Below are 144,179 nucleotides of genomic sequence, written 5' to 3'. Positions count from 1 at the left end.
GGCATTTTGGGTGTGGTTTAAAATGGCGTCTCCCAATGGCTTAAAATGGCGTCTCCTGCGCGGTTCTCGTGGCAATGGCGGTGCCCTGTAGGTTTAGCGCGCTTCTCCTGCACTGCTGCCAACGCCGCTCTCAGTGGTCCTCATGGCAATGGCGGCGCCTCGCGGGTTTCTGCGCATCTCTCTCTCCCTCTCTCCGACGCTGCTCGGCCCCTGAACACCGGCTGCGCCCTGTGCACTCCGCCCTCTCCCTCTCTCCCCCATCGACGCTGCTCGGCCCTTTGCTGTGCCGCTCGGTCGGGCTCTAGCCCGCCGCTGTCCGGGAAGGGTCTGCGCACTACCTGTTGCCAGCCCGTTTCGCTGGACCACGTCGACTGGAAAGCCAAGCCTGGCTCTCGACAGCCTCCCCCGCAATTCTTGAGTCTCTGCTGCATGACTGGGCAGTTGCCCGCGGTCGACGCCTGAGTCTTTGGCCTTGACCTCCAATCCACTGATCTCCAGGAACGAATCCCCGGGAGGTGATGCAGAGTTGCAGTTAGGTTCGAACCTGCCTCGTCGCCAATATTGCATCTGTGTATAATAAGACACAGGCTGCAGAGAGCGGTACAACAGGTGTTTACTTAACGTGGCTCACACTGCAACTGCCTGTACAGATTAATACTCAGTGCTATATACAGGTGTGGTCACTGCCGGTACTACAGTATACATGAGCTGTAAAAAGTTGTTCCCCCCTTAAAGGTATATACATTACAGGTCTGTTCTTTCCCTCGTTGTAGAAGAGAGGGAAAAACACAAGGGAGAGGGAGAGGACCGGAGGTGGTCCTCCACAGATTGTATAGTTGAGATGGGGAGTCCCCAGCTACCTGGTGAAACAATTAAATAAAAGCCACCCTCATATCATACGGTACTCCGTCGTGTTCACTTGATTTCAGCAGTGAGTGAAATAGGATCAACTTCGTAATGCCATTTTGAAACATTCTTACCTTGCCAGGACTAATTCATATCTTTTCTCTCCACAAAGGCCTTTAAGCGTGCAGCTGCAGCCGGTGGAGCTCCTGGACGAAGATTCTCCCGAGGAGCTGGTTTCTTCTGAGGGTGCACAGTCACAGGACTGTAATTTTTATTAGTGCATTTAGTTTATCATTGGGTTTTTGATTTAGGTTATCAGTGGTTTACAAATTACGTTATCAGTGGTTTATGCATTTTAAGGAATAGGTCCTGGAATTTGGGCCTTTCTTCATACTAGTCAGCTCCACAATGACCTTTTAACAAACACTTCACAAACGTATTGCTCAAACTCTGTGGTCTCTTGTGAAGAGAGAGGCAGCCCTTATTCTGAAACTGTGCCACCGGGTTCTAGATATTCAGCAAGAGGAAACATCCTCCCTGCACCTACCCTGTCAAGCCCTGTAAGTATATCCTTCCTTAGGTAAGGGGACCAAAACTGTACACAATACTCCAGGTGTGGTCTCACCAGGGCCCTGTTTAATTGCAGTAAGACGTCTTTACTCTTATACTCAAATCCTCTTGGAATAAAGGCCAACATTCCATTTGATTTCTTAATTGCTTGCTGTACCTGCATGTTAGATTTCAGTGATTTGTGTACAAGGACACCCAGGTCCATCTGAACACCAACATTTCCCCATCTCTCACCATTTAAAAAATACCCTGCTTTTCTATTTTTCCTACCAAAGTGGATAACTTCATATTTTTCTCCATTATATTCCAATTGCCATGTTCTTGCCCACTCACTTAGCTTGTCTATATCCCCTTGAAGCCTCCTTGCATCCTCCTCATACCCAGTTTTGTATCATCAGCAAACTTGGATGTATTTCATTTGGTTCCCTCATCCAAATCATTGATATAGATTGTGAATAGCTGAGGCCCAAGCACTAATCATTGCGGTACCCCACTAGTTACAGCCTGCCAACCCGAAAATGACACCTATTTTCCTACTCTTTGTTTTCTGTCCATTATCCAATCCTCAATCCATGCTAGTATATTACCCCCAATCCCATGAGCTCTAATTTTATTTAATAACCTCTTGTGTGGCACCTTATTGAATGCCTTCTGAAAATACAAATACACCACGTCCACTGGTTCCCCCTTATCTATTCTGCTAGTTACAACCTCAAAAAACTCTAACAGATTTGTCAAACACGATTTCCCTTTCATAAATCCGCGTTGACTCTGCCAAATCCTATTATAATTTTCTAAGTGCCCTGTTCCCACGTCCTTAATAATAGATTCTAGCATTTTCTCTATTATTGATGTCAGGCTAACTGGTCTGTAGTTCCCCATTTTCTCTCTCCCTCCTTTCTTAAATAGTGGGGTTACATTTGCCACCTTCCAATCCATGGGAATCATTCCAGAATCCATGGAATTTTGGAAAATGGCAACCAACGCATTCACTATCTCTATAGCCACCTCTTTCAAAACCCAAGGATGTAGGCCGTCAGGTCCAAGGGATTTATTGGCTTTCAGTCCCATTAATTTCTCCAGTATTATTTTTTTACTAATACTAATCACTTTCATTTCCTCATTCTCGCTAGAGCCTTGGTTCTCCACTATTTCCAGGAAGTTTTTTGCATCTTCTTCCATGAAGACAGACACTAGGGGCACAATCTTACCTTTCGGTGGAAGTTGGGAGTGGGTCAGCTGATTTGCGGGTTCCGTTCCTGCCCCCCAAACGACGCGCATGCACAGTCATAATTTTACGTCAATTGGTCTTATTAAGCCCGCCCTCTGGGCTTGCCGGCCAAGTAACAGAAAGCCGATGTCAGATGATGTCAGTTGATGATGTGTCATCTGCCGGTTTTCTTAAAGGGGACATGCACATTTTCTTTTGACAGATGAGTTTTCAGTGTTTGACAGCATTGAGGTGCTGCAAACACTGCCAATCACTGTACAAAAGTGAGCCCTTGCCCCCAGGCTCTCCAGAGACTCTCTCCTTAGGATGAAACAGATGGCAGCTACAGGTGAGTTTACAGAAGCAATCTGTCACTAGTGAGAGAGGCTCTCCCAATGAGGTGGTACTACACAAACACTTCAAACCTTGTTACCTACAGAAAAGCCGAAATACATGAAAAATTCTTTCCCCCACATTTTCTTACCTCTGAAGCTCACTAGTGTACCATTGGATCCTTCACACCACTTCTACAGCTGTCATCAATGCACAAACCTTACCGTAGACCCACAGCATGCCACACTTACCCTGGCATGTTGTCCGGACTTTGGGAGGCCACAGTCAACCAGCCAAAATTGAAAAAAGCCTATTAACTCCTGTTAACTACCTGTTAACAGGCAGTTAAGTGCTTATAATCCTCTTCCCACCACTAGGTGTCAGGTCCCTGCGCAAATCGGGGTCCTGAAACTTGGGAAGATTGTATGAAGATTCAGGACCCGCTGTCAATCTTTGCAATTTTGCCAGCTGTCCCGCTTCCAAACCCGCCCCTGAGCACGGGCAAAATTCCCCCCAAAATATTTGCTTAATTTATCTGTCATTTCCTTATTACCCATTATAATTTCTCCTGTCTCAGCCTGTAAGGGACCCACATTTACTTTCGCTAATCTTTCACTTTTTACATACCTATAGAAACTTTTACAATCTGCTTTTATGTCTCTCGCCAGTTTACTCTCATATTCTATTTTCCCTTTCTATATCAATTTATTGGTCTACCTTTGCTGAATTCTAAATTCCTCCCAATCCTCAGGCTTACTACTTTTTTTTAGCAACATTATAAGCCTCTTCCTTTGATCTAATACTATCTTCAACTTCTCTTGTTAGCCACGGTTGGACCACTTTCCTGTGTGGTTTATCTGCCTTAATGCAATGTATATTTGTTGTAAATTATGTACTAATTCTTTAAATGCTAGCCATTGCTTGTCTACCGTCATGCCCTTTAATGTAATTTTTCTGAATCTACCTTAGTCATCTTGCTTCTCATACCTACGTAGTTTGTTTTGTTTAGATCTAAGTCACTAGTTTTCGGATTTAACTAAATCACTTTTGAAATTAATCGAAAGTTCTATTATATTATTGTTATTCTTCCCTAAAGGCCACTTTACTGCAAGGTTATTAATTAACTCTTTCTCATTGCACAATACTAGATCTAAAATAACCTGTTCCCTAGTTGGTTCCTCAACATACTAATCTAGAAAACTATCTTGCATATATTCCATGAATTTGTCCTCCACACTATTACTGTGTAGCAGTCGGCGCAGACTCCATGAATTTGTCCTCCACACTATTACTGTGTAGCAGTCGGCGCAGACTCCATGGATTTGTCCTCCACACTGTTACTGTGTAGCAGTCGGCGCAGACTCCATGGATTTGTCCTCCACACTATTACTGTGTAGCAGTCGGCGCAGACTCCATGAATTTGTCCTCCACACTATTACTGTGTAGCAGTCGGCGCAGACTCCATGAATTTGTCCTCCACACTATTACTGTGTAGCAGTCCGCGCAGACTCCATGGATTTGTGCTCCACACTATTACTGTGTAGCAGTCGGCACAGACTCCATGGATTTGTCCTCCACACTATTACTGTGTAGCAGTCGGCGCAGACTCCATGAATTTGTCCTCCACACTATTACGTGTAGCAGTCGGCGCAGACTCCATGGATTTGTGCTCCACACTATTACTGTGTAGCAGTCGGCGCAGACTCCATGAATTTGTCCTCCACACTATTACTGTGTAGCAGTCGGCACAGACTCCATGGATTTGTCCTCCACACTATTACTGTGTAGCAGTCGGCGCAGACTCCATGGATTTGTGCTCCACACTATTATTGTGTAGCAGTCGGCGCAGACTCCATGGATTTGTCCTCAACACTATTACGTGTAGCAGTCGGCGCAGACTCCATGAATTTGTCCTCCACACTATTACTGTGTAGCAGTCGGCGCAGACTCCATGGATTTGTCCTCCACACTATTACTGTGTAGCAGTCGGCGCAGACTCCATGGATTTGTCCTCCACACTATTACGTGTAGCAGTCGGCGCAGACTCCATGGATTTGTCCTCCACACTATCACTGTGTAGCAGTCGGCGCAGACTCCATGAATTTGTCCTCCACACTATTACTGTGTAGCAGTCGGCGCAGACTCCATGGATTTGTCCTCCACACTATTACCGTGTAGCAGTCGGCGCAGACTCCATGGATTTGTCCTCCACACTATTACCGTGTAGCAGTCGGCGCAGACTCCATGGATTTGTCCTCCACACTATTACCGTGTAGCAGTCGGCGCAGACTCCATGGATTTGTCCTCCACACTATTACCGTGTAGCAGTCGGCGCAGACTCCATGGATTTTTCCTCCACACTATTACTGTGTAGCAGTCCACGCAGACTCCATGAATTTGTCCTCCACACTATTACTGTGTAGCAGTCGGTGCAGACTCCATGGATTTGTCCTCCACACTATTACATGTAGCAGTCGGCGCAGACTCCATGGATTTGTCCTCCACACTATTACCGTGTAGCAGTCGGTGCAGACTCCATGGATTTGTCCTCCACACTATTACTGTGTAGCAGTCGGTGCAGACTCCATGGATTTGTCCTCCACACTATTACATGTAGCAGTCGGCGCAGACTCCATGGATTTGTCCTCCACACTATTACTGTGTAGCAGTCGGCGCAGACTCCATGGATTTGTCCTCCACACTATTACTGTGTAGCAGTCGGCGCAGACTCCATGGATTTGTCCTCCACACTATTACTGTGTAGCAGTCGGCGCAGACTCCATGGATTTGTCCTCCACACTATTACTGTGTAGCAGTCGGTGCAGACTCCATGGATTTGTCCTCCACACTATTACTGTGTAGCAGTCGGCACAGACTCCATGGATTTTGAACATATGGATTTTTAAAAACTGGACGGGCTGTTTTGGGAGGGGGGAAGCTGTGAAAAACCACCCAAGCTGAAGGTAACTCACGTAACCAGGTTGCATTCGTATGGAAACGAACTGTCCTTGGGAACAATGGCCCGAGAGGCCCACTCCCAAGTCTTGATTAACAAAGCTGACGACTCATTTTTCTGGTCAAGATGAACTCGTTAAGTTAAACGGCTGGAAGATCAAAATGAGTTGTAAAACATCCAAACCTGGGAGGAAGCTTGGACAGTGGTCTGTGCATTGGAAGGGTATATCAGAGAGCAATTTGGATAACTCTCTCTCTCTCTCCTGCCCGCCACATAATGGAACGTCAAGAGGAGCAGAGCCTTGCTCTTCCAATTGAGATGGACTTCGACTAAGGCTGGGACTCGCATGCCGCAAGGCCGGTACGAAACCAGGTAGCCGAGACATATGGGAGGAAGCTGCAAGCAAGATCAAAAGGGCAAATGGTCTCGACAAAGGGTTTCGGCCTGAAACGTTGACTCTATTTCTCTCTCCACGGATGTTGCCTGGCCTGCTGAGTTTTTCCAGCATTTTCTGTTGTTATTTCAAAAGGGCAATGTTGGTGAGCATTGCCAAGCCTACACACCCACAAGATCACTTAGCTGTGTGAGGGGGTGCCTGTATGTTGCTACCAAACCAGAGGGGGTTTAGCATTGTAAGGGTCCTGTGATAGTTTAGTTCACGGGAGGATGTTTTTAGGCTGTGGTAAGTCAGCACATCAGGGGCTTGTTGGACAAGTCAGGGTTGTACTGTTTTAAACTGCACTGTTGTGTTCACACCGCTCATACTGTATGCGAGTGGAGTGGATTTGTCAACCTTAATAAACACTGTACGGGTGAGCCCGAAAACGCTGTCTGTGCTCAAATCTGTCCTCAGTAATCCCTATCATCCAGAACTTGTAGTAAGGGAGTTTGCGTGCTCGCTATGGGTGGAGCAAAACCACTTACAATAATTGGCGATTGTGGCAGGGGCCATAGGAAATTGGCCACTGCAAAAACCGGTTACAACTGCAGATTTGTTTTGCCCAGTCTATATGTAGATTAAAGTCACCCAAGATTACTGTATTACCCTTGTTACATGCACCTCTCATTTCCTGATTTATACTCTGCCCTACATTAAAACTACTGGTTGAGGGCCTATAAACAACTCCCACCAAGGTTTTCTGCCACTTGCTGTTCCTTATCTCCACCAAAACAGAATCTACTTCTTGATTTACGGAGCCAAGATCCTTTCTCTCTGCTGTCTTTATCCCATACTTTATTATCAGGGCTACCCTCCTCCTTTTCCATCTTGCCTATCTCTTCTAAAAGTTAAGGCCTAGAAATTCAGTTGTTAGCACCAGCCGCTAGCGCCTTAAGGAAGCGATAAGTGGGGCACTAAGCGCCTAGCGCCCAGGCGCGGCATGATCTGCGCCTCTCACGAACTTCACTCAAGATTTAGCGACGGTGCAAAACCGCAGCACCCACTCAGCTGCGCGCGCAGATCCTGACATCATTTCATGGTGCAATGCCCTTGGTGCGCCCTGAACCGGAACTTCAGTGGCGCTGCCCGTCTGTGCGCCTGGCGCCCCCAGCGCCTTGTTGAGGGGAACGGTTCTCAGTCGCTGCGGGGCATGGGGGCGCTATTTAAAGGGGACTCCTCCTGCATTATAAGTGGCAGCCATTTTGTGGCAATCCTTCTGTGTGAGACACGGATATTTGGAGAGAGACAAAAGGAGAGAGCTTTCTGCATTGACTCAGTGCTCGCACAGGTATTTCTGGCTTCAGGCCAGAGCTTTGCACTTGGATTTAACTTTCAGTGCCATAGCCTTGAGTGGCCACATATAATGGGGGCTGCAATGGGTGGAGACATTGGCTTACTGCATTGCATTCAAAGGGCTCGGAGACGCCGTGACAGAGTGCCAGTCATGGCCAGATGGAGGAGGGCCAACAGGCATCAGCACATGAGGCCTTACCCACCCAGGGTATACCGCCAGCAGTTCTCATACCTTAACATGTCTGAGGAGCAGTGTGTTCAGAGGCTGCGATTTCTAAGGGAGGTCGTCACTGAGATCTGCCACCTGCTTCACAGAGATCTGCTGCCACAGCTGAGGAGCAGGACGTCTCTGTTGGTGGCAGCGAAGGTGATGGTGGCTCTCAACTTCTATGCCACTGGCTCCTTCCAATCCGCTACTGGGGACTTTGCCAAAATCTCCCAGTTCGCGGTACATTGCTGCATCCGCCAGGTGACCAATGCCCTTTTCAGAAGGAGATGTCAGTACATCTCCTTCCCCATGACCCTGGACAAGCAGCAAGAGCGCGCAATGGGATTTGCAAGAATAGCGGTCTTCTCCATGGTCCAGGGTGCCATTGACTGCACGCATGTGGCTTTGCGGGCACCTCTAGAGAATGCTGAGGATTTCCGCAACCGGAAGGGCTACCATTCGCTCAACGTCCAGTTGGTGTGTGACCACAGGCTGTTCATACTAGCTGTCAATGCCCGCTTTCCAGGCAGCAGCCATGATGCCTTCATTCTGCGCCAGACTTCTGTGGCAGACATTTTCAAAGCCCAGGCTCACCCACGAGGATGGCTTATCGGAGTAAAGGGCTATCCTTTGTGCACCTGGCTGATGACAGCAATCAAGCTACCAGGAACATCATTGAGCACACAATCAGCGTGCTCAAGCAATGGTTCTGCTGTCTGGACCGTTCCGGAGGAGCCCTACAGTACTCGCCGGAGCGAGTCTCCCATTTCGTTGTCGTGTGCTGCATGCTGCACAACCTGGCTATCCTCAGCACTCAGCCACTGCCAGCAGACATTGGAGGACCACCAGAGGAGGAGGAGGAGGAGGAGGAGCACCAAAACGGGAGGGAGGCACAAACTGCAAGGGCCGTCCGTCAGTGACTTATAGCAACTCGGTTCTAGGTCCCCTCTGAGGGAATGTCCTGTGCCAATGAGAGAACATGAATGGAGTCGCTCCGCAAACCCTCAGCCGGTCATGGCAACAAATAGTTCAAAGAGCAATCATGGACAATGTGAGTAAAGAAATTTTTTTAATGTGCCAACTCTGTGCCCTTCCTGCAGAACAAACTATTCCAGATAAACCCCACAAAAAACAGTCAGAAACATTACTGGCTCAAAGAACCTTCAGATAATGAAAAAAACAGTTAAACAAAAATGACCATGATCCTCGGCCTTCATAAAAAAAAAACACACCAGTCTCGGCCTTCATAAAAAACAAAAACACCACTCTCGGCCTTCATATTTAAAACAAACATTTGGCCACACCGCCTACTTTTTCCACTGTAAGGGTGATACAAACATAGAAACATAGAAGATAGGAGCAGGAGTAGGCCATTCGGCCCTTCGAGCCTGCTCCGCCATTCAATGAGATCATGGCTGATCATCCAAATTCAGTACCCGGTCCCTGCCTTCTCCCCATATCCCTTGATCCCTTTAGCCTTAAGAAATATATCCAACTCTTTCTTGAATATACTTAATGAACTGGCCTTCACCGCCCTCTGTGGCAGAGAATTCCACAGGTTCACCACTCTCTGGGTGAAGAAATTCCTCCTCATTTCAGTCATAAATAGCTTACCCCTTATCCTTAGACTATGACCCCTGGTTCTGGACTCCCCGGCCATCAGAAACATCCTTCCTGCATCTAGTCTGTCCAGGCCTGACAGAATTTTATAGGTTTCGATGAGATCCCCTCTCAATCTTCTAAACTCCAGTGAGCATAAGCACAATCGACACAATCTCTCCTCATACGTCATTCCTGCCATCCCAGGTATCAGCCTGGTGAATCTTCGCTGCACTCCTTCCATGGCAAGAAAGTCCTTCCTCAGGTAAGGCGACCAAAACTGCACACAATACTCAAGGTGCGGTCTCACCAAGGCCCTGTACAACTGCAGCAAGACATCCCTGTTCCTGTACTCAAACCCTCTTGCTACGAAGGCCAACATACCATTTGCCTTCTTAACTGCCTGCTGCACCTGCATGCTTACCTTCAGCGACTCGTGCACAAGAACACCCACGTCTCTTTGCACTTCCCCTTCTCCCAATCTATTGCCATTCAAATAATAATCTGCCTTCCTGTTTTTGCCACCAAAGTGGATAACCTCACATTTATACACATTATAGTGCATTTGCCATGTTTCTGCCCAATCACCCAACCTGTCCAAATCATACTGGAGTTTCACGACATCCTCCTCACAGCATACCCTCCCACCCAGCTTTGTGTCATCTGCAAATTTGGAGATATTACATCCAATTCCCTCGTCCAGATCATTAATATATATTGTGAACAGCTCGGGTCCTAGGACCGATCCTTGCGGTACCCCACTAGTCACTGCCTGCCACTCGGAAAATGACCCGTTTATTCCAACTCTTTGCTTTCTGTCCGCCAACCAGTTCTCTATCCAAGTCAATACCTTGCCCCCAATCCCATGTGCATAATTTTGCACGCTAACCTCTTTTGCGGGACATTATCGAAAGCCTTCTGAAAGTCCAAATACACCACATTCACTGGTTCTCCCTTATCTATTTTAGCAGTTACATCCTCAAAAAATTCCAATAGATTAGTCAAGCTTGATTTACCTTTTGTAAATCCATGTTGACTTTGTCCGATCCAGTCACTGCTTTCCAAGTGCTCTGCTATTACATCTTTTATAATGGACTCTAGCATTTTCCCCACTACCGATGTCAAGCTTACCGGTCTATAATTCCCCGCCTTTTCCCCGTGATTGTCCCCTTCCCGCCCTGCAGCTCCTCCTTAATGGGACCCCAGTGACTGCAGCAAGGCTGGGGGAAGGCTGCTGAGGGTTAGATGGTGAGACAGCAAATGCCCTTGGGGGACGGCCTGGACCAGCTCTGGGCCTGGAGGGCCCGGCTGATGACTGCTCCAACTCTGCTTGGGCAGCAGCAGTCTGTTCTACGGGTGGTGGCAGCTGCAGTGGAGGAGTGACAGTGTTGGCTGCAGGAATGCTGCCAACCTGACAGAGCACAGGCACTCCCTGGTCGGCTGATACACTGGCACTCGAAGGGGCCAGCACTGCAGCAGGCGCAGCAATCTGCTGAAGAACAGACTGCTGGGCTGTTGCGTCATGGCGAGGGCCCCGGCGATGCCTGGCCGATCCAGCGAGGGTGGCAGCAGTAAGTGCCCGTGTGGCCCTGATCTGTGTCTGCATCAGACCAGCCAGTGAATGAACGGCACGACTGAGCACTTGGCTGGAAGCCGCCTATGCTGCCGCGAAGTCCTGCAGACTCCTTGCCTGTGCTGCATTGAATTCTTGCAGACTCCTGGCCTGTGCTGCCCTGAATTCCTGCACACTCCTTGCCAGTGACTCTATGGAGTCAGGCGTCCTTGCCACTGCAGCCATGAGCTCAGTGTGCCTGCGCTCAGCCTGGGCGCCCATTTCACAAAGGAGCCGCACCTCCTCTGCGCTCACCGTAGCAGGACTGGAGGCTGCACTCACCCTCCGGGGAGAAGGCTGCCAAGCTTCCCCACCCCTCCCGTGTTGCTGCAGCCCGCTGGGCCCCGGAGCTTCACTCTCCTCTGACACCTCGTCCCTGCTCCCCTCCAGGGAAGACGTGTCCCCATCATGGCCATGGCCTGCCTCGGATGAGGGTGGCTCTGATGGGCCAGCTTCCTTTTCCTCCTCCTCGCCTTCCGATTCATTGACAGTGGCAGCTTGAGTGCCTGCCTCCACACCTGGCGATTCAGCACCTGAAAGCAGGGAGCCACAAGAGTTGCTTTAGAGTGAGGACAGGGCGGCAGCGAGGGAGGCATGAGTGCTGCTATGCACTGCATTGGTTCGATAGTGGCAAAGGATGCTGGTGTGAGGCACAAGTGGAAAGAGAGAGGTCCAAAAGGTGATGACCTTACCATCGCTGTCCAGAACAGGGTCGGCATCTCCACTAGCAACGGGGCCAATCAGGCGTCCTGACATAATGCGCTCCACACGCTGTTCCAGGTCGCTGAGATCTTTCAGGTCAGGGCGGCCTCCCCCGGTCCGTAGCTGCTGCCTGCGGTTGTAGGCCAGCTTGCCCTGCAAGAGAAAGGATGGCCTCTAAGTACAGTGTGAAGCCCTGATCTTGCCTGCACTGCCTCCCATGGTGGAATAGCCCTGACAGTGTGAAGCCCTGGTCTTGCCTGCACTGCCTCCCATGGTGGAATAGCCCTGACAGTGTGAAGCCCTGGTCTTGTCTGCACTGCCTCCCATGGTGGAATAGTCATGACAGTGTGAAGCCCTGGTCGTGTCTGCACTGCCTCCCATGGTGGAATAGCCCTGACAGTGTGAAGCCCTGGTCTTGTCTGCACTGCCTCCCATGGTGGAATAGCCCTGACAGTGTGAAGCCCTGGTCTTGTCTGCACTGCCTCCCATGGTGGAATAGCCCTGACAGTGTGAAGCCCTGGTCTTGTCTGCACTGCCTCCCATGGTGGAATAGCCCTGACAGTGTGAAGCCCTGGTCTTGTCTGCACTGCCTCCCATGGTGGAATAGCCCTGACAGTGTGAAGCCCTGGTCTTGTCTGCACTGCCTCCCATGGTGGAATAGCCCTGACAATGTGTAAAGTGCTGAATGTGCAAGTGGTTTTCATGAGAGCCCCATAGCTCCTGGATAAGGGCTGGGCATTGGGGCTTTCAGGTCCATTTGGCCAGAAACTGAGGTGCACATGCAGGGATGAAGAGGATAGTGGAAAAAGTACTCACCCTGACAACCCGAGTGAGGTCGTTGAACTTTTTCCTACACTGAAGTGGAGTCCTGGCAACCAAGCTGTTGGTGGTGACCCGGTATGCAACCTCCCTCCAGGCTTTTCGGTAATCGCTTGGAAGTGGCCTCCTCCCACCATCAGGGAAGAGGGCAGGGCGCCTGCGCTCCACAGTGCCAACCAGAAGCCTCAGGGCATCCTCACTGAAGCGCTCCGCTCGCTCACGAGCCTTCTCCATTGCCCTGGGGGGGTGTAGAGCTGATGAATTAGCAATGCTCAGGCCTTGCTTGAGGGCTGCAGTGTGCAGGGCGTGGCAGCCAAACAAGTCAACCCTCCCCCTTTAAGAGCTGACCGGCGCCGCCATGTCTGCCGTCAATCAGCAGCTCGCTGCACCTGCATTGCGCCCGCCCTCGGGGTTAGCGCCTCGGCTCGCCAGTTTAGCGCCTTATGATAGTCGTGCATCGCCTGCTTTAGCGCCGCAGCAACCTCTTGGGGCGAAGCAACTGAATATCGACAAAGGTGGCGCTAAGTTGCACCGGGCGCTAAATTTAGCGAACGCCCGGCTGTAGCGCCCCAAACGCGGCTATACTGAATTTCTAGGCCTAAGTATCCTGGAATAATTAGCTCCCAACCTTGGTCATTCTGCAAACACGTCTCCGTAATCGCTATTAGATCAAACCTATTATTTTCTATCTGAGCTACTAGTTCTTCTATTTTGTTGCAAATGTTTCGCACATTCAGATATAGTGCCTTTGGCTTTGACTTTTTTCCATTTTTCCTTAATGTCAGCTTAGTCACTGATGCCCTATTACCTTTGTTACTCTATTTTAGTCCCTTCCTGATCAACTCTGCTTATTTTTTACCACAAACTCTGCTCTGCTCTCGAGCCTTGACATTTCTCTTGCTGCTTTTAAATTTAGTCTTTCCTGAATCCTCCCACCCCCCTTCATTAGTTTAATGCCTTGTCCACTGTGTGGTGTATGTGCCTTTAAGAGCAATTATGGTGTATGTGCCTTTAAGAGCCCCAGGTGTGCGTAATGCCGGTAATTGCCACTTGGGTTATATAAGCCTGTGTATTGTGTATATCCTTTAGAAACCCCCCCCAAGACTTGCTTAGTAAATACCTATGAACCAACTCCTGTCTTCAGTGTCTTTATCTACACACGGACACTACAGTGGCGACGAAGTGGAAACGGACTTACCTGCAATTCGGCAGCACCTCAAGGACATCGATTCCTCCAGCGTCCAGAAGACTCAAGGAAGTAAGAGAAACTGTGGTTTCACCAGCTGGCCAAGCTGGTGACAGGTACTGCGCTAATCCTTCCTGGGCGTCAGGCTGGAGCTCCAGCGGCGGGCTCTACAGCTGAGACAGGCAGCGAAATCGGAGGCAAGCAATAACGGACTGGGAGGGTGCACTCGAGAGACGGCCGGCGCGGCAAGCAGGTCAGCGTTTAGACCTCCGTCGGGAACGAGTCTCCAACAGTGAATAAACGGAAACCACAGTAAAACAGCATTGTTATCGGTAGCAGCGGCGGGAAAGCGCGGGAAGCGCCATATCTTTGCTACAGAGAAAAAAAAAGCGCGGGAAGCGCCATATCTTTTCTGAAATGCCTAAATCTGGTAATATTGAGGCTTTTGATGGCGAAATAGAAGATTGGACCACATACGTGGAAAGAGTAGAGGTTTATTGCACTGCAAATGGAATAACAGATGAAAAAAAAGCTTCAGTACTTCTGAACTTAATGGGCGCGAAGACATATGGGCTGTTACGAAATTTAATCACTCCAGCCAAACCAAAGGACAAAACTTTTAAAGAAATTGTTGATACCCTGCAGGAGCATTTAAACCCAACACCGCTGCTGATAGTGGAACGATTCAAGTTCTTCAAGAGAAATCAACACAAGAATGAAAGTAACGCTGATTACCTAACCGAATTAAGAAAGCTATCAAAGTACTGCCAATTCGGAGCAGGACTATCGGATTATCTTCGAGACAAATTTGTTTGCGGTCTCTTAAGTGAAGGAACACAAAAAAGACTGCTTTCTGAAAAAGATTTAACATTGGACAAAGCTTTCAGTATGGCTGTATCATACAAAGCAGCAGCAAAAGGAGCTGCAGAGATACAACAAGAGACACAGGACTTCGGCACCCATAAAATGACACAGGAGTTCGGAAGATGTTATCGTTGCGGCAGATCCACCCATAACCAGAGGGACTGCTGGTTCAAGAGCAAAGCATGCAGGCAATGTGGTAAGATTGGACACATTGCACGGGTATGCCAATCTGGACAAAATAAATCCACTGACAGAAAACAAAAAATCAATGAAGAAAAGTACAGGAAGGTACAAATGATGATGGACAATAGCTCCGAAGACCAGAATAGCGATAGTGACTCCGGAAACAAGAGACTAAGCTGTCTCAAATTACATAATGTACTTGCCAAAGAGGATTACCAAACCATTTGGGCTACCCTCACAATAGCAGGGTCCCCAGTTAAAATGGAGCTAGATACAGGATCAGCTCTAACCGTAATAAATCGACGAGATTACGAGAGACTATTTTCGCATATACCTCTAAAAGACACATCCATTATCTTAAAAATATACACGGGGCAGAAAGTCTACCCCAAAGGAAAAATAAGGGTGCCTGTGGTATACAACGGCAAAGAAATACAAAAGTTGTATTTATACATTCTACAAGATGGTGGTCCACCGTTGTTGGGACGTGAATGGATAAGGAAGATACGTTTAGATTGGTACTCCATTCAGGCACTGACGGTGACCAGTAAGGAAAAAAACAATGATGACATCATACCTGAACGATTAAAAGACATCTTGGCCAACGCCAAAGAAGTGTTTCAAGAGAAACTAGGAACCTTGAAAGGCATCACCGCCTCAATAAAAGTGGAAGATATAGCAATTCCAAAATTTTTTAAGGCAAGACCGGTGCCATACGCAATACGTCCAGCAGTCGAGGCAGAGCTGAAGAATTTGGAAAAGGCAGGCGTATTATCCAAAATAGATTGGAGCGAATGGGCAACACCCATCGTTCCAGTCATGAAAAAAACATTGAAAAATAACTCTGAGGAACAGAAAAAAATTCGCATCTGTTGGGACTTTAAGGTGACTGTAAACCCGGTCCTTCACACGGTACAGTATCCTCTTCCGAGGATAGAAGATATTTTCGCCTCACTATCCGGACGGAAACATTTCACAAAAATTGACTTGGCACAGGCATATCTACAGATGGAGGTTGAGGAGACCTCTAAAAAGTATCTCACAATAAACACACACAAAGGCCTGTACCAGTACAATCGACTGGTTTTTGGAATAGCATCAGCTCCAGCTATCTGGCAAAGAGCTATGGAGCAAGTCCTGCAAGGGATTCCGGGGACTCAATGCTACCTAGACGACATCCTTATAACAGGAGAAAACGACAATGAGCACCTTGCCAATTTGGAGCAGGTGCTCACTAGGCTGAAAGAACGGTGCCTACGAGCAAATCGCCCCAAGTGCGAATTTTTCCAAAATCAGATATCATACTTTGGCCACATAATTAATAAGGAAGGGTTGCATAAGTCACCTGAAAAGATTGAAGCAGTTATAAAAGCCCCAGCACCTGAAAATGTTTCACAATTAAGGTAATTCCTGGGATTAATAAATTACTATCATAAATTTTTACCGAACTTATCAACTATTCTACACCCTCTTAATGATCTTCTACAGACAGGAGTGATTTGGAAATGGAACAAAGACTGTAAACGTGCCTTCCATAAATGTAAAGACTTAATCACATCCGAGAAAATTTTGGCTCATTACAACCCATCACTACCAATCAGACTGGCGTGCGATGCATCCCCTTACGGCATAGGAGCGGTATTGTCCCATAGATTCCCTGATGGCTCGGAACGGCCGATAGCTTTTGCGTCACACTCATTGAACTCAGCTGAGCGTAACTATGCCCAGATAGACAGGGAAGCACTCAGTCTGGTATGGGGAGTGAAGAAATTCAACCACTACCTACACGGACAAAAATTTACCTTGCTGACTGACCATCAACCCCTCATCTCCATATTCAACCCTAAAAAAGGTGTCCCCATTATGACGGCACAAAGACTACAGAGGTGGTCCCTTTTTCTAGGGGCACACCAATACAACATTGAATACAAAGGGTCAAAACAGCATGGGAATGCTGACGGTTTATCATGCCTACCGTTGCCAACGATAGAAGAGGCACCTACAGTAGACCCAGTAGAGATATTCCACTCTACCATAGTGGAATGTCTACCAGTGACAAATTCTGCCATTGAAATGGAGACCAGAAATGACCCTACTCTCTCACGGGTCTACGATTTAACAATGAAGGGATGGCCAGCACATGGCGAACCACTGTTGCCAGCATTCTCACAAAGAAGAGAACAGCTGTCAGTGTGCCGAGGAACCTTGATGTGTGGATCCAGAGTGGTGATTCCACCCAAACTCCAGGATAAAGTGCTAAAGGAGCTTCACGAGGGGCATCTGGGTGGAGTGAAAATGAAGAACCTAGCTAGGGCATTTGTATGGTGGCCAGGTATCGATGGAGACATCGAAGACATGACCAAGAGCTGCCTAGGATGCCAGAAGGTCCAAAATGCTCCGCCACAGGCCCCTCTACATCTATGGGAGTGGCCCTCATCTCCCTGGCAAAGGGTGCACATCGACTTTGCTGGTCCATTTATGGACTCAATGTTCTTAATCGCAGTTGATGCACACTCCAAGTGGCCGGAGGTAATAAAGATGTCCTCCACCACCACGGAAAAGACCATCACAGTATTAAGGACCATATTTGCCAGGAATGGGCTGCCGGAGCAGATATGTTCTGAAAATGGACCGCAATTTGTGTCCGAAGAATTCAGAAAGTTCTTAAAGAACAATGGGGTAAAGCACTACACGTCCGCCCCATACCATCCCGCCACCAATGGATTGGCTGAAAGGTTTGTCCAGACCTTCAAGAAGGCCATCAAGGCCATGGGTAATGAAGACATAAAACTTCAGCACAAGGTGGATAACTTCTTATTTGCATATAGGAATGCAACGCATATGGTTACTAACCAAACTCCCGCCATGATGTTCTACAATAGAAACCTAAGATGCCGGCTGGATTTGGTCAAGCCCAACATCCGAAGGGACGTGGAGAACCGGCAGTTTCAGGGCATGAATGAAAGGCCAACTAGGGCCTTCCAGATAGGCCAACCGGTTTTGGCCCGGGACTACCGTACCGAGAAATGGCAGCCTGGAACTATCTGCACACGATTAGGACCACTGATGTATACCGTGGACATCGGAGACAGCATAATAAGGCGCCATGCTGACCAAATCATCAAGTCATCCGAAAAGGGACAACCTACACCACCACTCTATACATCTAACGATGAAGTAGAGATACCCATATCTACCTCCGATCCGGTGATACTGGAGCCCGATAAACCCGACACTGGCCTTCAAGCCGAATCAGCCTTGCCAGAAGAACCTACTACACCACCAGAAACTACTACACCCCCGAGGCGTTATCCGGACCGAGTCAGGAAGCCTCCTGAGAGACTAACTTATAATTAATTAATATAGCAATGTATATTATTTTGCATATAACATGTAATTAATCATTATTTAAAATATGATGTACTAGTTAGCTAGAAGGGGAGGAATTGTGGTGCATGTGCCTTTAAGAGCAATTATGGTGTATGTGCCTTTAAGAGCCCCAGGTGTGCGTAATGCCGGTAATTGCCACTTGGGCTATATAAGCCTGTGTATTGTGTATATCCTTTAGAAACCCCTCCCAGACTTGCTTAGTAAATACCTATGAACCAACTCCTGTCTTCAGTGTCTTTATCTACACACGGACACTACACACTGCTCTAGTTATTCGAATCGTCGGGTCCCTGGTTCCTGTACTGGCCGTGCTAGACGTGCTCCTATCTAGTTGTCCAGCAAGTTAAACACTTATTCAAAATAATTGTTTGTGAAGCCGTTTGCTGTTTGAAGCCTTTACGTGAACAATTTTGTGAAACTGTAATCAAAGATAAAGTATGTTTTGTACATAAACTGAGTACTATACATTCGATATTACATAAGATATAACATATTTACAACAGTAGAATAGATAAATTGTATAACTAACTAACATTTGGACTAACGTCTATAACTATCAAATATTAGCCTTTTATAAACATAGTGTTATCAAAATACTACTCTGACAACATTGCTATTATGCTAAGAAACAAAGATACTCACAGATATTGCGCTTGGCCTAACATATGAAATCAGATTACATTGGATTGTGAAACCCTTATGGAATCCTCCATTACTGCCAGGTTCTTCCTGGAATTCTACTTCCTGTGTTACACAGGAAGAAAGGTACGAAGATCAAATGACCTCTCACAGGAAGAAAGGAATAAAAGTCAAATGACCTCTCACAGGAAGAAAGGAGCAAAGGTCAAATGACCTCACACAGGAAGAAAGGAACAAAGGTCAAATGACCTCACACAGGAAGAAAGGAACAAAGGTCAAATGAACTCTGCTTCATACAAACACACTGCTAACACAATAACCACCACCAGAGGGTGCTATCTGCACACGTAAAATAGTCCATCGGTCCAGAACACTCCCCGTCTGGAGTCATTAACGACTCCACATAGTCCGAGCTCTACTTGTCACTGGAGTCCTCTGGCAACAAAAGAAGAACCACCTCAGAGACGGGCCGAGAGAAGACCTTCGCTGTTCCTTCTTTGATGACTCTCAAGTCCACTTTTCTCACTCTCCCGTCCCGGCTGGGATGGGAGTTCATGATGATAGCCATAGGCCACTCATTCCTTTTTATCTGATTGTCCCTCACTGTGGTAAACCACTGTTTGTATTCCACTGTGTACATGCCTGGACATGCCTCGGCTGACTCCTCCCACAAGTCCTAGTATAAAGGTGACTGCTCCCCAGCCCTTTGTATTTCTGGACCGGTCGACCATTCGAGGCAGACCTTCATTCTTTTGTTAATAAAAGCCTTTAGTTACTCTCTTAACTCTCAGTCTTTTATGAGTAATTGATAGCGCATCAATTTTATTAACAAAATTTTATAATGGAGAAGATCCTCACACCAGCATGCCTGGACTTAGATCATCGGGAGGCGGACTCATCCACCAAGTTTACTCACTGGCTTAAGTGTTTCGAAAAATTCCTGACCGCCTCCGCAGCAATCAAATCGGACGAGCACAAACTGGATGTCCTGACCTCCAAAGTGAACCACCGAGTGTACTCGGTCATCCAAGACGCGACCTCGTACGCGGACGCTATCAAGCTCCTCAAGGACCAGTACACGCGCCCAGTGAACGAAGTGTACGCCAGGCACCTTATGGGGAGTCGTAAACAACAACCTGGGGAATCGACCGTGGAATACCTTCAGGCACTGTCTGTGCTTGGCCGGGCCTGTGGTTGTAAGGATGTAAAGGCCGCCGTGTACACAGAGGAACTTATCCGGGACGCTTTTGTAGCGGGCCACCGATCCAATTGCACCCGACAGCGACTGTTGGAGCAGAGTGAACTCGACCTCAACAAGACCTCTGAACTCGCAACAAGACCTCTGAACTCGCACTATCATTGGATGCAGCCTACCGGGGCATGGATGCCTACTCCTCTGCACCATGGACGCCGCGGGGAATGACAGCCTGGGACACGGTAGGACCGCCTCATAGCGCCGTGCCACCCCAGCCACACCCCAGCAACGGCCCAACTACCGCAGCAGTGTCCCAAGGCCAGACAGCAGTGCCCCAAGGCCAGAAATGCTACTTCTGTGGCCAGGCAAAACACCCCAGAGCGCGCTGCCCGGCGAAAAACGCGATCTGCTCGGGCTGCGGGAAGAAGGGACACTACGCTAGCGTCTGCAGGGCCAAAGTCACCCCGAACCCCAGCAGCGCCGCGTGTGGGCCATGCGGGCCGCCATCTTGGGCCTCCCCGGCCATGTGCGAACCACCGGTACAGCAGCCATTTTGGACGCCTCCAGCCACATGGGGATCATGGACGCCGCCATCTTGGACGACAGCCAGAACGCAGCAGGCCCCCAACACCGCCTCATCTGATACCCGCAGCGACACACCGACCCCTACGCTGGCATCCGTTATACTGGACCAAGCGAGACCGCACCAGCTGGCCAGTTCCACAATGGACATTAAGGTAAATGGTCACGATACAATCTGCCTTTTTGACTCTGGGAGCACGGAGAGCTTCATCCACCCTGACACGGTGCGGCGTTGCTCTCTCCCAGTCCTGCCTGCGCACCAGCGGATTTCTATGGACTCCGAATCCCAGTCGGCGGACATCGGCGGCTACTGCGTGGTGACACTCATAGTAGACGGGACTGTGTACGATCATTTTAAACTTCTGGTCCTGCCCGACCTCTGCGCTGCCGTCCTGCTGGGGTTAGATTTTCAGTGCCACCTTAAAAGTGTTACAATGGCGTACGGTGGACCCCTACCCCCACTCACAGTCCGCAACCAGCAGCTTCCAAATTGCCCACCGCGCACCAGGTGCAACCTCTCCACACTCAGAGTCACCCCCCCCCCACTGTTTGCTAACCTCACCCCCGACTGTAAGCCCATCGCCACAAAGAGCAGGCGATACAGTGCCGGGGACAGGGTTTTCATTAAAACCGAAGTGGAGCGGCTCCTGAAGGAAGGGATTATTGAGGGCAGCACCAGCCCCTGGCGAGCCCAGGTTGTGGTCGTTAAGACCGGCGAGAAGCAGCGCCTGGTCATCGACTACAGCCAGACAATAAATCGCTACACCCTGCTGGACGCCTACCCACTCCCCCGCATAGCTGATATGGTCAACCAGATCGCGCAGTACCGCGTCTTCTCGACCATTGACCTGAAATCAGCGTACCACCAGCTCCCTATCCGCCCTGAGGACCGCCAGTATACCGCCTTTGAGGCAAACGGCCGCCTCTATCACTTCCTTAGGGTTCCCTTTGGCGTCACCAATGGGGTCTCCGTCTTCCAAAGGGAGATGGACCGGATGGTAGATCAAAATGCGTTGCAGGCCACTTTCCCATATCTGGACAATGTGACCATCTGCGGCCGTGACTTGCAGGACCATGACGCAAACCTCGAAAAATTCCTCCGCACCGCCCAAGTCCTGAACCTGACATATAACAAGGAGAAGTGCATATTCCGCACAAACCGCCTCGCCATCCTTGGCTGTGTTGTGGAACACGGAGTCATCGGCCCCGACCCCAACCGGATGCGTCCCCTTATGGAACTCCCACTGCCCCACTGCCTCAAGGCCCTGAAGAGGTGCCTAGGGTTTTTCTCCTATTACGCCCAGTGGGTCCCCTACTATGCGGACAAGGCCCGTCCGCTGATCAAGTCCACCTCTTTTCCCTTGACGGCAGAGGCCCGCTTCATCTTCCACCGTATCCAGGAGGACATTGCCAAAGCCACCATGCACGCAGTGGACGAATCCATCCCCTTCCAGGTGGAAAGCGACGCGTCCGACTTTGCCCTGGCCGCTACCCTCAATCAGGCGGGGAGACCCGTGGCCTTCTTTTCACGAACCCTCCAAGGCCCGGAGACCAGACACTCCGCTGTTGAGAAGGAGGCCCAGGCGATTGTGGAGGCTGTGCGTCATTGGAGGCACTACCTGGCCGGAAAACGATTTACCCTGCTCACTGACCAGCGTTCAGTTGCTTTCATGTTTAACAACAAGCAGAGGGGCAAAATCAAAAATGACAAGATCTTGAGGTGGAGAATCGAACTTTCCACCTACAATTACGAGGTCTAGTACCAGCCCGGGAAGCTCAATGAACCCCCGGATGCGCTATCGCGTGGCACCTGCGCCAGCGCGTATACGATAGACTGCGGGCCCTCCACAATGACCTCTGCCACCCGGGGGTCACCAGGTTCTTCCACTTCATCAAGGCCCGCAACCTGCCTTACTCTATTGAGGAGGTCAGGACCATGACCAGGAACTGCCAAGTCTGCGCTGAGTGCAAACCGCACTTTTATAGACCAGACAGGGCCCACCTGATAAAAGCCACTCGCCCCTTCGAGCGCCTGAGCGTTGATTTTAAAGGGCCTCTCCCCTCCTCCAACCGCAATGTGTACTTCCTCAATATTATTGATGAGTACTCCCGTTTCCCGTTCGCCATCCCCTGCCCGGACATGACCAGTGCCACGGTCATTAAATGTCTGAACGACCTCTTCACCCTGTTCGGTTTCCCCAGCTATATCCATAGCGACCGGGGCTCATCGTTTATGAGCGACGAACTCCGTCAGTACCTGCTAACTAGGGGTATTGCCACAAGCAGGACCACCAGTTACAACCCCCGGGGGAACGGACAGGTGGAAAGAGAAAATGCGACAGTTTGGAAGGCCGCCCTGCTAGCCTTAAAGTCTAGGGGCCTTCCAACCTCCCGCTGGCAGGATGTGCTCCCCGATGCGCTCCACTCTATTCGGTCACTGCTCTGCACTGCCACTAACGCCACCCCTCATGAGAAAATGTTTGTCTTCCCAAGGAAGTCCACATCGGGGACATCGCTACCGCCATGGCTGATGTCCCCAGGGCCGGTCCTACTGAGAAGACACGTGAGGACCCATAAAACGGACCCCCTGGTCGAGAGGGTCGACCTCCTCCACGCCAACCCCCAGTATGCTTACATTGCATACCCGGACGGGCGGGAGGACACAGTCTCCATAAGAGACCTTGCACCCTCGGGGGCCGCAGTAACCCACTACTCACTACCACCACCCCCCCCACGATCCGATATCCAGCCCCAGCAGACGGCAGGCCTGGGCCCCGCGACCCGCTCGACATCTACGAGGACGACACACCTGTGCCACAGCCTACGCAGGACTCGACGCCGGAAGCTCCAGTACCCCTGCCGTCGCCACGCCGATCACAGCGGCAGACAAGACCTCCGGAGAGACTCCAATGCACTAACTTTTAATACACTTCACCCCGCCGGACTCAATTTTAAACAAGGGGTGAATGTGGTAAACCACTGTTTGTATTCCACTGTGTACATGCCTGGACATGCCTCGGCTGACTCCTCCCACAAGTCCTAGTATAAAGGTGACTGCTCCCCAGCCCTTTGTATTTCTGGACCGGTCGACCACTTGAGGCAGACCTTCATTCTTTTGTTAATAAAAGCCTTTAGTTACTCTCTTAACTCTCAGTCTTTTATGAGTAATTGATAGCGCATCACTCACCAAGACAACATCACCTTCTTTGAGATCCAGCCTCTTGTCCTGCCACTTGCGTCGGCTCTGCAGTGTGTTGAGGTACTCCCTTCGCCACCTGTTCCAAAACGTGTCTGCCAGACTCTGGACTCATTTCCATTCTTCCTTGAAGAGTTCTCTATCCCCAAACTCTCCTGGAAGACGAGGGGGAACACCTGTCTTCTGGGTCAAAAGCATGGCCGGAGTGAGGATGAGGGGCGATTCTGGGTCTGAAGATATAGGAATGAGGAGCCTTGCATTCATCACGGCGGTGACCTCAGCCATCAGTGTGGTCAAGACCTCGTGTGAGGCACGACGATCTACCTTGGAGAAGCATGCAGTCGAGGATATGGCGGGCAATGCCGATCATACGCTCCCATGCGCCGCCCATGTGGGATGAGTGAGGTGGGTTGAATACCCAGGTGCATTTCTGCTCTTGGAGATACGTCTCCACACTCTGAGAGCTGGAACTAGATCCATCCATCTTCAGCTTTCTGCAAGCGCCAACAAAGTTTGTGCCGCAATCTGAGCGTATTTGCTTTGCCGGGCCTCTAATTGAGAAAAACCGTCTCAGAGCGTTTATGAAGCTGGAGGCGCTCATTGTTTCTATGACTTCGATGTGTACAGCTCTTTTGGGCATACATGAGAATATCACCGCCCACCTCTTGCTGTTGGCGTGCCCTCCTCTGGTGCGGCGTGAGACCACGTCCCATAGTTCGAAGACATCTCCGCCTACGTAGGTGAAAGGTGGTCCTACTTGTAGCCGCTCGGCTGGCAGATCTGCCATCTGTTGGTGCTCCGTCTTCCCACGGAGCTTTTTGCAGATGACACATTTGAAAAGCGTGCCGCTGATACATCTCTTAGCTCCAACCAACCAGAGGCCGTCTGCTCTGATGGCACCTTCGGTGAAATGTCTGCCCTGGTGCTTCACAGCCTCATGATGATAACGCACAAGCAGAATGGCCAGATGATGACGACCTGGAATGAGGTTGGGATTGGTTGCATTCGTTCCTAGTTGAGACTGCGATATGCGTCCCCCAACTTGGAGAAGGCCGTCGGCGTCGACGATGGGATGCAGCTTCCGTAGACTGCTGTGAGTGGGTAGGTTGCATTCTGCTGCCATGCACTTCAACTCTACTGCATAACACTCATGTTGGACACTCTTTATCACAAGGATTGTGGCTCTCTTGAGCTCCTCTTCAGAGGGACTCTTATGACAGATGTGCCACCCATGGCAGTTACTCCCTTGCGTAGGCTGGGAGAAGGTATGAGCTATATGGGTTAGGTGTGCTATCGTCTTTATGAGAGTGTTCCATTTGGAGAAATGCTCGAAGCACTTGGTGCTCATCAGGTCCTTACAGATTTGAGTAACGTTTGCTGTTACTTGTGGGCATATCTCGCAGTCAGAAACAGGGTTGAGTAGATCGAATGACTCGTTGATTTCGGAGAAGTGTGGGAACGGATCCTGAAGAAAAGCAGGTCCTGACAGCCAAGTCGTGCTGCTGAGTAGGGACGCTGTTACAGATCTAGACCCATGGTCAGCTGGGTTCAGGTCTGTAGGGACGTACCTCCACTGGTCGGGGGACGTGGACCGTCGAATACATTGGACCCTATTGTTCACATATACGTAGAACCGTCTACTTTGGTTATGGATGTATCCTAGCACCACTTTGCTGTCCACATAATATGTGATGCTGTCGAACTTCAGATCAATCTCGTCTTCTATGAACTCTGCAATCTCAACTGCTAATACTGCTGCGCACAGTTCCAATCTGGGTATGGTGAGGTCTAGCTGGGGTGCCAACTTGGCCTTACCAAAGACGAAGCCGACTTTGTTTTGTCCATCTTGAGTGGTGACCTTCAGATAAGCCACACCTGCAATGGCCTTAGCGGATGCGTCTGCAAAGACGCAAAGCTCTTTGAATTGGGCATTTAAGGGAGAGAAAGACGAATAGCAGCGAGGTATTCGGATCTCCTGTAAGTCTTGGAGTGAGTCTCTCCATCTGTCCCACTCTGCTTCCATCTCTTCAGGGAGGGGTGAATCCCACTCTTCAGCGCGTGTGGAGAGTTCCCTGAGGAGCAGCCTGCCTTGTATGGTGACAGGGGCTAAGAAGCCAAGAGGGTCGTATAGGCTGTTGACTGTAGAGAGCACTCCTCTACGTGTGAAGGGTTTCTTGGCATCTAAGACTTGGAACGTGAATGTGTCTGTTGCTATGTTCCACGACACCCCTAGGCTACGCTGTAGGGGGAGGTCATCAGTGAAGAGGTCTAGGTCTTTGACATCCTTAGCAGGATCTTCAGGGGGGGATGCCTCCATCACTGCTGGTCTGTTAGAGGCTATCTTATGCAGCCTGAGGTTGGATAGTGCAAGTAGTTCCTGAGCTCATCCAAGGGTACTGATGGCCTCTGCTTCGGTCGGGAATGACTTCAGTGCATCGTCGACATAGAACTCTCGTTCGATGAACCCTCTCACATCACTGCCAAAGTCATCGTCTTCTTCCTTGGCAGCCCTCCTTAGTCCGCATATGGCGACAGCAGGGGATGGGCTATTCCCAAAGACATGCACACGCATTCTGTAGTCCACTATGTCTCTATTGGGGTCATTGTCCCGATACCACAGGAAGCGGAGGAAGTCTCTGTGGTCTTTGTATTGATATCTTTGTGGGTTCAATGACGACACATTCATGAAAGAGAATGTCTTTTAATCTAAAGTTTGTTTAACTATGTTAACAGCATTACAGGAGACACCATCTTAGAGATCCATCTAAAACCGAAACTAAAACTAAACTCCCTCTCTCACATGCCCTCTGCTGGTCAGGCATAAATAATCAAACAGGCAAATATGCTGGTAAGGCATCATAATCAAACAGGCAAATACCATCACTATTTGCTGATATCATTACATCTCCCTTTCTTAAAACAAAAGTATTTTACTTTTATCTAACAACATGTATTCTTTGTATTACTCTGCATTTTAACTGTAACACTTAATGAAGTTACATTATCATTATCATTATCAAGGTTTTTTAACCTTGTTTTGTGTGTTCACATGAAATATGTAAATACACTCGAACTTGAAGAGAGAATAAGATAACATTACTTCCTTCTATAACAAGAGTCCTTAAACTTGCTCAATGAGTCTCTCAGGAGGCTTCACATGTCTTGAGGATTTTCTGATTGATTGTCCTTGAATCTAAGTTGTTGCCTCCGATGATGGTTTCTCAGCTGTGTGATCAGGTTGTTCAACAGTATCAGTCTTTTGACCTGCTGTGTGATCAGATTGTTCAACTGTATCAGTCTTTTGACCTGCTGTGGCTGGTCCCATGAGAAGATCCCGACGATTTCTTCTCAGAACAGCACCCTCATCTGTCTGAATGGTGTATGATCTTGGTTGGACTTCACTCAGGACAGTTCCCTTCTGAGTCCATATGTTTGTTTTGTCTTTGAACCTTACTTGGTCACCAGTGTGGAGTTCAGGTAGGTTTTGTGTTCCTCTGTCATAGTAGTACTTTTGCTTTTCTTTCTGTTGTTCTTTGAACTTCCTCACTTTCTCCCCCTCTTTTGTTTTCAGGAGGTTCTCCGGGATGGGTAGGTTTGACCTTAGCCGACGTCCCATAAGGAGTTGGGCTGGTGACATACCACACTCGAGCGGCGTTGTGCGGTATACAAGCATGCTCTGGTAGAAGTCAGTTCCACTGTCTTTTGCCTTGTACATCAGTCTTTTCACTGTCTGGGCCAATTTTTCCACTAGTCCATTGGACTGTGGAAAGTGAGGACTTGACGTTGTGTGGACAAAGTCCCAGGCCTAGAAATTCAGTCTAGCCACTTTTGGGGCGGTAAAGTCGGGCGGGCGGTGAAGTTAGCGCCCGCCGGAAAGTGGAGGCCACTTCGCCGAAATTCAGTAGCTTTGGCCAAGGAGTTTGGGCGAGCGCTGAAACTGGCGTTGCACTCCTATCTTTAGGCGCTAAGCCGGTGGTGCGGACTGATAACACCGAGGCCGGGTGCAGCGCAGGTGCGGTCATGTTTTGATTGACAGCAGACACCCTGACGCCGGCCAGCTCTTAAAGGGGGAAGGGTCGACTTTGTCTGCAGCCACGCCCTGGATAGTGGAGCCCTGCAGCTAGGCCTGAACACTGCTGGTGGACCCAAATAGCGCCTGAAGCCATGCAGAAGGCCCGTGAACGAGCGCAGCGCTTCTCAGAGCATGCTTTGAGGGTGCTGCTTAGGGGGTTGGAAAAGAACAGAGAGATCTTGTGCCCGGACAGTGGCAAGAAGGCTCCCAGGAGGCAGTACAGGAGAGCCTGGAGGGAAATCGCCCAGAGGGTGTCAGCCAACAGCGATGTCCCCAGGACTGGTGACCAATGCCACAAGAAGTACAACGACCTCAGTCGGTTGGTCAGGGTGAGTACCCTTTCCAGTGTCCTCCTCATCCTTGCATGTGCACCTCACATTATGGGCAAAGGGACCTCAAAGGCCTAATGGCCAGCCCTCCTCCTGCAGCTATGGCACTGGCATGATCATCAATAGCACTCTCTGCACTTAACACACTGGCCAAGCTATTCGACCATGGGAGGCAGTGCACACAACAACAGGGCACCACACTGTACTTAGAGGCCGTCCTTTCTCTTGCAGGCCAAGCTGGCACGGAATTTGAAGAGCCAGACTGTCACCGGGGGAGGCCGTCCCCAGTTCCAGCAGCTCAGTCAGCTGGAGGAGAGCGTGGCTCGACTCATGCGTGGCCGGGTGACTGGCCCCGTTGCTATTGGAGATGCCGACCCTGTGCTGGGACCCAATGGTAAGGACATGACCGTTTGGACCTCTCTGGTTCCCCTTGCACTTCAGATCTACATCCTTTGCCACTGTCCCACCAATGCGCATCATGGCACCACTCACGCGTCCAGGCACGCGGGAAGGGTCGGGCAGCACGGCTGCCTTCTCCCCAGAGGGGGGAAGTGTTGCAGGGGAGGGCAGTTGCTGGGCCCAGTGGCGTCCAGGCACGCGGGAAGGGTCGGGCAGCTCGGCGGCCTTCTCCCCAGAGGGAGAGTCCGCCCTCCAGTCCGGAGACGGTCCTCGCCCAGGAGGTGCGCCTCCTTGATGAAATGTCCGCGGCCTCGGAGCGGCGCCACAACGAGTTCATGGGGGTTGTGGGACAGTTGCCTCAGGCCATTGAGTCCCTGGCTCATAGTGTGGCCAATTTCGGGGACTCACAGGCCAGGGGTGTCGAGCAACTCACGGCAGCACAGGCCAGGGGTGTCGACCAACTCGTGGCAGCACAGGACGCGAGTCGCGAGTTCATGAGTGGTGCCGTCCAGACACTGGCTGATCTGATGCGGGCACAGACCAGGGCAGTTCGCGCACTCACTTCTGCCACACTCGCTGTGTCACGGAAGCATCGCCAGGGCACCCGCCGCCCTGCTGCAGCACAGCGGTCTGGCCTTCACCAGATTGCTGCGCTTGCTGCAGTGCCAGGCCGGCCAAGTGCCAGTGTCTCTGGCGACCAGCGAGCGCCTGGCATCAGCCAGCTTGCCCCCATTGCTGCAGCCGCCACTGCCACTCCCCCAGCCAAGGTGCAACGAGCTGCTGGAGAGACTGATGCTGGCCAGCCACAGCTGCAGCAGTCAGCAGCCGGCCCCTCCAGGGCCGAACCTCGTCTAGGCCGACCCCCAAGGGCATCTGCCATCATGCATTGTGCCCCTCAGGAGCCTTCCCCCAGCCTTGCAACACCCACAGGGCCCAGGTTGAGGCGGAGCAACAGGTCGGTCAGGGGCCGGAGAAGCCTGCACAAGGACTCGCCCTCTCGGCACACCAAGTAGAGTGTGTTGCCAGCTGTTTTCTTTATATGGGGGTGTTTGTGTTCTGGAGGGGGGGGGGCTTATTTTGGTAAGGCCGAGGATGAAGGCCAATTGGAAGGACAATTTTTGTTATTCCTCCCCAGGTTGTGGGAGTGAGATATGTTTTTGACTGTTTTTTGGGGGTCTTGCCTGTTTTTCTGTTTCATGTGGGAAGGACCCTGAGTTTGTTAAATAAAGCTTTTTATTTATTCAGCTTGTCCAGGTGTCATGTTTCAAGTGGTTGTTGCGTTAACCGGCTGAGGGCTTGCGGAGCGGCTGCATTCAGGTGCATTCATTGCCACAAGCCATTCCCTGACAGGGGGCCGAGAAGTGTCGTTCAATAAGCCGCCGGCAGACGGCCGTTGGACCTTGTGGCTCCCTCCTGGGCTGGTACTCCTCCTCCTCCTCATGGTCCTCCTGCTCATCCTCCTGAGGTGGTGGTCCAACGCGAGGTGGCAGTGCCTGAGTCCTGCGGATAGCCAGGTTGTGCAGCATGCAGCAAACGACGACGAACTGGGAGACTCTATCCGGCGAATACTGTAGAGATCCGCCGGAACGATCCAGGCAGCGGAACCGTTGCTTGAGGATGCCAATCGTTTGCTCTATGATGTTCCTTGTGGCTTGATGGCTTTCGTTGTATGCCTCCTCTGCAGGGGTCCTGGGCGCACAGAGCGGGGTCATGAGCCATGTACACAAAGGGTAGCCCTTGTCCCCAATAAGCCATCCCCTTGGTGGAGGCTGTGCCTCGAACATGTCAGCCACAGTAGTCTGGCGCAGGATAAATGCATCGTGGCTGCTTCCTGGAAAGCGGGCATTGACAGCTAGGATGCGCTGCCTGTGGTCACACACCAGCTGTACATTGAGGGAATGGTAGCCCTTCCGGTTGCGGTAATCCTCGGCATTGTCGATAGGTGCCCGCATAGCCACATGCGTGCAGTCAATGGCGCCCTGCACCATGGGGAAGTCGGCGATCCTGGCAAATCCGACTGCACGCTGCTCCTGCCTCTCTAGGGTCATGGGGAAGGAGATGAATTGGTGTCTCCTTGCGAAAAGGGCATCGGTGACCTGCCGGATGCAGCGATGCACGGCGAACTGGGAGATGTTCGCTATGTCCCCAGCAACGGCTTGGAAGGAGCCGCTTGCATAAAAGTTCAGAGCCACCGTGACCTTCACTTCCACCGACAGAGACGTCCTGCACATCAGCTGTGGACGCAGATCTCTGTGAAGCAGCTGGCAGATCTCTGCAACCACCTCCCTTCTGAAGCGCAGCCTCTTAACACAATGCGCGGCAGTCATGGTGAGATAGGACACCTGCTGCCAGTATTCCCTGAGTGGGTAAGGCCTACGTTGCTGACGCCTGATGGCCCCTCTGCGTCTAGGCATGGCTGGCCCTCTCACACAGCGTCTGTGAGCCCTTAGCACATAATGCTGGAATTGAGGGCTGGAACCCCATGCAGCCCCCATAATAAACTTGCAAACAGTGAAATCACAATGAGTCTAATTTCCATGCTCTGGCCAGAAGCCAAAAATACCTCTCCTATGTTGTCCCAAATCAGTAAGGTCTGTTCCTTGGTCTCTGTCCAGAAATCCAAAGCACTAAAGTCATTGCAGCAAAATGGCTGGCCTTTATTGTTCAGTCTAAGTGCCCTTTAATTAGCGCTCCCCGAGGCCCGCAGGGCCTCTGCTGCGTTCCAGTTCACAGTTCTTAACAGCGCCACGCCCACATTGGGCGGGCCCCACTGAATTTCCGGTTTGGGGCGCACAAACAGCGTTGCACGACGAAATGACGTCATAAGCTGCGCGCGCAGCTGAGCGGGCGCAAACACATTGCGCCGGCACTAAATGTCAACTGAAGTTGGGCGTAGGCGCAGATCGGACTGCGCCCGGGCGCTAAGTGCCTAGTGCTGGAAATCTACCCCTCTTAAGGCGTTAACGGCTGGCGAACGCTACTGAATTTCTAGGCCCCACTCTTTGGCAAAGTGTCGGAAACTTGCATTGTAAAACTGGGGTCCGTTGTCTGTGAAGACCTCGCTTGCCACGCCATGTCTGGAGAATATGGCTTTCATACATGTTATCACAGCATCTGCAGTGCTGGTGTACAGTCTACAAACCTCTGGATACAGGGAGTAATAGTCTGTGACTACAAGATAGTCCTTCCCTTGACATACGAATAGGTCAGCACCTACCTTCTGGTAAGTTCTGTCTGGCGCTGGGTGTGGCTTTAGTGGTTCTACCGGATTGCTTGCTCGATATTTCAGGCATATTGTGCAGTTTGACACCTCATTTGTCACATCTTGGTTGATTCGTGGCCAGTACATCACCTCTCGTGTTCTTTTCTTACACTTTACGATTCCCAGATGTCCTCCATGGATCCTTTTTAGCATCTCTTTTCTCAGACTCTTTGGGATAACTATTTTACTTCCTTTGTAGATGATGTCTTCGACCACTGATAGTTCCGCCCTGCAGTTCCAGTACTCTGCCATATCAGGTGAGCAGTCTTGCTTCATGTTGGGCCATCCATCCAAGATGCTTTTCCTCAGTCGTCTCATTGTTTCATCTTTGTTTGTCTCAGTCTTTATGAGCTCCATTTTTGCATCTGCTATGGGCAGTGCACTTGTGATCATGTCCATGTAGGCGTTCACTTTTTCATCCATTTTGGTGTTTGCGGGCTCTCTTGGGTCAACAGCTCTGGACAACGTGTCTGCTGTATACATCAGCTTACCCGGAGTGTACGCAACATTCAGTGTATAGCGTTGCAGCCTGATCATCATTCTTTGTATTCTAAGCGGACATCCATTTAGTGGCTTTTGGAACAATGCAATCAAGGGCTTATGGTCAGTCTCTACACTGATTGCTTGTCCTGACACAAACTGGTGAAATCTTTCACAGGCATATGTGATGCTGTGCAGCTCCTTTTCTATTTGTGCATATCGCGTCTCCGCGTCTGTCATTGAGCGCGATGCATATGCAATAGGTTGCCAGTAGTCATATTTTTGCAGAAGAACGGCACCGAGCCCACTCTGTGATGCATCTGATGATATCTTGATGGGTCTCGCTGGGTCATAAAACCTCAGAACTGGTTCCTCTGTGAGCAGTTTCTTTAGATCGCTCCATGACTTCTCATGCTCATGATTCCATTCCCATTCTATGTTCTTTTCAGTTAGTCGTCTCAGTGGCGCCATCTTTTCTGAGAGGTTGGATATGAATTTACCCATGTAGTTGATCATTCCATTAAACCTCTGCACGTCCTTTTTGCATTGTGGCTTTGGCATATTCTCAATGGCAGACACCTTTCTGGGATCTGGTCTGATGCCCTCACTGCTAAGGATATCTCCCACGAATGTCAGTTCTGTCACCCCGAGCTGGCATTTCTCCCTATTCAGCTTCAGGTTTGTTTTCCTTGTTGCTTCCAGCAATTTTTTCAGTCTCTTGTCATGCTCAGTTCTTGTGGTTCCCCATACTATGATGTTATCCATTGAGGTATCAACTCCCTCCAGGTGCTCATAGATCATATGGATAGTTTTGTGATACACTTCAGGAGCTGAGGCAATGCCAAATGGTAACCTTAGGAATCTGTATCTGCCAAATGGACTGTTGAACATGCACAGTCTTGAACTTGCCTCGTCCAGTTTCATCTGCCAAAATCCTGATGATGCATCTAACTTGCTGAAACACTTTGCATTTGCAAACTGTGCCATAATTTCCTCACGTGTAGGAAGCTTGAAGTGCTCTCTCTTTATTGCTCTGTTTAGATCTCTTGGATCCAGGCAAATTCTGAGCTTTCCATTCTTTTTGTCCACAACGACGAGGGAACTCACCCACTCAGTTGGCTCATCTATCTTCTGAATCACGTTCAGGCTTTCCATCCTGTCCAACTCTGCCTTCAGTTGCTTTTGAAGAGCAAATGGAACTTTTCTGCATGGATGTATGACCGTTGGCATACTTTTATCTACTCTGATCGTGTGATCTCCTGGAAGGCAGCCTAGACCCTTAAATAGGTCGTTGTACTCTTTCATGAGTTCATCATAGACTGTCCCTCCTTCGCTTTCCACAACGAGGACTCTCTTTACCAGGTTCAGTCTCTCACAGGCTATTAAACCTAGTATGGCTTGCACATCCTTTGGCACCACGATTAATGCTAACGTGTGCTCTCTGTCCTTGTGTGTCACTTTGGCAATGCATCTTCCTTTCACTGGTATATCAGTACCTGAGTATCCTGTCACTTTCACTTTTATTCCATGTATCTTTGGTCTGGGTCTCATTTTCTTAAAATCAGTCTCTGATATCACATTAACTTGTGCTCCAGTATCCAATTTAAATAGAATGTGTATGTCATTCACTTTTAGTGTCAACATCCAGTCTCTTTTTTCTTTTTTGTTTTCAGACACAACATCTACATAGAACTCCTCTATCTCGCTTTCATCTACTGCATGGACCTTGCTTTGCTGCGCTTTGTTCTTACAGCAACGGGCATAATGGTTGTTTTTGTTGCAACTATTGCATGTTTTACCATATGCTGGACACTTTTTTGGTGGATGCTGTGTACCGCATCGACTACATGACTTTCGATTGCCCCTTTCATTTTTGTTCGCTGGCCACGCCTCTTTTTCACATTGGCGCTCTTTTTGTTAAACGGTTTGTGTCCGTTCTTTCTCACTGCATCCACGTTGCAGCTACTGTCACTGAACAGCTCCTTTGCCTGCGACTTCACAGTCTCTTCAGCCCTACACAGTGCTATGGCTTTTCCCAGGTCTAGATTTTGCTCTCTTAGCAGTCTTTCCCTTAGACCATTATCTGGAATACCACACACCAGTCTGTCTTTTATCAGCGAGTCTGTCAGTCCCCCAAATTCACACGTTTACTTCTGTTTCTCAGTTCAGTCACATACTGATCAATAGCCTCTCCCGTTTTCTGTACACATGTGAAAAATCTGTGCCTCTCAAACATCACGTTACATTTAGGTATGCAGTAGGCCTCAAACTGTTCCATTATTTTATCCAGCTTCATTTTGTCTCCATCAGCAGCGAATGTGAAGTTATTATACACCTCCAGCGCTTCATCACCCACGACATGTAAGAACACTGACGCTTTCATTTTATCACTTTTCTCGTCAGCTCCGATTGCTGCTCAATACAACTCCAAACGTTATTTGAATCGCCTCCAATTTTCAGCCACATTACCTGTCAACTGAAGCTTCGCTGGTGGGTGTAAACCTTCCATTTTTCACTTCATTAGCTATTCGCCAAAGGTAAGTAACGATGTTCTCTTTTGGTTTGCTAATATGTGGAGAGCTGATTTAACTTCAGATTTTTCCTCTTCATCTCTTTCAATCACATCTTCTGACACCATGTATTGATTTCTTTGTGGGTTCAATGACGAGACATTTATGAAAGTGAATGTCTTTTAATCTAAAGTTTATTTAACTATGTTAACAGCATTACAGGAGACACCATCTTAGAGATCCATCTAAAACCGAAACTAAAACTAAACTCCCTCTCTCACATGCCCTCTGCTGGTCAGGCATAAATAATCAAACAGGCAAATATGCTGGCAAGGCATCATAATCAAACAGGCAAATACCATCACTATTTGCTGATATCATTACAGTCTTCTCTCACTACGAAGCAATGAAACATGTGCTGGATATCGGCAGTAATGGCGACGGGCTCTTTCCTGAATCTCATGAGCACTCCCAAGAGTCTGTTGTTAAGATCGGGCCCTGTGAGGAGTATGTCATTGAGAGAGACTCCCTGATATGGTGCACTGGAGTCAAACACCACACGGATCTGTTCCGGCTTTTTGGGGTGATAGACTCCGAAGGAAGGGATGTACCAACACTCTTGGCCTTCCTGGAGTTGAGGAGCTATCTCTGCATGATCGTTGAAAAGCAGTTTCTTGACAAATTCTAGGAAGTGTGCTTTCATCTCTGGCTTCTTCTCTAGTGTGCGATGGAGTGAGTTAAGATGATTATAGGCATACCCCCTGTTGTTCGGCAGCCATCGTCTGGGGTTCCGGAAGGATAAGGGTGCAACCCAGCTGTTAGAGCTGTCACGAGATACCTCATTGTCCATAATCTGGAGGAACCTCATGTCGTCGATCGATGGAGCGAGTTTGTGGTCGTTGGCGGTGCGACAGAAGACTGACTGACCCGGGTTCTCTCCAGTGAGCATCATCTGTGTGCTGTTTGTGGAGATCAGCGCTGGGGGGGTTCTGAGGCTGGGCCGTATGACCGAACTTCTCTGTCACTCGGATCTGACTACTGCATGGGGTAAGGTAGCTTGGACGACCATTCTCCAAGATGGAAGTCTTGAGTGTGCTCACCTGAGATGGCTTGTGAGCGCCCTTGAGGCACACATCTCCAACAACGACCCAGCCGAGGTCTAGCCTTTGGGCGAAAGGGGCATCATGTGGACCATTGATCTGTTCCCTTATCTTATGTACCCTCAGGATGTCTCTTCCCAACAACAGAAGTATGCTTGCATCTGGATCAAGAGGTGGGATCTCGTCTGCAATGCGTCTCAGATGACGGTGATGACGAGCTGCATTCGGAGTGGGAATCTCAGAACGGTTGTCGGGGACTTGATTACATTCGATGAGTGTAGGGAGGGGGAGACTAATCTTCCCGTCGGCTGACTCAACAACGTAACCGCAGGCCCTCCTGCCGGCTGTCTCTGATAGTCCAGCACACTTCTTCAGTGTGTAAGGCGACGGAATTTCTTTGACCTTGAAGATGTTGAAGAACTCGGATCTTGCTCGAGAACGATTGCTTTGTTCATCTAGTATGGCATACATCTTTTCAGATTCCTGGTGACATCCTGCAGGGTACACATTAACGAGGCATATCTTGGAGCATGCTCTTGCACTCACTCCTTCTCCACACACCTCGGTGCACCTGGATGTAATCTCCGGACCGGCAGCTCCCTCTCTCCCCCCGCCGTGCTCTGAAGCGGGAGGAGGCGTTTCTGACTTCCAAGGAGCTGGGCCTGGGTGGAGTGCTGAAATGTGCCAATCACTTTCATATTCAGTGCATTTTGCATCTACCTTGCAGTTCTTGGCGAGATGGCTCGTGGAAGAGCAGCACTTGAAACATATAGAGTTCTCTTTAAGATATTGTTTCCGATCTTCCAGGGACATCTCCCTGAAGCCTCTGCACTTCTTTAAAGGATGGGGCTTGTTGTGGATAGGGCATTATTTGCTCATATCCTCAGGTCTCTTCTGAATCTTTGTGTGCTCAGTTGAGGACACTTGCATTTTGTGGACAGATATTGGTGTCTTTCCATGTCTGTCGAACTTGTCTCTTCTGGCAAGTGCTGGGTGGGAGGAGAAGAAGTTGAAGCTGGGGTCATTCCTGGCTTTGGCTTCTTTACGGATGAATTTAATGAACGCAGAGAATGGTGGGAACGCCACGTTGTGCTTTAGCTTGAACTTTGATCCAAACGTTATCCACTTCTCCTGCAGGTTAAATGGAAGCTTCTCAATGATGGGACTTACCCCTCTGGAAGTGTCTAAGTACGATAGACCGGGTAGGTAGCCGTCTTGCTTTGCGGCTTTGAGTTCTGACAGCAGATCTCCAAGGTCGCGGAGCTTCTGGGGTTCCTTACTCGTCAACCTCGGAAAGTTCTCCAGCCTGTCAAAGAGAGCCCTTTCAATGGCTTCAGGCGAGCCGTAGCTTTCTTCCAGCCTCGCCCAAGCCTTCTTCAGCCCCTCTGGCAGCTGTCCCACATTGGCCGCTTTTATCCTGCAGGCCTGTCCGGCGGACTCTGGGCCGAGCCATTTGATAAGGAGGCTGAGCTCTTCTCCTGCCGACAGGTCTAAGCCCGATATGGCATCATGGAAGCAGGACTTCCAAGCCCGATAATTCTCTGGCCTGTCATCAAACTTAATTATCCCCGAAGTCACCAGCTGGGTGCGTGCAAGGTATTTGGTGAGGTCGTAGGTGCTGGGACCTGTGCCAGGGTTGCCTTGGCTAGGGGCTCTGTTGGGGGTCTCAAGGAACCGAGAGGGGATTTGCCTCTGACTTTCTCTATTCGGCGTCCTATTCCTTTGCACCGTGTCTTCCGTTCTGCTGGGAGAGACTCTGCGGCTTGGGGCATGCCGTCTGCTTTGATCTTGGTTGGCAACTTGTGGCACGTTATACGAAGTGCTTGCGTCTGTAAAGATGTGCGGGCCTCCATCCCTTTCTCCTGTAAACTGTATGTCGGCATGGTCGCTCACGTAATCTATGGTGCGCTGTCGTGGACTCTGCCACGGAACGGGAATTAAAGGTTTGTAAGCTGTCTCGGGAACAGCTCCCTCCAAAATTGCCTCGAATACTTGTGTCTCGGCTAATGCAGCATCTATCTCTTTTTGTTGCTGCAGAGCGTCTAATGTGGCTTGGAGATGGGCCTGTTCAGCCTGGTGTTCCACTTGGTGACGGGCCTGTTCCGCTTGGAGTCGGGTCTGTTCTGCTTGGAATCGGGCCTGTTCTGCTTGGAATCGGGCCTGTTCTGCTTGGAATCGGGCCTGTTCTGCTTGGAATCGGGCCTGTTCTGCTTGGGGTTCAGCTTGGAGACGGGCCTGTCTTACTTTTATTTCTATTTCACTGTTCGCATGTGCAGCTCTGGCTTGAGCTGCCACGAGCTTAGCCCGTGCTCTGGCGATAGTCACGCTTATTCTAGAACCACCTGATGACCGTGTACCAGCTTGCGATCTGACGTAACCGGAGCTTATAGACCGATTGTCACCTTCTACAGTTTCGTCTGCCTGTTTAAGGTCTTCTCCTCGCTGCAAAGCATTTTCGTTATTATCTTCTGACATGTTGATGTGAGGTAGATGTGCTCTATGAGGTTAAGGCTTACACTGGGTTCCTCCTGCTCCGCTCTTCACAGCTAGCCGTATTGCTATCTTTTCACTGTACTGGCCGCGCTAGACGTGCTCCTATCCAGTTATCCAGCAAGTTAAACACTTATTCAAAATAATTCTTCGTGAAGCCGTTTGCTGTTTGAAGCCTTTACTTGAACAATTTTGTGAAACTGTAAACAAAGATAAAGTATGTTTTGTACATAAACTGAGTACTATACATTCGATATTACATAAGATATAACATATTTACAACAGTAGAATAGATAAATTGTATAACTAACTAACATTTGGACTAACTTCTATAACTATCACATTTTAACCTTTTATAAACATAGTGTTATCAAAATACTACTCTGACAACATTGCTATTATGCTAAGAAACAAAGATACTCACAGATATTGCGCTTGGCCTAACATATGAAATCAGATTATATTGGATTGTGAAACCCTTATGGAATCCTCCATTACTGCCAGGTTCTTCCTGGAATTCTACTTCCTGTGTTACACCAGAAGAAATGTACGAAGGTCAAATGACCTCTCACAGGAAGAAAGGAATAAAAGTCAAATGACCTCACACAGGAAGAAAGGAGCAAAGGTCAAATGACCTCACACAGGAAGAAAGGAACAAAGGTCAAATGACCTCTGCTTCATACAAACACACTGCTAAAACAATAACCACCACCAGAGGGTGCTATCTGCACACATAAAATAGTCCATCGGTCCAGAACAGTTCCAGCCTTTTAAGTGGAGCCCGTCCCATCGGAACAGCTCCTTCTTTCCCCAGTACTGGTGCCAGTGCCCCATGAAGCAAAACCCCTGCCCTCCACACCACTCTTTGAGCCACGCATTTAACCTTCGAATCTGCTTATCCCTGTGCCATTTGGCGTGTGGCTCAGCTAACAATCCAGAGATTATTACCTTTGAGGTTCTGTGTTTTAATTTGGACCTCAACTCCTCAAACTCTCTCAGCAGAACCTCATTCCTAGTTCTATCTATGTCATTGGTTCCTACGTGGACCACGACACTGGATCCTCCCCCTCCCACTCCAAGTTCTTCTCTATTAGATTGAAACAGTAATTCTGACCTCTGTTATACCCAATTAAATCTCTTCATCAAACACACAATCCATCGCACATTAGGTTAGCCATTACTGTCGGTGATATTAGTGAATAAACATTGAACGTATTTAGATCACATTCCTCTTTCTGGTGTTTTAATGGAGACATTAACCTGTTAATTTTAAAGGGTTAACACCTCCACTAATATAGCAGATGGAGGAACCTCATCTGAACTTGTTAATCGTCTGTCCGCTAATATTACCAACAGTAATTTCTCTCTGATAGTATGAAGGACAGTTGGCTCCAAGACCCCTTTAGTGCTAATAGTGCAGCGACACTGCACATCCTGTGTGTCTGTGACATAACATAAACTCCACAGGCACAGCTGAACTGACATCAGTCTGTGAATTTGCATTGGATGTGAGGCCATCTGGAACAGATAGTCTCAGTATAACCAAATATTCAAAATATAATTTAAAGTTTAAAATGAACTCAGGCACCAGTGCCTTGTCTTTAAGTTTCTGACACCAGAACAGACTGTCCCATTTTTGAGCAAACACATGCAGAGTTCTGCACTGCCTGAGCTCCTGATTGGTGCAGGTGCACGTGGTGCTGTCCCCTTTAAAAATGCCGCTGCTGTCAAACCAGTAGATGCAGAATAACTGCCCTTTGGTACTGAGTGTTCTGAAACTAATGCAAATAATCTGCAATAGGAACGTTTAGTCTGGAAATTGAGTAATTCACAGCAGAAGTACTCTGTGAGCTTGGGTATCAGCAGACCCTGAGTTAACGGAGCTACACCCCTTTTAAACAGCACAAGGGACTTGTTTCTGACTGTGGAAGAGTCATTGCCTGGTGTGGAGCTGAATCATCCTTAACCAGAGTCCCGGAGCAGTGGAAAGTTTGAAGCATTTTGGACAAAAGTGTCCAACTCAAGGTTTATATCCAACCCCTGAGCAAGTAGAAGAATCGTTCATCATTGTCCAAACATGGACCAGAGAGAATTGGCTTTATCTGGGTTCTCACAGAATGACCATCAAACACACCTTCCAGAGGACACAGTGAGTATTTTATGAAAACACAACAGTAAACTCATGTAAAACCCTGAGAGGTGCTGATGATTTGGGGGTTTTGGTTGTTGTGAATTGCAGAGGCTCTCTGTGGGGTTCAGGGTGTTTCCAAACTACCAACCGATTGCTGCTAAATGGAGAACAACACAGTGTTTCTGTAGTGGGTGAAAACTGTACTTTTTGCTTGAGTTCTAGTCTGACAAAGTCTAACTTTTGAGTCGGCCATTTCCTCTCTTTCCCCCAGGCTGTCACCAGTGAACATGGGGGTGAAAGTGATGAGAATGTGGAGCGAGGCAACTGGTCCTCGAAGACTGACTACTTGCTCTCAGTGATCGGCTGTGCTGTGGGTCTGGGCAATGTCTGGCGATTCCCTTACCTGGCTTACAAAAATGGAGGAGGTACTGTCGTCAAATCCAAAATACAGGGGAGAGAAAGCAGAAATAAAGGGAACAATTCATTGATTTATAAAGAATATATTACATTCAATGATCCAGGGAAACTTTTATTGCTCTAGGTAAATAACACAGGGTTAAACATTGTGATATAAGAAACAATGAATTGAATCTCACAGTTTTAAACCGTTGACTATTTATACAATCTTTTTTCTTGGGATGTGGGTGATGTGACAAGGTGGTATTTATTGCCATTCCCGAGTTGTTCTGAGGGCAGTAAGAGATAACCACATGGTGTGGGACTGGAGTCATGTGTAGGTCAGATCAGGTAGGGGTGGCAGTAAAGTTTTCAGCTGAGGACATTAGTGAACCAGTTGGGTTTTTACAACACTCCATTACCTGTAATTGTCATTTTTAGTTCCAGCCCACAGGTTCCCAGATTTATTGAATTAAATTTCACAATTTGTCTTGATGGAATTTGAACTGGTGAACTGCAGATTCCTAGTCCAGTACCTGAACCACTGCAGTTAAAGTACAGCTCCATGTTTAGCTAGAGAATAGGGAATGAATAAAAAGATTATCCCACCAGTGTAAGACGTGCGGAATTCTTCTTCTTCTTAGGCAGTCCCTTGGAACCGAGGATGACTTGCTTCCACGTTTAAAATGAGTTCTCAGGTGACTGATGAGTCTAATGCGGGACCTACATTCTCTGTCACAGGTGGGGCAGATGGTGGTTGAAGGGGCGGGTGGGTGGGGTGCTTGGGTTGACGTGCGCTCCTTCCGCTCTTTGCGCTTGACTTCCGCTTGCACCCGGCGAAGATACTCGAGGTATTCGGCGCCTTCCCGGATGTTTCTCCTCCACTTTGTATGGTCTTGGGCCAAGGATTCCCAGGTGTTGGTGGGGATGTGGCACTTTTTCAAGGAGACTTTGAGAGTGTCCATGAAGCGTTTCCTCTGCCCACCTGGGGCTCTCTTGCTGTGCCGGAGCTCCGAGTAGAGTGCTTGTTTTGGGAGTCTCGTATCGGGCATGCGGATGATGTGACCCGTCCATCGGAGCTGATCGAGTGTGGTCAAAGCTTCAATGCTGGGGTTGTTGGCCTGAGCGAGAACACTGACGTTGGTGTGCCTATCCTGCCAATGGATTTGCAGGATCTTGCGGAGGCAGCATTGGTGATACCTCTCCAGTACTTTGAGGTGCCTGCTGTACATGGTGCATGTCTCTGAAGCATACAGGAGGGCGGGTATTACTACTGCTCTGTAGACCATGAGCTTGGTGCCGGGTTTGAGGTCCTGGTCTTCAAACACTCTCTTCCTCAGGTGACCGAAGGCTGCACTGGCACACTGAAGGCGGTGTTGGACTTCGTCATCAACGTCTGCCCTTGTTGACAGTAGGCTCCCAAGGTATGGAAAGTGGTCCACGTTGCCTATAGAAACGATGAATTGAATCTCTCAGCTTTAAACCATTGACTATTTATACAATCTTTTTCCTTGGGATGTGGGTGATGTGACAAGGTGGTATTTATTGCCATTCCCGAGTTGTTCTGAGGGCAGTAAGAGATAACCACATGGTGAGGGACTGGAGTCATGTGTAGGTCAGGCCAGGTAGGGGTGGCAGTGACCTTTTCAGCTGAGGACATTAGTGAACCAGTTGGGTTTTTACAACACTCCATTACCTGTTATTGTCATTTTTAGTTCCAGCCCACAGTTTCCCAGATTTATTGAATTAAATTTCACAATTTGTCTTGATGGGATTTGAACTGGTGAACTGCAGAATCCTAGTACAGTACCAGAACCATTGCACTTAAAGAGCATCTCCACGATTAGCTAGAGAATAGAGAATGAATAAAAAGATTATTCCACCAGTGTAAGATGTGCGGAATTACTCCTCGCCCCCTCTTACAGGTTATAGAGTTTGGACTTGAGACTTATGAGAAATTACACCAGACACACGGGTTCTGTCTTTAACCTTTTATTGTTCCTAAGACAGGTTCAAAACCCCAACCACTATCCGAGCAGTTCACCAATAATATTACAGGAAATCAGACATACAACCACCCGCCGATGATCGGTCCGGCATTGATTGTAGATCCTTGTAAGCGAAAACACTGGCCAGGCCCCTCCTTCCTCTGACTGCAGCTTGATCCTTGTACGTGAGATGACTGGCCAAGCCATCTTCCTTTGACTGCAGTGCTGGTTTTCTTTAGCCACCGTGCTTTATACAGCTTTCCTTGTCTTTTGCATTAAATCATTCATTCAGAGATAGTGAAATGTTCCTTTAATATTGGATGAATTGTTTGAGCTGTCAAATGTTTACACTCACACATCCTGTGTGGTTATTATTCAGTTTGTCCTTATCACAGCCCAAAATTGTTCATTCACTCCGAAAGTTTACAAAGGTGGCAGAAGACCACTTGGTTCTATTCATGAGTTACGTCGTATTCTGCATTTCAAAACTTCAACGGTTTGACTTCTCACCTCAGAAAGGTCACTGGAGACACCATGGGGGAAAAATTCAGTTGGTAGTGCCACCCACTAGCGCCTTAAGAGGGCGCTAAGTGGGGCGCAAAGCAACTAGCGCCCGGGCGCGGCGATATCTGCGCCTCTCGCGAAATTAACCGGACATTTTGCGGCGGCACTGAACAATACCGCCACGATCTCCTGCGCCGGCAGATCGTGATGTCAGTCGAGTGCGCAGCGCCCCGTTAGCACCCCGGACTGGAAATTGAGTGGCGCCCCCTGCATTACCACCTGCCGCTAGCAACGACAGGTTGAGGAGAGCGTTATGCTGTCAGAAAGGGACTAGGGGAGCGCTACTTAAAGGCAACCGCTTCCTGCCTTTTTTTGTCGGTGACATTCTTGCACCGCGCATTCTGAGAGAGAGAGAGAGAGACTTCTGGAGAGATTCAACGCCGTGTGAAGGAGTTTTGAGTACTGAGCAGCACTTTGCAGGTTGGTTTTGATTTGCCCTTCCTTGTATCGATTTAGAAGAGGCTGTGGGGGCTGCACTCTGAGCTCTTTCCCTGGTTCTCTCCATTGTTCTTTGCAGCAGATTTGATGTACAGGTCTCTCCAGGCCGAGATTCAGGCTGAGATTCAAGGCTGCAATGAGCAGGATGTAGATGGAGAGCAAGATCAACCCTCCCCTTTAAGATAAAAACAGAACGTTTCAGGTCAATGACCATTCGCCAGAACTCCCCTTTAAGAATTGGACGGTGCCAGTGTGTCTGTGTTCCATTGCTGACTGACATCACAAGAGCTTCGCCAGCGCTGTGAGGTAGCGCCTCGCTCCTCAGCCTTAGCACCTTAAGAGAGGTGTGTAGAGCCTGATTTAGCGCTCCAATCACCTCCAGGGGTGATAAAAGCCAAGTTTGCTGTCGGAGGCGATAATTAGCGCCAGTCGCTAAACTTTGCGCACCGCCGATAATAGCGCCCCAAGCGGGGCGATACTGAATTTCTCCCCCCATGTCTACAATCTAAGGGGGTTTGTTTCTCTCTGTTGACTCTCACTACCCCCTGCAGTCACAACCATGTTTCCTGCCTTATCAGTGAAAGACTGCTTGTTACATTCACCAATTTTATTTCACTTTGTAAAACGTTTTTGCCTGGCAAAGCATTTGAAGAAATATTAAAATTAAGGGTCTGTATATATTTTCTACACCAGTCCCTTCCAGAGTAAATCCAACAAGCTCAGGGAATATCTAGGAGTGAGATTTATATTTATAGAAAGACTGACACTGATTGTAATCCCCTTTAAATAAATGTGTTTTTCATTAAAAAGAGTGAGATACATCAAATAGATGGTATTTGAAACCAAAATGAATGAGCTTTAACAGGTGTGTAGAACTGATGATTTATTACTTTGAATATCTTTTAAAGTATTAATGACATGGCTGTTTGTTAGACAGGGGGCAATGGGCCGGTAATGATGGGAATATGGACTCATGACTTCATCCTGTCGTTACCGTTCAGTTTCCTTATGAACCCTATAAAAGGGGTAGGTGCAGGAAGCACCGGCCTGGACTTCCACTGACAATATCATTGAGGGCAAAACGGGTGTAAAACTGATGAGAATGGGTCCCACCCCGAAATCAACTCCAGGGAAAGGTCCAACACGGACATTGTGGCTTGATCTAAAAATAGCGAGGAAATTCAGGGCTGTGGTGTTATTTGATGTTATAATCATATATTTCTGCACTTTGACAATCTGTAGTTTCGACAGTAAAGATCGATCCTCCATTTCCTGGAGCAAAATCAACTCAAAAAGTTTCTGCTGGGAGCACAGATTGTATTTTCACCTCCAGCACCGACCCCAGAATGAATTCCCTGTAAAATACTTGACTGTGCTGAAATAGAGCATTGGCTTTGTGCCAGGTGCCATTTGAGTCTCTCAAGTGCAAGGAACTGGGGTGTTGGGAGTAATGCAATAGGATAAGAGCCTGAATGTTCATTGTGGCTATTTTTGTTTAGTATTCAGATGCTGAGCAAACTTGCAATCTGCAGTCACACTGTTCTGTCAATGACAATATTTGGTTCCTGTGTTGATATGAAATGGTTTGTTTAGTTGTTTAACATCCACCTCAAAACTGCATGAATAAACCTGGTTACTCTAAAATCCATACAACTTTTCTTTTCTATTTTTGTCAGGTGTGTTTCTTATTCCTTATACGCTCATGCTGGCACTCGCTGGGATGCCAGTGTTTTTCTTGGAATCTTCCTTTGGGCAGTTTACCAGCCTCGGACCTGTTGCAGTGTGGAAAGCCGTGCCAATGCTACAAGGTTAATGTTTAATCAGCAACACAAGCTTAGCAACAGTTTAAATGAGTAATAGTGTTTAATTCATATTAATATATAAGCCATGAGCTTATCTCAACAGGCTAAATTCTTTAAGAGACAGGACATTGTCCAGATCTACAGTGACTATGATAAGCCTGGTCGACAATGAGCAACTAATCTCAACAAAGTATTCTTACTATACTATTTTAAAGGTGTTACCCAGGACTACAGTAGCTACTCTTAGCACGGGTTATTTTTGCATTTTAGTTTGAACTCTTTCATTGTTGCCAGGCAGCATAATTAACATTATCTGTGCACTATATCCTCACGGGCTCTTGCTCGAATCTTTCTTGACCTGCCCATTCGTACACACCCCACTTGTGTAATTTACCTTATTCAGTGCTTTTTTCTTCTTTAATTCGAGATTTAAAAAATAAGAAGAACCTCGGTTTTACAGTTCATTATTTTCACTAGCACACCTCCTGTGGCGTTGCTGACAGTGTCAGATGATAAACTGTTTTATAAGGACAGAGACTTTACACCGTGTAACATGCCATGTAACATTCTGCTGCTTAGAGCTGTGTTTAATTTGGCCTTTAAGGCCAGGCGGGTTAAGCACTGTAAATAGGTACATTCCGAGGTCAATCAGTGATTAATTGTTTCTCTGTAGATTGCAGCTGGTTGTGAATTCCTGGCTTTCCACAAGGTCAGAAAACCAGGAGGAAATAATTGGCCCTCTTCTTATCTTTATATTATCTAGATAGTTAAGCTAATATGACAAAAGTGTGATTTCTGAAGTAATATTGACTCCAAACCTATTTCAGTATAACAATTTGCATTAAACTAGTTGGGAATAAAGTACAGCTGAATCCATGTGAAAGAATTTATTTCAAATCGTTTCTAATCTAAGCTCTTGTTTCTCGTTCCATTTTAAGGTGTGGGGATCACTATGGTCTTTGTGGTTACAATTTCCAACATTTCCTACTGCTGCATCATCAGCTACAGCCTGTTCTATTTGTTTGCTTCCTTCCAATCCCCCCTGCCGTGGGCAGACTGCTTCAGTTGGTGGGGAGCAGATGAAACATGCAGCAGGACTCCCAAAGGTACTGTGTTAACTTCTATTGGGTAAAGTATAGACACCGACTGTTCATTTTTCATTCTGTCGGTCTGAGTGAGTGAGAAAAGTTGACAATAGTTTCAGTGGCCATCTTCATTTTGACCGTACAGCAGAAATGTTTGGATAGAAATCAGCAGCAGGAACCGTGTTAATGAGTCACTGGGCTTTCAGGATAGTCGGTAATAAATGCTTATGAACAAGCGAAATACTTTACGGAAACTAGTTGATCTCCCATGGAGTTGCTCATTGGCCAAAGTAAAAACAAAAACAGTGGCTCTTTCTTCCTGTAACTGGCTCTCTGCTGGCAATATATTCTCTAATTCTTTCTCTTTTGCTCTCTCGATCTTTCTGTTTCTCTTCCACTCATTTTATCTCCGGGAGTTGAATTCAGGAGCACCCATTTTTGTGCACCTTCCCCAGTGTTAAAATCCCGTGCTCAAATATTGGGCCTCGAACCTCATCATCATGAATCCTGTGCAGCGGCCCACAGGTAAGTACATATGTGGTGCATCGTTGGTCATCAGGGGCCTGAAGTGTGCAGCGGGGATCGAGAGGTCCGGAGGGAGAGATATCGGTTCATGGGTGTCTGGCTGTGAGGCCGGGGTCCAGCAGGAAGATTAGATGTCAAGGCCAGGGTCTGGATGTCGGCGATCTCAGGAATGGGAGCGGTGGTGATTGTGGTAAGTACGGCCATTTTTATACATACGGGATGTTTAGGGTTGGTTTTCTCTGGCAAAACAATGTTGCAGCAGGAGCTGAAGTAGGTGTTAGGCCCCTTATTTCATATACAAATGGCCTAACGCCTGCTTCAAGTATGGGTAAAGGACGGCTCCTGGTTGTCCTCACCGGTTGTTGTGGGAGGCGCACTTCTGGTCGCAAGTGTTCGCACTTCCTGCCCACCATTAGGATGCCACGTAGGTACCACCCAGCCCAATGCAATCCCTGCCCTCTTTTGATCTCCAGGTTTCTGTGTTTGTGTCTCACCTATTTTCTCTTGTCTGTGTACCTGTGTTTGTCCAGGAATCTTTTCTCCTTCTTTTTTATTACAAGGCCTGATGTGATGCTTTACTGTTTCTGAAGCCTGAAGGGAGATCTTATGGAGGTAATGGATATGCGCAGTAACCAGAAGTAATTACCAGATAGGCTATGCATTGTTGAAAATATTGGGAGTTGAGATTTGCACATCAGGATGATCTAAGATGTGTGAGCCAGCATAGAGTCAGAAGTTTAGTAAAGCCTTGAAAATGTAACAATGTGGCATCTGGATATCTGTGTGAGGGGCCTGGTTTGGAGTGAATCAGGGAGCTTGCGGCCTGGGCTCATGATTGGAGGGAGCAGGGAGGCAGGGGTTTGGCCCCAGGGTTATAGTTGGGCTGGGAGCTCAATGATTGGTCCGTGCTTACTGTGTGAGCAATAATATATTAACAATCACATGGTTAGCACAAACTGTTGTGTATGTACCTTTAAGAGAGAACTGCTTTTATATTGTAGTACCGGCAGTGACCACACCTGTATATAAAGCCGTAGCAGGCTTCTGTACTTTCAGTTCCAGCATACCCTCTGTTCAGTAAACACCTGTTATTATCGTTCTCCTGCAGTCCGTGTGTTATTGATACGCGGACACCACACTGGCGACAAGCAGGTTCGAACTCACCTGCAGTACTGCATCACCTCATGGGGATCCATCCCTGAAAAGAAGCTTCTTGGAGGTCGAAGTCAGAGCAACGGGCGTTGTAAGAGTCATGAAAGTTTAAGAAATTGTAAAGAAGAAAGAAAATACTTTAAAATATTGGTTAAATATTATGGTACAGTATGTATGTACATTTGTTGATTATTGATGCATATTCTAGCATGATATAGTTAATTTACCTGGCTGACTTATTGTATTGAGAAACCCCCTCTTTTCTTGTTCCAATAGTATAGTCTGAGATACCCCTGTAGGAGTCTACGTACTCCTAACAAAATATACTGAACTCGGAGAGGTTCAACAGAAAATGTTTAATTGTTGAGACCACATGTTGAACACAAAAATGGTGTCAGAGACTACACCAAGTCCGACTCTCTTTAATCAGTCCACAGCTTCCACTGCTCCTCCCCTGCTCTGGGCTTAACTATGTTGCATGTTCGAGTTTCTTAAAGGTGTGATCCTTCTTAAAGGCATGACGCCTGATTTATAGTCTACGGACCGAAAAGCGGATTGTGTCCTTTCTGTGATCGGTACTCCACACAGCTACCCCCAGAATTCGCTAGTAGGGAGTGTACGAACCGGCATGGCGGCTTGATGGCACGGCCGGAACGGCTCTTGGCGGTTGGTGTCGGGAGCGGGGCGGTCTGACGCGTCGGGCTCTTAGGCAGTCTGCCCCGCAGTGGGGGTTGGCCCACTTGAATGGGTTCGTCGGGCTCTAGGTGCGCCAGCTTGAGCCGGTCGACCGACACCTTGACAGTTCTGCCGCCCACTTGGAGGAGGAAGAACTTGTTCCCCGTCTGGAGTACCTTGTAGGGTCCGCCGTATGGGGGCCGTAGAGGTCCTTGGTGGGCGTCATGGCGCACGAAAACAAATTTGGCCATGTGCAGGCTAGGTGGTACGTGGGTTGCTGGTTCGCCGTGCCAGCCGGTGGGTACCAGAGCGAACTGTTGTGCTCGGTTGGCGAAAGTGCAGCGTTCCTGGTCAGCCGACCAGGGGGTCGTGGCGGTGGGCAGGAACTCTCCGGGTACGTGCAGCGGCTGGCCGTACACGAGTTCCGCTGCCGAGGCTTGCAGGTCTTCCTTGACCGCGGAGCGTAGGCCAAGTAGCACCCACGGGAGGCAGTCGATCCAAGCCTCGTCCTTGAGGCTGGCACGGAGGGACGCCTTCCTGGACCTGTGGAATCGCTCGCACAGTCTGTTGGCTTGGGGGTGGTAAGCCGTGGTGCGGTGAACGGCCACACCGAGGTTTCGGGCGATGGCGGCCCACAGATAAGAGGTGAACCGCAGGCCTCTATCCGACGTCATGTCGGAGGGGACGCCGAACCGAGCGACCCAGGTCCCGATGAACGCCCTCGCGATGTCGGCGGTGGTGGTGGACGTCAGTGGAATGGCCTCGGGCCAGTGGGTGGTACGGTCCACGATTGTCAGCAGGTGCGTGTGACCTTGTGATGACGGCAGGGGGCCGACGAGGTCGATGTGGACGTGGTCAAACCTTCTTTCTGGCACGGTGAACTCCTTGAGTGGGGCTTTGAAGTGCTGGTGGATTTTGGCATGCTGGCAAGCTATGCAGGATCTGGACCAGATGCGCACATCTTTGCGCAGGCCGCGCCAGACAAATCGGTTGGCCTCCAGTCTAATGGATGCGTGGGTGCCGGGGTGTGAGAGGCCGTGGACGATGTCGAACACCCGTTTTCGCCAGGACGCCGGGACTACGGGGCGGGGTTGCGCCAAGGAGGTGTCGCATTTGACTGTGACGGCGGACGGGCCACAGGCGACGTCAGTCAGTCGCAGCCCTGGGAGGGTTGTGGGCGTGGAGAGCAGATCGGGGTCGGTGCGTTGCTCTGCTGGCAGTTGAGCATAGTCCACTGCCAGGTGGGCGCCGTGGACGGCGGGGCGGCATAGGCAGTCAGCCACCACGTTGTCTCGACCGGAAACGTGCCGAATGTCCGTGGTGAATTCGGACACCGCGGCGAGCTGGCGTTGTTGCCTGGCTGACCACGGGTCCACAGATTTTGCCATCGCGAATGTCAGGGGTTTGTGGTCGACAAACGCGGTGAAGGGGCGGCCCTCCAGAAGAAATCTAAAATGGCAGACTGCCAGGTACAGTGCGAGGAGCTCGCAGTCAAAGGCGCTGTACTTGGCCTCCGGGGGGCGCAGTTGGCGGCTGAAAAAGGCCAGCGGTTGCCAGGCCCCATTGACCCACTGTTCGTACATGGCGCCGACCGCGTGGTCGGAGGCGTCCGTGGTGAGGGCCACCCTGGCATTGGGCTGTGGGTGAGCGAGCATGGTGACGTCGGCGAGAGCCTTTTTGGTCGAGTCGAAAGCGGTCAACATGTCCGCCGACCACTCGATCGCAATTCTGTCTTTCTTACCCCAGAGGGCTTCGTATAGGGGCCGCATGAGGGAGGCCGCTCCGGGAATGAAGCGGTTGTAAAAGTTGATCATCCCCAAGAACTCCTGGAGGCCTTTGATGGTGGTAGGCCGGGGGAACTGCTGGACGGCTTGCACCTTGGCGGGCAGGGGAATGGCTCCGCCCTGCGTGATGTGGTGGCCGAGGAATTCGATCCTGCTGAGGCCGAATTGGCACTTGGCTGGGCTGATGATGAGCCCGTGCTCACTGAACCGCTGGAACAGGGTGCGGAGGTGCTCGATGTGTTCCTGCTTGGAGGAACTAGCTACCAGGATGTCATCCAGGTAGACAAAGAGGAACTTCAGGTCCCGGAGGACTGAGTCCATGAGCCGCTGGAAGGCCTGGGCAGCGTTTTTGAGGCCGAAGGGCATTCGGAGGAACTCGAATAGCCCAAAAGGGGTGATTATGGCCCTCTTGGGGACGTCCGTGGGGTGGACTGGCACCTGATGGTAACCGCGCACCAGGTCGACTTTGGAGAAGACTGAGCGGCCGGCCAGTCTAGCCGAGAAGTCTTGAATATGCGGTATGGGGTATCGATCCGGCATGGTGGCGTTGTTTAGGCGCCGGTAGTCCCCGCAGGGGCGCCATCCCCCGTCGGGTTTGGTGACGATGTGGAGTGGGGAGGCCCAGGGGCTGTTGGAGTGGCGGATGATGCCGAGCTGTTCCATTGTGGCGAACTCGGCCCGCGCGAACTCCAGCTTGGCCGGGTCCAGCCTGCGGGCGTGGGCATACACCGGTGGGCCTGTGGTGGGGATGAAGTGTTCTACCCCGTGCTTAGCAACTTTCGCGGAGAAGGTCGGGTTGGTGAGGGCTGGGAACTCAGCCAGGAGTGCTGAGTAGTCGTCCGTTGAGCGGGCGCGGCACTGCCACGCCATTTCGGCGGGTTGGGGGGGGCCATGGCGCCCGGGATAGGTGACATGGTGTTCATGTCCACGAGGCGGCGCCGAGCCATGTCGACCAACAGGCCGTGGGCGCACAGGAAATCCGCACTGAGGAGCGGGGAGAGCACCTTGGCGGTGATAAACTCCCAGTGGTAGCGGCGGCCTGTGAGGTCAATGGTGACGGTGCGGGTGCCGTACGTCCGGATGTCGGTGCCGTTGGCGGCAGCCAGCGCAGGGCCGCGGCCGCTTCGCTGGATCTCGAGGGCGGACGCGGGGATGATGCTGCGCTGCGCGCCCGTGTCGCATAGGAAACGGCGTCCGGAGGCGCTGTCCGTAGCGTACAGCAGCGCGCCTGCTTGCCCCACGGCCATCGTGTAGGCTGGTGTGTGGGCGGTTGGAAACGTGCAGGGATGGCTGCAGCGGCATGCCCGTGCGCCGAACCGGGTATGGAAGTAGCAGTAGCCCTGGGTCGGAGGGCTTGTGAGACGTGGGGGCCTGGGGGGCCTCGTGGCCGAGCTGTGTGGCCGCGTGATAGATGGTGGAGCGCACGCCGACGCTGCGGAGGCCAGGTCGGGGGTGACGGCGTGGTTGGAGCCGGCTGACAGGAGCTTATCGGCTTCGTCGGCCAGGTCCTCGAGGTCCGTGAGGCTGGACGCCACGATCGCCGGGCGGATTCTGGGGGGTAGTTGGCGGATAAATAGCATGCGGAAGAGGGAGCCGGGCGGTTTCTCGTCGGTCAGAGCAAGCATGTGTGAGAGCAAGTCTGACGGCGTGGAGTCACCGAGGCCCGGGAGGTCGAGGAGGTGCCAGTTGCGCACGAATTGGGAGGCTGTGAATTTTTTAAGGAGCGCGGCCTTGAGATGTGCGTACTTGCCTTCCTCCGAAGGGTTTTGTAGTGTTGTCCAGACTCTCGTGATTGTGGAGCTGCCCAGGGAGGCGAGGAGGTAGTCGTACATCGTTGCGTCGGCGGTGATGCCGCGGAGTCGGAATTGCGATTCGGCTTGAAGGAACCAGGCGGTGGCTAGGTTCTCCCAGAACTCCGGCAGCTTCACAGAAACTGCGTTTGTGTCAGCCATGGTTACGCTTAGGAGTCGTCCTGAGCGTCGGGGTCACCAATGTAGGAGTCTACGTACTCCTAACATAACATACTGAACTCGGAGAGGTTCAACAGAAAAGGTTTAATTGTTGAGACCACATGTTGAACACAAAAATGGCGTCAGAGACTACACCAAGTCCGACTCTCGTTAATCAGTCCACAGCTTCCACTGCCCCTCCCCCGCTCTGGGCTTAACTATGTTGCAGATCGAGTTTCTTAAAGGTGTGATCCTTCTTAAAGGCATGACGCCTGATTTATAGTCTACGGACCGAAAAGCGGATTGTGTCCCTTCTGTGATCGGTACGCCACACCCCCTTTATTCTTGCTGCAATGGTATAATCCTTAAGCTTGTCACATGATATCCAGCCATTTTACAGTTCAAGCTCCACGAGGCTAGAGAGAAGCTAAAAGCTTTGATGGCTGGAGCAATACAGTTTTTGAACGTGTGTGTATTTAAACGTGTTTTTGAAATCCTGTTTGAAATATATTACAGTAAACAGTTAAAAGACAAAGTTACCTTTTGGAACGTTTTATTTCGACACACGTCTACTCGTTGCTAAAAGCCTCAAAGCTCAGTGGCTGCATATTGAAAACTACGGAGCGCCACTACAGGCGTCGACCGCGGGCAACCGCCCAGTGATCCATCGGAGTTCAGAGAATCGCAGGGGAGGCTGTGGAGAGCTGGGCTTGGCTCCCCAGTCAAGGTGTTCCAGCAAATCGTGCTTGTAGCAGGTAGTGCGCTGACCCTTCCGGACTGCGGCGGGCTTGAGCTCGATCGAGCGGCTCTGCAAAAGGGCCGTGCAGCGTCGTCGGGAAGGAAAAGAGAGAGAGGGTGGAGCGCACAGGGCGCGGTCAGTGCTCAAGAGCCGGGCAGCATTAGAGAAAATAAAACGAGGGGAAGGAAAAGAGAGACGCGCCGAAGCCGTGGGGCACCACCATTCCTCTTTAGAATGCTAGGAGCAGCGTTGGCAGCAAGGCGAAGAAGGAAAAGCGCGGGAGGCGCCATTTTATTCCATTGGGGAAGATGGAAAAGCGCGGGAGGCGCCATTTTAATCCATTGGGGAAGAAGGAAAAGCGCGGGAGGCACCATTTTAAATCACTCAAGATGCCGAAGAGTGGCAGTATCACTGCTTTCGACAATGAAATAGAAGACTGGACCACGTATGTGGAAAGAATTGAAGTGTACTGCAAGGCAAATGAGGTGGCCAATGGAAAGAAGGCGTCGGCATTATTAAATTTGATGGGCGCGAGAATGTACGGCCTATTGCGGAATTTAATTACCCCAGCTAAACCAATGGAGAAAAGCTTTGAAGAGATTGTCAATATCTTACAGGAACATCTAAACCCTACACCACTGCTGATAGCAGAAAGATTCAAGTTCCATAAAAGAAACCAGCACAAAGATGAGAGCAGTGCTGACTATCTTACGGAACTACACAAGTTATCGAAGCACTGCCAGTTCGGAGCAGGACTGGCAGATACCTTAAGGGATAAGTTTGTCTGCGGGCTCCAGAGTGAAGGGACCCAGAAACGACTACTTTCGGAAATGGACCTGACGCTAGAAAAGGCTTTCAGCGTGGCAGTATCCTACGAAGCAGCAGCACGGGGAGCTGCGGAAATACAACAGAAACCACGAATATAGCACTAACGAAATGGCATATGGAGCAGAAAAGTGCTATCGCTGTGGCAGAACAACCCATGATCAGAAGGACTGCTGGTTTAAGGACAAAGTATGCAGGCAATGTGGAAAAGTGGGACACATAGCAAGAGTCTGCAGGTCGGGAAAGAAAACCAACACTAAAAGAACTACTAAGGAAAAGTACAAGAAAGTAAAAAAATGACAGACAGTAGTTCAGAAGATCAGGAGAGTGATAATGACTCCGGGAGCAGGAGACTAAGTTGTCTAAAGCTACACAACGTGATCGCAAAGGAGGATCACCGAACCATTTGGGTCACCCTCATGATAGCAGGGTCCCAAGTAAAGATGGAATTGAACACAGGATCAGCCCTAACTGTCATGAATCGACGAGACTAAGAGCGGCTATTCTCACACATACCCTTGAAGGACACGTCTATTGTATTGAAGACATACACGGGGCAAAAAGTCTACCCCAGAGGAAAAATAAGGGTGCCCGTTAAATACAACGGCAAGGAAACACAGAAACTGTATCTATATATACTACAAGATGGAGGACCACCATTATTGGGATGTGAATGGATCTGAAAAATACAATTGGATTGGCATTCCATTCAGGCGCTAACTGTGGCTGACAAAAAGGATGACGATGTCACACCTGGACGACTGTCAAAAATTCTAACTGACGCGAAAGAGGTGTTCCAACACGGACTGGGGACTCTAAAAGGAGTAACGGCAATGATAAAAATTGAAGATAACGCAAACCCAAAAATTTTTAAGGCCAGACCTGTACCGTACGCGATCCGCCCAGCCATTGAAGCAGAGCTGGAGTGTTCGGGTGTGCTATCCAAGGTGGACTGGAGCGAGTGGGCCACACCCATCATTCCTGTAATAAAGAAATCATTGAGCAGCACGCCTGGGGAGCCGAAGAAGGTTCACATCTGTGGGGACTTTAAGGTAACTGTGAACCCAGTCCTGCACACAGTACAATATCCACTTCCGCGGATAGAAGATATTTTCGCCTCACTATCTGGAGGGAAATGCTTTACAAAGATTGATCTGGCCCAAGCGTATCTACAAATGGAGGTGGAAGAAGCATCTAGAAAATACCTCACGATAAACACTCACAAAGGTCTTTAGCAGTAGAACTGACTGGTATTCGGGGTAGCATCAGCCCTGGCTATTTGGCAGAGGGCGATGGAACAAGTCATGCAAGGGATCTCGGGGACCCAGTGTTATTTGGACGACATCCTGGTTACGGGCGAAAATGACAGTGAACACCTTGCCAACCTGGAGCAGGTGCTCAATAGATTACAAGAATATGGGCTACGAGCCAACCACCTCAAATGCGAGTTTTTCAGGAGACAAATCTCGTATTGTGGCCACATGATTGATGAGGAGGGGTTATATAAGTCCCCAGACAAGATTGAGGCAGTAGTCAAAGCTCCAGCACCGGAAAATGTGTCGCAACTGAGGTCGTTCCTCGGGTTGGTGAACTACTACCATAAGTTCTTGCCGAATTTATCTACAATTCTGCACCCACTGAATGCCCTGCTGCAAACTGGAGTAGCATGGAAATGGAGTGATGAGTGTAAGCGTGCCTTTCAGAAATGTAAATGACTAATCACTTCAAAAGAAGTATTGGCCCACTACAATCCAACACCACTGATTCGATTGGCATGTGATGCGTCTCCCTACGGCATTGGAGCGGTGCTGTCACACAAATTCCTTGACGGTTCAGAGAGGCCAATAGCCTTTGCGTCGCGCTTGTTAACCTAAGCCGAGCGTAACTACGCCCAGATTTACAGGGAGGCCCTCAGCCTGGTGTGGGTGGTGAAGTTCAATCACTATCTGCATGGGCAGAAATTCACCCTACTGACTGATCATCAGCCTCTGGTCTCCATTTTTAACTCAAAGAAGGGCGTTCCGGTGATGACGGCGCAACGGCTGCAAAGATGGTCCCTTTTTCTAGGGGCACATCAATACGACATAGAGTACAAGGGTACAAAACAGCATGGAAACGCTGATGGGCTGTCGCGCCTACCGTTGCCTACGGTGGAGGAAGCACCTGCAGTGGACCCTGTTGAGATATTCCATTCGACCATAGCCGAATGTCTACCTGTTACAAACTCAAGTATAGAGAAGGAAACCCGAAATGACCCGACACTCTCTCGGGTCTATGATTTGACGGTGAAGGGATGGCCAGCACATGGCGACTCACTGTTGCCAGCATTCTCGCCAAGGAGAGAACAGCTGTCAGTGTGCCGGGGGACCTTGATGTGTGGATCCCGAGTGGTAATTCCACCCAAGTTGAGAGATAGAGTGCTCAATGAGCTTCATGAGGGTCATCTGGAAGGGGTAAAAATGAAGAGCCTAGCCAGGGCATTTGTGTGGTGGCCGGGAATCGATAAAGAAATCAAGGATATGACCAAGAGATGCACAGGATGCCAGAAAGTCCAAAACTCTCCACCACAGGCCCCGCTACACCCATGGGAGTGGCCTTCATCTCCATGGCAACAGGCACACATTGATTTTGCTGGTCCATTTATGGACTCAATGTTTTTAATCGCCGTGGATGCACATTCGAAATGGCCAGAGGTCTTCAAAATGTCCTCCACCACCACGGAGAAAACTAATGCAGTCCTACGGACCATCTTCGCCAGGAATGGCTTGCCAGAACAGATTTGCACCGACAATGGACCACAGTTTGTGTCCGAGGATTTCCGGAGGTTTTTGAGGAATAATGGGGTAAAACATTACACATCTGCCCCATATCATCCAGCCACAAATGGATTGGCTGAGAGGTTTGTTCAGACCTTTAAAAAAGCAATAAAGGCGATGTATAACGACGACATACCACTACAACAAAAGGTGCATAATTTCTTGTTTGCTTACCGGAATGCGACACATGCAGTCACCAACCAAGCTCCAGCCATAATGTTCTTTAACCGAAGGTTAAGATGTCGCCTGGATTTGCTCAAACCCAACATAAGACGAGATGTTGAGGATAAGCAATTCCAGCACATCAATGAGAAGCCAACCAGGAGCTTCAAGATAGGGCAACCAGTCTTGGCCCGCGACTACCGAACAGAAAAATGGCAGCAAGGAACGATATGCACACAGCAGGGACCACTAATGTACACAGTGGACGTTGGAGAGAGCATTGTGAGATGCCATACTGACCAGATTCTAGAGTCACAGGAACAAGTCAAACCCATACCACGAGCAGGCGCACCTGGTGATGAACCCGAAGTACAGATTGCGTCTACCTCAGAATCAGTGGTATTGGAAGCTGACGAACCAACCAATGACAATGAGCCAGAATCGACTCCGCTGCAAGAACAGGATACTCGAGAAAGGCGCTATCCAGCCAGGATCAGGAAGCCTCCTCAAAGACTGAATTTATAAATGATTACTTCAGTTGATGTATATAGTGCAGAGAAAATTGTAATTGTAATTAGTTATTATTTAATTGTTAAATGAATGTTATGTACTGTTTATCTAAAAGGGGAGGAATTGTTGTGTATGTCCCTTTAAGAGAGAACTGCTTTTATACTGTAGTACCGGCAGTGACCACACCTGTATATAAAGCTGTAGCAGGCTTCTGTACTTTCAGTTCCAGCATATCCTCTGTTCAGTAAACACCTGTTATTATCGTTCTCCTGCAGTCCGTGTGTTATTGATACGCGGACACTACACAAACGAATCTGATCTAGAAGATAAAATGGACATTTGTGGGGAATCTCTACTTGTTTACCTAATTTGTTTGTGCTCCACAGTGCTGACTTTCTGTAAGCTCCAAACTTAGTCTGTGAGGCACTTTTGCTTAAAGTGCTAATTTCTGCTGTTATTAGTGCTAACTGGGAAAGTCTGATGTGGAGTATGAGGGGGAGAGTTTCTGTACCTAGAACCCAGGTTGTGCAGAGGCCTGGTGGGGTGGGTCATGTTGTTTGTGGAGGGGAGAGTTGTTGCAACAAGTTGCTTTCTGTCAGCCCTGCCCTCTCGAACACAGGCCTCCTGCGGATGTGCCATGTCCCTTGGCTCTGGCTCCCACAACACAGGATCTTCTGTCTGTATCAGCTGCTCTCCTGGGATGTTGAGGTTCAGACCTTCAGTTATGGTGAAGTAGTGCAGGGCGCAGCACAGTATGACAATCCACGCTACTCTCTCTGGGGAGTGTTGAAGTACGCTCCCAGACCTGACCAGGCACCTTTCTGTTGAGGTAACTGTGCGTGTTCTGAAGGGGAGCCTTCCGTGCCACTTGCGCTCCATCAATCGCTCTGAGCCCTCTGGGGAAGTCAGCAATTCTATAGCTCAGTGCCCTTATCCTTTGCTCCACCACAGACATTCCAAATTGAATGAACTCCCCAGTCCTACAGATCAGGGTGTTAGTGATCTGTTCAATGCTGACCCTCACTGCACCCTGACTGATCCGGCACAGGTTCCCCTGTGGATGCCTGGATGGGTCGGAGCTGTAAACGTTGAGGGCTGTGATCACCTTCACTTCCATTGTGAGGGCTCGGCAGAACATGGGCCGAGGCTTCAAGTCATCGCGGAGCAGGTCAGACAGTCGGCCAGTGGCCTCCTTTGTGAGCCGCCTTTCTTAATTTACTCAAGAATAGGCTGTATAATGGTGTCCTGCAGCAGCAAGACATGATAATGGCTTCAATTCTCTTCCTGGTCCGCTGATCTGCACTTGGTTCAGGTGACCAAGGGTCCCTGAGCACCTGAGAATCTGATACAATGTTAAGAGACACACCATCTCCCCCCCGCCCCTCGCAAACAGGCACAATTGGAGGATACAATAGCAAAATACTGCGGATGCTGGAACTCTGAATCAACAACGGAAAATGCTGGAAACACAGCAGGTCAGGCAGCATCGTGGAGAGAGAAACCGAGTTAATGTTTCAGGTCGATGACCCTTCGTCAGAACTCCAACTCTCTCTCCACAATTGGAGGATATTTGCATCTGGGAGCTGGGGGTGTGGTCAGGTTTGTGGGCGGAGATTCGATCAGACGCAGGGTTTGATGGGCGGATGTGATAGATCGAGGAGACTTGGGTATCTTGCATTTTTGCGCAAAACTCACTTACACACACAATTCTGTGATCATTTTAGCCATGGGAGCTTTAACAGTGCTTTGAAAAGCAATCGGAGGGCTGGTGGAGCTGGGATAGGGGGGTTAGGAATGTTATGTATTGTGTGTTCTCCTCCCACCTGTGGTGGCACTGTCACAGCAGATAAATGGTTGGGTGTTCTCTTGGATAAGTTCTCTTTGTTCGGAACTCACCAGAACTTTCCTTTCCTTCCTGAATAAAGCACTTCATGTTTGAATCTCTGGGTTCTGAGTTCTAATTGTGTCTAGGTAGAAAGGTACCGACACAACAAAGTGGCGACGAGGATCGGATGAACTTTCTTGTTTTTGACTACAAAACACTCGGAACAGAGATTGCAGCATCACATTAATGTTACGGGTGCAGTGAGTAAACAGAAATTTTAATTTGAAACATGAGATGGCTACTATATTAGGAAACATCGGTGATTTTGATGAAAATGTGGAGCAATGGAGCGCTTATACGGAACGTTTTGACTATTTTGTATTGGCGAATGCGGTGGCAAACGAAAAGGTCGTGCCTACCGTTTTGAGTGTAATGGGGCCGAAGACATTCAATTTACTTCGCAGCCTTGTGCAGCCAGATAAGCCAGGAACTAAAACATATAAGCAACTAGTGAAAATTCTTGGAGCACATTTTTCACCAAAACCTTTGGTTATTGCTGAGAGATTTAGATTTCACAAACGGAATCAAGAGGAGGGGGAATCAGTGATTATGTTTATTGATGCTTTGAAAAGGTTGACAGAAAACTGCGAGTTCAAGGAGGTGTTGAATGACACCATTAGAGACAGACTTGTGTGTGGTCTGCATGGAGATGGCGGAAAAGGAGGCTCACCAGTTGAGTTCAACAGGGAGAGTTCACAAGGTGTCGTCTGAGCCTAAAGGTGCGCGGAACGGCACATGTTAGCCTTGTGGGAAAACGGGCCATCACACTAATGACTGCTGGTGTACGGAGCTGGAATGCTGAAATTGTGGCATAAAGGGTCACATTGAACGTGCCTGTAGAGGTAAAAAAAGAACAGACAGAGCTGGGAAGCATGAAAGCAAAATGTCTGTATTTGGACACGAGAGGAAAAAGAGTGTTCATTCAGTGCAGTATGATGGAACAAGCAAAACAGAGGGGAGCGACACCTCTGAGGAGGAAGAGGTGCACATACTGACGGTTGCAGGTGATTAAAATGGCTACTGGGTGCCACCACTGGTGGAGGGACAATCAGTGTGGATGGAGGTGGACACAGGCGCGGCTGTGTCCCTTGTTTCAGACACTGTCTACAACAAAATGCTAAAGCATCTTACCCTTCAGCCAACAAACATTGTGCTAAAGACGTATACCGGCGAACCTGTGGCCATGAGAGGCACCATTGAGGTGACAGTTAAATTGAACGGACAGACTGCGAAACTGCCACTATATGTGGTAAAGGGAAATTACCCATCGCTACTGGGACGTGCATGGCTAGAGAAAATCACGCTGGACTGGCCTGCAGTCCGCATGATGTCAAAAGGGGAGTCAGGTCTGACTGCAGTGTTAAACAAACATGCCGAACTCTTCAATGGGGAACTAGGGAGCAGGAAAAGATCAGCGTGAGACTGGACATTAAACCTGACAGCAAGCTGAAGTTTCACAAAGCCCGACCTGTACCCTATGCAATTAGGCCAAAAGTTGAGGCTAACTTGGAGGCCTTAGTCGAGAATGGAGTCCTGGAGCCTGTGAGCGTGAGCAAATGGGCCACACCCATTATTCCTGTCCTGAAAAAGGATGGATCTGTTCGAATCTGCAGGGATTTTAAAGTGACTATTAACCCGGTGCTATCTGCAGAACAGTACCCTCTTCCCCTCATTGATGATCTTTTTACGGGCCTGGCCGGAGGGCAAATGTTCAGCAAAATAGACTTAAGCCAGGCTTATCTACAAATGCATGTCGATGACAAATAAAAGGAGCTGCTGACAATTGTGACACACAAGGGGCTATACAGGTACTGCCGCCTTCCATTTGGAATTACGTTGGCCCCTGCTCTATTCCAAAGGGCAATGGATCAGATTTTGAGTTGACTGCCAGGAGTCCAGTGCTACCTGGATGACATCCTTGTCACTGGGACAAATGAGGAGGATCATCTTCTGAACTTGGATGTGACACTACAACGACTGAAAGAGTACGGACTCAGAGTTCGTAAAGACAAATGTGAATTCTTTCAGTCTTCAGTTGAATACCTGGGGCATGTGATTGACGCTACTGGCCTGCATAAGGCGCCGTCAAAGGTCAAGGCGATCGTGGAGGCCCCAGCACCCCAGAATGTGAGCCAGTTACGTTCATTTCTGGGGCTACTTAACTACGATGGGAAGTTTATTCCAGACTTAGCAACATTGCTGAAGCCGTTACATCAGTTGCTATGTCAAGGCAAAACATGGAAATGGACTGAACTGTGCAACGAAGCTTTCGCCCAAGCAAAGAAAGCAATGCTGAAATCGGAGGTCCTGACACACTTCGACCCAAAGCTACCCGTGCAGCCAGCATGTGATGCGTCACCATATGGTGTGGGAGCAGTCATATCCCACATCATGCCTGGTGAAGAGAAACCTATCGCCTTCGCATCACGCACCTTGAACAAGGCCGAGAGTAACTATGCACAGATTGAGCGCGAGGCCTTGGGAATCGTTTTTGGAATTCGAAAATTTCATCAGTACCTGTTTGGGAGAAGGTTCACACTCCTGACGGACCACCATCCATTGACTTCAATCTTCGGGCCCCACACACTTGCTGCAAGCAAGATGCAAAGGTGGGCTTTACTGTTGTCAGGACACACATACGACATCAAATATCGCAAATCAGACTTGCACGGCAACGCAGACGGTCTCTCGAGGCTACCCTTGCCTGTTACTCCCCCAGAGCCTCATCAGATAGACATCTTCTACTTTAGACAAGTGGAGGGAGCACCTGTCACGGCAGTTCAGGTGCGAGGGTACACCCGCAACGATCCAGTCCTGTCTGAGGTAATGGACGATGTCATTCGACGGAGAGCTATAGGAGATTCTCCTAGTTTGAAACCTTACGTTTTAAAAAGAAATGAGCTCTCCGTCCAGGAAGGTTGTCTTCTTTGGGGATGCCGTGTTATCATTCCGCCACCTCTGAGTGAACCTATACTGCAACAATTTCATACAGGCCACAGTGGAATGGTTCGGATGAAGGAAATGGCAAGAAGCTACTTCTGGTGGCCAGGTCTCGATGGAAATATTGAGGAGAAAGCCAAGACATGTTCCCCATGTCAAAGGGTCAAAGGGTCCGGAATGTTCCACAGCTGGCAACCCTACACCCCTGGGATTGGCCTGCAGAAGTGAGGCAGCGAGTACATGTGGACTTCGTCGGTCCTTTCGAAGAGAAGATGTTTATGGTGGTTGTGGATGCTCGTAGCAAGTGGCCAGAGGTCGCTGTGATGAGGTCTACCACGGCAGAGAAAACAATTGAGAAACTTGGTGAGATGTTCAGCTGTTATGGCTCACCGGAACAACTCATAAGTGACTACGGTCCACAATTTGTATCACAGGAGTTTGCAACCTTCCTGCATGTGAATGGTGTCCAACACATCAGGTCTGCGCCCTATCATCCCTCTACTAACGGCCTGGCAGAAAGGTTCGTGCAAACTTTGAAGCACGCCTTGAAGGCATCGCAAGGTCAGGGCTCAATCCACCAATGTCTGAACAGCTTCCTGTTGTCCTACAGGAACGTGCCGCATGCCACATCCAAAACTTCCCCCGCTTCGCTCATGATGAAGAGGCAGTTGCGGACAAGTTTTGACTTACTCAAACCTCCAAGGGCAGAACAGGTTGTCCATTGTCAACAACAAGCTCAAGTTGAAAAGAGGGAGAAAACAGCCAAGGAGAGACGGTTTCACCCTGGAGAGCATGTCTTAGCTCGAAACTACAACACTGGACCGAAATGGGTTCCTGCTATGGTGATCGCGCAGACGGGCCCTGTGTCTTACACGGTTGAGACTGCCGAGGACGTCGTCTGGAGAAGACACACAGATCAACTGTTGCTAGGAGCAGAGACAGCCACAGAGGCTCCAACGCCTGGTTGGCCTGAACTGTTTACGGATGATACCGCAAACCAGCATCCTTTGCCACAGTGCTCTTCTCCAACACGGGAAGTCATTCCACCTGTGCAAACTCCTGACTTTCGACTGACATAGGTACCTTCTCCATCCAGGCCTGTGTCAATGCCTACTGCTATGGAAGCCAGTGATGACCGCCGGTATCATGTCAGAGAGCGGCGGCCTCCAAGATTCTTGGATCTGTAGGCTTAGTGACTTACCCACAAGACTGGGGCAGAATAAACCCCAGGGTAAAGTCAGGGTTTGAGGCAGTCTACCTCTACCCTTGATTAGTTGAGTGCATTGAAAGTAACTTACCTGTTGAGGAATAATGTGGACCTTTCATTTAAGAGGGGAGGAATATGTTATGTATTGTGTGTTCTCCTCCTACCTGTGGTGGCGCTGTCACAGCAGATAAATGCTTGGGTGTTCTCTTGGTTAAGTTTAGCTCTCTTTGTTCGGAACTCGTCAGAACTTTCCTTTCCTTCCTGAATAAAGCACTTGATGTTTGAATCTCTGGGTTCTGAGTTCTAATTGTGTCTAGGTAGAAAGATACCGACACAACAAGGAATGATCAGAGGGCTGATGGAGGTGGGGTGGGGGGGTTAGGAATGATCAGAGGGCTGATGGAGCTGGGGTGGGTGTTAGGAATGATCAGAGGGCTGATGGAGGTGGGGTGAGTGGGTTAGGAATGATCAGAGGGCTGATGGAGCTGGGGTGGGGGGGTTAGGAATGATCAGAGGGCTGATGGAGCTGCGGTGGGGGAGGTTAGGAATGATCAGAGGGCTGATGGAGCTGGGGTGGGGGAGGTTAGGAATGATCAGAGGGCTGATGGAGCTGGGGTGGGGGGGTTAGGAATGATCAGAGGGCTGATGGAGCTGGGGTGGGGGAGGTTAGGAATGATCAGAGGGCTGATGGAGCTGGGGTGGGGGGGTTAGGATCAGGGTTCGATTGAGCAAGAGGTGTCCGGAGCGGATTGGGGACCGGAGGGGGTCGGAGGACCTGAGCATCATTGGAGGGCCAGAAGGAGTTTGGGGGTGCCAGGAGTAGGAGGGACGAGGAGGAGGAGCAGTGTGGGGTGCGGGGAGAGGCAGACGACACTGGAGGTACGGAGAAGCTTGAGGCGGTGTACCCTCTTGGGGGTGATCGGAGGCCTCATGGGGGGGTCTCCAATCACGGGGGTGGGTTAGGTAGGGAAGCTGGATCCAGGAGTTAAGCATGAAGCCTGCGAAACCCAAACAGCTACAGTTACATGTAAAATGGAGATAAAGCTGAGGCAGCCAGCCTCATTATAATATTTCAATGGATGATCTGCCTCCTGGGAGTGGGTTGGCTGCCTGCCCCCCGTCCTGTCTCTGTTCAAACGGGTTGCAGGCGGGTTCTGGTCAGGATTTAGATTTTTAGTACTCCCACACGACCCCAACCCACCCGTTCTTTTGGGTTAAAATTCCTCCCATTGTGTCTGATAGTGATTGTGTGTAATAAACAATATTCTTATGTAACATTGTTTCTGTTGTCATTTTATTTAGTAAAGTGGTTTTACGCCGTACAAGTTCAATGGATGAGACTGGGGAGGTGGTCTGGCATTTAGCTCTCTGTCTGCTTCTGGCCTGGCTGATAGTTGGGGCAGCGCTATCGAAAGGAATCAAATCTTCAGGAAAGGTAAAACGATTGGTGATGAATAGTTAAAACTCTGGCGACAAAGTACAGATTTCTGCAACAATTAAACTAGAATTTATGAATCATTTGTGAAGTGGGCTGGTTTATCTCACAGGTGATGTTAACAGTGACTCTTTGGGGAGAGTGAGATCCATAATTTATGAGCACTGCAGGCCTGAGTGAGATCTGAAGATCTTTCTCCTGAGTGAAAGAACAGCAGCAATTCCCCAAACCCCTGAAATGAGCCCCTCATTCTAAGGGTTTCAGTCGCTGATACAGGACTTTGGGTGAATTTCCAATTGCTCTGGAAGGCTGGGCAGGGCTGGCTAAGTGTGAGCAGATTAGGAGCATGGTTTTATTTGTGTATGTAACCAAGCCTATGTAACTTGAGTTTTCCCTGTGTCCTTTCGTGTGTGCGTTTTGGCTGCCGCTCCGGAGCGGAGTCCATCACATCTATTTCCAATATTTCTCCCCTTTTTTTACTTCTTTTCTCGTTACCTCTCCTAAACCCCTCTCTCTTGTCATCATGCCTCATTTCATTTCTCCCCTCTCGGGTACTCTGCCATCCCAAGTCCCTACCCCAGCTCTTCAGCACTCCTCGACCCTCCTACTCTCCTGCCGCCATCCCAGGCTTGATTCCCTCTTAGATAAGCTTCCCTCTGTGCCTCTCTTGGCATTCTTCAAAAGGCCCATCATGGCACTCGTCGCTGCCTCCTTATGAGCAGCATCCCCAAATGTCCCATCCTACTCTCTCGTTGACCTTCCGGCCCTACGTGTCCACTGGGAGCTAATCTTGCCAATCTCCTTCCCGTCCAACTCAACCATCACAGTGCTGACCCTGTGAACGCGGCCAGTGGATCAATTATCACCGCCTCTCTCTGCATCTCATTCCACAATGTCCGTTCATACATGCACAAGGCCTTTGCCATCCATGAGATTATTGTGGATGATTGCATCGACATCATGGCCTTGACGGAAACCTGGCTGAGAAGTGATGACACCTTACCCCTAAATGAAGCCTCCATGCCTGGCAATACCTTCCACCACTTGCCCCGCTCAGACCGATGCAATGGCGGTGTGGCTCTTATCACCAAATCAGACCTTGGTCTGTCCCCGTACTCCCCTGGCACTTTTTCCTCCTTTGAGAACCTCACCTTGTTCCACCCCCTCGCCTCTCATTTAAAATCCTAGTTCTCTACCGCCCAACCAGGTACCATAAGAATGTTCTCACTGAGCTATCTTCACTGCTTTCCTCCCTCAGCCTCTGCACCGAGTGACTTCTCATCCTCGGTGATTACAACCTCCATCTCAATTCATCATGCTCTCTCTCCTCTGAGTTAACTGCCCTTCCATCCTCCCTTAATCTCTCCCTCATATCAACTCCAACCCATATTTACGGCCACCTCAACTTTGCCATTTCACGTGGCCTCGCTGCTCTTATTGTTTCAATTACAGATAAGGCCATCTCTGATCACTTCCATGTATCGCTGTCCACCCACATTCCCCTTCCCCCTCCCAACTCTACTTCTTTCTGTGTCCACCCCGGGAAAAACTCTCCCCCACTTCACTTACAACTGCACTTTCAAAATCCCAACTCTCTGTCCTTTGGCCCTCCATTCACCAAGACATTCCAGCAGCTATTAGTCTGCTCAACCACACTCTCACCTCCACCTTTGATGCCCTATTCCCATTAAATCAGTACTCTCTCTCTCCCTGGCCTTTCCCCCTGGTACGGCCCTCATCTCCATTCCCTTATGTCCAAAGGACGCAGACTTGAATGGATAGCGCGGACAACTGGTTTTGCTATTCAACACCAGATCTGGCTGGACCATATAAAACACTATTGGGTCCTGCTCTCGTCTGCCAAAACTACTCATCCTGGAATGCAAAGATAGCCCCCAGCTTTTTTCTACTGCAAAATATCTCCCCTGTCTCCTCCACCCTCCCCTCCAGCAACAAGTGCGAGGAGTTCATGAACTTCTTTGCCACTAAGATTGAAACCATCTGATCAGCTGCCTCTGCTTCTTCCCACTCTTTCCCTGTCGCACCGGGCCAAACGTCCTCTAAAGTTCCCCCCTGATCTAGCCTTGAACTTGCATCTTTCCATGATCTCATTGAATGGCGGAGCAGGCTCGAAGGGCCGAATGGCCTACTCCTGTTCCTATCTCTATGTTTCTCCAGTTTCTCTGCTATCTCAGCTCATGCTCTCTCCGAGTTCCTCTTGTCCATGAGACCCATCTTCTGCCTGCTCGACCCTATTCCCACTGAACTGCTGACCACCCAACTTTCCTTCCTGGCTCCCATGTTAGCTGATATTGTTAACCGTTCTGTCTTCTCGGGTACTGTGCAGCTCTCTTGCAAATCTGCCGTCATCACCCCTCTCCTCAAAAAACAACCCTTTAACCCGCCATCCTTGCAAACTACCATTCCATCTCCAACCTTCCTTTTCTCTTAAGTCCTTGATTGTGCTGTCACCTTCCAAATCCATGCCTATCTTTCCGGAACTCCATGTTTGAATCCCTCCAATCAGGTTTCCACCCTGCCACAGTACTGAAACGGCTCTTAAAGCCACAAATGACATCCCATGTGACTGTGACAAAAGTAAACTATCCCTCCTCGTCATTCTCATGGTTGACCACACCATCCTCCGCCAATGCCCCTCCACCGTCGTCCAGCTGGGAGGGCCGGCCCTCGCCTGGTTCTATTCTTATCTATCCAGTTGTAGCCAGAGAATCAACTGCAATGACTTCTTTTCCTGCTCCTCCACCATTACCTCTGGTGTTCCCTGAAGGATCTATTTTTGGCCCCCTAATATTTCTCATCTACATGCTTTCCCCTTGGTGACATCATCCGAAAAAACATCGATTTCCATATGTACGTTGATGACACCCAGCTCTAACTCAGCACCACCTCTCTCAACTCATTCACTGCCCCTAAATTATCAGACTGCTTGTCCAACATCCAGTTCTGGATGATCAGAAATTTACTCCAACTAAATATTGGGAAAACCGAAGCCACTGTTTTCGGTCCCACCAAAAGCTCCAGTCCCCAGCCATCAACTCCATCCCTTTCCCTGGCAACTGTCTGAGGCTGATCCAGACTGTTTGCAACCTTTGTGTTATTTTTGATCCCGAATTGAGCTTCCGACCACATATCCGCCCCATCACTAAGACCGACTGTGACCCCTGGTTCTGGACTCCCCCGCCATCAGAAACATCCTTCCTGCATCTAGTCTGTGTAGTCCTGTTAGAACTTTATAAGTTTCAATAAGATCCCCTCTCATTCTTCTAAACTCTAGCGAATATAAGCCTAATCAACCCAATCTATCTTCATATGGCATTCCTGCCATCCCAGGTATCAGTCTGGTGAATCTTCACTGCACTCCCTCCATGGCAAGAACATCCTTCCTCAGATAAGGTGACCAAAACTGCACACAATACTCAAGGTGTGTTCTCACCAAGGCTCTGTACAACTGCAGCAAGACATCCTTGCTCCTGTACTTGAACCCTCTCGCTCTGAAGACCAACATACCATTTGCCTTCTTAACCACCTGCTGCACCTGCATGCTTACCTTCAGCAACTGGTGCACAAGGACACCCAGGTCTCATTGCACTTCCCCTTTTCCCAATCTATTGCCGTTCAGATAATAATCTGTCTTCCTGTTTTTGCCACCAAAGTGGATAACCTTGCATTTATTCGCATTATACTGCATCTGCCATGCATCTGCCCAATCACCCAACCTGTCCAAATCATACTGGAGTTTCTCTGCATCCTCCTCACAGCACACACGCCCACCCTGCTTTGTGGCATCTGCAAACTTGGAGATATTACATCTAGTTCCCTCGTCTAGATCATTAATATATATTGTGAATAGCTGGGGTCCTAGCACCGATCCCTGCGGTACCCCACTAGTCACTGCCTGCCACTCGGAAAAAGACCCGTTTATTCCAACTCTTTGCTTCCTGTCTGCCAACCAGTTCTCTATCCAAGTCAGTACCTTACCCCCAATCTCTAATGCGGGACCTTAGCGAAAGTCTTCTGAAGGTCCAAATACACCACATCCACTGGTTCTCCCTTATCTATTTTACACATTACAACCTCAAAAAATTCCAGTAGAATAGTCAAGCATGATTTACCTTTCGTAAATCCATGTTGACTTTGTCCGATCCTGTCACTGTTTTCCAAGTGCTCTGCTATTACATCTTTTATAATGGACTCTAGCATTTTCCCCACTACCGATGTCAGGCTTACTGGTCGATATTTCCCCGTTTTCTCTCTACCACCTTTCTTAAATAGTGGGGTTAAATTAGCTACCCTCCAATCCATGGGAACTATTCCAGAGTCTGTAGCATTTTGGAAGATGATCATCTAGTATTTCTAGGGTCACTTCCTTAAGTGCCCTAGGATGTAGATTATCAGGCCCTGGGGATTTATTGGCCTTCAATGCCATCAATTTCCCTAATACCATTTCCCTACAATTACTGATATCATTTAATTCCTCCCTCTCATTAGACCCTATGTTCCCCAACATCTCTGGAAGGTTATTTGTGTCCTCCTTTTTGTGAAGAAGGAACAAAAGTATGTATTTAATTGGTCTGCCATTTCTTTGTTCCCCATTATAAATTCCAGGGAGAAGGGGAGTAAAGAACAAAGGGAAGGTCTGTGATAGGATGGCAGGCAGGAGAGATTGACTGACAAAAGGGATGATGGTGCAAGGCAAAGGAGAAGTAATGGGACAAGTTAAGAAACAAAAGATGACTCCCTGCCCCTGCTTAAAAATCTCTCTTCTCTAAACTTTTCCAGTTTTGACGAAGGGTCCCCAACTCAAAACGTTTCTCTCTCCTCGATGCTGCCTGATCTGCTGAGTGTTTCCAGCATCTTCTGTTGCTTTTTGTTTGATAATACTCCTTTGAAGTGACTTGGGATGTTTTACTACGTTAAAGGCATTATATAAATACAAGTTGATGTTGTGTTGCTGTTGAGTGAAATTAGATTTGTCTGGATAATGAGAATGGCAAAGAAACTCTAGGAGTAAATGTGAAGAGATAAATATGTTCCTCACAGCCTGATCTATTATTTTGTTTAAATGTGTCACTTATCTGAATGTGAGATATCAATAAGTTAGAATAATATTGTGCTGTTTAAATTCAGTTACAATATGCAGCTCAGGGTTAAGTATACCCTTCATGTAGTCATTACTCCTCCAATTGTCTGTGCTGCCTTTCTTTAGGAATTTATGTTAGTTTTCCAGTTAATTCAGGGGTTTGAGTAATTTGGGTCGATTTCCATTGTGTGCCACCACCTAGTAGATATTTGAGTCATAGAGTCATAGAGTCATAGAGTTTTACAGCACAGAAAGAGGCCCTTCGGCCCATCGTGTCTGCGCCGCCCATCCATCCCTGTCCAGTCTAATCCCATTTTCCAGCATTTGGTCCATAGCCTTGTATGCAATGGCATTTCAAGTGCTCATCCAAATGCTTCTTGAATGTTGTGAGGGTTCCTGCCTCTACCACCCTTTCAGGCATTGAGTTCCACATTCCAACCACCCTCTGGGTGAAAAAGTTCCTCCTCAAATCCCCTCTAAATCTCCTGCCCCTTACACTGAATCTATGCCCCCTTGTTATTGACCCCCCTACTAAGGGGAAAAGTTCCTCTTTGTCTACCCTATCTATGCCCCTCATCATTTTGTACACCTCAATCAGGTCCCCCCTCAGCCTTCTTTGCTCCAAGGAAAACAACCCCAGCCTGTCCAGCCTCTCTTCATAGCTGAGGCGCTCCATCCCAGGTAACATCCTGGTGAATCTTCTCTGCACCCTCTCCAAAGCAATCACATCCTTCCTATAGTGAGGCGACCAGAACTGTACACAGTACTCCAGCTGTGGCCTCACCAGCGTTTTGTACAGCTCCATCATAACCTCCCTGCTCTTATATTCTATGCCTCGGCTAATGAAGGCAAGTATCCCATATGCCTTTTTAACCACCTTATCTACCTGTTCCGCTGCCTTCAGGGATCTATGTACATGTACACCAAGGTCCCTCTGACCCTCTGTACTTCCTAGGGTCCTACCACTCATTGTGTATTCCCTTGCCTTATTTGTCCGTCCAAAATGCATCACCTCGCACTTTTCAGGGTTAAATTCCATTTGCCACTTTTCCGCCCATCTGACCAACCCGTTTATATCGTCCTGTAGCCTGAGGCTTTCCTCCTCACAATTTACCACCCCACCAATTTTCGTGTCATCTGCGAACTTACTGATCATACCTTTTACATTCTCATCCAAATCATTTATGTAGATCACAAACAACAAGGGACCCAGCACCGATCCCTGAGGTATCCCACTGGACACAGGCTTCCAGTCACAAAAGCAACCTTCGACCATCACCCTCTGCCTCCTGCCACTCAGCCAGTTTATGATCCAACGCGCCAAGGCACCCTGGATCCCATGGGCTCTTACCTTCTTGACCAGTCTCCTATGCGGGACTTTGTCAAAAGCTTTACTGAAGTCCATGTAAACCACATCCACAGCATTTCCCTCATCCACCCCCCGAGTCACCCCCTCGAAAAATTCAATCAGATTTGTCAGACATGATTTACCCTTGACAAAGCCATGCTGACTATCCCCGATTAATCCTTGCCTCTCCAAGTGGAGACTAATTTTGTCCCTCAGAATTTTTTCCAATAATTTCCCTACCACAGATGTTAGGCTCACTGGCCTGTAATTCCCTGGTTTATCCCTGCTACCCTTCTTGAATAATGGTACTATGTTAGCTGTTCTCCAGTCCTCTGGTACATCCCCTGTGGCCAGAGAGGTTCTGAAAATTTGTGTCAGAGCCCCTGCAATCTCCTCCTTTGCCTCCCACAGCAGCCTGGGATACATCTCGTCTGGGCCTGGGGATTTATCCACTTTTTGGCCTGCTAAAACCGCTAGCACCTCCTCCCTCTCGATGCTAATATGTTCAAGTATGTCACAGCCCCCTTGCCCGATTTCTATGTCTACATCGTCTTTCTCCATAGTGAACACAGATGCAAAAAATTCATTTAAAACCCCGCCTACATCATCTGGCTCTACACACAGATTGCCACTTTGGTCCCTAATGGGCCCTACCCTTTCCCTGGTTATCCTCTTGCCCTTAATATACTTATAAAACATCTTAGGATTTTCCTTTATTTTGCTCGCCAGTGTTATTTCATGGCCCCTCCTCGCCCTCCTAATTTCTTTTTTAAGTATGCCCCTGCATTTTTTATACTCCTCTAGGGCTTCTTCCGTCTTTAGTCTTTTGTAACTGCCAAAAGCCCCCCTTTTATTTCTAATGCATTTTTGTATATCCCTTGTCATCCAAGGTTCCCTTTGCTTGTTGGTCCCACCCTTGACCTTTACAGGAACATGTTGGCGTTGTACTCTCTCTATTTCCCTTCTGAAAGTCTCCCACTGTTTTGATGCGGATTTTCCTATAAGTAGCTGCTCCCAGTCCAATTTGGCCAGATCCTGCCTTATCATATTAAAATCGGCCTTCCCCCAATTTAGAACCCTTATTTCCGGGCCGTCTTTGTCTTTTTCCATGACCACCTTAAATCTCACCGAATTGTGGTCACTGTCGCCAAAATGCTCTCCTACTGACACTTCCACCACTTGCCCGGCTACATTCCCCAGAATTAGGTCCAGTACCGCCCCCTCTCTTGTAGGACTTTCTACATGTTGGCTCAAAAAGCTCTCCTGGATGCACTTTAAGAATTCTGCACCCTCTAAGCCTTTCACACTCTGACTATCCCAATTTATATTGGGGAAGTTGAAATCCCCCACTATTATTACCCTATTATTTTCGCACTTTTCTGAGATTTGCCTACATATCTGTTCCTCTATCTCCCCCTGACTGTTTGGGGGCCTATAGTAAACTGCAGTAAAGCGCAGTAAAGCACAGTAAAGTGCAGTAAAGTAAACTACTGTATATCACAGACCTGCAGCCACACATGGTCTGGGAAGTTATATTCTTGTCACGCTCCAGCCTTGGACACTATTTGTCTGTAAGTACTTGAGAATGTTATAGATGGTTAGTGTACACTATATTTTGCAGAAAATGTTTAGTTTGTAACTTTTCTCTGTAAGCAAACTTACACAGCTAGCCGTGAAGTGCTCGCTCTCTGTCTAGCTGGTTAACTTGTAGCTGTATTTTGATGCACTGTGTACAGGGCTAATTTAAAGAGAATGCCTTTAGTTTGCTAAATGTATATTCACAGTAAGCTGTGTTTCCACGTGTTTTGGTAAGTTACATGCCAAATGTACTGTGTTGCTCAGGCGTACCTAAATTTGTGTATGCATATCAGTTATGTGCTTGTATACTAATGTGTGCTTCCATTTCTGTATTGTATTTCAGTTTCACAATAAGAATCTTTCAGTAAAGCCTTACAAGAAAAGTCAAGCCTTGTGATTTTTATGGGAAGATATCAAATTGTTAGCTACCTGTCTAGCTCTGCATAGGAACGCGCTGCAAGGGCAGAATAGTGAAAAGACAACAGCACAGCGGGCTCAAGCACAAGAAGATACCACTCAGCTACCATGAGTCTACGCTCAGGAAGACAATATACCATAGAGGACGTCAACCAGCCAACCGAGAAGCATGAGCCTCTTCGAGCAAATGATGCCAAGTCACAGTCCTCTAAAGCATCCTCTAGATCATCTCGGCGGTCCAGCAGACCGTCGTCATCGACAGCTTCAGCAGCCGCCAAAGCACATGCCAAGGCAAAAGCTGCCCAGGCTCAATTGTCCTTCGCTGAAAAAGAAGCTAGTGTGATGAAGCAGAGAGCTGACCTCGACGCTAGTGTGATGAAGCAGAGAGCTGACCTCGACGCCAGTCTCCACATTCTCCAAAGCCAGAGAGCTGCCGCTGCCGCTGAAGCTGAAGCTGCAGCTTATGAAGAAGGTGAGGAGAACGAAGGCGGGGAGCACAGCCATGAAGCATATGTTGTAGAACAGCACCTCAGTCCAGTGCAATGTACAAGTGAGTATGTCCAACAACACTCCAAATTGTTCTTCAAGGAAACATCCAGGTATCTCGACGCAGAACCAACTACTCACCACAGTAACAAACAGCCTGTTTTCGGAGACACTGAGCTTAAAAGAGAAGAAACAAGTAAGACTTACCTGCAGAGACCTCCACAGCACTTGACTAATCCAGCCAAGCAGTCCTCACCCGAGCCACAAGGTGCACAAGACCTCGCTAGGTACCTCATCCGCAGAGAATTGTTAAGTTCAGGTCTTCTAGAATTTGATGACCGTCCTGAAAATTATTGGTCATGGAAAGCGTCCTTCCTGAGTACCACCAAGGACTTGAATCTGTCAGCCAGAGAAGAACTAGATTTGATGACATAGTGGCTCGGAGCTGAGTCGTCAGAACAGGCGAGGAGAATTCACTCAGCGCACATCCGCAATCCCACAGCAGGCCTCAACCTGGTTTGGCAACGTCTCGAAGACTGTTATGGGACACCAGAAGTCATCGAACACACACTGCTTAAGAAGATTGAGGACTTTCCGAAGCTAACCAACAAAGATAATGTCGAGCTTCGAGAACTGGGTGACATTCTCCTCGAACTGGAGTGTGCTAAGGGAGAAGGTTACCTGACAGGCCTCTCGTATTTGGATACAGCTCGTGGTGTAAACCCAACAGTGGAAAAGCTCCCCTACAACCTTCAAGAGAAATGGATAGCCAAGGGATCCAAGTACAAGGAGGACTACGGAGTGGCATTTCCTCCCTTCTCTCTCTTCTCCAGGTTCGTCCAACAACAGGCAAAGGTGAGGAATGATCCAAGTTTCACTTTCTCCACCTCCAGCAGTTATGCTCCTTCGAGAACAGAGAAACCCACAAAGTACAGCAACAAAGCCTCTGTGAGCGTGCACAAAACAGATGCTCCAGCCGAACCCTCAGTCAACCAATCCAGTTCTGCTGGGAATAAAGTGGATGACCCAGATCGTCAGTGTCCAATACACAAGAAGCCCCACCCACTCAAAAAGTGTTGAAGCTTTAGAGGCAAGCCTATTGATGAGCGCAAATCATACCTGAAAGAGAATCGCATCTGCTTCAGGTGTTGTGGGTCGACTATGCACATGGCAAAAGATTGCAAGGCGACAATCAAGTGCTTCGAGTGCAACAGTGAAAAACACATCGCAGCCCTGCATCCAGGTCCTCCTCCTTTGACCACCGAGAGTGCTGCGGTTGACAAAGAGGATAGCGGGGAGCAAAGCGAAAGCGCATCTTCTTCAGTCACCTCCAAGTGTACAGAGGTTTGTGGAAATGCAAGCAGCCCACGCTCATGCTCCAAAATCTGCTTGGTTAAAGCATATCCTGCAGGGAGAAAGGCGAAGGCAATCAAGATGTACGCAGTGCTTGATGAGCAAAGTAACAAGTCTCTAGCGAAGACAGAATTCTTCAATCTCTTTGAAGTCAAGGCCAGCGCAGCTCCATACATGCTAAAAACCTGTTCAGGGACAACAGAGACTATGGGTAGGAGAGTTGGCAACTTCATGATCGAGTCCATGGATGGGAAACTACAGCTTCCCCTCCCCACCTTAATTGAGTGTGACATGATGCCAGATGATAGGACGGGAAATCCCTCCCCAGAGGTCGCACGCCATCAGCCTCACCTACAGCCAGTTGCCAACAAGATTCCAGCTGTGGACCCGGACGCTCCAATCCTCCTGCTCTTGGGAAGAGACATCTTAAGGGTGCACAAGGTGCGTGAGCAAATCAACGGGCCCCACAATGCTCCTTATGCGCAGCGGCTTGACCTGGGATGGGTCCTCGTGGGTGGAGTTTGCCTGGGAACAGTCCACAAACCAACGGATGTCAACGTCTATAAAGCAAACGTGTTGCACAACGGTCGCACATCCTTTCTCAGCCCATGCCCAAACAGGATCCAGGTAAAGGAAGACTACGATGGCATGACGCCGCATCATAGGTCAACCTCCTCTGCCTGTGAGGAAGAGGCAGGCCTCACTGTGAGCACAGACAGCCTAGGATGCTCAGTGTTTGAAAAGTCCAAGGATGATGACGAGCCAGCATTATCCATGGACGACAAAGCTTTCCTAACCATCATGGATGAGGAGGTTTACCAGGATGATGGACACAGCTGGGTGGCACCCTTACCATTTCACTCTCCCAGACGCCGTCTTCCGAGTAACAGGGAACAAGCTATCAAGCGCCTCTGCTCACTCAGGAGAACACTGGAGAAAAGGCTAGAAATGAATGGCCATTACATAGAGTTCATGCAGAAGATGCTGGACAAGCCTGCTCCACCTCTGGAGGAAGGTAAAGAACACTGGTACCTACCAACATTCGGTGTGTATCACCCACAAAAACCAGACCAGTTACGAGTTGTGTTCGATTCAAGTGCTGAATGTGAAGGAGTGTCTCTGAACGATGTACTCCTCAGCGGCCCAGACTTGAACAACACCTTGTTGGGAGTTCTTCTGCGGTTCAGGAAAGAACCTGTAGCCCTGACAGCAGATGTGCAGCAAATGTTTTATTGCTTCATCGTCCGAGAAGACCACAGGGACTATCTCCGCTACCTGTGGCATGAGGACAACGACATCAACAAGAATGTGGTGGAGTACAGGATGAAGGTCCACGTGTTTGGAAACAGCCCTTCACCTGCTGTGGCCATCTACTGCATGAGGCGAGCCGCTCAGAAAGGTGAGCAAGAATATGGCTCCGATGCGAAGCATTTTGTTGAGAGACAGTTCTGTGTTGACGATGGTCTTACCTCGGTTACCACACCTGAAGAAGCAATAGATCTCCTGACAAGAACCAGAGCGATGTTGGCAGAGTCCAACCTGAGACTACACAAGGTAGCATCGAACAGTGGACAGGTGATGGAAGCCTTTCCTGCAGAGGACCGTGCTAAGGATCTGAAGGATTTGCACCTTGGAGTGGATCCTCTCCCCCTTCAACGGAGCCTGGGGCTCTCCTGGAACCAGACAGCTTCTCATTCCTGGTGTCCTGTGAAGAAAGGCCATTCACACGGAGAGGTGTCCTGTCCACAGTCAACAGTTTGTACGACCCTTTGGGGTTCGTAGCTCCCATAACAATACAGGGAAAAGCATTAGTACGGGAACTCTCATCTGATCAGAGTGAGTGGGATGCTCCACTCCTCCCAGAAAAAGAAGCAAAATGGAACCTATGGAAGGAGTCCTTGAAGGCTCTCGAAGACCTGCTCATAGAGAGGTGCAACATTCCAGTCTCGCTGTCTTCAACACAGAGAAGAGAGCTGTGCATCTTCTCAGATGCTTCCACAGTAGCAATAGGAGCTGTGGCCTACTTGAGAGCAGCTGACACCGACGGGAAATACCATGTGGGATTCATTATGGGGAAGTCCAAGTTGGCCCCTCGGCCTGCCCACACCATTCCACATCTCGAGCTTTGTGCAGCTGTGTTGGCTGTTCAGCTGTACGAGTTGATCAGAGACGAGATTGACGTCGATGTGGGCGCCGTCAAGTTCTTCACGGACAGCAAGATTGTACTTGGTTACATCCACAACTCCACAAGAAGGTTTTATGTGTATGTTTCCAACCGGGTGACTCGTATCAGATGATCCACTCACCCTGACCAGTGGTGCTACGTCCCCACGGACCTGAACCCTGCAGACCATGCTACCAGGTCTATACCAGCAGCACACCTACAGCAAAGCAGTTGGTTCTCGGGCCCCTCTTTCCTGTCTAATGTCAACACAGAGGAGACTCCTGAGTCCAATCCCTTCACCCTTGTGGAGCCTGAAGCTGATACTGAGATTCGGCCTGAAGTTACGACCCTGGTCACCAAAGCCTCAGAATCTCAGTTGGGCTCACAACGCTTCGAGCGATTCTCAAGCTGGAGAACACTCTGCCGAACCACAGCCCGACTCATTCATGTAGCAGCATCCTTCAAGGGGAATTCGGACAATGTAGAATGCAAAGGATGGAAATGTTCTAAAGAAGTATCCAGCACAAGTGAGTTTTCACAAGCCAAAGGTGTGATCATTCGCTCTGTCCAGCATGATGCCTTCAAGGAGGAATTCAAATGTCTTGAAGAGGGACAGACATTCCCCAAGCAAAGCCCACTTAAAAAGCTCAACCCAGTTACAGATGAAGATGGTTTGCTTCGGGTCGGAGGGCGCATATCATCCGCAGACTTGTCAAGAGAAGAAAAGCACCCTCTGATCATCCCGCACACCCATCACATTGCCACACTACTCGTGAGATACTATCATGAGCAAGTGGCTCACCAAGGACGACACATAACAGAAGGAGCTATCCGAGCAGCCGGATACTGGATAATCATGAGCAAGCGTCTGGTTTCTTCCGTTATCCACAAGTGTGTTACCTGCCGCAAGCTACGAGGGAGGTTAGAGGACCAAAAGATGGCAGACTTGCCCGCCGACAGACTCACTCCAGAGCCTCCATTCACCAGCATGGGCCTTGATGTCTTTGGGCCATGGACCATCACGACGCGTTGCACAAGAGGAGGTAGTGCAGGCAGCAAGCGCTGGGCGGTGCTCTTTACATGCATGTCTACCAGAGCTGTGCACATTGAGCTGATTGAATCCATGTCAACAGACAGCTTTATCAATGCCCTGAGGAGGTTTTTCTCAATCCGTGGTCCAGCCAAACTTCTCCGCTCCGACAGAGGGACTAACTTCGTGGGTGCCTGTAAGGAGTTGGACATCCACATGGATGATGCAGCGGTAGGAAGCTACCTCCAAAAGGAAGGATGCACGTGGGTATTTAACCCCCGCATTCATCCCACATGGGTGGTTCATGGGAGAGGCTCATCGGTGTTGCCAGGCGTATTCTGGATGCTATGCTGCTTCGGACGGGACCTACTCATCTCACACATGATGTCTTGAGCACTCTCATGGCTGAAGTCATGGCGATCATGAATGCCAGACCCCTGGTGCCGGTGTCCACCGACCCAGACATGCCTGCAGTCCTCACCCCAGCGATGCTCCTGACTCAAAAGATGAGTACTATTTCAGCCCCCTCTGGAAACTTCAACATAGCTGAGCTGCACAGGAAGCAGTGGAAGCAAGTCCAGTGTCTTGCAGACACTTTTTGTAGGAGATGGAGAGGAGAGTATTTGTCCACCCTACAGAGCCGTAGGAAATGGACAGAAGACAAGCCAAATGTCAAAGTGGGAGATCTTGTCTTGCTGAAAGACAGCCAAGCACACAGAAATGGAATGGCCAGTGGGATTGGTTGTCAAAACTCTGCCGAGCAGGGACAAGAGGGTCCGCAAGGTGGAGTTGAAGATTGTCAAGGAGGGGACTGTCAAAGTGTTTCTGAGGCCAGTCTCAGAGATCGTAGTCCTCCTTTCTGAAGAAACCTAGAGAAAGGATTCTGAGTATGTTTGTAGCCAAAGGACGTTTTCTTTAGGTTTTATTTCGTATCTGTAGTGGTACAATGGAATTGTACCAAGCGGGGAGTGTGCTGCCTTTCTTTAGGAATTTATGTTAGTTTTCCAGTTAATTCAGGGGTTTGAGTAATTTGGGTCAATTTCCATTGTGTGCCGCCACTTAGTGGATATTTGGTACCTAGCAACTGCAGTAAAGCGCAGTAAAGCACAGTAAAGTGCAGTAAAGTAAACTACTGTATATCACAGACCTGCAGCCACACATGGTCTGGGAAGTTATATTCTTGTCACACTCCAGCCTTGGACACTATTTGTCTGTAAGTACTTGAGAATGTTATAGATGATTAGTGTACACTATATTTTGCAGAAAATGTTTAGTTTGTAACTTTTCTCTGTAAGCAAACTTACACAGCTAGCCGTGAAGTGCTCGCTCTCTGTCTAGCTGGTTAACTTGTAGCTGTATTTTGATGCACTATGTACAGGGCTAATTTAAAGAGAATGCCTTTCAGTTTGCTAAATGTATATTCACAGTAAGCTGTGTTTCCACGTGTTTTGGTAAGTTACATGCCAAATGTACTGTGTTGCTCAGGCGTACCTAAATTTGTGTATGCATATCAGTTATGTACTTGTATACTAATGTGTGCTTCCATTTCTGTATTGTATTTCAGTTTCACAATAAGAATCTTTCAGTAAAGTTTACAAGAAAAGTCAAGCCTTGTGATTTTTATGGGAAGATATCAAGTTGTTAGCTACCTGTCTAGCTCTGCATAGGAACGCGCTGCAAGGGCAGAATAATGTTCATCACAGCCTGATCTATTCTTTTGTTTAAATGTGTCACTTACCTGAATGTGAGATATCAATAAGTTAGAATAATATTGTTCTGTTTAAATTCAGTTACAATATGCAGCTCAGGGTTAAGTATACCCTTCATGTAGTCATTACTCCTCCAATTGTCTTCTGCTTCATTCTCTGCTTTGATTACAATCCTATTAGTTTTCTATTCAATTGGATTCAATGCTGTAAATGTTGTACCAGCAATACAGGAAAATCTAACGAGCTACTCTCCATGGTCAGGTGGTGTATTTCACTGCGACATTCCCTTATGTGGTTCTGACCATACTTCTGATCCGAGGAGTTACCCTGGAGGGAGCCTATAAAGGAATTGAATTCTACATTGGAAGCCAGTCAGACTTCTCCAAACTGGCTGATGCTGAGGTAAACACACCAGGATAATCCACAGAATTTAGCTGTAATTTTCAGTCAAATTGCTTCATCTTTCTGTTTTATTTGTTTCCTGGGCCTTTGAGATATTCAGTTAAAGGCCCGAGTGTTGCTTTTGGATTGTTCTTCACTGAAAGGAAAGATTTCAGTCACTGTATTTTGGTTCAGGGAATCATGAGAAAGTTTTACCTGAATCCTTGGAATAAGGACTCATGTTTAATGGTTAATGCATGGTGGTGGGGGGAGAGCTTCGAGAGGGTGGTTGGGGTGATGTGCGCCCCTACTGTGCGGACCAAGTGATATACAGGGTAGACGTCACCGGCTTGTTGGAAGAAAGACAGACCAAATAATTGGAATCACAATGGTTTATTCAGGCCTGGGGAGAACCTCTCACGTCGCTGCGTGAGTCCAACTCCACCGATATCCTAGCAACGTTCACAATTATGCAAAAATCAAACCCCTGCGCTAGGGGCGGGTGCAACGCTTATCAGCATATACAGAGTTATTGCTAAATGGCAATTATAATCCATGACATTTCATCCTTCCTGCCGCCTACAGATCACAGTTCTGTTATCAGTTGGTCCTGTCACCTGCTGTGACTGCGGGTCTTATCTTAATTCCTTTGCAACCGTCCATTTACCTCTAGCCAGGTGGTTTGCTTGTTACATGTTTTCTTAAGATAACAGCCCTCGTTCAGTCTGTGCAAAGCACAGACTTTTGACCTTGTCTCGGGTTGCTTCTGCAAAGCAAGCACGTTCTGATTAGTCCCACCATACTGTGATGTAATGGAACCCTGTTGTGAGTTTACGAACAAATGAATTCTTAGGTATGTTATCTTGTATATGTGCTGCCTCGCCTGGCCGAGCAGACATCCTCCCCAATCTTCCCACAAGTTGCTCTGCAGTTTAATTTCTCAGCATTTGAAGTCACTTAATCAGGTTTTTAAAGCTTAGCTGGGTAAATGCAATATACAGACCAATATATCGTTTAACTCATGGTATGAATTAACTCATTACCTCCACCTTGTACATTGGTGCTACATTATACATATTTTAACATAAAAATTAAAGTATTACTTCAGTCCCCCCTTATGGCCCATTGGTCACTTTGACCCAATATGGCCAATATGCTACAGTTTAAGATTGTTTACTGTGAGTAACGTCGCCCTAGTGGTACCAAGCCAGGGTGTCTAGTACTCATACTTCCGCAATCCCAAACACAGTTTTCATAATAATTCTTCTCACGCCCTATCCCTTTTGTTTGTTGGTGGTTAGCAACAGTGTTTCTTTCTCTCCTTCCTTCTTTATTTGTTTGGTTACGGCTTGTGCTAGGTTTTGGTTCTTTCGCCACCGGCAATATCCACAAAGTAAGAACAAAAGGATCATTAATATGGCACCTTGCACAACTACCAATACGTGTGACATGATCCTTATCCAGGGGTGTATATCGACATTTAGCCCCCAGTTCCAGATCTTATTGTACCAAGGAGTTTCCGCTAATGTGGTACTAATGTCTTTTTGTTGTTTCTTTAAGTCTTCTTCTATTTTATGATAATACTTTAAAATTTCCTTCGTTTCCTGCCGTAATGTCTTCCAAGCTTCCTCTTCTTCTAACTTAGGTATTGCCTTGGGCTCTGGTATGACATAAGTTTCAACCTCTTTATTAAGTCCCATATTATCAAGTGACCAGGTTTTCTTTTCCTGTGGTCTTGTGGGTGTATATATTAGTGTCCTATCTGTGTAGGTATCTTTAGATCAAAACAAAAGTTTGGTTGGGGAATGGGACAAGTCAGATCTTGATATTCATATTTCTGTTCAGTTGTGGTGACACAAAAGGTCCCGTTGTTCCTTGGTGCTACCCTTGTCTGGTGTATCTCCCTTGGGTGTACCTCAAGGATGCAATTGGTGGTTTTTGTAAATCCGCACTCGGATGTGTCTCCCTCGGTGGGGGGGGGGTGTGCACGCCCATGTCCTTCCCTTGTGGAGGCACCCATCCATTACCACCCCCCTTATGGTTCCATTCTTCTGATTATTGTCTTCATCCCTTTCCCAAAGTGCCTTGGTGGGGACATCATGATATGTAACCCAACTTTCCCTTTGTATCTCTCCCATATTAATCACGTAGTATAGGGGCTGTCCCTCTTCTGGGAGTTGTGGGATGGCCAATACAAAGCCAATCACCTTCATCCATGGGGTCAGACAATTGCCTGCCCGGTATACTTGTCCTATTTTACGCCCATTACATAGGCTTTTATTTGTGTCAATCCAAGGTTCCAGATCCTCATTAGTAATCCAATCAGGGATCTGTCCATTATTTATTTGCCTCATGTTATGCTAAGCATTCGACAATAGTCATGAGCCATACATGGCACATACTAGTTCCTTATGGGTTTGGCAAGAAGCATTGTTAAGTCGATCAATAATTGTACTGATTGTTTCTGCATGGGGGGCTACTATCTCTTCCACCCCCAACAATTGCATTATTGTTTGTTTTCCTGCCAGTGCCAATTGCTGGCTATTTCCAGTGGCTTGTTTTAGTAACTTCTCTATTTTTGCTTGTAGTTCTTCTACTCCTTCGTTTACTCCTTCTATGTCCAAGCTATTAACTGTTGCTAACCCGGCCGCATACCCTGCTCTGGCCATTTCCAATATTCCCCGTTTCTTACGCCTTTGTAAGATAGATTTTCCCTGTGGACCCTCTAATTGTTTTACCCACAGGGAGTTCCATATTTGTTTTATATGATTGTTACACATCGCGGGCATCTCAAAAGTACTCATATTAATGGCAAGCTTAATAACTCTATGTGCCACACTATAATACGCCTCATCCTGTGTTTTCCTTATTACTAATCCCCCTCGACAACGGCAATACTTATGTTCATCCCTAGGATCAAGGCGAGGATGTTCCACCTCATTCCGGACGTCCAATGTTCCTGTAATTACAAAAAGGGGGGCTGGTCGTCACCAGCTAGTTAGAATTATTCTACTCTTATCCGTTCTATCAGTTCAAAATGCTGTACATCTGGTTCATTTCTTGTTCTGTGGCCCTGCCTCCAGACATACCTGAAGTTGCAAACTATGGCATATAACATTATCATCATACACAGCCCTATCATTGATATATGTAGTAACTCTCCTTCCCATTCTTTATACCTTCTAGCATACTCCTCACTCTCCTCAAAAGGATCAAATCATAATTTTCCTTCTATCACTGTGGGGAAATATTAACTTAACATTAAGAAACTTAAATGTAATAATGTCCAATATCTTTAAATTTTATTCAGTAATACTGAAGTTGTTGCTTGGTGAACTTAAACAGCTGTCAGTGGAAAGGGTTAACTCCTTTGCAGGCTTTTGAAGGTGGAACAAAACATTATTGCGTCACTTCACGTAACTTAAAAAAACATTCCTGATCAAAAAAGACAGTTGTGTTTTCACACTTTAACTAAACATGAACACTTGGGCTTCATTGGTCAGATTCCTTTTCTCAGCTGCCCGCTTAGCTGTCTCATCTGTCCATGCATTGCCCTGTTGGTGTTGGTCAGTAATCATCTTGTGTGCTTTAATTTATTATTGCGCACTCTTTGGGTAGGAGAGAGGCTCCTACTAATTCCTTGATTATATTCTCATGTCTTATGGGTCCTCCTCCTGATGTCATATATCCTCACCTACTCCAGGCTACCATGTAATCAGGCACACCCCCAAAGGCATGCCAACTATCTGTATATGTTTACACTTTTTCCTTTGGCTAACCTCAGGGCTTCGGTGAGAGCCACCAAGTCTGCTACCTGAGCTGATAGGCTTCCTTCTAGCCGACTTTCCCTTTTAACCTGTCCGTTGCCATTGTAATGGTCCTTATTGTGGTAGTTATAGATGTGAAATGGCCTATTCTGGTCTGGTAATTCCAGGGCAGGAGCACTTATGAGGGCTTGTTTCACTTTACAAAAGCTGTTTCATGTTTGGGGCCCCAGTCCACCAGCTCCTGGGATGGTTTCCCCCATTTTATCAAATCCTGTATAGGCTGGGCCATTTCTGCATATTCTGGGATACAGTTCTGGCAATAATGAAATAGCCCTAATACCTCCCCTCCCCTCTCTGGTGCGGTCCCTTCCTGCTATTTTCTCTAGCTGCTTGTAAGTACGGGACTGTGAGAAATCAAAGCAAACAGCCAGTGATTGCGTGCTGCTCCTCTTGGTCCTAATGACCCTGCCATCTGTCTTCGGGCATTTGTCCCTTCACTTGTGTTATTATGTATCCTATGTAGATTACTTTGTCCTTCCGTGCCTGTACCTTTCTAGGGTTTACCTTTAGTCCCACATTCTGTAGGGCTCCCAGTACCGTAGTCAATTAAATATTGTAGAGGGACCTGCCATTATTGAATGTTCTTGCGGAGTGGAGTTATCTTATTCAATTCGGACTACACCACTTTACACCAACCAGAATTTCACTGTGGTCACAATGAAGTCTGGTTTTAATAGGTTAATTTGCCTCATAACTCCAAGGTTAAATCTTAGACTGAAACTTAATCTTTTGTTAAACAAACTTTTTGTTGCTCTTCTCAGTTTTTACACACCAGCTTAACTTAAATTGTAGTAGTTTTTTTTCATTCTGGGGCACAATCTTATTCGCACATTCTTAAAACTTCCAAAATCCAAGACAAGACAAAAGGGTTAAATGCTTTTTTTTAACACAGAGAAGTGGGTGCAGCTAAAACACACAACAGACATTTTTTTTTAAAGGACAGACTTTCAGACAAAGGAATATTGTAACTTCTTAAACATTCATAGTCAGGAAAACATTCACACTTTAACACACAATTTCATACAACCTGAAATTCCAGCATATTTTTAAGGTTCCTTTCACTCAGCAAATCTTATGTTTTATGTGTCTCGGTACAGATACTAATAACTTCCATGTTGTTAAAGCTTTAAGTTTATTTTTTTTTCCTTTTTAAATCGGTGACTCAGCAGCTTTCCTTGGCTTTCCAAGTCCCTGTTTTTTTTTCTTCCTTTGCTGAGTTTTCAAATTGGTTTGCCTGCAAATTAGATATTTTTCCAACTTTATCTCTCCGTTCTGTTTCGATTCCTTACATTGTTTCTGGTAACAAGCTAAGATTACCATTCCCCTTTTCCCTCTTTATCTTTGGTTTGTCCCCTCCACCAAGCCCTTTGGCTCTCTGCGCTGTCTTCAGGATCCCATTCTTTCCTTTTCATTGATTCAATTAATTTTTTATTTTTACCTACCAGGAATCGGGTTATAAAATCCAAGTCCCCCCACAGTGGGGAATCCTCATTTCCATCTCCTTTTTTTTCATGATTCTAAATTCACTCGTCTCACTTTATATATCTCTTCTCAGATTTCCTTCTTTACTTCCTGTCAATCACTCTGTTTCGTTAAACGCACACATCAACCCTTTAGTCATGAGATTTTGATACTGTGGGGTTTGTATCTCCCTACGTCCTACTTGATCCTGGCCATCACATGGGACTATTGTCCTCTTAATTCCGGCTCAGGCTAGGTGTTTGGGACAGACCTCACCTTGTCCGATTTAACCTCTTTGTGACTATTAAGTTATTTCATTTACTCACGATTGTACAATCATTCATTCGTTTACTGAGGTTTTGCCGCCTCTCAGCTTAAGAGGATTTCCCGCCTCCCGGGTTAGGGGATTTGCCGTCCCTGCCGGCCTTTAACATTTTCTTCTGCCAGTAGGACTCGTCCTTCACCCAGCGTTAAAACAGCCTGTTTTAACTACTTCTTAAGAGCCGCACTTCGTGGGCCCACCGGGTTTCTAAACTCTTGCTTTCCGGTACCGCAGTCTGGCAGTTTTAACCGCCTTCAATTAAAGGTGTCTTTCTTTTTATAGTTCTATTTGTACGTCAATCTTACTTGACGTCTCGCCAGTGAATAACTTCTAATTTTACAGGTGGTCATTTAAACGTACTCACCCATCTTAGGTTATCATTGTCCGAGAGTTTTGTTCGGATCGCATATCCCATCCTCGTCGCCAATTGATATGCACCCCCACAGTGCGGACCAAGTGATATACAAGGTCGATGTCACCAGCTTGTGGGAAGAAAGACAGACCAAATAATTGAAGTCACAACAGTTTATTCAGGCCTGGGGAGAACCTCTCACATTGCTGTGTGAGTCCAACTCCACCGATATCCTAGCAACATTCACAATTATACAAAAATCAAACCCCTGCGCTAGGGGCGGGTGCAACGCTTATCAGCATATACAGAGTTATTGCTAAATGGCAATTACAAACCATGACATTTCATCCTTCCTGCCGCCTACAGATCACAGTTCTGTTATCAGTTGGTCCTGTCACCTGCTGTGACTGCGGGCCTCATCTTAATTACTTTACAACCGTCCATTTGCCTCTAGCCAGGCGGTTTGCTTGTTACATGTTTTCTTAAGTCATCGTTCAGTCTGTGCAAAGCACAGACTTTTGACCTTGTCTCGGGTTGCTTCTGCAAAGCAAGCACAATCTGATTAATCCCACCATACTTTGATGTAATGGAACCCTGTTGTGAGTTTGCGAACAAACAAATTCTTAGGTATGTTATCTTGTATATGTGCTGCCTCGCCTGGCCGAGAAGACATCCTCCCCAATCTTCCCACGAGTTGCTCTGCAGTTTAATTTCTCAGCATTTGAAGTCACTTAATCATGTTTTTAAAGCTTATCTGGGTAAATGCAATATACAGACAAATATATTATTTAACTCAGGGTATGAATTAACTCATTACATTATACATATTTAACATAAAAATTAAAGTATTACTTCAGGGGGGAGTGAGATGGTGGTCGGGGGGAGTGAGATGTTGGTCGGGGTGGGAGTGAGATGGTGGTCGGGGGGAGTGAGATGTTAGTCTGGGTGAGAGTGAGATGGTGGTCGGGGGCGGAGTGAGATGGTGGTCGGGGAGAGATGTTGGTCGGGGAGAGTGAGATGCTGGTCGCGGGGAGATGGTGGTCGGGGGGAGTGAGATGGTGGTCGGAGGGGAGTGAGATGGTGCTCGGGGGGAGTGAGATTGTGGTCGGGGGGAGTAGGTTGCTGGTCGGGGTTGAGTGAGATGGTGGTCGGGGGGAGAGGTGGTGGTCGGGGAGAGTGAGATGGTGGTCGGGGGGAGTGAGGTGGTGGTCAGGGGGAATGAGATGGTGGTTGGGGTTGAGTGAGATGGTGGTCAGGATTGAGTGAGATGGTGGTCGGACGGAGTGAGATGGTGGTTGGGGGGAATGAGATGGTGGTCGGGGGCGGCGTGAGATGGTGGTCGGGGGGAGTGAGATGATGGTCGGGGGGAGTGAGATGTTGGTCAGGGGGGAGTGAGAATGTGGTCGGCGGGAGATGGTGGTCGGGGGGAGTGAGATGGTGGTCAGGGGGAGTGAGATGTTGGTCGGGGGAGTGAGATGGTTGTCTGGGGGAGTGAGATGTTGCTCAGGGGAGTGAGATGGTGGTCGGGGGGAGATGGTGGTCGGGGGGAGTGAGATGGTGGTCGGTGGGAGTGAGATGGTGGTCGGGGGGAGTGAGATGGTGGACGGGGGGAGTGAGATGGTGGTCAGGGGAGTGAGATGGCGGTCGGGGGGGAGTGAAATGGTGGTCGGGCTGAGTGAGATGGTGGTCGGGGGGAGTGAGATGGTGGTCGGGGGGAGTGAGATGGTGGTCGGGGGGAGTGAGATGGTGGTCGGGAGGAGTGAGTTGGTGGTCGGGGGGAGTGAGTTGGTGGTCGGGGGGAGTGAGTTGGTGCTCGGGGGGAGTGAGTTGGTGGCCGGGGGGAGTGAGATGGTGGTCGGGGGGAGTGAGTTGGTGGTCAGGGGGAGTGAGTTGGTGGTCGGGGGGAGTGAGATGGTGGTCGGGGGGAGTGAGTTGGTGGTCGGGGGGAGTGAGTTGGTGGTCGGGAGGAGTGAGATGGTGGTTGGGGGGGCGATGGTGGTCGGGGGGAGTGAGATGGTGGTCGGGGGGAGTGAGATGGTGGTCGTGCGGGAGTGAGATGGTGGTCGGGGGGGAGTGAGATGATGGCCGGGGGGAGCGAGATGTTGGTCGGGGGGAGTGAGATGGTGGTCGGGGGGGAATGAGATGGTGGTCGGGGGGGAGTGAGATGCTGGTCGGCGGGAGTGAGATGGTGGTCGGGGGGGAATGAGATGGTGGTCCGGGGGGAGTGAGATGTTGGTCGGCGGGGAGTGAAATTGTGGTCAGGGGGAGGGAGATGGTGGTCGGGGGGAGTGAGATGCTGGTCGGACGGATCAGATGGTGGATGGGGGGAGAGTTGCCGATTTTGGAGCTGGAAACAGGTAAGCTTCCCACAGCTGAAAGAGTTGATGTAAAATCTCCCGGTGCTGACTAATTCTACCTTCTATTCACCAGGTCTGGAAAGATGCTGCAACACAAATTTTCTATTCTATTGCAGTGGGTTGGGGCAGTTTAATTACACTGTCATCCTACAACAAATTCCACAACGACTGCTACAGAGATACCATCATTGTCTGTGTTGTTAATTGTGCTACGAGTGTGTTTGCTGGATTTGCCATCTTCTCCGTCCTTGGACACATGGCTCATGTACAAGACAAGCCTGTTTCAGAGGTTGCACAGTCAGGTACACCAGAACTGGTAAAAATATCAACCAGTGTCTCACAGCTTTAACCATCTCTGAAATCAATCATCTGTTAGATCTGAAATTACACACAATTGTTCCAGATTACAGATACGGACAATCATCAATACTTGGATCCACAGCAGTAATTCTGGTGGGAAGTGATATTCAGACCCTAAAGTACCACACAATTAAATGGTGGTTGGATTACACTGGACAAGGGTTGGAGATGAATAATAGAGTCATAGAGTCATAGAGTTATACAGCACGGATAGAGGCCCTTCGGCCCATCGTGTCCGCGCCGGCCATCAAGCCCTGTCTAATCTAATCCCATATTCCAGCATTTGGTCCGTAGCCTTGTATGCTGTGGCATTTCAAGTGCTCATCCAAATGCTTCTTAAATGTTGCGAGGGTTCCTGCCTCCACAACCCTTTCAGGCAGTGAGTTCCAGACTCCAACCACCCTCTGGGTGAAAAAGTTCTTTCTCAAATCCCCTCTAAACCTCCCGCCCTTTACCTTGAATCTATGCCCCCTAGTTATTGACCCCTCTACTAAGGGAAAAAGCTCCTCAGCATCCATCCTATCTATGCCCCTCATAATTTTGTACACCTCAATCATGTCCCCCCTCCGCCTCCTCTGCTCCAAGGAAAACAAACCCAATCTGCCCAGTCTCTCTTCATAGCTGAAGCGCTCCAGCCCTGGTAACATCCTGGTGAACCTCCTCTGCACCCTCTCCAATGCGATCACATCCTTCCTGTAGTGTGGCGACCAGAACTGCACACAGTATTCCAGCTGTGGCCTAACCAGTGTTTTATACAGCTCCATCATAACCTCCTTGCTCTTATATTCAATGCCTCGGCTAATGAAGGCAAGTATCCCATATGCCTTTTTTACCACCTTATCCACCTGTTCCGCCGCCTTCAGGGATCTGTGTACTTGCACACCCAGATCCCTCTGACCCTCCGTCTTGCCTAGGGTCTTACCATTCATTGTGTATTCCCTTGCCTTGTTAGTCCCCCCAAAGTGCATCACCTCGCACTTTTCCGGGTTAAATTCCATTTGCCACTGTTCCGCCCATCTGACCAACCCATCTATATCGTCCTGCAGACTGAGGCTACCCTCCTCGCTATTTACCACCCTACCAATTTTTGTATCATCCGCGAACTTATGGATCATACCTTTTACATTCATATCCAAGTCATTAATGTAGACCACAAACAGCAAGGGACCCAGCACCAATCCCTGTGGTACCCCACTGGCCACAGGCTTCCAGTCACAAAAACAACCTTCGACCATCACCCTCTGCCTTCTGCCACTAAGCCAGTTTTGTATCCAATGTGCCAAGGCACCCTGGATTCCATGGGCTCTTACCTTCTTGACCAGTCTCCTGTGCGGGACTTTATCGAAGGCCTTACTGAAATCCATGTATACCACATCCAATGCGTTACCCTCATCCACACACCTAGTCACCCCCTCAAAAAATTCAATCAAATTAGTCAAACATGATCTTCCCTTGACAAAGCCATGTTGACTATCCCTGATTAATCCTTGCCTCTCCAAGTGGAGACAAATTTTGTCCCTCAGAATTTTTTCCAATAATTTTCCTACCACTGATGTTAGGCTCACTGGCCTGTAGTTCCCCGGTTTTTCCCTACTTCCCTTCTTGAATAATGGTACTACATTAGCGGTTCTCCAGTCCTCTGGCACATCCCCTGTGGCCAGAGAGGTCCTGAATATATGTGTTAGAGCCCCCGCAATCTCTTCCTTTGCCTCACACAGCAGCCTGGGATACATTTCATCCGGGCCTGGGGATTTATCCATTTTTAGGCCAGCTAAAACCGCCAATACCTCCTCCCTCTCAATGTTAATATGTTCGAGCATATCACAGTCCCCCCGCCCTATTTCTATGTCTACATCGTCCTTCTCCATAGTGAAAACAGATGCAAAAAATTCATTTAGAACCCCTCCTACATCTTCCGGCTCCACACACAGATTGCCACTTTTGTCCCTAATGGGCCCTATTTTTTCCCTAGTTATCCTCTTACCCTTAATATACTTATAAAACATCTTAGGATTTTCCTTTATTTTGCTCGCCAGTGTTATTTCATGGCCCCTCCTTGATCTCCTAATTTCTTTTTTAAGTATCCCCCTGCACTTTTTGTACTCCTCTAGGGCTTCCTCCGTCTTTAGCCTTTTGCATCTGCCAAAAGCCCTCCTTTTTTTCCTAATCCATTCTCGTATGTCCCCTGACATCCAAGGTTCCCTGTGGTTTTTGGAACCACCCTTGACCTTTACGGGAACATGTTGCCATTGTATGATCTCAATCTCCCTTCTGAAAGCCTCCCATTGCTCCGATGCGGATTTTCCTACAAGTAGCTGATCCCAGTCCATTTTGGCCAGATCCTGCCTTATCCTATTAAAATCGGCCTTCCCCCAATTTAGAACCTTTATTTCCGGCCCATCCATGTCCTTTTCCATGACCACCTTAAATCTTACCATATTATGGTCACTGTCACCAAAGTGCTCACCTACTAGCACTTTTTCCACTTGGCCAGCCACATTCCCTAGAATTAGGTCCAGTACCGCCCCCTCTCTTGTAGGACTTTCTACATGCTGGCTCAAAAAGCTCTCCTGGATGCACTTTAAGAATTCTACACCCTCTGAGCCTTTCACACTCTGACTATCCTAGTTAATATTGGGGAAGTTGAAATCCCCCATTATTATTACCCTATTATTTGCACATTTCTCTGAGATTTGCCTACATATCTGTTCCTCTATCTCCCCCTGACTGTTTGGAGGCCTATAGTACACTCCCAGCAAAGTGCTTGCCCCCTTTTTGTTTTTAAGCTCCACCCATATGGCCTCATTAGAGGAACCTGCTAATATATCATCCCTCCTTACTGCAGTAATTGACTCCTTAATTAATATTGCGACACCCCCTCCTCTTATACCTCCCCCTCTGTCTCGCCTGAAGATTCTGTACCCCGGAATATTGAGCTGCCAGTCTTGCCCCTCCCTCAACCATGTCTCCGTGATAGCAACAATATCATACTCCCATGTGTTTATCAACACCTTCAGTTTATCCACCTTATTTGCAAGACTCCTTGCATTAAAATAGATGCCATCCAGCCTTGCCCTTCTATGTTTGCCCTGTCTACCAAGCTGACTTGTTTTTTTCTCTATAATTGGCAGCACATCACCCCCTATTTCAGCTCCCCTCTGTATCCCATCCCCCTGCCAAGTTAGTTTAAACCCCCCCCAACAGTGCTAGCAAACCTCCCCGCAAGGATATTTGTCCAGCTCTGGTTCAGGTGCAACCCGTCCGACTTGTACAAGTCCCACCTTTCCCAGAAGCAGGCCCAGTGATCCAGGAAAGTAAAACCCTCCCCCCTACACCAACTCCTTAGCCACGCATTCATCTGCTCTATCCTCCCATTCCTATATTCACTAGCACGTGGCACTGGGAGTAATCCAGAGATTACAACCTTTGAGGTCCTGCTCTTTAATCTGTTACCTAGCTCCCTAAATTCTTGATGCAGGACCTCATCTCCCTTCCTTCCTATGTCGTTGGTCCCAATGTGGACCACGACCTCTGCCTGCTCACCCTCCCCCTTAAGAATGCCCTGCAGCCGCTCAGTGACATCCCTGACCCTGGCCCCAGGGAGGCAACAAACCATCCTGGAGTCACGTTTGCGGCCACAGAAACGCCTATCTGTTCCCCTTACGATAGAATCCCCTACCACTATTGCTCTCCCACTCTTTTTCCTCCCTTCCTGAGCAGCAGAAGCTTCCCTGGTGCCAGGAAGCTGGCTGCTGCTGCCTTCCCCTGGTAAGTCATCCCCCTCAACAGTATCCAACTTGGTATACTTGTTTGAAAGGGGGATGTCCGCAGGGGTTCCCTGCACTACCTGCCTGCCTTTGTTGCTCCGCCTGATGGTCACCCCCTGTGCAGCCCTACCCTGAGGCGTGAACAACTCGCTAAACATGCTATCCACGAGCCTCTCAGCATCGCGCATGCTCCAAAATTCATCCACCCGCAGCTCGAGCGCCGTAATGCGGTCTACAAGTAGCTGCAGCTGGATGCATTTCCCGCACACATGGTCGTCAGGGACACTGGCAGCGTCCCTGACTTCCCACATGGAGCAAGAGGAGCAGAACACGTGTCTGAACTCTCCTGCCATGACTTACTCCTTTAATTAATTAAACAATTTATTCAATACCCCAGTTACAGGTATACTCTAGGGCGCTTTATTTACCAACTGTCCCCACTACACCAGAGACCCTAGAAATTTAACACCACAGAAGTCAAGCTTGTATTGAAAAGAGAGAAATACTCACCAACCAATCACTTACCTGCTCCCTGGTGACGTCACACTCTGATTACTTTTTACCTCTCTCCCCGCTGCTGAGTTGGTAAGCCTCGCTGCTCTCCGGTTTTGAGCTGGAATGTCTGGAGACTTGTTTGTTGAAACTTTTCTCTTAAATGTGAGATAATCAAATAGAAACAGAACAGGATATCACAGAGCAATCAATTAACATTATCAGTACACAATGTAGAGACAATGTATATAATATAATTTATACATTATAAATATATATTGGGCTAATCTTGCTGTAGAAATAATGGCGTGATAACGATGAACGCCTTTATTAATGTGCAAATCGGGGAGCAATTTCAGGGAATTAAGAGATACGGTGTTAGCTCCGAATCACCAGAACTTGCTGGTCGATTTACACTGATCCATTGTGTACAAACATAACCTCACCCTTCACCTCCTTGTTATTTTTGAGAACTAGCTGGATTTGCACACTAATTGCCTGTTAAACTGGGCAACAGGTAATTAATTGTGGCAATTAAGAGCATAACTACCTTTTTAATGATGTGCTAATTGTTAATGCAATGTCAATCAAACTCTCCGGCCCAGACAGGGAATGATTTGAACTGTGCAGTAAGTAAATTCTTAGAGATTTCACAAATTTTAAACTTTTACATTGGCCCAGATATTCCGATCCCAACAGGTGGGTACGCGCTGTGTACCCACCCGTAGGGACATCGGAAATGCCGGTTTCAGGCATGCACAGTGCATGCGCTGAAAACCAGTATTTTTAATCTGTCAAGAATGGTCTTGACAGATCCTCCAGCTGCCCGAGAGAAAGGCCTCTGCGGGCGGATAGTTCCGCTTTTTGCAGACCCTCCGCCCGCAAAAAACCCTTACAATTCATATGCCTGTTAAGACAGGTGTAAGGCCTGCTTTTACCAGGATAAGAGTTCAAAAAGTAAAAAAAAAAAATTTCACTGATTTATCATTTAAAAATACTTTTAAAAAGGTAAGTTTATTTTTAGCCCCCTAAAAAACTTTAATTATTTTTTTCAAAAAAATAAATTTTTGTTTAAAATACTTAATTTATTTTAATTTCAAGTCATTTTTAAAATGTGATTTTTTTTTAAATTTATTTAAAATTTTACTATGTTTTTGGGGTGGTCTCCATTCATGCATTTGACAGGTATTCCTGTCAAATGCATGAACGGAGATTCCTTTCTGTGATTGGCTCCCCAAGGCCCACGTGATCCCAGGGACGCTGAGAACTACCTGCGCCCCTGGGATACGTGGGCCCTGTGCACTTTGTTTTCTGCCCTTGCAGCGCGTTCCTATGCAGAGCTAGACAGGTAGCTAACAACTTGATATCTTCCCATAAAAATCACAAGGCTTGACTTTTCTTGTAAACTTTACTGAAAGATTCTTATTGTGAAACTGAAATACAATACAGAAATGGAAGCACACATTAGTATACAAGCACATAACTGATATGCATACACAAACTTAGGTAAGCGTGAGCAACACAGTACATTTGGCATGTAACTTACCAAAACACGTGAAAACACAGCTTACTGTGAATATATATTTAGCAAACTGAAAGGCATTCTCTTACATTCACTTTAAATTAGCCCTGTACATAGTGCATCAAAATACAGCTACAAGTTAACCAGCTAGGTGCAGAGAGCGAGCAATTCACGGCTAGCTGTGTAAGGTTGCTTACAGAGAAAGGTTACAAACTAAACATTTTCTGCAAAATATAGTGTACACTAATCATCTATAACATTCTCAAGTACTTACAGACAAATAATGTCCAAGGCCGAAGCGTACAAGAAAATAACTTCCAAGACCATGTGTCGAGTTGCAGGTCTTGTGATGTACAGCAATTTACTTTACAGCACTTACTTTACCGCACTTTACTGCACTTGCTAGGTACCAAATATCCACTAGGTGGCGACACACAATGGGAATCAACCCAAATTAATTAAACCCCTGAATTAACTTGAAAACCAACATAAGTTCCTAAAGGAAGGCAGCACACTTTGGGTTTGGAAAGCCCCAGGAGCGGAAGCGTGTATGTCCCGGGCGCCCTCAGGTAAGGGCATAGATTTTTCCAGATCGCAGGCCTCCGCCCGTAGGCCATTATTTCTTTTCTTTCTGTCTTAATCCAAGCTTTCTTTCCCTTTCTGTCCCTGATTTGACTCTAATTTACTCTGTTTCCTTCTCAATCCTTAAATCTCATTGGTTAAGGAGTTCTCACTAATCACGGCGGTCCCAGATACCCTGTTGCCCTCGCCACACCGTTACCAGCTCGCACTTCCAGCAAGTTATAGCACAAAATAATTTAGGGCTGGAGAGCGCAGGAAAAAGTTTAATGAGCGCTTATGCTGGAAGACACCCCATCCCAGCAAGGCCCGGCCCAATATAATGCCAACGAATCACGTTATTATATCGTGATGGTGAATTACATTACCTCCTCATTCATGTTCTACTGTTCTGGTTGTGTTGTTCAAAACTTATCAGCTTTATTGATTGATGCTCTGCATTGCTTGGATATATTTAGCATTGACTCCAGTAATATTGTCACTGGCTCTGCCGGACTGAAAAGTGATGGAAGCTGACGTAAGAAAACTACTAGGCACTTGGTCTAAGCGTTAAACAAAGCTTTAATCAACTGTTTTACAACATGGAGGTCTAGTTGTGTCCTTCACCAGTTCCTGTTAAGAATCTCCTGCGCAAGCTGGGCCCGTGCCCGAGTATTTATACTCTCCCTGGACAGCGCCACCTGTAGACTGCTCAGTATTATTTCATAAGTCTTTCTTTCATGAATGACTGATTCATGTTAGAAGCTCTTCAAAATTTCCAGGGATAAATTTACCCTGTTTCCTGCTCCCAATCCAGCCGGCACCATCCTGAGAGCAGCAGACTCATGTAGACCATTCACAACTCAGATACTCACACTTCAGTGGAACCACATAGACAGATAGTTAGGTTTTCACCTGGTGACTCATACTTCACAAGTGAGCAAGAGCAGATGGTGGTGACAGGGACAGCAGTGGAGAGGCCCCGTCTGAGCGCGCAGCCCTCACCAAGCTTTGCTCAGCTGGACACTGATGCTGTACCCTGGGGGCCGTCAATGAAAAGGAAAATCATTGAGCAGCAGCAGTTAATATGTGATGCATGGACAGGCCATTCAAGCACACAGAGCATGATTGTAGAGAGAGTGGAGGAGTCTGCCTCAAGCATGAGTGGGATGATGTCACAGGACATTGCGATGATGTCTTCTTACAGAGATAGAGTGGCCAGCTCCATGGAACATCAAGCACGGCTATCAACTGTGTCCATGCAGGTCTTGACCACGGCTGAGCAGACTCTGGATGTCAACTTGTCTGCCACCTTAAATCGGATGACAGATACCTCAGCCTTGGCCTTGCAATGCTGCCCTGAACTGTACCATCACAGTGGTAGCAGTGAAATGCAGTAGCCCACATGCTGCCTCGTGTCCCGATGGCTGGGTCTGCCCCTTCACAGATGCAGGTGGAGCAGTCTTTGGCGGGGCCCTCCTGGGCTCCGAAACCCAGAGGGCATCGGCTAAGAGCATCTCAGCAGTCAGAGCAGGTATCTGAGCAGCCTGCCTCTACCTCTGCTCAACCACAGGAATTGCATAATGTAGGAATAGCAGGAAAAGGAAGAGTAAGGCTTTGTAGGTGCACAAGGGTGTATGAGAAAACGTTGTGTTGTTAAGTTTCTGTTGTTTAGTAAGGTCACATAAATATTAATCTTTTGCACCACTTTCCCGTCTTGTTCATTCTTGGTTGCTGGGTGGCAAGTTGCTTTTTAACTTGTTTGATGATGAAAGGGAAGACATGAATTGATGGGGACCAATCGGTGGTGTGCAAGGGCTGGTTGGTTGTTTGCAGGACTGCTTTGTGTCAGTGGCATTGGTGGGGGTGGGGGGTGGTGCAGGAAGAGTGGCCGCTGCTTATTAACAAGGGCATCCCTGGCATCCCGAGGAGCAGTGTGATTAGCTGGAGGTACATTTCCCTCATCAATTTCCTCCTCCTCGTCTTCCTCCTCCCCTCCCTCTCCAAATCGCCCATGGAGGATTTGAGCTCTTTGCCTTGTTCCCTCTCTGGCGTTCTCCTCTCTCAGCTCCCCTCTCTGCGGCTCCCCTCTCTGCGGCTCCCCTCTCTGCGGCTCCCCTCTCTGCTCCTCCCCTCTCTGCTCCTCCCCTCGCTTCTGCTCCCCTCTCTGCTGCTCCCTTCTCTGTGGCTCCCCTCTCTGTTGCTGCCCTCTCTGCTCTTCCCCTCTCTGCGGCTCCTCCCCTCTCTGTTGCTGCCCTCTCTGCTGTCCAGCTACAGGTCTCTGAACAGCAGGCTGGAGCTGGTGCTGGTGGTCATATTGCTCCATGTCTGGGGTCCAATCTAAGGCAGCCATAGCACCACCCATCCTGATGTGATTGAGAAAATCTCCAAAGTGTAGAAAGTAACCTCTCAGCAAAAGTAGTGTGAACAAACCTTTTCCCATGAGCAGGTAAGAAAGCAGCTGTGAGCACTGAGTATTCAATGCAGTATTTCCTCGAGTTTGATTCAGCCCCTCAATTGCCGCTGTGCTCTCACCTTGCCTTAACTGGCGGCATTCATTAAGCCCGGGAAACTCGTGGACCCGATGTTAAACGTTAAAGTGTGTGTAAATATCGCTCTAATTGATCAATTAACATATTCTAATTGGCGATCTGCTTCTCCCGAGGGGGTTGTGAGCACGCAGTCTAACATGCTCACTTGAAATGCGGAAGTTGGCAGGTTGAAGCCAGCTTCCCGATGCGCTGTCATTTCCCCCGATCTAACCGCCCACCAGCACCCAAAGCCACGCGCTCCACCATGTTAAAATTCCCCTCATAGTTGGGTTTTCACCTGGTGACTCACACTTCACAAGTGAGCAAGAGCAAACTGTGGTGGTAGGCCAGTTGTGGAGAGTCCATAGATTTACACAGAATATACAGCACAGAAGAGGCCATTCGGCCCAACTAGTCAGTGCTGGTGTTTATACTCCACACGAGTCTGCTCCCATTCCATCTCCCTCATCTCAACATTTCAGCATATTCTTCCATTCCCTTTTCTTTCATGTACTCATCTAGTTTCCTTTTGAAAGCATCTAAGCTATTTGCCTCAACCACTTCCTGTGGTAGCGAGTTCCACATTCTAACCTCTCTCTGAGTAAAGAAATTACTCTTTATTGAATTTATTAGTAACTATCTTGTATTTATGGTCCCTAGTTTTGGATTCTCTCTACATCTACTCTGTCCAACCTATTCAAAATATTAATAGCCTCTGTCAGGTCTCCTCTATGTCTTCTCATTTCTAAAGAAAAATGTCCCAACCTGTTCAATCTTTCCCCAAAACTGTAAACTCTCAGTTCTGGCACCATCCTTGTAAATCTTTTTTACACTTTCTCCAGTGTTTCTATGTCCTTTTTATAGTATGGAGACCAGAATTGTGCACAGGGCTCTAAGTGTGGCCTGACCAGGTTCCTATACATGTTCAACATAACTTCACTACTTTTGAATTCTATACCCCATGAAATAAATCCCAGTGCTTTGTTATCATTTTTAATTGCTTTGCTGACCTGTGATGCTGTTTTTAATGATTTGTTCACCTGTATCCCAAGATCCCTTTGCTCTTCTACCCTGTTCAGTTTCTTGTGTTCTAAGGTGTCGGTGTGTTTCTCATTTTCCTACCTAACTGCATCACCTCACATTTACCTATGTTAAAGTTCATTTGTCACTAAACTGCCCACTCTGCAATTTTCTAATGCTTCTTGTATTGTGTTGCATTCTTCCTCAGTGTTAGCTGTACCCCCCATTTTGGTATCATCTGAAAATGCTGATTTTGAGTTACTTATTCCAAAGTACAAATCAGTAATGTAAATTACCTCTTCAAAGAATTCTATCAGGTTAGTTAAGCATAACTTAGGCTATCGGAATCCATACTGACTTTTTCAAAAATATTTTCTGTCTCTAGATGCTCTTCTATCACTTCTTTTAGTCTAGATTCCAGTATCTCGCCTACCACTGACATTAAGCCCAGGTTTTGTTCTATCTCCCTTTGTGTATCTAGGAACAACATTAGATGTCCGCCAGTCCTCTGGCATTACCCCTCCTCTATGGAACTTTTGTATATATAAACTAGTGCCTCTGCTACCTCATCCCAGTCTCCTTGAGTATGCGTGGGTGTATCCCATCTGGACCTGGGGTTTTATTCTGTTTTAGTTTTGCTAATTTGTCCATTATTTTCTCTCTCTCTATCCCAACTGTATTAATATTCTTTTTAATCTCATCCTCTAGTGAAGTGTCTATTTTGTTATCTTCTTTAATATAAACTGAGGCAAAGTAGTTATTCAATACTTCTGGCATTTCTGTGTCAGTTTATCTTGCTCATCCTTTAATGGCCCTATCCCTACTTAAATTTTGCTTTTTTTATTAATGTTTCTATAGAACACATTTTATTATTTTTTATATTGCTTGATATTTTGATTTTGTAATTGTTCTCTGCCTTCCTGATGGGTGTTTTAACTTCTCCTCCTCAGTTATTCAGATTCCCGTTTGTCCTCCTCTCCTTGAGTTTCTAAATAATTCTTGTACGTCTTTTTCTTAGATTCAATTTTCCCATTAAGTCTTTACTCATCCACGGTGCCCCATAATTAGCTTGTGTTTTTTTGGCTTTTAGTGGAATGCATTTCTCTTGAACTATTTTGATTTGCCTTTTAATCACTCCACCATTGGCGGCCATGCCTTCAGCTGTCAAGTCCCTAAGCTCTGGAATTATCTCCCTAAACTTCTCCACCTCTCTACCTCTCTTTTCTCCTTTAAGATGCTCTTTAAAACCTACCACTTTGAATCATAGAATCATAGAATGGTTACAGCACAGAAGGAGGCCATTCGGCCCATCAAGCCTGTGCTGGAAGCTTTTGGTCATCTGCCCCAATATTTCCTTAGGTGGCTCGGTGTCAAATTTTGTTAATGCTCCTGTGAAGCGCTGTGGGACATTTTACTACATTAAAGGTGCTATTAAATACAAGTTATTTTTGTTGCAGGGTAAAGATCCCACTACTCTGCCCCAACAATGTGCCTCAGACCCACCCTCAGAAGAGGTTGCACCGGTGTGACATTTTCCCATTGCCCATACCAGCCACCCTGGGGCCTCTCCAAGTGATGTGGCCAATTCAGTGTCAGTTTTGTGCTGTGGGCCCATGCCCACTAGGACCAGGATGGAGACTGCCCAAACTCTTTCCATGTAGGACCCTTACACTCAGCAGTCAGTGGAGACATTAATCCCATCAGTCTGGGCTGGATTTGGTGCCAGATCGGAGAAGTAAGACCAATGTCCATCCCATTGCACCACCCAATCCCCAAAGAGAATCTGAGATTGCAAATTAATGTAAAAGACAAAATAAACAAGCAAGAAAATTAAGCCTTTACAATGTATTAAGCTTCAGAGACAGAGAGGTTTAAGATGCAACATTAGACAGTTTTGTTATTTTCAGAGAATATCTTTACCTCAATTAAATTTTCTCTTTCAGTTTATTATTCTTCCTGTGAGGAAGTCAGACACTTTCATTTATTTCCTTTGATCTTCCTAGAAAAAACACATTCCCCTTTGTAATTAAGTAATGACGCAGAGAATTCAATTCCACTCTTTGCTATTTTGTCAAAGATATAAGTAACTGTGTGGAAATGTTGGGAGAAAGCACTAATTCCATTAGGTACTGTAGCAGGGGTGGAAACCTGATTGGGGCGATTCAAACATGGAGTTCCTGGAAAGATGGGCACAGATTTGGGAGGCGACAGCACGTTCAAGGACTTTGGAGAAGGAAGGGATGTTAGAGATGGGGTGGCAGTTTGCAAGGACAGAGGGGTCAAGTGTTGTTTTTTGAGGAAAGGGGAGATGATGGCAGATCGGAAGGAGAGGGGCACGGTACCTGAGGACAGAGAACCTTTAACAATACCAGCTAACATGGGAGCCAGGAAGGGGAGTTGGGTGGTCAGCAGTTTAGTGGGAATAGGGTCAAGGGAGCAGGAGATGGGTCTCATGGACAAGATGAGCTTGGAGAGGGCATGAGCGGAGATAGGAGAGAAAATAGAGAAAGATGTGAGTTCAGTGCTAGGGCATGGGGGAACCGTAGAGGAAATTTGGCCAGGTGGGTGAGGGGAAGTTAGGGAAGCTGCAGAGGCAGCAGATTGGATGGTCTCTTGGTGACAAATAATTTCATGAGCTCCTTGCACATGTTGGTGGAGGAGATGGGGGAGAGGGGTTTAGGATATTTTGAAGTAGAGGAAAGATGCCACGGATTATCTTTGCATTCCATGATGATCCTGGAATAGTGAGCAGCTTTGACCGACGCGAACAGGACCTGATCGTGCTTTATGTGGTCCAGCCAGATCTGCCGGTGAAAGGCTAAACCAGTTTCCGTCATATCCATTCAAGTCTGCATCCCTTGGGCTTACGGAAGTGGAGATGAGAGCCATACCGGGGGAATGGTCAGGGTGAGAGAGTAATGGTTTTAATGGGAATAGGATATCAAAGGTGGAGGTGAGGCTGTGGTTGAGTACGGATATAACTGTAATTACAAAACTGGGGCCTAAAATGGAAACTGCCCCATTCCCCAGCACTGACATCACATCACTCACCCTGATTCAAAGAAATTACAAAATCTCAGACCGAATACACAAGTACTGAGCAAAATGTGATACATTTTCACAATCTGGATTCTAAATGAATTAATGGGTTCAAAATAAATAACACCAGTTTAGAGTATTTTTCTTTTAAGCACCATTAATTGCACCATTTCTATTGTATCCACTGTTTAGGTTTCGGTTTGGCTTTCATTGCTTACCCAGAGGCTCTTGCACAGTTGCCATGGGCACCTTTATGGTCCATTTTATTTTTCTTCATGCTGCTCACTCTGGGACTCGACACTCAATTTGCAGCTTTAGGTAAGAATGACATTACTTCATTTAACCAATCACTTTCCACTTTTATAAAAGGAAGTTTTATATGAGCCTAGAGATTGGATTGTGCCTGAATCGGTGCACGATCCCAGTGCTGCTCATGCTGCACGTGTCTAACGGGGCCGGTGCCAGGACCATGGGGAATTGGTCCACCCGCCTCATTTGTTTATTACCAGCAAGGTGCGGGCACCAGTCGTGGCCCCAGAGGGAGCTCGCCAGTCCCAGGAAGAATGAAGATCGGGTGTGAGCAGAGTCTGGGAGCGCAATCCTGAGCCTCCCGGCTCCACAATGAGGTACTTAAACAAATTAGAACTTACCTTTCAAGATGCAGCCTCTAGCTGTCCCTTTAAGGTCCACTGGTTTGTCTGCCAAGTGCTTGAAAATACTACAGCAGTCGGCACGGAGCATGCTGGGTCAGTCACTAACACAGTTTGTAAAGAAGGCCTCAGACAGGCCTCAGGTCCGTGTTTTCCATATGTAAAAGTCTGTTTCAGGTCAGATCCTGAATGCCTCTACAGGAGCTTTTACCAATATGGTGGGTGGCGCTCTTCCAGTATGGAGTGAGAGCCAAATGCTACCCGCCATATTGGCCCCTCATACACCCGTTTCACGCCTGTAAAATGGGTGCAATGCTTGTTTTAGCTGTGGCTCTGTTGGTAGCAGTCTCGCCTCTGAGTCAGGAGGTTGTGGATTCAAGTCCCACTCCAGCAACATTAGCATAAAATCTAGGTTGTCACTCCAGTACAGTACTGAGGGAGTGTTACACTGTCAGAGGTGCTGTCTTTCCAATGAGAAGTTAAATCAAGGCCAAGTCTGCCCCCTCAAGTGGATATAAATGATCACATGGCACTATATCGTAGAAGAGCAGGAGAGTTCTCCTTGGTGTTCTGTCCAATATTAATCCCTCAACCAATATCACGAAAACAGATTATTTGTTCATTGTCACATTGGTGTTTGTGGGACTTTTCTGTGCACGAATTGGCTTCCAGGTTCCCTACATTACAACAGTGACTACACTTCAAAAGTACTTCATTGGTTGTAAAGGGCTTTGAGACATCCTGAGGCTGTGAAAGGTGTTATAAAAATACAATTGTTTCTTTTCTTTCTTGAATATCAGCAGCAGTAATTCTATCCCAGAACTTACATTTGATGAATCACGTTTTCTAACTCTAGCGAGTGTTTATGATAATTCATATACCATTAGGAAGGTTTGTGAAATGAATCCATCTATTTCACTGCTATGTTTAGTCTTATGTTGTTGAAGATGGAGGTCATGTGATGAGGTCACTTTAGGTCAGTGTAGTGTCAAGGGGTTACTATGAGATTCAGGAGATACAATGATGTCAGCCACTGCTCAAAACCAGATCTCATCAATGAAGATCCTGAGGGTGAAATGTACCTTTGTGGCAAAACCACCAATGAACTCCTGTAGAAATGCATAACTGTCTTTAAACCAATGTTACAGCATCTATGTTCGTTTGCTGAGTGTAAACAGGCTTTCTGTAAAAGCCCTGAAACAACGCGATGACGTCATCACGTTGGTCACGTGATGTCCCGAACGGCGGGAAATGTGATGACGTGATGACGTCAGAGAGTGGGAGGTCCTGGGTTCAGACCTCGTGGAACAAGCTGCTGTATAGACCTGTTGCTGTTGCTCCTGCATGTTTTTGTTTTGTTCACTTGTGTAATTAAATTCGGTTGATTTACTGAACTGACTTGACCTCAGTGATTCAGTTCGGAATCCGTTGATTCCTACACCTTCAGCAGGAACACAACTGGGCAGCAGCTGATCATCCGCTAGTTATACACCCCGACGATTTTCAATGACTTCAGTGGGATGTATGACTGCCAGTGATCACTGCAACCCATTTTACGCACCCGCCACAGTGTGAATCATAGAATGCTTACAGCACGGAAGAAGGCCATTCGGCCCGTCGAGCCCGTGCCGGCTCTCTGCAAGAGCATCTCAGCTAGTCCCACTCCTCTGCCCTTTCCCCGTAGCCCTGCAAATGTTTTTCTTTCAGGTACTTATCCAACCCCCTTTTGAAAGCCATGATTGAGTCGGCCTCCACCACCATTTCAGGCAGTGCCTTCCAGATCCTAACCACTCGCTGCGTAAAAAAGCTTTTTCTTATGTCGCCTTTGGATCTTTTGCCAATCACCTTAAATCTGTGTCCTTTGGTTCTTGACCCTTCTGCCAATGGGAACAGTTTCTCTCTATTTACTCTGTCCAGACCCCTCATGATTTTCAACAGCACCATCAAATTTCCTGTCAACCTTCTTTGCTCCAAGGAGAAAAACCCCAGCTTCCCCAGTCTATCTACGTAACTGAAGTCCCTCATCCCTGGAATCATTCTCGTAAATCTTTTCTGCACCCTCTCTATGACCTTCACATCCTTCCTAAAGAGCGGTGGCCAGAATTGGATACAAACTCCCGTTGAGGAAAAACCAGTGTTTTATACAGCTTCATCATAATTTCCATGCTTTTGTACTCTATACCTCTATTCATGAAAGCGTAGTATCCCGTAAGCTTTTTTAACTTGCTTTCTCAATATGCCTTGCCACCTTCAATGATTTGTGCACATATACCCCTAGGTCTCTCTGTTCATGCTCCCCCTTTAGGATTGTACCCTTAGTTTATATTTCCTCTCCTCAATCTTTCGACCAAAATGTATCACTTCACACTTTTCTGCATTAAATTTCATCTGCCACGTGTCCGCCCATTCCACCAGCCTATCTAGGTCCTCTTGAAGTCTATCACTATCCTCCTCACTGTTCTCTATACTTCCAAGTTATGTGTCATCTGCAAATTTTGAAATTGTGCCCCAATCCACATCCAAGTCATCAATAGATTTCAAGAAAAGCAGTGGTCCTAGTACCGACCCCTGGGGAACACCACTGAATACCTTCCTCCAGTTCAAAAAACAACCGTTCACCACTACTCTCTGTTTCCTGTCACTTAGCCAATTTCACATCCATGCTGCCACTGTCCCTTTTATTCCATGGGCATCAACTTTGCTGGCAAGCCTATTATGTGGCACTTTATCAAACGCCTTTTGGAAGTCCATGTACACCACATCAACCACATTGCCCTCATCAACACTCTCTGTTACCTCATCAAAAATTTGATCAAGTTGGTTAAACATGATTTGCCTTTAACAAATCCATGCTGGCTTTACTTAATTAATCCACACTTGTCCAAGTGACTGTTAATTATGTCCCTGATTATTGTTTCTAAAAGCCTCCCCACTACCGAGGTTTAACTGACTGGCCTATAGTTGCTGGGTTTATCTTTAGACCCTTTTTGAACAAGGGTGTAACATTTGCAATTCTTCAGTCCTCTGGCACTACCCCAGTTTCTAAGGAGGTTTGGAAGATTATGGCCAGTCCCTCCGTGATTTCTTCCTCCACTTTCCTCACCATCCTAGGATGCATCCATCTGGCCTTGGTAACTTATCTACTTTAAGTTCAGGCAGCCTATCTAGTACCTCATCATTATCAATTCTTACCCCATCCAGTATCTCCACTACCTCCTCTTTCACTATGACTTTGGTAATATCCTCTTCCTTGGTAAAGACAGATGCAAAGTGTTAAATCGTTAAATGGAACTACTTGTTACGTCGTTATATGGAACTACTTTGGTTAGTGTATTTATATTGCTATGCGGCACACTGTGAAAGGCAGTGGCAGTGCAAGGTCGGACATCTTGTATCACTCCGCACCATGCAGCAGCAACAACATAAAAGCAAGAATACAACTGAGTGAAAGTCATAAACTAAATGAGTTAAAAGTGTCTGTATTACTTAGTAATAAGAACACAAGGAGACACAACATGGTGGCAGCAGTATAAGTGAGTACAACTTGTGCCATACGAACTACGAATAAGACGAAAAGTGAATATATGAGCTGATCGTGAGTGCCGGTGTCTGTGGTGATTGAGCGTGAATCGTATGGGCAACTAAGATGGCGGCTGCCGCTGCACTGACTGTGCAAATGCAACCCCTCATGAACTGGGAAGCCGACGATATAGTGGAGGCATTCCGCAAGTTCAAACAGAAATGTGACCTTACATTCGAAAGCTTCCTGAAGGGTACTGCCAACGAAGAAAAGGTTAGTTACATTCTGTTGTGGACAGGAGAAAAAGGTCTAGATTTGTATAATAGCTGGAGTTTGACTGAAGAGGAAAATGAAAACCCTGCGACAATCTTTGAGAAATTCAGCAACCATCTAGAGCCTAAATCTAATCACAGTATACACAGATACAAATTCCAGAGTCTAAGACAGGAACCCGGTGAAACAGCTGACAATTTCCTGACAAGGCTGAGAAATGAAGCCAGCAAGTGTTTATTTAAGGAAATAGAGGAAAGGCTTGTGGACCAGCTGATATGGGGGTCAGCGCATGCAGAGGTACAAAAAGCCCTGATAGGGAAAGAAAAGCTCGAAATAACAAAGGCTATAGGTACTGCAAGAGCTCATGAAGCCATGAAGCAGCAAATGAGAACGCTGATTTCTCAAACGGCTGACATGCGGACGGCTTCTGAGACGGACAACAGAGTGGATACAGTGAGAGAAAAGTACAACACACAAAGACATGCACATGACAATGGGAGAAACATGTGCAGAAACTGTGGAAGACCGCACGATTATACAGACAGGAGGAAATCTCCAGCATATGGGACAAGCTGCAATGCATGTGGCAAACTAAACCACTGGGAAAAGAGGTGTAGAATGAAGAAAGAAGGAACATACATCAAAAACAAAGGCGGACAGCAGAACCAGAGAAAGAAACACGATATCCATGCCATGGATGAACAGGATGATGAAGATTATGGTCATGACAATACACTAAACATCGAAACCATAAAGGTACAGCTTCATGAGATGTCCAGAGTGGAAAATACTCTGAAGAGAGAATTGCACACCATCATCCAAATCGAAAAGAGGGTCAAAGATCAGCCCACAACCATTAACTTAAAGTTGAAGCTGGACACAGGGGCCCAGAGCAACATTCTCCCATTGAGACTGTACCAGCAGATCTTTCCCGAAAACTTGAGAGAAGATGGCTACCCGAAAAAGGGTTGTTTAAAGGCAAGTAATGTCATGCTGACAGCATACGGGGGGAGTGAGATTAAACAACTCAGAACAACCTTCGTCAAAGGGACACATAAAAGAAAGAACATCAACTGCATGTTCTATGTCACCGACACTGAGGGATCCTGGGATTAAACAGCTGCGAGAAGTTGAGATTGATCTCAGTGAATCACGAGCTGACGGAAACGTCACTGAGGATAGACAGCAACACCCGGCTGGAGAATCGCCCACAAATCAAGAGTAAAAAAGATGATACAGTGGGATGTTTCGGAGATTTCCAATACCACATCACCATCGATCCAGAGGTAAAGCCCGTTATCAATGCTCCACGAAAAGTACCCATTGAGCTGAAGACAAAGCTTCAAAGAGAGCTAAAGGAGATGGAAGAAAAGGGAGTGATCGTAAAGGTCACTGAACCCACAGGCTGGGTAAACTCAATTGTGGTACGAGAAAAGCTAAACAGGCATCTCAGAATATGTTTGGACCCCAAAGATCTAAGCCAGGCAATAAAGAGGGACCACTATCCCACCCCAACGCTAGAGGAGATTACGCCATCACTGGCAGGAGCCAAGGTTTTCTCAAAACTAGATGCCAGAAATGGATATTGGAACGTGAAGTTGGATGAGGAATCAACAACACTGACAACATTCAACACACCATTTGGGCATTACAAATTCCTGCGGCTACCATTCGGATTGAAGGTCAGTCAAGATATCTTTCAACAGAAAGTAGACGAGACATACAGAGGCTGTGGAGGAGCTATAGGAATAGCTGATGATATTCAGATCTATGGAGCAGATGAAAGAGACCATGATATGCACCTACATGAGGCCATGGAGTGTACCAGGAAGGCTGGCATCAAGTTAAACGCTGATAAGTGCATAGTTAAAGTCAAGGAATGCCAATTCTTCGGTATGATTTACACACCAGAGGGAGTCAAGCCAAGTCCTGAGAAGATTGCGGCAATTGCTGAAATGAAACCACCCAAAGATAAGAAAGAGCTGAGGAGTTACCACGGCTTGGTCCAATACATGAGTTCTTTCATCCCAAACATGTCGGAACATACAACAAATCTCAGAGAGCTAATGAAAGAAGACGCCGAATACCAGTGGTCTGAATTACATGAAAGGAATTTCAAATAACTTAAAGAATTGTGCAAAGAAACAAGTCTGTCATATTATGACAGAAGAAAACCAGTCACTCTACAAGTAGATGTTTCTACCAGAGGACTAGGGGCAGCTCTTGTGCAGGAAGGAAAGCCAATAGCTTTCGCATCAAAGGCCTTGACGTTAGCCGAGATGAGATACGCCAACATAGAAAGGGAACTATTAGCAGTAGTATATGGATGTGAGAAATTCCATACATACCTGTATGGAAGGCAGTTTACAGTAGAGAGTGACCATCGTCCACTAGAACAGATCTACAAGAAGAATCTGTGCAAAGCACCTACAAGACTGCAAAGACTACTTCTAAGGCTCCAAAGCTACGACTTCACGCTTAAATATAAGCCAGGAAAGGAAATGGTGCTAGCAGATGCGTTGTCTCGATTGTCACCATATGAGAAACACGAGGTGGAGGGTCTAACAGTAAAAATCCACCACCTAGTGAGTGTTACCCCTACAAAGCTCAGTCAAATCAGAAATGAGACTAGCAAAGATGAGGAATTGCAACTACTCACACAACAATTGATACAGGGGTGGCCAGAGAGAATCCAGCAGGTACAGGCGACAATTCGTCAACACTGGACGATTAGAGACGACATCAAAATAGAAGACAGTATTCTCCTTGATGGATAGAGTATCATCGTGCCAAAGACGATGCAGACAGAACTTCTCCATCTAATAGATGAAGGCCACATGGGAATGGAGACATGCAAGCTGAGAGCCAGATCAGCTGTATACTGGATAGGCATGTACAAAAATATCAAACAGATGGTTTCTGCATGTGGTATATGCCAGAAATACAGAAATGCACAACAGAAAGAGGAGATGATACCTAGTGAAATACTGTCAAGACCATGGCACACTGTTGGGGCAGATCTCTTCATGTGCAATCAAGAATGGTATCTCATAGTGACAGATTGCTATTCCAAGTTTCCTTTTGTGAGAAGGATGAAAGATCTGAGAGCCACAACTACTACCAGAATTGCAAAGAGCTTGTTTGCTGAACAAGGAATCCCGGAAAAGGTAATCTGTGACAATGGAACCCAGTTCTCATCGAGTGAATTCAGAGCTCTGGCAGAAAAGTATGGGTTCAAAATAGTAACCTCATCCCCACGTTTCCCAAGGGGACATGAGTTCATCGAAAGACAGATCCAGACTGTCAAGAGAACTCTCATCAAAAGCAGTGAGATGGGGGAAGACCAAGACCTTGCCCTCCTATTACTCAGATCAACACCACTGAAAGCAGACATGGAATCACCTGCGGAATTGCTGAATGGGAGGAAGTTTAAGACTACCCTACCAGCAAAAATACATCCTCCCCAGGACCAGGAGGACTTCAGACAGAAGCTGACAGAAGCACAAGTCGCAGGGAGCAAACATTACGACAAACATGCAAAGATGCTACCAGAATTGCTGAATGGGCAATCAGTGCATGTGCAAGACTCGGTGTTGAAAACCTGGAATCCAACCAAGGTCATTGGAAAAGCTGATACTCCAAGATCCTACTTCGTAGAGACCGAAACTGGTAAACAATACAGACGGAACAGACTCCACATCAGACTTCACCTGAACTGGTTAAGCAGCACACAACATCGAGAACACTGACAACACCAGCTATCACAAGCAGTACAATGCCAGAAACAAGCGCCACAAAGCAAACAACCATGAGCATGCACACTCCAACTCCAAGTGTGACAGCAACAACAACAAGAGCGGAACACACCAAAACACCGCAGAGAGGAGTGGTCACCACCAAATCCACAAGATGGAGGGACAACATCCAACCACCTGAGCGATATTGCGAATAAGAAAAGAAAACTCACGATTCTTTGTATTTGATAATAATAGTTTAGATACAATATTTTTTAAATTAAATTAAATTTCATGTTTTAGTTTTTTTTTGAGAGAGGGATGTTACATCATTAAATGGAACTACTTGTTACATCGTTATATGGAACTACTTTGGTTAGTGTATTTATATTGCTATGCAGCACACTGTGAAAGGCAGTGGCAGTGCAAGGTCGGACATCTTGTATCACTCCGCACCATGCGGCAGCAACATCATAAAAGCAAGAATACAACTGAGTGAAAGTCATAAACTAAATGAGTTAAAAGTGTCTGTATTACATAGTAATAAGAACACAAGGAGACACAACACAAAGTACTCATTTAGCACCTCAGCCATACCCTCTGCCTCAATGCGTAGGTTTCCTTTTTGGTCCCTAATTAGCTCCGCCCCTCCTCTTACTACCCGTTTACTATTTATATGCCTATAGAAGACCTTTGGATTACCTTTTATGTTAGCTGCCAATCTATTCTCAGACCCTCTCTTTGTCCCTCTTACTTTCTTTTTCACTTCTCCTCTGAACTTTCTATATTTAGCCTGATTCTTAGATGTATTCTCGACCTGACATATGTCATATGCGCTCTTTTTCTGCTTCATCATATTCTCTATCTCTTTCATCATCCAGAGAGCTCTGACTTTAGTTGCCCTACTTTTCCCCCTAGTGGGAATTTACCTCGACTGTACCCGAACTATCTCCTCTTTAAAGGCAGCCTGTTGTTCCATTCATTTTGCCTGCCAATCGTTGATTCCAATTTACCCGGGCCAGATCCGTTCAAGTCCCACTGAAATTTGTCTCCCTCCAATTAAGTATTTTTACTCTAGATTGCTCCCTGTCCTTTTCCATAGCTAATCTAAACCTTATGATACTATGATCACTGTTGAATTTGACCCCCTGTATTTGACGTGTTTCAGTTAATTGAGCTGCTGGAAAACCTTCTTGTACAAGAGCTGTTGGATAGTGAGGATTGGGAAATCTATCGATTCTTGTCTGCCTGCACTATGATATCCTCTGACAGATTCTCTCACATCGGGGCAGATTTTCCCTTTCAGACGGCCGACCAGTGGAGAGCGCCGTTTGCCCACCCGTGATGGGAGTGAAGAGGCCGGAGCCATTCCAAGGACCGGACCTCAGTTAAATAGAACCAGAGAGCTGCCCGCCTCAAACGGGCATCTTGATGCAGCTCACTGTATTCAGGCCGGTGAAACATTGGGCAGCTCGGAGGCTGCAGACCTGCTCCTCCTAGTCCCATACACTGGGGAGACCGAATGCAGTTTGGGTGATCGCTTTGTGGAACACTTCCATTCAGACCGCAAGCGTGACCCTGAGCTTCCGGTCGCCTGTCACTTTAATTCTCTGCTCAACTCCCAACTGACCACTCTGTCTTTGGCCTCCTACACTGTTCCAATTAAACTCAACGTAAGCTTGAGGAACAGCACCTCATCTTTCAATTAGGCACTTCACAGCCTTCCGGACTCATCATTGAGTTTAACAATTTCAGATCATGACCTTTGCCCCCATTTTTCAGATGGCAGTTGTTAATGATTCTGCTATTCCTATTTACACCTCTTCTAGACCCATCTTTTATTGTTTTACATGTTCCATTACCAGCTCATTTTGCCTTGCACCATCATCCCTTTTGTCTTTTAATCTCTCCTGCCTTCCACCCTATCACAGACCTTCCCTTTTGTTCATTAAAACCTGTTGTATCTCTAACGTTTTTTCAGTTCTGATGAAAGGTCATCGCCCTGAAACGTTAACTCAGCTTCTCTCTCCACAGATGCTGCCTGACCTTCTGAGTATTTCCAGTATTTTCTATAATACAATTTGTGCTACTGAGAATCATTCTAATTGCATGACAGAGGTTGGCCATTCAACCCATCACAGCTGTGCCAGTGCTAGCTCTTTAGCTGCTGTTATATAATCTAATCCCATTTCCCTGACCATTCCATGTGTCCTTTCACATTCTTCCTTTTCAAAAAAAGAAAGACTTGCATTTATATAGTGCCTTTCACAACGTCAGGACATCCCAAAGCGCTTTACAGCCAATGATGTACTATTGACGTGCAGTCACTGTTGTAATGTAGGAAAGGCGGCAGCCAATATGCACAAAGCAAGCTCCCACAAACAGCAATGTGATAATGGCCAGATAATCTGTTTTTGTGATGTTGATGTGGAAACTTATCCAATTTCCATTTAAATGATACTAAGTCTCTTTCTCAACATTTTTTCTAACCTCCCCCTTCGATCTATTAGTGAAAATTTTCCATCAAAATCCCCGTTAACAATTCAACAACCATTGGAAACAATCTTTCTCTATTTTCTTGTTATAATTTTGAAATCCTCCATTAGCTCTCCTCAATCTCCTCCGTTCCAGTGAAAAAGCTCCAATCTTTCAAACATTTCTTCTTAACTATAACCTCTAATTCTTGGCATTATTCTGGTGAATCTTCTCTGCAGCCTTTTCATTGGCTCCAATATCTTCCCTACAGAGGGGTTGCCACAACGACTCACAGTTTTGTGATTGTGTCTTAGCCAATGTCCTGTAAAAATTCAACCTCACTTCCTGCTTTTATATTCAATACCCCAGAGTAAAAACCCAGAATCATTATCATGGCCATTTCAACCTGCACTACCACATTTCAGGATCTCTGTATTTGTTCCCTTAGATCTCTCTATTCCTCCACATGGTTAAGAATCTGACAGAGGTCACCCATGGCATTCAGGGCAAATTATTGGCCTGGTTAGAAAATTGGCTGAGCAGCAGGAGACAGGCAGTAGGGATAATGGGTAGGTATTTAAATTGGCAGGATGTGACTAGTGGTGTCCCACAGGGATCTGTGTTGAGGCCTCAACTATTCACAGTATTTATTAATGACTTAGATGATGGCATAGAAAGTCATATATCCAAATTTGCTGATGACACAAAGATAGGTGGCATTGTAGGGAGTGTAGATGACAGCATAAAATGACAAAGGATATCGACAGATTAAGTGAATGGGCAAAACTGTGGCGTGCAATAAGGGCACAGCAGTCATCATGGGTGACTTTAATCGACATATAGATTGGGCCAACCAAATTAGTAACAATACTGTGGAGGAGGAATTCCTGGAGTGTTTACGGGATGGTTTCCTGGTCCAATATGTCGAGGAACCAACCAGAGATCAGGCCATCTTAGACTGGGTATTATGTAACGAGAAAGGATTAATTAGCAATCTTGTTGTACGAGGCCCCTTGGGTTGACGGTGGATAGGCAATGGCAAACATTCAAAAGACCGAATGGATGAGCTACAGAATTTGTTCATCCCAGTTTGGCATAAAAATAAAACAAAAAAGGTGACTCAACCGTGGCTAACAAGGGAAATTAGGGATAGCATAAGATCCAAGGAGAGGACATATAAATTGGCCAGAAAAAGCAATAATCCTGAGGATTGGGAGCAGTTTAGGATTCAACAAAGGAGGACAAAGGGATTAATTAAGAAAGGGAAAATAGAATATGAGAGTAAGCTAGCAGGGAACATAAAAACTGACTGTAAAAGCTTTTATAGATATGTGAAGAGAAAAAGATTGGTGAAGTCAAGCGTAGGTCCCTTGCAGTCAGAATCAGGGGAATTTATAATGGGAAACTAAGAAATGGCAGACCAACTAAATTCATACTTTGGTTCTGTCTTCACAAAGGAGGACACAAATAACCTCCCAGAGATGCCGGGGAACATAGGGTCTGGTGAAAGGGTGGAACTGAAAGAAATCAGTATGTGTAGGGAAATGGTGTTAGGAAAATTGATGGGACTGAAGGCCGATAAATCCCCAGGGCCTGATAATCTACATCCAGGGTACTTAAGGAAGTGGCCCAAGAAATAGTAGATGCATTGCCGATCATCTTCCAGAACTTGATAGACTCTGGAAGAGTACCCATGGATTGGAGGGTAGCTAATGTTACCCCACTATTCAAAAAAGGTGGTAGAGAAAAAGCGGGGAATTGTAGACCGGTAAGCCTGACTTCGGTAGTGGGGAAAATGCTAGAGTCTATTATAAAAGATGTAATAGCAGAGCACTTGGAAAGCAGTGACAGGATCGGACAAAGTCAACATGGATTTACAAAAGGTAAATCATGCTTGACTAATCTACTGGAATTTTTTGAGGATGTAACTGGTAAAATAGATAAGGGAGAACCAGTGGATGTGGTGTATTTGGACTTTCAGAAGGCTTTCAATAAGGTCCCACATAAGAGATTAGCGTGCAAAATTAAGGCACATGGGATTGGGGGCAAGGTATTGACTTGGATAGAGAACTGGTTGGCGGACAGAAAGCAAAGAGTTGGAATAAACGGGTTGTTTTCTGAGTGGCAGGCAGTGACTAGTGGAGTACCGCAAGGATCGGTCCTAGGACCCCAGCTGTTCACAATATATATTAATGATCTGGACGAGGGAATTGGATGTAATGTCTCCAAATTTGCAGACGACACAAAGCTGGGTGGGAGGGTAAGCTGTGAGGAGGATGTCGTGAAACTCCAGTACGATTTGGACAGGTTGGGTGATTGGGCAGAAACATGGCAAATGCACTATAATGTGGATAAATGTGAGGTTATCCACTTTGGTGGCAAAAACAGGAAGGCAGATTATTATTTGAATGCACTTCCCCTTCTCCCAATCTATTGCCAAAGAGACCTGGGTGTTCTTGTGTACCAGTCGCTGAAGGTAAGCATGCAGGTGCAGCAGGCGGTTAAGAAGGCAAATGGTATGTTGGCCTTCGTAGCAAGAGGGTTCGAGTACAGGAACAAGGATGTCTTGCTACAGTTGTACAGGGCCTTGGTGAGACCACACCTTGAGTATTGTGTGCAGTTTTGGTCGCCTTACCTGAGGAAGGACGTTCTTGCCATGGAAGGAGTGCCGCAAAGATTCACCAGGCTGATACCTGGGATGGCAGGAATGACGTATGAGGAGAGATTGTGTCGATTGGGCTTATACTTACTGGAGTTTAGAAGATTGAGAGGGGATCTCATCGAAACCTATAAAATTCTGTCAGGCCTGGACAGACTAGATGCAGAAAGGATGTTTCTGATGGCCGGGGAGTCCAGAACCAGGGGTCATAGTCTAAGGATAAGCGGTAAGCCATTTAGGACTGAAATGAGGAGGAATTTCTTCACCCAGAGAGTGGTGAACCTGTGGAATTCTCTGGCACAGAGGGCGGTGGAGGCCAGTTCATTAAATATATTCAAGAAAGAGTTGGATATATTTCTTAAGGCTAAAGGGATCAAGGGATATGGGGAGAAGGCAGGGACAGGGTACTGAATTTGGATGATCAGCCATGATCTCATTGAATGGCGGAGCAGGCTCGAAGTGCCGAATGGCCTACTCCTGCTCCTATCTTCTATGTTTCTATGTTTCTAAATGGATTTTAATGTAGGCAAATGTGAGGTCACCCAATTAGAACCAAAGAAGGATCGAACAGGGTACATTCTAAATGGTGAAAAGCTAAAAACAGTGGATGTCCAAAGAGACTTGGCCGTCCAGGTACATAGATCATTAAAATGTCATGAACAGATTCAGAAAATAATTTAAAATGCTAATGGGATGCTGGCCTTTATATCTAGAGGACTAGACTACAAGGGGGTAAAGAAAAAGGCTGGGACTAACAAATCTAGAGCTCCCTGGATGTCAAGGGGCATACAGGGAAGGATAATGAAAAAAGGGAAGCTTATGACAGATACCAAGGGCTCAATATTGCAGAAACCCTAGAGGAGTATAGAAAGTGCAGGGGTGAAATTAAAAAGGAAATTAGGAAATCAAAGAGAGGGCATGAAAAAATATTGGTAAGTAAAATCAAGGAAAACCCAAAGATGTTTTATAAATACATTAAAAGCAAGAGGATAACTAAAGTAAGAGTAGGGCTTATTAGGGACCATAAAGGTGACCTGTGTGTGGAGGCAGAAGACATGGTTATGGTTCTTAATGAATACTTTGCATCTGTGTTCACAAAAGAGAGGGACGATGCAGAAATAGCAATCAGGTAGGAGAAGTGTGAAATATTAGATGAAATAAATATAGTGAATGAGGATGTATTAATGGGTTTAGCATCTTTGAAAGTGGATAAATCCCCAGGCCTGGATGAAATGTATCCCAGACTGTTAAGAGAAGTAAGAGAGGAAATAATAGAGGCTCGGACCATCATTTTCCAATCCCCTCTGGCTACAGGTGTGGTGCTGGAGGACTGGAGGACTGCTAATGTGGTACCATTGTTTAAAAAGCGCGAAAGAGATAGACTGAGTAATTACTGGCCTAACCTCGGTGGTGGGAAAATTATTGCAAAAAATTCTGAGGGAAATGATAAATCTTCATTTAGAAAGACACGGATTAATCTTGAACAGTCAGCATGGATTTGTTAAGGGAAGGTCGTGTCTGACTAACTTGATTAAATTTTTTGAGAAGGTAACAAGGAGGGTCGATGAGGATAGTTCATTTGATGTCGTCAATATGGATTTTAGCAAGGCTTTTGATAAGGTCCTGCATGGCAGACTGGCCATGAAAGTAAAAGCCCATGGGATCCAAGGCAAAGTTGCAAGTTGGATCCAAAATTGGCTCAGAGGCAGGAAGCAAAGGGTAATGGTCGAAGGGTGTTTTTGTGACTGGAAGGCTGTTTCCAGTGGGGTTCCACAGGGCTCAGTACTGGGTCCTTTGCTTTTTGTGGTATATATCAATGATTTGGACTTGAATGTAGGAAGTATGATTAAGAAGTTTGCAGATGATACAAAAATTAGCCATGTGCTTGATAATGTCGAAGAAAGCTGTAGACTGCAGGAAGATATCAATGGATTGGTCAGGTGGGCAGAACAGTGGCAAATGGAATTCAATCTGGAGGAGTGTGAGGTAATGCATTTGGGGAGGGCGAACAAGGCAAGGGAATACACAATAAATGGTAGGACACTGAGAAGTGCAGAAGATCAGAGGGACCTTGGAGTGCAGGTCCACAGATCCCTGAAGGTAGCAGAACAGGTAGCTATTGTGGTTAAGAAGGCATACAGGATACTTGCCTTTATTTGCCGAGGCATAGAAAATAAGATCAGGGAGGTTATGCTTGAACTGTATAAAACACTAGTTAGGCCGCAGCTAGAATATTGCATGCAGTTCTGGTCACCGTATTACAGGAAGAATGTGATTGCACTAGAGAGGGTGCAGAGGAGATTTACGAGGATGTTACCTGGGCTGGGGAATTTTAGCTATGAGGAAAGATTGGATAGGCTGGTGTTGTTTTCTTTGGAACAGAGGAGGCTGAGGGGAGACCTAATTGAGATGTATAAAATTATGAGGGGGCCTAGATAGAGTGGATAGGAAGGACCTATTTCCCTGAGCAGAGGTGTCGATAACCAGGAGGCATAGATTTAAAGTAATTGGTTGGAGGTTTAGAGGGGCTTTGAGGAGAAATGTTTTCACCCAGAGGGTGGTGGGGGTCTAGAACACACTGCCTGAAAGGATGGTAGAGGCAGAAATCCTCGTCACATTTAAAAAGTACTTGGATATGCACTTGAAGTGCCATGACCTACAAGGATATGGACCAAGTGCTGGAAATTGGGATTAGGCTGGATAGCTCTTTGTCAGCCGGCATGGACAAGATGGGCCAAATGGCCTCCTTCTTTGCTGTAAATTTCTATGATTCTATGAAGTTATGCTGCAGCTATACAAATCCCTGTTTAGGCCACGCCTGGAGTACTATGAGCAGTTCTGAGCACCAAACCTTAGGAAGGGAGGCGAGTGAAGGTTTACCAGAATGACACTCGGACTTCAAGGGTTAATTACGAGGAAAGATTACACAAAATGGGAATGGTAGCATAGTGGTTAGCTTACTGGACTAGTAATCCTAGAGGCCTGCATTAACTGATCCAAGAGATGTGAATTCAAACCCCACAGCAGCTGGGGAATTTAAATTCAGTTAATTAAATAAATCTGGAACAAAAAGCTGATATCAGTAATGGTGACCATGAAACTATCGGATTGTCATTAAAAACCCTTCTGGTTCACTAATGTCCTTTAGGAAAGGAAATCTGCCATCTTTACCTGGTCTGGCCTTATATCCAGCCCCACAGGTGCTGTGGTTGACTCTTAACCGCCCTTTGAAATGGGCTAGCAAAAGCCACTCAGTTGTACCTAAACCACTATTACCTTCACCACATGGACTGCAGCGGTTCAAGAAAGTGGCTCACCACCACCATTTCAAGGGCAATTAGGGATGGGCAATAAATGCCGGTCTTGCCAGTGACGCCCACATCCCATGAACAAATAAAAATGAGGGTTGTATTTCCTAGAATTTAGCAGGTTAAGGGGTGATCTGATCAAAGTTTTCAACAATAGATAGATAAACTATTTCTGCTGGTTGGGGATTCTAGGACTGGGGGCAGAGTCTAAAAGTTAGAGCCAGACACTTCAGGAGTGAAATTAGGAAACACTTCAACACACAGAGTGGGAGAAGTTTGGAACTCTCTTCCACAAACAGCAATTGAAGTGAGATCAATTGTTCATTTTAAATTGGAGATTGATAGATTTTTGTTAAGGGATACGGACCAAAGGCGGGTATATGGAGTGAGGTCGCAGATCAGACATGATCTCATTGAATGGTGGAACAGGCTCGAGGGGCTCAATGGCCTGCTCCTGTTCCTATGTTCCTATGTAAAATATGCAAAATTCTGCTGGTCAGTTCCATGCTGCCTTCATTCTGAGGTTGGATAATACTTCAGGCTTCGTTCTCCGAGGTTCAGGAAGTGCTAGATTATAGGTTAGGTGAAAAACACATCAGAGCTCAGTGGCTGTAAAAACATTGAGCAAATGGCAGGAAGCAATGTATCCATTCTGGCTTTGGGAATAAATCCTGGTTTGATTTTGACTCGGTTCTGCAAATGTAAAGAGTTTCAAATATCAGAAATGCCCATCTCACTGCTCGGGACAGCAAGCATAATAAAAGTGAGAGTACGGCCCCATTTCCTCTGGATGGATGTTGTCTATTCCATCCCAGCCCCCCATTCCAGGACTGAGAACATCTTCAGCTTCCTCGGTACAGAGGCCGCCCATGGATGGACCTGCAATGGGTTTAACTCTCCAAGAGAGAAGGCAGGCTTAGTCTCCCAGTCACTACTGTGGGGCAGTGCCCCTCTGTGGGATCATTGCTTGGAACATTGCCTCACCCTGAAACCTCTTACTGGGCATGGAGGCAAGATTGTCTCTCCCATTCCCCTCCTCCACCTCCTTATTACAGCCCCCAGAAAAGACCATCAGGATAATGAAAGTATCCAATAGTCTCATTGACACTGGTGCCCTGGAGGGAAGGGTGCAATACCCTGCACTGAGGGTACTGTGGTAAACCACTGTATTGTATATTGCCACCTCTGGGTGGCGCTGTGTATGGAGGCATGCCTCAGCTGACTCCACCCACCACTGTGTGGGTTTCGTTCAGACTTGTTCAGTCACTCACGAAGAAGCATGGTCTCTTCTTAGCTAATAAAAGCCTTATTCATCTCTTCTTTCGACTCATCATCTCTTCTTCGACTCATCACCTTTTATGAAGTAATTGATAAGCGTATCAATTTTATTAGCTAAAAGTTAAATGGCGACACCTGAGGAGCAACAACAGCAATGGATACAGCAGACATTGCTGAGAGCCCTCAGACCACCACGCCTGGACCTCGACCCTCAAGATGTGGGTGCATCAGCCAAGTTTGAACACTGGCTGAGCTGCTTTGAATCCTTCCTCGCAATCTCACAGGTTACAGAGGAGGATCACAAACTGAAAATTTTGACCGCCCAGGTGAGCCATCAAGTATATATGCTAATCCGGGACTCTAATACGTACGTGGCGGCCCTCGAGCTACTAAAAGGGCAATATACGCGCCCAGTGAACACAATTTACGCCCGACACCTCTTGGGATCCCGCAGGCAGCAACCGGGAGAATCGGTAGGGGCATTTGCACGGGCGCTACTGGCACTCTGCAGAGACTGCGATTGTAAAGCGGTAACGGCTGTGGAGCACGCGCAGGGACTCGCCTGTGATGCCTTCGTCAGGGGCCTCCAGTCAGACCACACCCGGCAGAGACTGCTAGAAAGCAAGGAACCCGACCTGAAGACGGCCATTGCCCTTGCGCTCTCGTTAGAGGAGGCCCACCGAAACCTCGAGGCATACCCCCGTAACGGCGCCGAGACATGGCAATCGAAACCGTGGGACACGGGACCGCTGCCCCCGGCACCAACCGCTGCAGCGACCCAACCGAGACAGCAGCCTCCGGTAAGAACTGCTTCGATGCCCAGTAACCAGGCCCAAAAATGCTATTTCTGTGGCCAGTTAAAACATCCCAGAGCGCACTGCCCAGCTAAGACAGCTACCTGCTCGGGCTGCGGGAAGAAAGGCCATTACGCTAACGCCTGCAAGGGGAAGCCAGCCAGCAGCGCAGCGTGCGGGCCGTGGGAGCAGCCATCTTATCCGCCATTTTGTGTACCCCCGGCCGCATGGCATCCGCCGCCATCGTATCCAACGCACTCAACCGCCATTTCGTCACCGGAACCGACCACCGTCTCGGCGGATGACTATAGTGACTCACTAAGCCACATACTGGCCTCCGTGACGCTGGATCAAGGCCACCCTCACCATCTATCCAGCTCCATGATGGATATCGCGGTAAACGGCCGCGCCACCAGTTGCCTGATCGACAGCGGGAGCACAGAGAGTTTCGTCCACCCCGACACGGTACGTAGCCACTCCCTCACGATTCTGCCAACGCACCATCGCATTTCTATGGCGTCCAAGTCCCAGTCAATGGACATCAGCGGCTACTGTGTGGTGACCCTGTCAGTAGGGGGCACTGAATATCAAAAATTTAAACTGCTAGTCCTGCCCCGTCTTTGCGCTGCCGTCCTGCTAGGGTTGGATTTTCAGTGCCACCTTAAGAGTGTCACACTAGCATACGGTGGACCCCTCCCCCCACTCACAGTCTGCAACCAACAACTTTTAAATCGCCCGCTGCAAACCACCTGCAGCCTTTCCACATTAAAAGTCCCCCCCCCTCCCCTGTTCGCTAACCTCACCCGTGACTGTAAACCCATCGCTACCAAAAGCAGGCGGTACAGTGCCGGGGACAGAGCTTTTATCAGCTCTGAGGTGGAGCGGCTCTTGAAGGAGGGCATTATCGAAGGTAGCACTAGCCCCTGGCGAGCCCAGGTTGTAGTCGTTAAAACCACTGCAAAACGCCGCATGGTAATCGACTACAGCCAAACCATAAACCGGTACACCCAGCTGGACGCGTACCCCCTCCCTCGCATATCTGATATGGTCAATCAGATTGCGCAATACAAAGTATTCTCCACCATCGACCTTAAGTCAGCGTACCACCAGCTGCCCATCCGCCATGAGGACCGCCAGTATACTGCCTTCGAGGCAAACGGCCGCCTCTACCACTTCCTTAGGGTCCCCTTCGGCGTCACCAACGGGGTTTCGGTCTTCCAAAGGGAGATGGACCGAATGGTTGACCAGAACGCGCTGCGGGCAACCTTCCCCTATTTGGATAACGTCACCATCTGCGGCCACGACCAGCAGGACCACGACGTTAATCTAGCAAATTTCCTCCGTACGGCCCAACGGCTGAACCTAACGTACAATAAGGAAAAATGTATGTTTCACACCAAGCGCCTGGCCATCCTCGGCTGCGTGGTGGAGAACGGAGTCATCGGGCCCGACCCCGACAGAATGCGCCCCCTAATGGAGCTACCCCTTCCCCACTGCCAAAAAGCACTGAAGAGATGCCTGGGGTTTTTCTCCTACTACGCCCAGTGGGTGCCCCTCTATGCAGACAAAGCCAGGCCCCTCATCAAAGCCACCTCCTTCCCCCTGACACCAGAGGCGTGTGCAGCCTTCACTCTTATCAAGAATGATATCGCGAAGGCCGCAATGCACGCGGTGGATGAGTCCATCCCCTTCCAAGTGGAGAGCGATGCCTCCGACTTCGCCCTAGCCGCGACCCTTAACCAGGCGGGCAGACCCGTGGCCTTTTTCTCAAGGACCCTCCAGGGCCCCGAGACGAGACACTCCTCCGTCGAAAAGGAGGCCCAGGCTATTGTAGAAGCGGTGCGTCACTGGAGGCATTACCTGGCCGGGAAACGATTTACCCTGCTCACTGACCAGCGTTCAGTAGCTTTTATGTTTAATAATAAGCAGAGGGGTAAAATCAAGAACGACAAGATCTTGAGGTGGAGAATCGAACTCTCCACCTACAATTATGATATCTTGTATCGGCCAGGGAAACTCAATGAGCCCCCAGATGCCCTATCACATGGTACATGCGCCAACGCGCAGAGTGATAGGCTGCAGTCCCTCCACAATGACCTCTGCCACCCGGGGGTCACCAGGTTTTTCCATTTTATCAAATCCCGTAACCTGCCCTACTCCATCGAGGAGGTCAGGACCATGACCAAGAGCTGCCAAATCTGCGCCGAGTGCAAACCGCACTTCTATAGGCCGGACAGAGCAAGCCTGATCAAGGCCACCCGCCCCTTCGAACGCCTGAGCGTCGATTTTAAAGGGCCCCTCCCCTCCGCTGACCGCAATGTGTACTTCCTCAACATAGTTGATGAGTACTCCCGTTTCCCCTTTGCCATCCCTTGCCCAGACATGACCAGTACCACGGTCATCAAGTGTCTGAATGACATCTTCGCTCTGTTCGGGTTCCCCAGCTATATACATAGCGACAGGGGCTCATCGTTCATGAGTGACGAACTTCGGCAGTACCTGCTAACAAGAGGTATCGCCACGAGCAGGACCACCAGTTACAACCCCCGGGGGAACGGCCAGGTGGAAAGGGAGAACGCGACGGTTTGGAAGGCAGTCCTCTTAGCACTAAAATCTAAGGGCCTTCCGACCTCCCGCTGGCAGGAGGTCCTCCCTGCAGCGCTTCACTCCATTCGGTCACTGCTTTGTACTGCCACTAATGCGACCCCTCATGAGAAAATGTTCGTTTTCCCCCGGAAGTCTACATCGGGAACCTCGCTACCGGCATGGTTGACTTCTCCTGGGCCCGTCCTACTGCGGAGGCACGTGAGGACGCATAAAACGGACCCCCTGGTCGAGCGGGTGCACCTCCTACACGCCAACCCCCAGTATGCCTGGGTGACATACCCAGACGGGCGGGAGGACACGGTCTCCATACGAGATCTCGCACCCTCGGGTACCCCTGAATTACCACCGTTATCCCCCTTACCACCGTTATCCCCCTTACCACTGTTATCCCCCACCACCCCTCCCAACCCAACCCCTGCAGACGGCATGCCAAAGCCCCAGGAATCTTCGCCAACCACCCAGACACCAGACCCGACGTCGGATGCTGCAACACCACCGCCGCCACCACGACGATCAGGACGTCAGACAAGGCCTCCTGATAGACTTAACTTGTAGTACCCTTCACCCCGCCGGACTTCACATTAAACAAGGGGTGAATGTGGTAAACCACTGTATTGTATATTGCCACCTCTGGGTGGCGCTGTGTATGGAGGCATGCCTCAGCTGACTCCACCCACCACTGTGTGGGTTTCGTTCAGACTTGTTCAGTCACTCACGAAGAAGCATGGTCTCTTCTTAGCTAATAAAAGCCTTATTCATCTCTTCTTTCGACTCATCATCTCTTCTTCGACTCATCACCTTTTATGAAGTAATTGATAAGCGTATCAGGTACTCTTGAGCTTTTGCCCTTCTCTCCACTATGGTACAGCAGCACCAACCTCTCAGGAACTCGCTGCAAAATACTTCAAGGCGTGGCATGAGAAAGGAGGCGCTGAAGTTATCAACTTGCTGCACCAGGGTCAGATAATCAGATTCCTCTGTTCATGGTGCAAACATGGCTTAAGCATAAACAAGCCTTGTGGTGATATTCTGCTTATGTTCTTATAAAGTGCTGACAGCCTGACCACGTCTCTCCAGTATTTCAGAAAATGGATTCATGGATAGAGGAAGCTGTCCTCATCTGCTCCTCTGGTCTGCAGAGCTTTGGACTCTCCAGTGATGGGTTTCTCTGGGACTGTGTAAATTATTAATTAATTAATGATCTCATTTAACATTTTTCACCAGAAACAAGTATAACAGCCCTGCTGGACCAGTTCCCTAAGTTTTTGCGATCAAAGCGCCTTTATCTGACAATTTGTGTTTGCTTGTTATTTTATTTCCTTGGCCTTGTATGTGTAACACAGGTATGTTGTCCTTTAATAGTTTGCTACATTTCCACATGTAATTCTGGATATAACCCTATGAAGTGATAAATTTCACAGAATTAAGCAATAAAGGAGGACCTTGTGTATTGATCCTGTTTAATAATTTCCATTTGTTTAATATTGTGCAGTAATGGTGTGGGACTGACTGACCCTTCCCCATCTGCTGTTACTAAATACAGAGCCTGGTTAAAGAGATGAAACTCAGCTTTGTTCTCACCCTGTGAATCAGATTTACATTGTGTTCATTTTAAATCAGCAGGATATTGTTGGAAATCTTCTCTTTCAGTGCAGGGATGACCAGTTTGGTAAGTTTCTCTCTCAGCGTTAGTTTCACTCAGTTGGAAACACTCTCCCCTCTGATCAGAAGATTGTGTCTTGTAAACCCCAACCTCAGATTACAGAATGTCAGGAAATTCTTCAACACACAAAGAGTGACCTCCCTGTGGAATTAATTTCCTCACAGAGTAGTGGAGGCAAAATAAAACAATGTTTCTTCAATGATTCCATCAGATGCTGCAATGGTGGGATGTTATCATCGCCTCAATGGTTGAATAAAGATGGTCTGAATGGCCTTCCTCATCCGGAATTATGTTGTGGTCTTTAAACTGGCATTTACCCACATAACCATGGTAACGGGACAATGTCATTCATCTGGGCCAATTTCAAGACATGGGATAGGATGCCAGAGGAGGATCAGAGTTACTGGGTGTGTGAATAACTCAAACATTAACAGCCACATGGGAGTATCTGATTAGTGAGTGTTTTTATTCCAACTGTAGTTATGGTGGACTAGAGAGATAGCAATGTGACAGTGTAGTCAAGTTAGGATTTGCTGCTTTACCATTGAGTAAAAGAGCTGATTTAGTATCCCAGATATTGCTTCTCCTGAATGGAGAGTTTTATAGTTTACTCCTGCGGCACATTTTCAAATATTATATTTCATTTCATTTTAGGCTGGGATTTACTGGATAAATTTAATTGATAATTTCTGTGTTGGATGGGGCCTCATTATAGCAGCTCTGCTGGAACTCATTGGTCTAAGCTGGATCTATGGTAAGTGCCACAGGGAAAGCACTGAAACAAAATGAAATCATTAAACTTTTTAAAAAATACTTCAGAAGAATCAAGACAAATCAATAGGGTGATGTGATGTAGATAGTCCTTCATATCTGAGGATAACTGGGGATTAAAGTGCTCTCCTTAGTTATCAATGATCTTCCCCCAAATGGTTCCAAAGGCCAGTATGAGACAGGCAGTGCCTTCTGCATCCTTTACCCATGATGCCCTTGTTCTTGCTGGGTTACAGCTGGTTGGTGTTGGGGTAAATTTTGCTGCAGCTGTTTTCCTGCTGATGGGGATGTTGTCCAAACATCTTCAGCCCAAGCTGCCCTAAAGACAGGACAAACCAAGTGATTGTGTATCCTGCTTTCTTGTTGTTCACAGGGGTAAACAGATTCATCAAGGACATTGAGATGATGATTGGGAAAAAGAATTGGCTCTTCTGGCTGTGGTGGAGAGTGTGTTGGTTTTTTATCTCTCCGTGCTTGCTGGCAGTAAGGAGATGTTACATCTTTTAGTGATTTTAACTGAAAATATTCAAGCTGCAGATAGTCTATCGCATTCTGTTTCTGATCTTGTTTTGTGCAATCACTTCATTCAGGCAATCTTAATCTGGTCCTTTGCATCATCTGCCCCACCAACATATGGAGCTGTTGAATATCCTGTCTGGGCAACAGCACTTGGCTGGTGTATGATAATCTTCTGTATTCTGTGGATCCCCATTGTCGCCATTGTGAAAATTGTCCAAGCTGAGGGCTCCACCTTGTGCCAGGTAAGGAAACACCTTGATATCTTTCAAAGTTAATGGGTCAGAATTTCTGTGAAGTTCTCCCAATCTTTCACTGTTACTTTGACAGAAAATCACCAGGCACCCTGGAGAAACAGTGTAAATTATTCTTTTTAGTGATTTACATTATTTCTCCAGAGATTCAGCCAATCTCTCACTGAGCGACCCATGGAATTCCACCGATAAGTGAACTTTAGGCTCATTGAGTGCCGCTGTCAGTGCAGAGTGATGGACACCTTTTCTATTTTAAACCCCCAAATCTAGAGTTTCTGATTGGTGTCCTTTTAACACAGTGTTCACCCATTTACTTTACTCAGTTATTGCCATCATTCCACTCAGATCAATTGGAAAACCTCTGTTCTCGTGTCAGCATCAAGAACTCCAAGTTCACTAATATCACAGCCAGATACAGATACAGATCGAGATGCTGCCATCTACTCAGCACTAACAATGTGCCTCAGGTACAGAAGAGTGTCTCCTTGGTCTGGGGCTACAGACTCTGGTAACTGGGATGTAAAATAAAACACGGCCAGAATTTGCTGGAACGGGGCATCGCGCAGTGAGCAACTTGCTGGAAATGTGATTTGATAATGGCACGGCGAGGTCAACAGGGCATCTGGGACCTTCTGAACGTCGGATCCAATGGTTTATCTCCTCAACCAATGATAGAGAAAGGAACAGATCAGAATGGAAATAGAGTAGATTAGACTCAAATTAGATACAGAAATAGAAATATAGCGAAGGAAAGAAAGATTGGATTCAGACAGAAAGACAAAGCAGTAAACCTGAGGATTGGGAGCTGTTTAGGATTCAACAAAGGAGGACAAAGGGATTAATTAAGAAGGGGTAAATAGAATATGAGAGTAAGCTTGCAGGGAACATAAAAACTGACTGTAAAAGCTTTTATAGATATGTGAAGAGAAAAAGATTGGTGAAGTCAAGCGTAGGTCCCTTGCAGTCAGAATCAGGGGAATTCATAATGGGGAACAAAGAAATGGCAGACCAATTAAATATATATTTTGGTTCTGTCTTCACAAAGGAGGACACAAATAACTTCCCAGAGATGTCAGGGAACATAGGGTCTGATGAAAGGGAGGAACTGAAAGAAATCAGTATTTGTAGGGAAATGGTGTTCAGGAAATTGATGGGATTGAAGGCCGATAAATCCCCAGGGCCTGATAATCTACATCCTAGGGTACTTAAGGAAGTGGCCCTAGAAATAGTAGATGCATTGCTGATCATCTTCCAATATTCGATGGAATCTGGAACAGTACCCATGGATTGGAGGGTAGCTAATGTTACCCCACTATTCAAAAAAGGTGGTAGAGAGAAAACAGGGAATTACAGACCGGTAAGCCTGACATCGGTAGTGGGGAAAATGCTAGAGTCCATTATAAAAGATGTAATAGCAGAGCACTTGGAATACAGTGACAGGATCGGACAAAGTCAACATGGATTTACAAAGGGTAAATCGTGCTTGACTAATCTACTGGAATTTTTTGAGGATGTAACTGGTAAAATAGATAAGGGAGAAGCAGTGGATGTGGTGTATTTGGACTTTCAGAAGCCTTTCGATAAGGTCCCGCATAAGAGATTAGCGTGTAAAGTTACGGCACATGGGATTGGGGGCAAGGTACTGACTTGGATAGAGAACTGGTTGGCAGACAGAAAGCAAAGAGTTGGAATAAACGGGTCTTTTTCCGAGTGGCAGGCAGTGACTAGTAGGGTACCGCAGGGATCGGTCCTTGGACCCCAGCTATTCACAATATATATTAATGATCTAGACAAGGGAACTAGATGTAATATCTCCAAATTTGCAGACGACACAAAGCTGGGTGGGCGTGTGTGCTGTGAGGAGGATGCCGAGAAACTCCAGGATGATTTGGATAGGTTGGGTGATTGGGCAGAAGCATGGCAGATGCAATATAACATGGATAAATGTGAGGTTATCCACTTTGGAAGCAAAAACAGGAAGGCAGATTATTATCTGAATGGCAATAGATTGGGACAAGGGGAAGTGCAACGAGACCTGGGTGTCCTTGTGCACCAGTTGCTGAAGGTAAGCATGCAGGTGCAGCAGGCGGTTAAGAAGGCAAATGGTATGTTGGCCTTCGTAGTGAGAGGGTTTGAGTACAGGAACAAGGATGTCTTGCTGCAGTTGTACAAGGCCTTGGTGAGACCACATCTTGAGTATTGTGTGCAGTTTTGGTCGCCTTATCTGAGGAAGGATGTTCTTGCCATGGAAGGAGTTAAGCGAAGATTCACCAGGCTGATACCTGGGATGGCAGGAATGACGTATGAGGAGAGATTGGATTGATTGGGCTTGTACTCACTGGAGTTTAGAAGAATGAGAGGGGATCTCATTGAAACTTATAAAATTTTAACAGGACTGGACAGACTAGCTGCTGGAAGGATGTTCCCGATGGTCGGGGAGTCCAGAACCAGGGGTCACAGTCTAAGGATAGGGGATAGGCAATTTAGGACAGAAATGAGGAGGAATTTCTTCACCCAGAGAGTGGTGAATCTGTGGAATTCTCTACCACAGAAGGCAGTAGAGGCCAATACATTAAATATATTCAAGAAGGAGTTGGATATATTTCTCAAGGCTAAAGGGATCAAGGGGTATGGGGAGAAAGCAGGGACCAGGTACTGAATTTGGATGATCAGCCATGATCGCATTGAATGGCGGAGCAGGCTCGAGGGGCCGAATGGCCTACTCCTGCTCCTATCTTCTATGTTGCTATGAGCCCACTCTCCCCGGAAAGGTCCCTGGTTCAGAAAACACGTCCCCGAATACAGGCGGGTTCAAATCAGGAACCATGTCACTCCGAACTACCCTGTGGTTGGTCAATAATGTGGGCAGGGCTGTGCGGTGGGGCGGGTTCCCATTGGTGGGAGGGGTGTCAATCTCCTGTTTTCAACCCATATAAGGGGTGGACCCACTGAGAGATTTTAATTTATGCAGAGATCACACTCTGTGGCCGCAGTACGCATGCTCCAACCCCACCCCACACCCCCTCGCCCCCCCTCCCCCAGCCCCCCCCCCCGCTCCAAATCGCATGATAGTTCTGTGAAATTTGGTTGAAGAGAAATCGGCCCCGGAGCCAAATTGTCTGGGTAACGGGGACGGCTGGTTACCAGACTAATGCGCAGCGGCTGGAGCCGGGCCGTGGGGATGTCTCGGGAGGTGGATCAGAGCGCTCACCACCGCCTGGGATGGTGTGGGTGTTGTCGGGCTGTGAGGAGGGGGAGAAGCCGGCGATTGCGGCCGGCAGATGCTGTGAACAGCGGCTGCGTTATTCAGACTGGAAGTTCTGGTGCTGCTTTTTGCAGATTCAGTTTGCATCAAAATCACTAAAATCTTTGCCTCGCTACACTGCGCTGCACAATCTACATTTTCCATCCTGGCTACTTTGCTGTGCTCCCACCCTGTGTGTCCCCGGATTTGGTTTAGAAATTATGGTCACCCTACCTTACGACATGAAATACCAGCCCGAAATGGCTGCTGCAAAATTCATTCATATTTACCGCACAAATCCAGCAATTTCCTGACACTGATGGGGAGGTTGATGGCGCGCTCCTGTTTTTGCGAGGCTAACGGAATAGCGGTGAAAATTGTCCAGTATTTTAGGGTGATTCACAACTCCTGGCGTCTCGCTTCCTCACCACAAATTGCTGGGCTTTTTACACATTAGTGGGGGCGGGCGCCGTGAACTCACCATTATTCTTCCAGTAATATTTGGACCAAACTCATTTCAGTTGCAGCCATCAGAAGGAGTGATATTTCACCCCAGTGTCACAGAGGTGAAAGGACAGAGTACAAACCCACTGGGGCTCGACGTCCTTAGGAGATGCCTGTATAAATGAAATAGATCAAGTTACTGAGCTGTATTGGCTGCAGCACGTTGTGTGGGTCTGATGACAGAGACATGGGCCCCGATATTTACCGAGCCGTGCGATCGGAGCCGGGGAGGAGTTATGGACGTGAAGCTCGGAAGTACGGGTTTCCCAAACATCCTGCAGTTTTTTACGTGGTCGGGGGTGCAAGCTGGTGGTCGTGGGTGGTGCGGGGGAGGGTGGGCAAGTTCTTGGAGGAGTTTACACAGTAGCTTGTTGGGCCGGAAGGAAATACTCCTGCTCCTCTTGAACCACAAGCAGTGCTGTAAAGACACTCACCTCATGGATTCAGCCCTTCTCACCTCCTTTCACCTGCAGAGTTTCCTGAGGCCTGAGAAATGAGACCGAAATGAGTTAAAAATAGAAAGCTTGGTAAAATGGAGGCATGCTACCGCTTTAAAAGTTTTTACTGACCGACCGCCTCCTGAGAGTGGACTGGTCGCCCGCCCCTCGACCCGCCTCTGATAAAACCCAATGTGGGGGGATTCGAGGCGTGTTGGGTTTGGGTTTGAAATTTTTTACAGTTTAATAGTCCAAACATTAATACTTGTTTTAATTATATAATTTAGCCAAAAATACTTGAACCACACAAAAGTGAGTCCACCATTGTGCCTTTCTATGAAAAAAGAAAGACTTGCATTTATATAGCAACTCACCAAGGCTTCTTCGGCACCACCTCCCAAACCCGTGACCTCTTCCACCTCGAAGGACAAGGCAGCAGGCGCACGGGAACACCACCACCTCCAAGTCAGACACCATCCTGACTTGGAAGAATATCGCTGGTCCTTCGTCGCTGGGTCAAAATCCTGGAACTCCCTACCTAACAGCACTGTGGGAATACCTTCATCACACGGACTGCAGCGGTTCAAGAAGGCAGCTCACCTCCACCTCCTCAAGGGCAATTAGGGATGGGCAATAAATGCTGGCCTTGCCAGCGACGCCCACATCCCATAAACGAATTAAAAAAAAATCCCTTCTAACACCTTCTAGAAATTTTCTCACAGCTGTCATCAAACTAATGGTCTATAATTCCATGAGTGAGATTTCTTCCCCTTTTTAAATATTGGGACCACTTAAACCTCCCACCACAACTTGACTTCATTGTGGGAGTAAACTTTTTAGGATCTGTTTTTTTTTCTAGTTGAATGTTAATGGTGCCTCAAAATCTACCAGAAATGATTAAACATTTAACTTTTCTCTTCACAGAAAATTTCTGCCGCTTCCACATCAGCTCCTGATTGGGGTCCATACTTGGAGCAACACAGAGGGGAAAGATACAGAAACAGGCCGGACTCCATAGAAGCCCCGAACCGTCTGCAACTTCTTACTATGCCTGATATGTGAAACTTTAAGGGAAATTTCTGTTTAATTAGTAAACAATGGCCCTGAAAATCCACCGCCGTTCTGATGTACTCCCACCGTCACTTCAGTGGGAGTTCTCCAGAACAGCCACAACTCGGCCGGACCCAGACACACCGGCTCCTGGCCTTTTGTTGCTGTTTCCCCTATGGCCTGTTGGGGGCGCAGCCTCCACCTGTCCCAAACACGGCCAACAACACAGGAGGGGGTGGGGTTGGCAGCGGAGGCTCTTAATGTCAAAGTTTCTCCATCTTGGGCGTTCAGTGGGACCCAGGGTCTGGGTGGCAGTAGTATGTTCACTGACAACCAGCTTCAGGGCAGGATTGAGGCCTGGAACCCCCAGAAGATCAGAATTTAAAAAAAAAATTAATATGGGCCCTGTAAGGGAGCTGCTGGGGGCACCATTTGGTTGTTTGCAGGGAGCAACTAGCACCCTGCACCCCAGTTTCGCCACCTCTACCAGGCTTTCCAGCCTGATGCCTATGCCAGGTGCCCCAGATGTGTCCCTAGTGAGGTGGGTGCCTGTCCTTGGCATTGGTGGGGTCAGCGTCAGAGGTCCCAGTTGGGCATATGCCGGCACTTATGCTGGGATGTGCTCGGCCTCCCTGCTGATTTTCAGGGCCAATCATTTTCAAGTCAAGAAATGTGGGTGTTGTAAAGAAACAGTTGTGTTTCTAACAACTATTTCAAAGACCAGATTGATAACTTTACAAATTCACTCTCTGGGCAGAGCTTTGCTGGCCTGAAGCACATATCAGGAATTCAGGCTTGTGTTCCCCAGGGAAAATCATATGGAGCATGGGCCGGAATTCCCAATAGGCTCTCACAACAGCTGAAGCTCTGTGCTGGGAGCGCAAATTTATACAATTACCCCCCTTTTTCTATTCAAAAACGTCCCATTTTTGAAATGATTAAGGAGGGATCGGGTAAATTTAGACAAGACTATCAGTCACTATTTCTCAGAGTGTTGTTTAAGGGTTTCAGATTGCTGTTTGTGGTTCAAATAGTTTTTCACTGAGCTTAGAGGGTCTTGCTGGCTTTCCCGACAGTTTTTCTTGGCGGGGCGGCCGCGGCAGGGACCCCACTCAGGAGCGGTTAAACTACCATCGGGATCCCATGTACGGGAGCGGGACTCATCAACTGCAGCGAAAACCAACAGCCTTTAAATGGGGATTTGGCAGGAAAGGAGCGGGAAATGGAACCGCTCCATTTAACTGCTCCCCTGCTCTTTTCCCGATGATTGGGGAAAGTTAAAATTCCTCCTCGAGGAAAAGAATTCTCCGGTTTGTTAGTTTCCTTAAAAGGTTTCAGGTGATTGAATTTATGATATTTAGGATGAGAGGTAGACTCGAGGAATTCTGTACAGGCCTTGAGTCAAGTACAAGAGATGGGAGGAAATCTTGGAGTTGGGATTTATTAATTGTTTTACTATTCTGAGGAGTTTAGGTGCTGGTCTTACAATAAACTTATCACTGTCTTAAATCACTGTGGATTATTCACTTGTTCATTGTTAAATTAATAAAGTTGCTTCACCTTTAAGCAAAGTTCACTGCGAGTCTTTACTTGCTTTCGAGGACTGAATGGAAACCTTACGACAGCTTAAGATAGTCTGGTAACTGAGCAGCATTAGTAAATAGGGTTTGCTGTGGGTTACCTGGGGGTGTTATTGAATCCTTTCCTCGAGGGCCAGGTAAAGATAACACAGGGCTGGATTCTCCTCTTAGAGTCATAGAGTTATACAGCACAGAAAGAGGCCCTTCGGCCCATCGTGTCCGCGCCAGCCATCAAGCCCTGTCTAATCTAATCCCATTTTCCAGCATTTGGTCCGTAGCCTTGTATGCTATGGCATTTCAAGTGCTCATCCAAATGCTTCTTGAATGTTGTGAGGGTTCCTGCCTCTACCACCCTTTCAGGCAGTGAGTTCCAGATTCCAACCACCCTCTGGGTGAAAAAGTTCTTCCTCAAATCCCCTCTAAACCTCCTGCCCCTTACCTTGAATCTATGCCACCTTGTTATTGACCCCTCTACTAAGGGAAAAAGTTCCTTTCTATCTACCCTATCTATGCCCCTCATAATTTTGTACACCTCAATCAGGTCCCCCCTCAGCTTTCTCTGCTCCAAGGAAAACAACCCCAGCCTGTCCAGTCTTTCTTCATAGCTGAAGCGCTCGAGCCCAGGTAACATCCTGGTGAATCTCCTCTGCACCTTCTCCAAAGCAATCACATCCTTCCTATAGTGTGGCGACCAGAACTGCACACAGTACTCCAGCTGTGGCCTTACCAGCGTTTTGTACAGCTCTATCATAACCTCCCTGCTCTTATATTCTATGCCTCGGCAAATGAAGGCAAGTATCCCATATGCCTTTTTAACCACCTTATCCACCTGTTCTGCTGCCTTCAGGGATCTATGTACATGCACACCAAGGACCCTCTGATCCTCTGTCTTTCCTAGGGTGTTACCATTCATTGTGTATTCCCTTGCCTTATTAGTCCCTCCAAAATGCATCACCTCACACTTTTCAGGGTTAAATTCCATTTGCCACTGTTCCGTCCATCTGACCAACCCATCTATATCATCCTGCAGACTAAGGCTACCCTCCTCGCTATTTACCGCCCCACCAATTTTCGTGTCATCTGCGAACTTACTGATCATACCTTTTACATTCACATCCAAATCATTAATGTAGACCACAAACAGCAAGGGACCTAGCACCAATCCCTGCGGTACCCCACTGGACACAGGCTTCCAGTCACAAAAACAACCTTCGACCATCACCCTCTGCCTTCTGCCACTAAGCCAGTTTTGGATCCAATGTGCCAAGGCACCCTGGATCCCATGGGCTCTTACCTTCTTGACCAGTCTCCTATGCAGGACTTTATCGAAAGCCTTACTGAAATCCATGTATACCGCATCCACTGCACTACCCTCATCCACACACCTAGTCACACCCTTGAAAAATTCAATCAAATTGGTCAGACATGCTCTTCCCTTGACAAAGCCATGCTGACTATCCCTGATTAATCCTTGCCTCTCCAAGTGGAGACTAATTCTGTCCCTCAGAATGTTTTCCAATAATTTCCCTACCACTGATGTTAGGCTCACTGGCCTATAATTCCCTGGTTTATCCCTACTACCCTTCTTGAATAATGGTACTATGTTAGCTGTTCTCCAGTCCTCTGGCACATCCCCTGTGGCCAGAGAGGTTCTGAAAATTTGTGTCAGAGCCCCTGCAATCTCCTCCTTTGCCTCACACAGCAGCCTGGGATACATCTCGTCCGGGCCTGGGGATTTATCCACTTTTAAGCCTGCTAAAACCGCTAGTACCTCCTCCCTCTCGATGCTAATATGTTCAAGTATATCACAGTCCCCCTGCCCGATTTCTATGTCTACATCGTCCTTCTCCATAGTGAACACAGATGCAAAAAATTCATTTAAAACCCCACCTACATCTTCTGGCTCCACACACAGATTGCCACTTTGGTCCCTAATGGGCCCTACTCTTTCCCGAGTTATCCTCTTGCCCTTAATATACTTATAAAACACCTTAGGATTTTCCTTTATTTTGCTTGCCAGTGTTATTTCATGGCCCCTCCTCGCTCTCCTAATTTCTTTTTTAAGTATCCCCCTGCAGTTTTTGTACTCCGCTAGGTCTTCCTCTGTCTTTAGTCCTTTGTATCTGCCAAAAGCCCCCCTTTTTTCCCTAATCCATTCTCGTATATCCCTTGACATCCAAGGTTCCCTAGGCTTGTTGGTCCCACCCTTGACCTTTACCGGAACATGTTGCCATTGTACTCTCTCAATTTCCTTTCTGAAAGACTCCCATTGCTCCGATGTGGATTTTCCTATAAGTAGCTGATCCCAGTCCACTTTGGCCAGATCCTGCTTTATCATATTAAAATCGGCCTTCCCCCAATTTAGAACCTTTATTTCCGGTCCATCTCTGTCCTTTTCCATGACTACCTTAAATCTCACCGAATTATGGTCACTGTCACCAAAGTGCTCACCTACTAACACTCAGCTCCTGACCTCATTACAGCCTTGGTCCAAACATGGACAAAAGCGCTGAACTCAAGAGGTGAGGTGAGAGTGACTGCCCTTGACATCAAGGCAGCATTTGATCGAGTGTGGCATCAAGGAGCCCTAGCAAAACTGAAGTCAATGGGAATCAAGGGGAAAACTCTCCATTGGTTGGAATCATACCTAGCACAAAGAAAGTTGGCTGTGGTTGTTGGAGGTCATTCATCTCAATCACATGACATCACTGCAGGAGTTCCTCAGGGCAGTGTCCTAGGCCCAACCATCTTCAGCTGTTTCATCAATGACCTTCCCTCCATCATAAGGTCAGAAGTGGGGATGTTCGCTGATGATTGCACACTGTTCAGCACCATTCGAGTCTCGTCAGATACTGACGCAGTCCGTGTCCATATGCAGCAAGACCTGGACAACATTCAGACTTGGGCTGACAAGTGGCAAGTAACATTCGCACCACACAAGTGCCAGGCAATGACCATCTCCCCTTGACATTCAATGGCATTACCATCACTGAATCCCCCACTATTAACATCCTGGGGGTTACCATTGATCAGAAACTGAACTGGACCAGCCATATAAATACTGTGGCTACAAGAGCAGGCCAGAGGTTGGGAATTCTGCGGCGAGTGTCTCACCTCCTGACTCCCCAAAGCCTTTCCACCATCTACAAGGCACAAGTCAGGAGTGTGATGGAATACTCTCCACTTGCCTGGATGAGTGCAGCTCCAACAACACTCAAGAAGCTCGACACCATTCAGGATAAAGCAGCCCGCTTGATTGGCACTCCATCCACCACCTTCAACATTCACTCCCTCCACTGCCGGCGCACTGTGGCTGCAGTGTGTACCATCTACAAGATGCACTGCAGCAACTCGCCAAAGCTCCTTCAACAGCACCTTCCAAACCCGCGATCTCTATCATTTAGAAGGACAAGGGCAGCAGACGCAATGGGAACATCACCACCTACAAGTTCCCCTCCAAGCCACACACCATCCTGACTTGGATCTGTATCGCCATTCCTTCACTGTCGCTGGGCCAAAATCCTGGAACTCCCTTCCTAACAGCATTGTGGGTGTACCTACACCATATGCACTGCAGCGGTTCAAGAAGGCCGCTCACCACCATCTTCTCAAGGGCAATTAGGGATGGGCACTAAATGCAGGCCTAGCCAGCGACGCCCACATCCCATCAATAAAAATAAATTTAAAAAACTTCTACCACTTGCCCGGCCACATTCCCTAGAATTAGGTCCAGTACTGCCCCCTCTCTTGTAGGACTTTCTACATGCTGGCTCAAAAAGCTCTCCTGGATGCACTTTAAGAATTTTGCACCCTCTAAGCCTTTCACACTCTGACTATCCCAGTTAATATTGGGGAAGTTGAAATCCCCCACTATTATTACCCTATTATTTGCACTTTTCTCTGAGATGTTTTCTTTTGGGTGGAGTTGTGGTGCGACAGGACCTCCCACTCTGAATCTGCCCTGACTTATTTCCCTGGGTTGGGGGTAATTTTCTCTGCACATCAGGACCTGGTGGGATTTCCTCTATCAAAGGGGAGTCAACCAGTGTGAAGTGGAGAATCCTGGTGAGCAGGGAGGTTGCTGCAGCACCAGCAGGATTGAGAGCTCCATTGAAAGGGGCGGGAGAGCTCTGAAGAAAGCAACAAAGATCCACTGAAGGCCCTGGCTGAGACCGAGGCCTTCAGCAGGTAAGTTCTGAGCACGAACTGGAGAGAGTGGAGCCTTCACTAAACCCTCTCCTTCCACTGCCAGACCTCAGGGCCGTTACTGCTGCTGTCCCAGGTCTACAGCACCTTCCACAGTCTGCAGAAGCGTCGTTACCTATATTTACATTAAGAGAGGTGTGGCTTAGGATAGGGGAGGAAAAGCTGCTGATCATTTCTGGGTACAAAGTATTCATGAGGGATAGAGAAGGAAAAAGGACAAGGTGTGTTGATCAAAAATTCCAAACATCACTGGACGATAGGGATGATTTAGAGGATGGTTCCAAAGCTAAATCTATTTGGTTAGAGTTAAGGAATAAGAAGGGAACTGTAATTCCATCGTGAATTTATTCAGACAGCTGAGCAGCAAAATGAGATAGAAGAGATATGGAGATAAAATAGTGAAAATGCTAGAACAATAGGGCAATAATACTGGGTGACTTTAATTACCCAAAAATAGACTGGGGTCAGTGGCAGAGAAGGGGAAGAGTTTCTACAATGTGTCCAGGCCTGCTCTCTGGGTCAGTGCATTTTCATTCTGACAAAGAAAGAGGCAATGAGGGATCTGACTCCAGGAAATGAAGTAGGCCAAGTTGGAAATGTAGGGGTTGGGGAACATCTAGAAAATCATGATTGTAACATAATTAGGGTTGATATATATATGGAGAAGGAGAGGGAGCAGTCAAAGGTAAAGGTACTGGACTGGAAAAAGGCCAATTTCTATGTGACTAAAAAAGGAACTAGCCCAGAAAAACTGGGAGTGAAATGAGCAAATAATACAATACCACAAACAATGGCAGGAATAAGATGTAGACTGGACAGATTCTCACAGGATGGGAAGGTGCTGAAGTGAAATCTGGAGTTTGTTGGATGAGAAAAGAAATTAAAATAAAATTAGATCTAAAAAGGGAAATATGACAAATCAAGGGCTAATAATACAAAAGAAAATCATGTCGGATATAGAAAATATAGAACAGGGCACAAAACAGAATAGAATGGCTAAGAGGTGTGAAGAACTTATAAATATTGTAAAGCAAAATAGTGAAAGATTTTCAACACATTCCAGTGAATCTTCATTGTTCTCTCTCCATGGCCTTAGAGGGGGCAATTTTAACCCCCAAAACTGGGTGGGTTTGGGTCGGATGGGAGGCTAAAATTCTGAAACCCAAACCCAACCTGCCCACTTCCTGTTTTAACAGAGGCGGGACGAGGGGCGGGCGACCAATCCGCACACAGGAGGCGTGCAGGTCGTTGAAACATTTTAAGGAGGCTGCGTGCCCTCATTTTAACAGTGTTTTTATTGTTAACCCATGTTGGCCGGATTTCCTGGGCCTTGGGAAACCCAGCAGGTAAAAGGAGGTGAGAAGGGCTAGATCCATGAGGTCTGTGCCTGTACAGCACAGCTTGTGGACCAGATGGAGCAGGAGTGTCTCCTACCGGCCCAACAAGCTATCATTTAAACACCCCCTCCCCCACTCAGTGCGTTATCACTCCTCCACCCATGATCAGACACCCACCCAACCACAATCTCCACTGCCCCCCACCTCACCCCACCCGATCAGACACCCCTGACCACCATCTCGCACTCTTGCAATTGGAAACCCCCAACCACCATCTTCACCCACTGACCACAATTTGCCCCCAACTATATTCTAACCCCCGACCACAATCAACCCCTCAACCACCACCTTTCCCCATAGCGACCTCTCCCCCACACCCACTAGATCCCACACCACAAGTTGTCTTTGCCTCTCTAACTGCTTTTTGCTTGATGGGCCCTTGTGCTGCAGGCTTTCCTGCCCAACAGGCAACCAGCCCATCAATCAGCCCATCAATCAGTCTGTCAATCAGCCCATCAACCAGCCCATCAATCAGCCTGTCAATCAGCCCATCAACCAGCCCATCAACCAGCCTGTCAATCAGCCCATCAACCAGCCCATCAGTCAGCCGGTCAACCAGCCCATCAACCAGCCTGTCAATCAGCCCATCAACCAGCCCGTCAATCAGCCCATCAACCAGCCCATCAACCAGCCTGTCAATCAGCCCATCAACCAGCCTGTCAATCAGCCCATCAACCAGCCCGTCAATCAGCCCATCAACCAGCCCATCAACCAGCCTGTCAATCAGCCCATCAACCAGCCTATCAATCAGCCCATCAACCAGCCCATCAATCAGCCCATCAACCAGCCCATCAACCATCCTGTCAATCAGCCCACCAGCCTGTCAATCAGCCCATCAACCAGCCCATCAACCAGCCCAGCAATCAGCCTGTCAATCAGCCCATCAATCAGCCCCACAGCCCGCCCGTCAATCAGGCTGGGTGTCGAGCAAGAATCCTGGATGAAAATTTTAAAAGATGACTCGGGAAACTGGTACTTCCGGGTTTCCCGTCCATAACTCCTCTCCGCGCGCAACGAAAGTGCAGCCCCGTGAGTATCGGGGCCAGAGTGAGATGCCCAGAGTTGGACCAATGTCTTGTACACATTCAACAACAGTTCTCTGTATTTACAAATATTCCAGGATTCGGAATACCTTTCCCATGTGAAGAAGGTTAAAACCTAGTGTTGTAAGCAAATCATTTTTACAGGCTTTTCAAAGAATGAGGCTTTCCATTGAATATTGTTAGCATCAGTTAAAGATTGCTTAAACCTTGTTTAGTTAGTGATGTGCCTCAATAATCCCGAGACTCGATGTTAGCGAAACAAAACAAGGCTTTTATTAACTTAGAAGATAACACGCAGTGGAGAGAGGTATCTTCCCTGGAGGTCTGCAGTACTGGCTGTGAGGCCAGACTGAGCTGGCTTACATAGAGGCCAGGTATGGGCGGAGCCCTACACACAACACATTCCATACATTCCAATACACAATACAATGGTGAGGAGAAACCTGAAACCAACCACAGTCACAGGCAATACAATGGTAAGGGGGAACCTGAAACCAACCACAGTCACAGGCAGTGATGAATGGAATATTTCATCACAGTTAGTGCGCCCATGATGAATACCACACAATAAGACACCCCGGCCCCGATAATAATCTGAAACTGGATTCCGAGCGGAGGGTGGGATTGCTGAGCAAATGAGCAAACCCAGAACACAGCGGCTTGGAATCTGCAACTGAAGTGAAACAATTAATTAAGAATTCCGGGTTTCGTGTCTCCAAGCTGTGCAGTGGGTGTGATGCACACTCACACGACCCGATCACAGCTGTATTTAAAGGGACAATGTACAAATGGAAATTGGAGGTGTTCATGGCGGATGATGGACATAGAACAAGGGCAGCACCCAGATTCATGGCTGCATCACTGCAATTACTGTTGGGTGAAGTCAGGAGCAGGAGGGATATATTTTTCCCCAGCAGTGGGAGGAAGAAACCTGCTGCTCTCACCAAGAAGGCGTGGTTTGAGGAGGTGAGCAGCAGGAGCATTGTGTCCCGGTCATGGATGCAGTGCAGGAAGGATTTAATGACTTAAGCAGGTCAGGAAAAGAGTACATTTGCTGATTCAACTGTATCCTGCGGTTTAAGACCCGCCCCCCCTTTCACACTATCTCGCCAAGTGTACTCCATCACATCACACCTCACACCCACTCAACTTTCAGCAGCACCCAGCCTTCACTTTCCATGGACTTCACCACTTCCCTATTGAATCATCCACTGTTTCCACTCTCCCCAATCCTGATGCGATGTGATCCATGTGTCTCATAGTCACCCTCACTGGATGCAACGCATCCATCGGGTGAATACCTGAGCTTCACTCACTCAGAGGTTTGATTTTTTTGCCCCTTGCAGAAGAGAGCACAAAATGCAAGGGAGAGGACTGGAGGTAGCCCACCACAAATAGTCCAGCACACAGATGCAGAGGAGGAGGCCCTGGAGACAAGTGGCACATCTGTGTCCCTGTCAGTCGCAGATGGAGAGACCGGGAACTCACAGATAGCTGGTAACAGAGTTACAAATATCTCTCGCGCACACATATGATGACTTTATTTCATCATTGACTGAACAATGAACAGGTGCCGGTGGAGTAGTCTTTGGCGGGGCCCAGAAGAGGCTCCAAAATCCTGGGAGCGTAGGCCTAAAGCATCTCAGCTGTTAGGGCCGGGATCAGAGCAGCCTGCCTCTACCTTGGATGAAGTCACACAGGATGCACCACTTTGGTGGCAAAAACAGGAAGGCAGATTATTATCTGAACGGCAATAGATTGGGAGAAGGGGAAGTGCAACGAGACCTGGGTGTCCTTGTGCACCAGTCACTGAAGGTAAGCATACATGTGCAGCAGGCGGTTAAGAAGGCATATGGTATGTTGGCCTTTGTAGCGAAAGGGTTTAAGTACAAGAACAAGAATGTCTTGCTGCAGTTGTGCAGGGCCTTGGTAAGACCACACCTTGAGTATTGTGTGCAGTTTTGGTCACCTTATCTGAGGAAGGATGTTCATGCCATGGAGGGAGTGCAGCGAAGATTCACCAGACTGATACCTGGGATGGCAGGAATGATGTATGAGGAGAGATTGGGTCAATTGGGCTTATATTCGCTGGAGTTTAGAAGAATGAGAGGGGATCTCATTGAAACTTATAAAATTCTAACAAGATTGGACAGACTGGATGTAGGAAGGATGTTCCCGATGGTCGGGAGTCCAGAACCAGGCGACACAGTCTAAGGATAAGGGGTAAGCCATTTAGGACAGAGATGAGGAGGAATTTCTTCACCCAGAGAGTGGTGAACCTATGGAATTCTCTACCACAGAAGGCAGTGGAGGCCAATTCATTAAATATATTCAAGAAGGTGTTGGATATATTTCTTAAGGCTAAGGGAATCAAGGGATATGGGGAGAAGGCAGGGACAGGGTACTGAATTTGGATGATCAGCCATGATCTCATTGAATGGTGGAGCAGGTTCGAGGGGCCGAGTGGCCTACTCCTGCTCCTATCTTTTATGTTTCTATGTTGCCCGACATCTCTGCGAGGTTATTTGTGTCCTCCTTTGTGAAGACAGAATCAAAGTATGTATTTAATTCGTCCACCATTTCTTTCTTCCCCATTATAAATTCCCCTGATTGTGACTGCAAGGGACCTATGTTTGACTTCACCAATCTTTTTCTCTTCACATATCTATAGAAGCTTTTACAGTCAGTTTTTATTTTCCCTGCAAGCTTACGCTCATACTCTATTTTCCCCCTCTTAATTAATCCCTTTGTCCTCCTTTGCTGAATCCTAAACTGCTCCCAATCCTCAGGTTTGCTGCCTTTTCTGGCCAATTTATATGTCCTCTCCTTGGATCTTATGCTATCCCTAATTTCCCTTGTTAGCCATGGTTGAGTCAGCTTTTTTTTTTTTTTTGCCAAACAGGGATGAACAAATTTTGTAGTTCATCCATGCGATCTTTAAATGTTTGCCATTGCCTATCCACTGTCAACCCTTTAAATAACGTTCCCCAATTCATCCTAGCCAACCCACACTAATGTATATTGCCTCTCCCTGTTCCTTCTGCCAAAATGCATCGCCTCACATGTCTCTTTATTAAATTCCATCTGCCACTTGTCTGCCCATTCTGCTAGCCTTTCTAAGTCCTGTTGCAGTCAATTGGTGTCCTCCTCACTGTTTGCCACACCCCCAAGTTTGGTGTCATTGGCAAATTTAGAAATGCCTCTTGTGACCTGCTGTAAAACACATCCAACGCACCTCCCATCCTGATCCTGTCAGTTTGAAAATCTCCAAGGTTGAAAAATGTTTTGTCCACACTCAGACTCTCTGCCAAACATTTGCCAGAGGGAACGGAGACACCAGCTGCAATAAGTGATCTTTTATTCAGCCTGGGCAATCACAAGTTTAAACACTCACCTGAACTGTGGCTCAATCTTGCCTCCGTTTCCCTGGCCAGTTTCCCTAGCCCCAGGAAACCCATTCTGGAGACATTCAATTTGGTCCTAAATAAAATTCAGTTTAAAACCACCTGATTGACGTCTCAGCTGGTGGGAGGTAACCAGCCAGCAGCTGATTCAGAGGATGGGCCACT

The 144,179-nt window shown here is 47.5% G+C and overlaps 1 protein-coding gene across 1 annotated transcript; it reads left to right on the top strand.

Moving 5' to 3' along the window:
- Nucleotides 1–40,541: 40,541 nt before the first annotated feature.
- Nucleotides 40,542–133,949, top strand: LOC147124921 (sodium- and chloride-dependent neutral and basic amino acid transporter B(0+)-like). Its single transcript, XM_085988530.1, has 13 exons — nt 40,542–40,613; nt 40,867–41,020; nt 45,658–45,789; nt 46,722–46,911; nt 65,340–65,472; nt 80,920–81,060; nt 89,432–89,660; nt 102,840–102,965; nt 125,170–125,288; nt 126,263–126,362; nt 126,753–126,862; nt 126,970–127,140; nt 132,259–133,949. The coding sequence occupies exons 1-13, from the start codon at nt 40,542–40,544 to the stop codon at nt 132,394–132,396; spliced, it is 1,815 nt and encodes a 604-aa protein (XP_085844656.1). The 3' UTR covers nt 132,397–133,949.
- Nucleotides 133,950–144,179: the final 10,230 nt, after the last annotated feature.

Source organism: Somniosus microcephalus, chromosome 1 (genome assembly GCF_052327205.1).
Source record: "Somniosus microcephalus isolate GS21.2 chromosome 1, FLI_Smic_1.0, whole genome shotgun sequence".
Taxonomy (NCBI): domain Eukaryota; kingdom Metazoa; phylum Chordata; class Chondrichthyes; order Squaliformes; family Somniosidae; genus Somniosus; species Somniosus microcephalus.
This window is presented reverse-complemented; position numbering and strand designations above follow the sequence as displayed.

Bases quoted from the DNA above. Each gene is read 5' to 3' on its own strand.
- LOC147124921 (XM_085988530.1), top strand. From the start codon at position 40,542: ATGGACCAGAGAGAATTGGCTTTATCTGGGTTCTCACAGAATGACCAT. The intron at 65,473-80,919 runs GTAAAACGATTG...CTCCATGGTCAG, and splicing joins GAATCAAATCTTCAGGAAAG to GTGGTGTATTTCACTGCGAC. The intron at 89,661-102,839 runs GTACACCAGAAC...TCCACTGTTTAG, and splicing joins TTCAGAGGTTGCACAGTCAG to GTTTCGGTTTGGCTTTCATT.